At 37.4% G+C, this 118,201-nt stretch overlaps 6 protein-coding genes across 10 annotated transcripts; 1 reads left to right on the top strand and 5 right to left on the bottom strand.

Moving 5' to 3' along the window:
• Positions 1-8,462: 8,462 nt before the first annotated feature.
• LOC134796154 (methylated-DNA--protein-cysteine methyltransferase) lies at positions 8,463-9,510 on the bottom strand. Its single transcript, XM_063768126.1, has 2 exons — positions 9,169-9,510; positions 8,463-8,774 (listed from the first exon to the last, which is right to left on the bottom strand). Exons 1-2 carry the CDS (start codon positions 9,478-9,480, stop codon positions 8,535-8,537), a joined length of 552 nt encoding a protein of 183 aa, XP_063624196.1. The 5' UTR covers positions 9,481-9,510; the 3' UTR covers positions 8,463-8,534.
• Positions 9,511-10,345: 835 nt separating this feature from the next.
• Positions 10,346-12,350, bottom strand: LOC134796583 (prostaglandin reductase 1-like). The gene is made up of 7 exons (XM_063768757.1): positions 12,148-12,350; positions 11,935-12,037; positions 11,309-11,494; positions 11,101-11,219; positions 10,853-11,007; positions 10,677-10,782; positions 10,346-10,593 (listed from the first exon to the last, which is right to left on the bottom strand). Exons 1-7 carry the CDS (start codon positions 12,317-12,319, stop codon positions 10,361-10,363), a joined length of 1,074 nt encoding a protein of 357 aa, XP_063624827.1. The 5' UTR covers positions 12,320-12,350; the 3' UTR covers positions 10,346-10,360.
• A 2,296-nt stretch (positions 12,351-14,646) lies between these two features.
• On the bottom strand, positions 14,647-17,311 carry LOC134796503 (uncharacterized). Its single transcript, XM_063768692.1, has 2 exons — positions 15,974-17,311; positions 14,647-15,795 (listed from the first exon to the last, which is right to left on the bottom strand). The coding sequence occupies exons 1-2, from the start codon at positions 17,309-17,311 to the stop codon at positions 14,647-14,649; spliced, it is 2,487 nt and encodes an 828-aa protein (XP_063624762.1).
• A 2,131-nt stretch (positions 17,312-19,442) lies between these two features.
• LOC134796178 (protein PFC0760c-like) lies at positions 19,443-27,802 on the top strand. Of its 2 annotated transcripts, XM_063768161.1 has the most exons (8): positions 19,531-19,549; positions 19,639-19,774; positions 19,860-20,091; positions 20,536-20,739; positions 21,506-21,571; positions 22,083-22,237; positions 22,649-22,763; positions 22,957-27,802. In XM_063768161.1, exons 2-8 carry the CDS (start codon positions 19,695-19,697, stop codon positions 27,337-27,339), a joined length of 5,235 nt encoding a protein of 1,744 aa, XP_063624231.1. In that variant the 5' UTR covers positions 19,531-19,549; positions 19,639-19,694; the 3' UTR covers positions 27,340-27,802. The 2 variants fall into 2 exon arrangements, with proteins under 2 accessions (XP_063624230.1, XP_063624231.1); XM_063768160.1 differs by having other exon boundaries at positions 19,443-19,774.
• A 49-nt stretch (positions 27,803-27,851) lies between these two features.
• On the bottom strand, positions 27,852-50,898 carry LOC134796221 (transmembrane protein 120 homolog). 3 transcript variants are annotated; one of them, XM_063768260.1, is made up of 8 exons: positions 50,717-50,898; positions 50,036-50,154; positions 46,936-47,109; positions 41,176-41,268; positions 38,931-39,148; positions 37,951-38,174; positions 36,522-36,611; positions 27,852-28,068 (listed from the first exon to the last, which is right to left on the bottom strand). In XM_063768260.1, exons 1-8 carry the CDS (start codon positions 50,777-50,779, stop codon positions 28,024-28,026), a joined length of 1,026 nt encoding a protein of 341 aa, XP_063624330.1. In that variant the 5' UTR covers positions 50,780-50,898; the 3' UTR covers positions 27,852-28,023. The 3 variants fall into 3 exon arrangements, with proteins under 3 accessions (XP_063624330.1, XP_063624329.1, XP_063624331.1); XM_063768259.1 differs by lacking the exon at positions 36,522-36,611 and adding an exon at positions 29,594-29,746 and having other exon boundaries at positions 50,717-50,897; XM_063768261.1 differs by lacking the exon at positions 36,522-36,611.
• A 641-nt stretch (positions 50,899-51,539) lies between these two features.
• LOC134796218 (lissencephaly-1 homolog) lies at positions 51,540-94,151 on the bottom strand. 2 transcript variants are annotated; one of them, XM_063768254.1, is made up of 10 exons: positions 94,000-94,151; positions 91,744-91,872; positions 69,206-69,359; positions 62,389-62,535; positions 60,013-60,169; positions 58,570-58,747; positions 56,925-57,060; positions 55,738-55,893; positions 55,102-55,297; positions 51,540-54,261 (listed from the first exon to the last, which is right to left on the bottom strand). In XM_063768254.1, exons 2-10 carry the CDS (start codon positions 91,779-91,781, stop codon positions 54,188-54,190), a joined length of 1,236 nt encoding a protein of 411 aa, XP_063624324.1. In that variant the 5' UTR covers positions 91,782-91,872; positions 94,000-94,151; the 3' UTR covers positions 51,540-54,187. The 2 variants fall into 2 exon arrangements, with proteins under 2 accessions (XP_063624324.1, XP_063624325.1); XM_063768255.1 differs by lacking the exons at positions 69,206-69,359; positions 91,744-91,872; positions 94,000-94,151 and adding an exon at positions 69,045-69,154.
• Positions 94,152-118,201: the final 24,050 nt, after the last annotated feature.

Below are 118,201 nucleotides of genomic sequence, written 5' to 3'. Positions count from 1 at the left end.
AGCAGACGCGTGGTAGATCGGGCAGGCGGGCGCCCCGCGCGGCGCACCGCACCATTCCCGCGCAGCACGTCTACGTCCTTATTCTGACGACATCGGTATTCTGAATTGTCAGTTCCGGGATTTTTAGTTCGGCAATTAATATTGAATAAGATTTATTAGTAAATTCGAATTTTGATGAGTACTTAATTAAAATTAAAAACCGGACAAGCGCGAGTCTTACTAATAGGGTTCCGTTTTACCCTAAAAATGGTAGGTAAGACGGTGAGGTCGGTGAGTGTACCTAAATAATTATTAATTATATACAATATGAGTGTATACTTGACTGATCATATTGTTGTAAAAATCGATTTCGACTGGCAAAACATATTATTTTTTGGCAACCGGGTTTTTTAACCTAATTAGACCCCGCTGAATCCGAAATTGCCGGTTGCTTGATCGAATTCTTGACTGGAAGTGAGATAGTTGATATTAAAGGTCCCTTTTTTTAGTTTTTCGTAAATAACTCTTAAACGGTGGCGCATAGCAAAAATTTTCTTAAACATAAGTAATCTGCATAAAATTGCCTACAAGAAAGATTCCGTACAATTTTTCGCTAGGATCAATATTCAAAGAGATATTAAGGCGGGAAAGTTAATTATAATCACTTTTCGAAGGTCTCTTTTTATGTTTTTCGTAAATAACTCGTAAACGGTGGCCAATATAAAAATAATCGACACAACATTTTCAATAAAAAAAGATTTAGTACATTTTTAGCAGGGATCAATATTTAAAAAGACAATAAAGAGGGAAAGTTAATTATAATAAATTCTAAGGTTCATTGTTTTTATTTTTTCGTTAATAATTTGAAAAGTATGACTCATAGCAAAAACAAATTTTACACAAATAATAAACATAAAATTTCCTACAAGAAACATGTAGAACACTTTTCGCTAGGATCAATATTTAAAAAGACAAAGCATCCGGTAAGTCAATTATAATCAATTTTAAAGTCCCTTTTTAGTTTTTTGTAAATAACACCGTTTACGTGTCTCATAGCAAAATAGGTTTTTATGAATAAATAATCTCCATAAAACATCTGAACACTTTTCTCTAGGATCAATATTTAAAACGATATTAAAGGAAGAAACCCATATAACCATTCCAGTCGCAGAATCACAAAGTGGTAACTAAATGTCAGATGTGTCGTAACAGAGTCCACACAATGTGTCTAGAATTGTTTCGAAACAAAGTGTCGTCGCCGTGTCTACACTTTTCCGTAACAAGGTGTCGACACATTTGTGTGCACTTTGCGTGCGGTTTGCGACTAAATCTGACAGCAAATTTGTGACAGCAAATGTCAATATAAAATACCTCTTGAAAACCAAGGTTTGTCAAACTACTATTAGTGTCTCGTGTGCTCGTAATTCTAGTAAGTCATCATGGGCAATGCAAATGATAATAATCGACCGAAACCATATAAACACCCAACACCCGTCAACCTTTTACAGAAAAGTTTTTAAAGAAATTCAATAAGCTACTTAGGTCAGGCAACGAATGCTCCAAAAGTTGTAGAGGGAAATGCTCGGAACACAATTTTTGACTCCGTAACTCGGTTTGACAAGTTAGGAGGTGAACATATCAAAAGTCCCCGGCCGTAGCCCTTGAGCGGGGGGGAGAGAGGGGGCTTTGAAGGTCCCATTTTCCCGTTTTTCGATTATATCTCGGAAACTATGCATCTCAGCGACATGGCCACTTATACAAAATGAAAGTTAATTTAATTTGTTACAAGTTTATTCCGTCAATTTTTTCGATATGTTGGATAGTTTTTGAGATATCCGCTCTTGAAAGTTTATTTAGGGCTCTCAATTTTATCTTGATATATCTATATCAGTGAAGGTGCTAGGCCGTGTTTGGTATCGTTTTCGTATAAATCTGGGGTGCTGAATCCATTTAAGATATCACATTGACACCATTCCACAAAATAAAAATAAATCTTTTTAGGGTTCCGTACCTCAAAAGGAAAAAACGGAACCCTTATAGGATCACTCGTGCGTCTGTATGTATGTCCGTCTGAATACACAAAATAGTTTTTTACCTATAGATGACAGGAAAACCTATTAGAAATGTGCAGTCAAGCGCGAGTCGGACTTAATGTACGGAACCCTTAATACGCGAGTCCGACTCGCACTTGGCCGGTTTTTTTGAAACTCTTCTTGACGCTTAACCGCTGAACCGATTTCGTTGAAATTTGGTATAGAAATAGTTTGCGTCCCGGAACAGGACATAGGATAGATCTTATAACCAAAATCATCTTTTGAAGGTGTGAAAAGTGGCGTGGAAATTTGTACGGGAAATCAATAACCGCTGAACCGATTTATATGAAATTTGGGATGGTCTACATCTTTGATTTAGTTAAAAAAACCGGGCAAGTGCGAGTCGGACTCGCGCACGAAGGGTTCCGTACCATAATGAAAAAAAAAAACGAAAAAAAAATGCAAAAAAAATAACGGTCACCCATCCAAGTACTGACCACGCCCGACGTTGCTTAACTTTGGTCAAAATTCACGTTTGTTGTATGGGAGCCCCATTTAAATCTTTATTTTATTCTGTTTTTAGTATTTGTTGTTATAGCGGCAACAGAAATACATCATCTGTGAAAATTTCAACTGTCTAGCTATCACGGTTCGTGAGATACAGCCTGGTGACAGACGGACGGACGGACGGACGGACGGACGGAAGGACGGACGGACGGACAGCGAAGTCTTAGTAATAGGGTCCCGTTTTACCTTTTGGGTACGGAACCCTAAATAATAGGGTCCGGTTTTACCTTTTGGGTACGGAACCCTAAAAAATGATGAAAAAACATGACTTCAAACCTAAACTTAAACAGTATTAACTTCAAGAAGTCAATTCTGAATTCCCCCCTACACCTCATTTCACACCTTTAAAGGGTGATTTTTGAGATAACTTATTATATCCTGTCTCGGGACTCAAAATATATGTGTACCAAATTTAAATTAAAACTGTTCAGCAGTTTAAGCGTGAAGAGGAGTTTAAAAGAAAGTATTTTAATAAGTTTATATGTTTTTACTTCGGAATGGTGTCAATGTGATACCTTAACTAAATTTGGTACTGCGAATTTATACGAAAACGATACCAAAACATGGCCTCGTAGCTTTACTGTTGTAGAAGTCAAAAGAAAATTGAGTGCCCTAAATTCTTATTACTTGGCCAAACTTGTGTAGAAGGAAAAGGTAAAATAAAAGTCTTCGGCAGGAATATAAGACACAAATATATATATTTTTTGCGTTACTATTTCATTCATCAAATATAAACATACCTTGATTATACTATTCTAGTGAGATCCTCATAGATAAACAAAAACATTTACTTAAAAAATTACAAGGTCGAAATGTCACGGAACTTTTTTTTTTTTCCTTTTTTAAGGGGCTTTTTCGATTGAACGAATATGTCACCCCATAAAAAACAGACTTAATTAACAAAGTTAAAAGAAAGTAAATAGCTACATCTAGTTTAATTACATCACACATTTCTGTCCCTCAGACCGCACTTAACAATATTTAGTACCTTTTCCACAACCTCAGACATGGGGTTCGAAAGGTAGGTATTACATAACCCAATGGAACTGTCATTGTCATGAAATATCTGTCTTCTAAGTCGCTCATTTCGGACACACTCCATTAAAATATGATACACATCCTCGACGCGATTACATAAGGTGCATAATTCCGAATTCACTTTACGCATGAGGTAGGCGAACTTATTCAATGGAATGTGTCCAGAGCGCAATCTCAATAATAAAACTAGATCCTGCCTACACAACACACTATTATCAATCCAAGGAGAATTAAAGGGTTGTGGCTGTATTGTCTTATACCAAATACCTTTGTCCCTAGATCTCTCGTCGAAATATTCCTTCCACAATTCGCGACACTTTAATTTGACTAAATGTAAACAGTCATTATTGCCCCCATATAATGTTTCAAGTGAAATTCAATGCCATCGCTGCATGCCTGTTTTGCTAATGCATCAGCTGTCTCATTGCCACTTATACCTACATGCGATGGAATCCATTGCAATATTATAACTTTTGCCATAGATTTAGTAATATGTGAAAAATATAAACTTTTATGACAAAAAAAATCTGGACACAATTTAAGAATCACCCAATTGCGTCGAGGAATCATCTGTATTTTTGCTTGTTTCATTACCTCCTCGCTCCTTTTTTGTCCTTTGTATTCTGTAGCAATTTGTTAGATCTGAAAATAAAGATAACTTGCGTAGTCACGGATGTCGATTTATAGGTTTTAGGGAGTGCAGAATTCGAAAACGATGATCATTTTATAATCCAAGATGGCGGCTACGTATTTTGTCATAAAAGTGGAATCCAAAATAGTCATCATTTTCGAAATCTGCGCCCCCTAAAACCTATAAAACGACATCCATGACGACTTTTATGACATAGTGCATGGCCGCCATCTTGGAATCCAAAATAGTCATCATTTTCGAAATCTGCGCCCCCTAAAACCTATAAAACGATATCCATGACGACTTTTATGACATAGTGCATTGCCGCCATTTATAAATTGAAAATGTTATCATTTTCGAAATCTGCGCCCCCCAAAACCTATAAAACGATTCCCATGACGACTTTTATGACATAGTGCATGGCCGCCATTTTGGATTCCAAAATGGTCATCAATTTCGAAAGCGGGGCCCCCTAAAACCTATAAAACGACATACATGACGACTTTTATGACATAGTGCATGGCCGCCATCTTGGAATCCAAAATGGTCATCATTTTCGAAATCTGCGCCCCCTAAAACCTATAAAACGACACCCATGACGATTTTTATGACATAGTGCATGGCCGCCATTTTGGAATCCAAAATGGTTATCATTTTCTAAATCTGCGCCCCCCAAAACCTATAAAACGACACCCATGACGACTTTTATGACATAGTGCATGGCCGCCATTTTGGATTTCAAAATGGTCATCATTTTCTAAATCGGGGCCCCCTAAAACCTATAAAACGACATCCATGACGACTTTTATGACATAGTGCATGGCCGCCATCTTGGAATCCAAAATGGTTATCATTTTCGAAATCTGCGCCCCCTAAAACCTATAAAACGACACCCATGACGACTTTTATGGCATAGTGCATGGCCGCCATTTTGGATTCCAAAATGGTCATCATTTTCAAAATTGGGGCCCCCTAAAACGTATAAAACGACATCCATGACGACTTTTAAGACACAGTGCATGGCCGCCATTTCGGATTCAAAAATGGTCACTATTTTCGAAATCGGCACTCCCTAAAACCTATATATCGACACCCATCTCGACTTTTATGACAAAGTGTTTTGCTACCATCTGCATGCAAGACATTTCTATTATTTTTACGTACAAAAATGGCCCCCTGTCAACTTTCAATCGAGATTTAATCGATAATTTATTCGATTAATATTCAGATTAATTCAATTTCAATCTATGTTAGGTCGACTAAACTAATCGCGATTAAAATTTGAGAATTAACTTTTTTTATTCCATTAATTAGTCGAATAAACAGTTAATCGATTAATGCCCATCTCTGACCACAGCATTTTTACACTTTGAGAATATCTGAAAACAAATCAACACAAGGAGCCATTTTGCAAATCCAGTAACATACCAGTAACTTTGTTATTACTTTTGACAGCGCGTGTCATGTGTCAACACAGAGTCGACACAAAGTCGAAACATTGCAACTACTTTGTGACTGCAATATTTCTCAGCCTTAAACCATATTTATACATCATAATTAACAAGTTTCGTAGTATGTAAAGCGTTATTTCTGTTATTTAAGTATAGTATACGCATCGAAGTACTAAAAATGCTTCAAATAATATAGTTATGAACACAGGCACTGAGAAGTAAACAATTTCATTTCCGGCTAAACTAAAACAATGTGGTGGCGCGTTGATTATATTACACTTAGTTTATCAAATCACTCGAGCAGTTTAATTCCCCATAATAATTTAAGTCATATTGTAATATAAATGCAAACAATATATAATTACGTCTTGTAATCCGTTTTAGAGATGGCGTATTAATGTCACTTATTTTTATTTAAGTATTTTTCCATCTGACAGTTTCCATTTGACAGGAACAAAATGAACGAATGAACGAATGATTTTGGCATAAAGTAGTCGCAAACCCGAAACAATGTGTGCACACGGCGACCACACTTTATGTCACTTTGTGTCATGTGTCGACCCTTCCCCATTTCTGGTAACTGTGTCGACACGGCGACGACTCTGCGACTGGAATTGTGACCGAAACAGACGGTGTCGACACAAGATGTGTCAACACCGCGTCGTAACGGCGACTGGAAATGGTTGTATGGGAAGTTAATCACAATCAGTTCACAGGTCGCTTTTTTTTTCGTAAATAACTCGTAAACGGTGCCCCCGTTGCAAAAAAATATTATACATAAATATTGAACATAAAATTGTCCACAAAAAAGGTTTTGTACACTTTTTCGCTACGATCAATATTTAATGAGGTATTAAAGGGGGTAAGTTAATTATAATCAATTTCCAGGTCCCTATTTTAAGTTTTTCGTAAATGACTCGTAAACGGTGGCCCATAGCAAAATAGGTTCTTAATGTTAATTAACCCCCCTTGGCTAAAAAGTGGCCTCCATGTTTAAAATTCATTTGTTTACGTAAGATGTCCGTCTTTGGGTCACGAATTTACATGTGTGTACCAAATTTCAACTTAATTGGTCCAGTACTTTTGAAGAAAATGGGCTGTGACAGACGGACAGACAGACATACAGTCGCACGAGTGATCCTATAAGGGTTCCGTTTTTTCCTTTTGAGGTACGGGACCCTAAAAACTAAAAAAAGTGACATGTGAATTGATTGTAATGAACTTTCTTCCTTTAATATCGTTTTAAATATTGATCATAGAGAAAAGTGTTCAGATATTTTTTGCAGGATATTTTATGTAGATTATTTATTCATAAAAACCTATTTTGCTATGGGACACCGTTTACGAGTTATTTACAAGAAACTAAAAAGGGACTTTAAAATTGATTGTAATTAACTTACCGGCTGCTTTGTCTTTTTAATATTGATCCTAGCGAAAAGTGTTCTACATGTTTCCTGTAGAGAATTTTATGTTTATTATTTATGTGTAAGATTTGTTTTTGCTATATGTCATACTTTTAAAATTATTAACGAAAAAATAAAACCAAGGAACCTTAGAATTTATTTAATTAACTTTCCCTCTTTATTATCTTTTTAAATATTGATCCCTGCTAAAAATGTACTGAATCTTTTTTATTGAAAATTTTGTGTAGATTATTAGTTCATTTTTTTTTATATTGGCCACCGTTTACGTGTTATTTACGAAAAACTAAAAAAAGGGACCTTTAATATCACATATCTCACTTCCAGTCAAGAATTCGATCAAGCAACCTTCGGATTCAGCGGGGTCTAATTAGGTTAAAAAACCCGGTTGCCAAAAAGTAATATGTTTTGCCAGTACAAATCGATTTTTACAAAAATGTGACCAGTCTAAATTATTCAATTTGATTAATTTTATAGCCTTTTAAAATATGTTTACACAATTTATCAATCGTGATCGTATTTAGATGGGTGTGTGCCTTTGCTGCCCAACTTGTTATAAAATGACAATATGACGGACGAATGTCTGAAATGTCACCGTATTTAAGAATTATTTTGCTTTTCTTCGTAAGTATGTTGAAAAACATTGTGTGTATAACATATTTGCATATTTATACGGTGATTACCCATTTTATGTAACGTCCGCTAAACTAGCACAGGTCCGACGCTGACAGTGGTCACGGGCGTACTGGCGTGAGGAATAGGCGCAAGGTATTGCCGCGTAGGGTGTAATTTAGTACGCAAAATGTTGAATTCATCAAATGATGAATGAAAAAATTAACGTATCGATAAAAGGACAAGCAATAATGAAGATTTACTTAAAAGCTATCGACTGAAGTAAGTTTCATATACATTTTCGTCCTAGTACTTCTAACATAAGGAAATAAAGACAGTGTTAGGCATGTTTTCAACTTAAGATTCTATCGAGAAAATAATGAGCCGTCGTGTTTCTGACAAGCAATAACGTAGTTCAAGGACTGAAGTTATACATACTAGAAAATAATGCATGAAATCCTTGTAAAAGTCTGTAAATATGGTGACAAAAAAGTGCATTTTACTACACACCGCACCTTAAAATGAAATTTACTTAAAGTTGCACTTAAAGGTGTGATTTACAATTTCATAAATTTCTGTTTAAGACTAGGTTTTATTAGTGTGGTTGGTACAATGATAAAATTGGGAGACTTTAAGAATTCTCAATATTTTCAAAATAAGTTTGAATTAGTGTACTACTGGTACACTCACCCTACTTAATTTACTATGTCAGTAAATACTAAGTTTAGTGAAAAATCAACATGATTTATTTTGTACTTATTTATAATACAAATTTTACATTTAAATTAAATTCTTACCAAATTCATGAATGTTTCTTTTCAAGTTGTAGTAACCATTCCTTCCTGTCTACTCCACTGTTGAAGCCCCCTTTAGATGTAGATCCAACCAGACGATGACAAGGCACCACCACCAGATGTGAGTTGGCTCCACAGGCCGCGCCAATAGCCCTGGCATGACTGCCTGGCCGTCCCATGGCTTTAGCCAGGTCACCATAAGACATTGTTGATGCATATGGAAGCTCCAGTAGCTTGTTCCATACCTCCTGTAATATTTTTAATTCCAATTTGAAACATGCAATTAATGTAAAAGTTATCTTCTTGGTCGTCAATAACTTACAACATATTATATATTGAATGGAACATAACTTAAATATACTCCTAGACTATTAGTTGGTAGTGACCCTGCCTATAAAGCATAAGGGTTGAATCCTTGTATTTATTTGTGTGTTTATTTTAATATTTGTGGCCGAGTTATAGATGTTTTCTTCATATATAAGTATTTCTATAATATATAACCCACAACACAAGCCTTACTGTGGGACTAGGTTGATCTGATTGATCCGTGTGAAAAGGTCCTATAATATCTAATTAATTAACTATATTTATTCATTAAAAAAAATAAAACGTAAAGGCCTGAACAAATGTAAACAAACAAACCTTCTGAAAATCGGAGCCATAAGTTTTTATAGGCACTGAGAACTTCTTTAAATCACCATTCAAATAAGCCTTGAGTTCTTCTTCAAACTGATTCAAAATACCATTCTTTTCCTGCTTGAAACTACATGCCAGTTCATCACTAAGAGTTTTGAAACTTTTTTCGAACACTTTAGAATCCTCGAAAGTGACAACATACAAGTATTCATCATCTGCAGCTGCAATCACTTCACCCACTGGAGATTTAAATGTACACACGTACACAGTTTTGGACGATTTCTTTGAGTACTTATCGAGGAAACTCAAATTAGGCATAGTGTGGTATATTTTCACCACTAAGCACTAATCTTACGAGTACCTATTATTGACACAATTAATGTATTTGATGATTCATAAAAAGCAATATTATTTAATGATAGATTTGATAGAATGGTTTGAACTTAAAACGGTAACACAACATAAACAAAAGACCGGCACACGCAATGCGCGAACTTCCAGTGACAATGACATTGACAGTTGGTACTTGAACGCAGGGCTAGCATGGTTTCAATTCAATTATCGGCATCGGCGATATTAATTTTGTAAGAATTGGGCGCTTTATTTAATAATTTTGTCGTGAACGGTAACATCTAAAAAAATAAGTTTTGAGATTTTTTTCCTGTATTTGTAGTGTATGACGATATTACTGATCAAATTTCCTAGTTTTAGGTCAAAGGGAAATACCCTATAAATTTAGATTCCATTGAGTGTCCAAATATAAGATTTTTGCGGCATAAACGGCCGTATCTTTTTTTACGTTAACTTAGAACTTTAATTTTTTTACAGCTCAAGGGACCATAAACCTGAGGTCTTAATTTCAACTCGATATCTCCACATGTTCCCGAGATATAGTCGCACCAATAAAAGTCTGCAGCGGATTTGATAGCCCACGCAGTGTAAGTGTTATTTAAACGTCATAATTTCATAGAAGTTTGAAATGACACTTGCACTGCGTGGGCTATCAAAATCGCTGCAGACTTTTTACGGTCTAACTCTAAAGGGTCTTGACAAACAGACGGATGGACGGACGTTCAACAGTTTATTACAATTATAAAACAATGTTTGAAATAAAACTAATTATTTTTTAGGTTCGGTTTTTAATCAATTCTTTGTTACACAATATTGATTACTTTACTTTAACAAAACAGAATATAGATTACTTTACTTTAACAACAGCTTTTCCAGTATTTTCTCCTCTCAATATTCCAACCAGCGCTTCAACCATGTTATCAAAACCATTGTAAACTTTCTCTTGGTATTTAATTTTTCCCTCTTGCAGCCAGGTCATATTAGCTTTGATTCCTTCGTCCCAGCGATCAAGCCAACGATTTACTAAAAACCCCTCTACTTTTAGTTCTTTAAACACGATTGATGGTTGTAGTATAGTCACTAAAAAATATATTTTTAACATTAAATCAAACACAAATCTTATACCTACATCTTAATTCGTCATTTTTATTATAGGTACTAACCTTTTGGTAAAGCCGTATCATTATACGACGATATAGAACCACAAACTGCCACGCGTCCGTATTTGTTCATATGACCCATAATTGTCGAGCTAATTTCACCGCCAACCTACAATAAAGTTTTATATTTCAACATTAAGTGTATCATAATCAGTTCAAAGAATAAAAATTAAACATACATTATCGAAGTAGCAATCAATGCGATTTGGTGCTCCTTCCCTCAAAGCAGTTTTGATATTAGCAGTTTTGTAATTGAAAGCGTGATCAAAACCCAACTCTTTCTGCAAATATTCGCATTTTTCGTCTGTACCAGCAAATCCGATCACGCGACATCCTGAGGAAATAAAAAAGGACATAAATAAACTGAACATATGTATGATTGCAATAATAGTGCTTAGATGTTTAAAAAATAGTGCATTTTCCGTACCTAATATTTTTCCAATTTGTCCAACATGGGAACCAACCGCACCAGCTGCTCCAGTAATGGCAATGGTCTCACCTGCTTTTGGGTATAATATTTCTTTAACTCCGAAATATGCTGTATTACTAAAAAACAAAACGTTGTCATATTATGTAGACATTCCAGTCAGTCGTTACAGTAGACTTGTATAATTCGGTTTAAAGTTTGTTCTTACCCTGGCATTCCAATTACTCCTAAGCCAAGCGAAATTGGATGTGGGCTCGTATCAGGCAAAAGTGTGATAGGCATAAATCCAAAGTAGGGTGATGATTTAGGGTTGCAAATGGTATGTGTGCGCCATCCAAATGAACCAGCCACGTATTTGCCCACGGGGTACTGATCATTACGACTCGCAATTATCCTGAAATTATGAAAAGTTATTTATTATTTAAACGAGTATAGATAATCTCAACTGAAGACCTTCTCACTGATTATAACTTGAAGGGGCTTCACTTACCCTGTAACAAATCGCATGCGGTTTTTGATACATTTCGCATTGCATTTCGCATTTCATCGATCCATTTATTTTTTGCATTTGTATAAGGCTTCTAGTGAACTTGCAACAACTAATAAACCAAATTTAGATAGTTGCTGGCTAATTAGAAGCAACGAATTAAATCAAATGCTGCAATGTATTGCAAATCCCTTTAGTCCGCCATTAGTCGGCAATCGGCAATGTATGTATGTAATGGCATGCGGCTTGTTGCAAGGTTTGTGGAGCTCTTAAGTTTCATATAGCTTTTTGAATTGCTATTGACACCCAAAATAAATAAATTTGATAATAAAAATAATACTCCATACTTAGCAATTTGGCCACCTATCATGTCAGTGGGCAATTTGTATCCGATCATATAAGCGCGCATGTAAGGATCGACGCTTAAATATTCTGCTTCCGTTAATATTTCTGTAAAATATTTTAAAATGCATAGTTTTTGGAGTAAACAAGTAACCCATGCTTTAATTAGAACAAAAATAAAATAGTTTTCTTTGTATTAGTGCTCATTTTATATTCACCTCCATCTTTTATTTCTGGAAGTTCTTCTTCAACGATTTTAAAGTCGCTCTTTTTTGGCTCCCCTTGGAAGTATTTTGTTAGCACATACTTGCGTGCATTTATTTTTCCAGCTGCGTTCGAATAAGCGCGTTTTGTGCAGAAGAAGGTAGTAGTGCTCATTTGCTTCAACATCTTCCGTGAATTGTCAGTTATACCTGAAAGATGTTCTGCAATGTACAGTAAATCTTCACAAGTTGTTCGAAAGTCAAGTGTGAAGATTTGGCGCTTGTAGGGGAGATAGATTAGAAAATTTACAATGAATCGTGTCGTTAAGGTGGCGTTTTTTGGTGGGGGTTCTTACTGTATTATCTGTTCTGTTAGTTTATGGCTTATTATTAACCGGGCAACTAAAATATTAAACAGGAACTTTCACTGGGCATATAATAATATAATTTGGCTGTGAATTAATATTTTAGCACCAATAAATTTATATTAGCCTGAAATTTAAGCATCATATTATTAAAAAACTGGCAGCAAAATCAAGCCACCCAAAAAAATTATAGGGAACTTGAATTGATAGGTTGGCGTCTAAAATAATAAGTTGGCAACTAATATTGTAAAGCGATCATAAAATTTGGTTATTTATATATTTGGTACATATACAGAATACCTAAGATACCCATATACATAAGCTTTAAATACTCCATTTTTAAATAATTTAAACATATGCATACCTAGTACTTTAAATTGACAAATTTCCTAATCCACAAAACACCACAAATTTATTTACCAATAATACCCTGCTATATTTGCTATACTTATAGTCGAAATTCCTAGTCATGAAACACCTAATGGCCACTATACCATTAATTAGGTCTTTAAATTTTTAATTTACTAATTTCAATAGTTACCACTGTGTTCTGCCAGAGTCAAAAGATAGGTGCGAGTGGTGCGACGACGAGCGAAGCGAGGAGGAGCGTGTTAGGTTGACCGTGTAGTGACCAATCAAAATATTTTAAAAGAACTTCATCTGTAAATTAATAGATAGCCGTTTTCTTTTTAAAATGTGCTTCATAAATAGTCGCCAATATAATAATTCAGTTGCCAAATAAATATTTAGTACCTGCCTAAAAATAAACAAAAGCTGTAACGGCATTAAAATACAACTCATATTGATATATTTTAAGGCTCCGTTTTTGTTGCCAAACTATTAATTTTAGTACCTATTTCTATTATTTTAAACTACCCAAATTCGATTAATTAGGTGACCGGTTAAATACGTGCCTTAGTTTATTAGTAGGGTGCTAATTTGAAGAGTGTAACTATACTTAAAAGCGTTCAATTTCACCTTTAAATACGGCAACTGTTCATTAACCATTCACTTGTGGCCGACAGTCTACTGGTTTTTGCATCATACTCGTGAAATAATAGGCAAAACCTAATCTGTAGGTTTTAATTAGCAAAACATGACGTATGTGAATCACAATATGAATTAGGCATGTAGGATAGAAAAATAATAAATGATATGGGTAAAGAGGTTCACCACATTCACCCGGGCCAGATATAATCGGATAAATACTTTGGCGAATTCCGGATTCTGCCAGACCTCCGGGGTTGCTCTGCACCTGCGGGTTCATTGCCATCAGGGCTCGGTGGCTCTGACACTTCTTGCAGAGTCTCGGATGGCGACTGCGACAGCGGAGTGGCGAACGGCGAATCTTGGCGTGAGTGAGTCGGTGATGAATTCGGCGTAGTCGGTGGCGAACATGAATGTGGCGGTGACTGTGCTCTTTCGGGGTCGTTATCTACATACTCGTTATCCCCAGGTGACGGTTGGACACAGTCGTCTCTCGTCCATCCTCAGTCCGTACGTATGAATAAGTGGGATTGGTTTCTATTACCTCCACTTCTTCTACTAACGGTTGGTACTTCTATTTTCGATTAAATCGTCGCATAAGGACCTTGTTCGAGCTAGTTAGCCATGTCGGAATTGATTCTCCATTTGGTGATTTTCGCGGATGGCGGAACATCCTCTCATGTGGCGTGCAGTTCGTAGTTGTGCATAGCAGGGAACGTATCGAGTGCAACGCTTGTGGAAGGACATCCTCCCAACATTCTATTGGTAGGTTTCTAGACTTGAGCGCTAGTTGAATAGATTTCCACAGGGTTCCATTCAGTTTCTCGACTTGGCCATTTCCTCGAGGATTGTATGGCGACGTACGACTTGTCGCTACTCCTCTAGAGTTAAAATAGTCCTTCACCTCATCCGACAAGAACGATGTCCCACGATCGGAGTGTACGTAGGCAGGCATGCCAAACATACTAAAAATGCTGTCTAAATGTTTGATAACAGTTTTGGCGCTTATGTCGGAGCATGGAAAGGCAAATGGAAATCGGGAATACTCATCGATCACTGTTAAAATGTATTTGTTACTTGATCTGGACGGTACGGGCCCTTTAAAATCCATGCTCAGTCTTTCAAATGGCGCTACAGCTTTTGTGTCTATTTTTTTTTGTGTCTATTTAAGTCTATTTTGTGGATCTGCTTTAGATAATCTAGGCTTAACTTCTGAGCAGATGCGACATTGGTTCGTCATGTTCCTTATTTCTTCAATGGAATATGCCAAGTTTTTGGAACGAACCCAATGTGGCATTCTTGTTACTCCTGGGTGACAGAGAGCTTCATGGAGAGATTGCAGCTTCGCAGGTGTATCGACGATGGCGCAGACACGGGAGAGGGCATCCGCTACATGGTTCTGTGTGCCGGGTCTGTACACTATTTCATATTTGTATGGAGACAGCTCCAGGCGCCAGCGCTGAATTTTCTCATTTTTGATTTTACTGGTATGTTTCTTGTCGAACATAAAGGAAACAAAACGCTGATCAGTGATGAGCAGAAATAGCTTCCCGATGAGAAAATGCCGCCATTTCTTTAAGGATTCAACGATAGCGTAAGCTTCTTTCTCAATCGCCGAATGGTTCTGTTCGCTTTGATTAAGTGTTCTCGAATAGAATGCTACAGGCCTGCCAGCTTGTGAAAGCGTCGCGGCAATTGAGTGCTCCGATGCATCTGTCTCAACCGTAAATGGAACGTTGTCGTCAATGGCGTGAACACACGATTTTACTATGTAAAGAAGATTAAGATCTCCGAAATCTTTAATCATAGTATTGGTTAGTGGAAATGTCTTTGTTTTTGCTAGCTCGTGTACTTTTTCAGAGAAGTTTGGTATCCACTTGGAGTAGTGAGCGAACATGCCCAGGGCTCTGCGCATACTGGGCAAGTCATGCGGAGGAGGTAAGTTTAAAAGAGGCTCTAATCTGGCACTGTCAGGTTGGATAACATTATTAGCGATCGTATAGCCAAGTATATTAATGAAAGAGTGTTTAAAAATAGATTTGGTTTCATTGAGAGTAAGACCGTACTTTTTAGCAGCTGTCAGAAAGTTTTGCAAATTCGTATCATGCTCTTCAGGTGACTTGCCACATATTGTTATGTCGTCGAGATAGGCAAATGAGCCTGCCAGATTTTCTGTCCGAATAAGCCAATCTATGGTTCTCTGGAAGCTAGAAACTCCATTGGTAACACCAAAAGGGATGCGGCGGAATTCGTAAAGATTTCCGGCAGCTTCGAACGCAGTATAATGTCTCTCCTCTGGCAAAATTGGCACCTGGTGGTATGCACTCTTCAAATCTATAGCGCTGAAGACGGAGTATTTAGCTACTTTTGAAATCAATTATTCAATGCTGGGATGTGGGTAAGCATCTAGTTTCAGTGTATTGATTAATAGTTCTTGAGTAGTCGATTACAAGACGTTTCTTATGGGTAGCAGATTTCGTAATTAGTACCTGCGCTCGCCATGGTGACCTACTTTCTTCGATGATACCTTCCTTTAAAAGGTTCTTTATCTCCTCCTCAATAAAGCGTCGATCGTCGTCACTGTACCGCCGTGACTTGATGGCAATCGGTTTGTATCCAGGCGTTAGGTTTGCAAATAAAGGTACTGCAGGCACGGACGCTACAGCCACATTGCAGACAACTAAAGGTTCTCTCGGACCGCCAAAATCGAATTCGATAGAAGAATGTTGAGCCAATACGTCGAGGCCAATAATGACGTCGGAACATAGATTTTCTACTAGCAGTAGCCGTAAGTGATCATATGAATGCTTACCCAATGTAAGATCGATAGTTATTTCTCCTGCAACTGGTTCACTATGACTTAGAGAGGCCATGGATATTCTCTGTTGGCTGGGCTTACTTGTCAAGGAACATGACTTAGCAAATTTGGAATCCATAAAGCTCTTGGCACTGCCAGTATCTAGCAATACTTCAGCTTTGATACCGTTGATGTACGTAGGTATCGTTGTTTTGCGTAACGATGACGGTGATGCAGCGACGATGCTGGAACTGACATTATTCGTATCAGATATTGCAGCACTGGTTTGATTCTTGCTACGACATACGTTAGCGAAATGTCCCTTCTTATTGCAAAGCTGACAAGAAGCGTCGAAGGCGGGACAGGTCTTGCGTGGATGTACACGTCCTCCGCAGAAGAAACATTTTCGATTGCTCCGCAAGGCTGGCGCGGAAGTGTTTTCGCTTGGACCAGCTGTATTGCGTATGTTTTCAATAGTTGCATTCACAGGGGTCGTGCTGCTGTAATGTAATGTGTTAACTTCTGCCATCTCTAGGGAGCGAGCTCGGTTGTGTGCTTCATCTAATGTTAGGCTGAGGTTCTCAAGAACCCTTTCTCTGATTTTTGTTGAAGAGATTCCTGCTATGAAGGCATCACGGATATTGTCGTCCCGGTTTGTATTGCCATCGACGGCAGTGAAGTCACAGTCTTTAGATAATTGTTTCAGAGCTTGAATATATGTGTCGATTGTCTCTTCACTGTTTTGCTTTCGTGTAGCGAGAGCATGGCGCGCATAAAGGATGTTCTTAGGTTTTACGTAAATCCCGTCTAGTACGCGTATTGCTTGTTCGTAAGTTTGACACTCGCTTATGTAGTTATATACATTCGGAGACAGATGATTGATTAAAATATTTAGCTTGACCTGATCGGAAGAGAGAACTTGCACCGCCAGGAAGTTGTTGAAGGTCTTCTTCCAATGTTCCCATTCTGCGGCCGCGGTGCTTTGCGATGGGTCTCCTTCAAACCGCTCAGGGCGTAAATACTTATCCATTCGTAATTAGTCGTTTTGTTTGCTAATTAAATTGAAATAATAGGCAAAACCTAATCTGTAGGTTTTAATTAGCAAAACATGACGTATGTGAATGACAATATGAATTAGGCATGTAGGATAGAAAAATAATAAATCATATGGGTAAAGAGGTTCACCACAACTCGTAAGTGGTAAGCTGCCATTCTACTAGTATTCGATCCGACTTAGGGCTTCCAATACCGGGATCCCGGGATGCCGAAATACCGGGATCCCGTCTGTTTAAACGCATTTTTCAATACCGGTATTTTTTAATGCAATACCGGGATCCCGGTATTTTCAAAAACAAGGAAAATGTGCCGTTAAAATCAACTAAAATGATCAAATTCGGCTGTATTAAGAAGATTACTTGCCCATTTAATTAAAGTAGATCATTTAATTGAAACAAGATCTGTGCATATGCGTTAGATAAATATTTGGTGATGAATTCAGATGTTCAGGATATTATATTAATATAATTAGTTCTTAAAATTTTATCAAACAATAGAAAGAAATGAACTGTAGTATGGGCGGAGTATGGCACAAGAATTTTTGGTGTCAATTTCGAATATTTATTGGCTGGGATATAGGTTGAACTAAAAATGTGACTGGTGAAGCCAACAAGGCGGTTAAAATGATTGCCAACCTGGAGGATGAAATGATAATTATTGCAGATGGCGATTATTGTTTAATATCCTAAGCCAGGCGTGGCCCACTCCGCGATGTCGTCGCTTTGCAACAGGTAGCTACAAATCATCCGTTCCACACCAATTTTGGTGGCTACCCTTAAGCCGCGCGTGGCGCTGTCGCCACCTAGCGGCCATATCTGTCCTGATCGTAACAGACGCATTTTGTTAGAGAGTGAGTCTTCTGTACCTAGTACTATTATTTATTCGGTGCCTAAGCTAAGAACATACATATCTGGTGTTACAGTGAGCCTTTCTTAAATAAAATTCAAAATTTTTAGGCGATTCATAGTCAATACCGGGATCCCGGGATCCCGGTATTGATGAAGACAGTTTCGGTATTAATACCGGTATTGAAAGAAGTCCGGTATTTGGAAGCCCTAATCCGACTACTCACGGGTTGAACGCCACTTGAAGGGTTGACGTGAATGACCACGAGAAAGTTTAAAAATCACGCAATGGTCGCGTTTATACTTCAGCGTGGGTGGACGTCCACTACAGCTACAGCATTTTGGATTTAGCACATTTTTCCTACACGATAAAGTATTAGACGCAAATGTATGCAATTTTATGCATAAAAAAAAATATAATTACCGAAGGGGACGTCGAACGTCGATGCTTCAAACGAATTCAAACCCATTTTCATATTTGGCTCAAGTAACGTGCAAGATTTTAGGCCAAGCGCGCACTACGATTTTAATTTTTGCGACACAATTTTAGAATCGCGCTGTAATATGATCTGTGTAAGATGTCCCCTAATATTTATTTATTTATTTATATATCGCAGAAAATTCACTGCGCGCACTGCGATAAAAAGTCGACGATTTGTTCATTCTCAACATGGATTTTGTACCAGTCGCTTGTCGTGAAACGTGTCTTCAATATGCGATCGCTGTATGACTTTGAGTATTTATGCACCACAAAGGTGATCTCCTTCTATTTCCATAATTAAATGGTCAACATCTAGCGTCTCATCTTGTGACTCCATTGGAGAAACATGTTGACGCTTGGAGATCGAAATGCCGACTGAGGTCCGGGGTGCGACTTTATTATCGCAGTGCGCGCGGGGCCATACAACTTCGTATGCTGCAATTCACTTTTGCGACAATCGCGTCGCGAGCAGTCGCGGAAAAATGTAACAAATCACAATTTTAAAATCGCTGCGATTTTTTGTCGCATGTGCGCGCACTGCCATAAACACATACGTTACACTTCAGCGACTAAATTATCGCGCGACAAAAAGTCGTGGTGCGCGCTTGGCCATAATGTTAAACAAAAACATGATAGCCCTGTATGTTCTGAAGTCAAAATTTTATTATAAACTGCGATTGTAAAAGGTGGGTTTTTAAATGTGTAGCTTAAATATTCCCATTCGGCTGAAATGATGGGCCCTGTGTTGCCACACCATTTAAATTTTATGAAACAAAAACAAAATGGCTTGCTTTGCTTGTTGTGTTTTCATTGTAATGTGGTTGAATTTGAAGTTTATTTCATAAAATAATTATGTATTGAATTAATGACTATGGGATTACAATCAGTTAGTTATTATATCATTAAATGTACTTTTTAGTAAATATAGTTAAATGAAATGCTTCAGTGTTATGGATGTTTCATGTAAATTTGTAGAAGCTTCAGTGTAAATACAACGTTGAAGAAACTGCACTATTTACGTATTTGCCGTTATGACTTCGGCAGAAGAATTTAATTGCATTTTGTGCAAAGAAACGTTCGATAATAAGGACGAATTACAAATTCATTTCAGGTACTTTCGACTTCATATAAATTAAGATGTATGATGTTAATGTTCATATCTTATTGGATATTTAATCATTCTATGACTTTACCAGGAAACATGGTGATCCTAAGTTTAATGAAAGCATCAAGACCAAAAGCCGTGTTCAGAATGAGGTGCCGTTTGCGAATGAAAAGTCGAACGACGCGTCAGAAATGGTGAACTGCGATGTATGCGACGAAGTGTTCCCTACTATATCTAAAGCCATAACTCACAAGCATAAAGTCCACCCGGAGCACGATGCAAAGTACTTCTGTCCTTGGTGCGGGAAGCTCTTTACGATGAAGGTAAGCCAGTGTGGCAAGTGTGACACATAACCTCACACTAAACAACTTATCTCATTCGAAAGTATTATCTAGTAATGGCAATAAAACGAACGAACGTGTCTGTACTTTGTCCGTGGACTAAAATAGTATGATAAATAGGAGTTAGTAGACAACTAAAGTAACTGATGAATATGTCACTACCTCACTACTCTTCAAAACCAATACTGATACAAATTGATACTGAGGTGAGTTTTATTTTAATGAGGTATGCAGGTATTTATTTATGAGGTATTATTTGTTTGCAAAATATGCTAATTACTAGAACCTTAAAAGATCAGTTGGCAAGTTGGACTTATTATATTGAAGTTTAAAAAAGTTATGGTAGGTAATTAACAAATGTTTTATAATTTATATTAAGAGAGTATTTTTTCTATACAAACCAATTTCTGTATGACTATTTTTCAGCACCTATATAATAAACATTTACATACAAACCATGGTGCTACGGAGGAGGTACCCGGAAGCAAGGATAGTCATTTCCACTGTGATAGCTGTAGTGTATACTTTGTGGTTCCATCTGCTATGGTGTACCACAACAAATTCTTTCATAGACAAGATTCAGATCTACCCATTATTGGACACTCCAAGAAACAGAAGATGGTGAATCAGGTTTGTATTGTTACTTAAGTTTAAAAAACTTTCAACTGCATTTTCACTCCCTTTGGGGTCTAATTCAAATAATATCCTTTCTCAGTAGAGCTTTACATGTGACAAATTTGTAGTTCCTGTTTTTATGAAAAGATGATTGAGACTTTACATTTAAAAGTAATACTTGTACTAAATTCAGCATAACATTCTAATTTGTTGATTGACATGCACTGGTAACCTGCAAATCACATAACAAAAAAAAACACCACTCTGTATTTCAGTAAGTCTGGTTATAGGTACTTTTTGCTTGTCGCAAATCCCTTTATGATTGCTGGTTAACCCCTGGAGGTTCGCATACCACACTCTGAGAACCCTGTTGTAATATAATTCCATTACTACAGCTTAAACCAAAAGTAAGGGCTTGCAAGAGATTATAATCCAAACCCTCTTGTAGAGTAAGAAGAATGCTGGTTGTGATCATACATGCCATAGTTAATTGCAATTTACACCATGGTGAAGTGTCACCTGACAATAGACAGTAACAAATCACTGTACTTTGCTGGTCCGACAAGCAAATATTGTTGCAGAAGCCAAAAAAAGTTTATATTGACCCGTGGTACCATCATTATTGTCAGTGTCAGGTATTAATTGTCCACATGGTTAATAGGTCCCTGATAGGCTGTGGGTTGACGTTGTAGACGCCTACCATTAGATTACGAAATAAAATGTAACAATGTTATAGAAATATTTATTAAAAAAATAAAATGTGTAATTGGATTGGTTTCAGGATCTACTGCCAGTATATTTCTGTTCATTCTGTGGAGAGGAATATATTAACAAAGTTAATTTACATGTAAGTATCGTAAATGCTTCAAGAATTTTGGAGGCACATATACTTTAATATTTATGAAAAATCCTTATAGATATTCTATTGACCTACTTTCATTGCAATTTTAAGTGTCTTGGTCAGTGTACAGCGAAGTACCTACATATTTATTTAGTCCCATGTGAACCAAATGCATAATGGAACAGTTTGAGACATGATTTGCGAGATCTTAAGGGCTGTTATGGAATTATAGTAAATTTTAATGTTTTCCGTACTTTATTGCAGCACCCATATGTGACGTTGTACGGGTAAAGGTACCTTATGGCTGTGTGCATTTACGCTATTACTAATGACGCTCCAATACTGCGGTGCTACATGACGTAAGCGCCGACCGCCATAAGGTACCTTTTCTCGTGGAACGTCACATATCAACAAAACATACCTACTTGTTACGGGATTATTATGTGTCCAGACTCCATCTAGAATGTACATTTATGTGTAGGTATTTATAATGCAACTTTTAATGTCTTGATTGTAGAAACATATGTGTGACGATCACGAGGAAGAGAACCAGCGTCCAACAGATGTATTACGGTGTCCTCTCTGTGAAGCCGTTTTCTATCATTTGGACGCCTATGAGTTACATCTCACCTTTCACTCTTCAGAAGACTTGTACAGTGAAACAAATGAAATGTAAGCCTTATGTTCCTTTAACTTCATTAATACAAACAAACTTTGAATTTGTAGTTTGTAGTATTCCTCTGCTGGCTCTGCCTCATATTAGCGTTTAAATTTTATTCAACTTCTTACCTGAGCAGCATTAGGTTCACTCTGCGACCGAACTAAAGGTCTTTGTGCGTGCGCTTTTTTTTACAAAAGATTGTGTCATCTCATCTCACCTTACCCAGAGGTCCCAGAGGGCTAGGGTTTAACTATTCAGCCTACTTGGGATTAATTAGTACCCACGATTTTTTTTGTCACCAAATAATAACTTATATTGTGTACTACGAGCTAGGGTCGTACTCACCATATACAGTTTCACAATCCTCACCCAACTGCGGAGCTCACTTATTCTAATTTCTAAATCAATTGTATGATTTGCAGGAATGAGAATGAAATAACCGAATTCTCTCTTGAGACTGTCCCACCTGTTATGGAAAGGATTGAAGATTTGAATAGTTTACCTGATGTTGAGACTGATATGAATGCTGTTGGAATTGTAAGTATACATATAGCTATACTATTATTAGAATATCAAAAGTAGACCTAAATAATATGATTATACATTCACTCAGCAACCTGCTGACTAGCAGCAGTCCCTGTTTTGATTAATAAGTCTTAAGTCGAAATCTGTGATAAGTGATAAGATTTTCTTCTTTAATTTACATTAATATACTTTGTTCATATTCTAGGAAAGTTTTCTCCAAATGGCTATGGATGAACCAAAGGACAATGATCAGCTCCCTGTAAAAAGGTCCAAAAAACATAAAAAGCACAAAAAATCCAAGAAATCAGCCATTACTCTTGATGAGTTCTTAAGTATGAACCAGGATGTATTTGGCGAAGATCTAGATTTCCAAGGTATTGAGGAAGTTCCTACAAAGGTAATAACAAAACAACTTAAAGTTAAAAAGCCACAAATTCCAAAATCAGGTCCAAAACATGCGTCATCTGCGGACTTGCAAAAATTACAAAAGTTAGGTATTGCTGTTAAAGTTCCGTCTGGTAACAAGCCATCATTTCCAAAAATTAAATCAATAGACCAAGCTATAAAAGTTAACCCGAAGGTTAAAAATCTCGTGAATCAGCCAAAAACAAAGGCTATTAGTGCATCAAATGATGTTCTATCAAAATTACTTAATCAAAGTAGCAGTCAATTGAAAATAGTTAAGAAGTCTGCACAAGAGAAAGCACCCGATGGCGAAGCAGAATTCAAACTAAAAACAATAAATCAACACCCTGCTGATACTACGGAAGCCCTTGAAGGCATGGAAACTATTAGTCATGAAAAAGAAGAAAAGGGCGATGAATTATGTATTCCTAAAACAAACCCAAACATTAATCAAGAGATCAATGATAAAGATACTATAGACGATAGGAATGATGAAACCGTGAATAAAGAATGCGCAAACGCAAATTTAAATGAAAGCAAGTTACCAAATGTAAGCTGTAACATTTTGGCTGGCCATAATAAGAATGACGCAATTAAAAATATTAGCAAACAAATAACAATCAAACCTATCACTCAATCAGCACCATGTGATGAAGAAAAGAGGTCTAACATTTCCACATCAGAAGTAGATAACACTGATGAACAAAATTGTCCAAGTAATAATCTGCAAAAAACGAATACTTTAGACACATTAAAGAGTTTAAACAGTGGTATTACTATTAAGTCAATCAAAAATGTTAGTGTTCCAGAAACTAATAAAAACAACACAATAGGTAACGAAAAGACTGATGCGATGTACAAAAAAGACAATGCCCCTAATACTGAGAATAATCATGTAAAAAAGTCTGACAACATAAATAAAGAACTATCTATTCAAAAAACATCGCCTGCCCTAGCATTACAAAGTATAAGTAAAAACATAACAATCAAATCTATGTCACCCCTTACAAATTACCCAAAGGATGATGTTTACAGTGACGAATGTGATGATAATGTTTTTAACAATCCTGAAGACGGCACATTAATTGAACGCCAAAGTAACAGTAAAGGCGACAAAGTTAAGGAGCAATCTGTCCCCGTTACGACTCCCCACGTCTTAAAGAATATTAGTAAAAACATATTAATAAAACCAATGTCACCCCTACTGAAACACACAAAAGAAGATGTTCCTAGCGACGAACATAATGAAAGTGATTTTGATAATCTCAAATGCGACACAATAGTTAAAAATCAACGTATCAATAAAAACGACAAAGTTACGGAACAATCTGTTCCTATTACTTCGTCTTCTCACATGTTAAAGAATATTAGCAAAAACATAACAATAAAACCCATGTCACCCATAATAAAACAACCAAAAGAGGATGTCCCTAGCGACGAACACTATGATAGTGATTTTGATAGTCTGGAAGACGATACATCAACGGAAAATAAAAATAAAAGCGTCAAAAGTATAGAACAGTCTAATCACTTGACATCGACTTCCGAAGTCCTAAAGAACATCAGTAAAAATATAACAGTAAAATCCATGTCACCCCTAATAAAACACTCAAAAGATATTCCTAATGACGAACACAATGACAGTGATTTTGATAATCCCGAAGATGATGGACCAATTGAAAATAAAAACAAAAGCGAAAAAAATACAGAACAATCTGTTCTCACATCATCGTCCCACATGTTAAAGAATATTAGTAAATCCTTAACAATAAAGCCCATGTCGCCTATGATGAAACAAACAAAAGAAGACGTTCCTCAAGATGAGGATAATGATAGTAAGTTTGACAATTTCGAAGATGATATACCATTGAAAAGTGAAAATTATCATAGCTCAGCTTTGGATAGACTGAAGAATAAGTCCAATATCAACATAAAAACTGTCCAATCATCACTCATCAACAAAAAAACATTTGGAAACATAAATGAAAATATAACTGGCGATGAAACGCACAAGACGACTAACATTCAGTCCAGTAACAATATTTTAAAGAATTTAAAAAATATAACGGCGAAACCAGTACTTACTAATAAAACCGTTAGTCAACTAGGAACAGTGAAATCAAATAACACAACTGATGTTATAAAGCAAGGTAATGTTATTACACAGTCTTTGCACACAAAAGAAATGAACCAAGATATTGAAATTTACAATATTGATGACTCGGATGATGAATACGAACAACAACAAACAAACAAAGTAGAACCTACCCAAATCAAAAAAGAACCTATTAAAGCTAACATTAACTCACCTGCCGTTTTAAATGCTATCAAAAATATGAGTAAACATATTACTCTTAAGTCTTCAAACAATCAAGTATCGCCAAAAGTAGTTGTCAAAAAGGAAGAAACCTTTTCAGAGCAGTTTTCAGATGAATATGAAATGCATGATGATGGGGAGTTTAGTTCTAATGATGATTTTGAACAGATATTGGATACATCACATAAACCAACATTTATCAACAAAGGTACCAAAAATAAAAACGATAATTTTAACAATGTTCTTAAACAGTTGGGTCAACAAGTTACAGTTAAATCAAAAAATGCATTCAATCAATCAAATATAAAAACTGTTCACCCTACACAAGATTTCAACCGAGACAATGTTGCGAATAATGACGATAGTGCTGATAGTGACGAGGAGCCGTACACTGGTAAAGTAAAAATAACAGAAGTAACTGAAGATGACGATAACATCGACCACGAAAATGACTCTAATAACGCGGGGATTGTGACTCAGTCTCCGGAAGATAGTGGCGACGAGCAATTTACAAAAGGAATGTACGATATGGATGATTATAGTAATCAAAATGTAAAAGTTAGGTTAAATGAAAATGTTAAACCTAATAGCCAAGGCTTGTTAAAAAATATTAGTAAAAATATAACAATTAAGTCAATAAGTGAAAAAACCGGTGATTCTAGTGAAAATGTATCTAAAGCTAATCAAAGTAGTTTGTGTAAAGAATTAGTAATGAAGCCTGTTACACAAAACAGGCCTGACATTACAAATGATATCGAGAAGGCCAGTACTACTAATATGAATAATAATAAACGAAACGCCGGGCCTGGCACTTCAAGTCCAAATTGTTCAACTGCGCAGCAGAAACTTACAAAATCTGGCGCAGTAAATACTGTTAACAAAGAAGTTAAAGTCAAAACCTTTCAGTCTGAAACAGTGATAGAAGAAATCACAACAACCGTTACGAAAACCATACGCAGAGTAAACCAAACTACAGTAAATCAGCAGGTTTTTAATGCCAGTAAAATGTCGCCTGCTCCTAGAATGGTAAAACCGCAGACGGGCCCTAGAATGCCAAATATTTATTCGTCTAACAATCTAAAAGGGCTTACAGTAAGGCAGCCTAATCCTAGGACTGTACAGCCTAATCCTAGGACCGTCCGGCCTAAAATAAGGCAACCGGCTCCTGTTCGCCCTCCCTCTAGTACGGTTGTGAGACCATCCGTTTCAAATCAGTTAGTACCTATGCGACCCGGTGTTACGCCAATAAGGCCTATGAATGCTCCAAGAATGCCAGTAAAAAACATGCCACATCAACCGAGACCCGTCGGGCGACCATTAAAAATTTCGCCTAAAGTTGTAAATCAGACTTTGAAAAGGCCTGGGAATGAAGAATCGCCAGGACATTTTAGTTGTTTTAAGAAACCAAAAGAATCTCTCATTCCTGGCAATGAGACTGCAGAAACCAGTTCCAACTTCCATTACGCATCCAGTTCACAAACGAGTAAATTCTGTAGTACCAGTCAAACAATGAAAGGGAACTCTGTCGTAACTTCTACACAAATGAAAGCTCAGTCAGTAACTCAACAGCAAAAAGGTAACTCTGTCGTAACTTCTACACAAATGAAAGCTCAGTCAGTAACTCAACAGCAACAAATAAATAGACTCGGTAACATTTCTGGGCTAAAAGTAGCTAAGACCTGTCAAGTAAGCCGGATGGAGACAACCGAAATGAGCCCTTCAAAACGAACTGCACTGGAGGCTATAGAAAAATTGCAAAAGCAAGGTCTGTTAATAAAGAAGCCCCGAGTTGAAGAAGATCCCGATCCACCAAACGCTGATGGCGAGGAGCATGAACAGTATGATGACTATGATTATGATGAATGATTTCATAAATTTGTTATTGTATAAATAATGTAAATAAGTTAAAATTGACAGTGATAAAACTATTAAAAAGAGTTGTGGTTCTGATAGTAAACACAATATGAAACTAGCGATGGAGACAATGAATGCAGTGTCATGTATGTATAAGTGTAAATGTCGAATGTGAAGATTTGTAAATAATAGAGTTGTACCTTTATATTTAAGACTCCAATGTTGGGGTGTCCACTACTATGGTTTGATTATCTTAGGTGTAATTTATCTTTATTTTGAATGGAAGCAAAGTTTAATTTCTGGTATAATTTATAAATAATATACTTTTACGTTATGACAGGGATTTAATTGTCGAATTGTTTATAATAAATGGAAATATTGGCTTAGGTAAAAATTACCTATATTCTCTGAAACGCATAAAAAATTGAAGCAATGTTGAATTGTTTTGTTACATTAATAAATTTATGGATGCTCATTTCGATTGTTTTTTATTTGCTCCTGACATGGGAAATAAAATCACACAAAATATTGAATATAATTGTATTTACATCATAAAGATATTATTATATATAATTATAACAGCATCTTTATATAATATCAATCACCATGATAATATGAAAATATAAATTGTTATCATTGCTCCTAATATAAAAGATATACTTAGTATGGCTCCTGTAAATAATCTCAGTTAAGGTCTCAATCTGTCTTTTGTTCCGTTTTATTCGGTCGCCACTTTTGTTCCTGTAATTAACGAAAACAAATGATTGTTATGATGATATAGTCGCCGACGGTAGTTAGGGACGCAAACAAAACACTGCAGAACATTTTCCAATCCCAAGCAATGTGTAGGTAAACATTGTTGTAACTACTTCTTTATATAAAATGAAGCATGCTCATCCCAATAGGTTTAAAATAATGTACTCAGAACTAGGAACAAAACATTTGTAGGGATGATCTGGGGTAAATAGGGACAAAACGTAAAATGTGATTTGCCTGACAATTTACACAAATTGTATCATACAAAATCTACTATATTTTCAATCGAAAATTAACTGCGTATATCACATTTTATTTTTTGTCCCCATTCATCCCGGTTGACGGTAACTGTCTATGTTGAATTGAGTTATTACTATTAGGGACTGCATTCATTTTACTCAGTGCGAGGAGTGCCTACTTGTTATTTTTTTTTGGGGTTACAAAGTTCAAATTCCACTTAGGTAACTTTGTGCATTCCAAAGTATTGAAATATTGTGTATATTAAGAATAAATTGAACTCATAACATAACATTAAACAAAAAAAAAATACATGCCAACACCTACTACACACCATATGCGTCTGAAATCTAAAACCGAGATTTTTTTAGATAATTATTTACTTACCTAACAATTAGTCCAAATACCAGAAATTCTTTAAATTTTAATATATCCCATCCCATTAGAAAATGCGGAACAAAAACCAGACATGTATTTCGGATTTCGATTTTTTTTAAATACAACTGACGTCATAAAAGCTCACCTGGTATTTAAAATTCTATTAGGTAGAGAATAGAATAAGTAATTAGACAACACCAAAGCAACCCCTTTTAACGTAGCCACTTATTATTATGCTTCGAGAATCACAAACAAGAGACAATCCACCTGAAAGACGTTCCCAATGAATGCATAACCCAGTTCTGTATAGGTCTGGTGTGTATGTAACAGAGTGCTCTCAGACTTGAGCTGTTATAAAATATCATCTTCCATTGACAAAATCATGGCACGAAATTTTAGTTAAATTAATTTTTGTTTGTCTTAGACACCGATATCTCGGCGCTTGGATCTGCAACAGTCACATCACATTTGCGGCCTATCATTTTAAAAGCTGTTCTGTTATTTCTCGATGAGCCTCGTTCCAGCGCATTAATTAGGTATTAGGTAATCGTTTGTTCTCATAACAAATCTACACATATTATAAGGCGAATAGATTTGTAGTGTTTTGTTTCGATTTTCCTTGTAACAATTTTTTTATCGTTGAAGCAAATGACAGTACTCAAGTACTGTCATTTGTTGTATAGCTTGCTAGTAAATTACATCGACTATACCGATGTATGTTTGATCTTTGAAAAGCCATTAGCTTTCTAGTTTTTTTTACCATGATTTTTCCATGTCTGATGATAGGCTATTCCAACTCTATTCAGCCTCACAGGCAGAAAGGCACTATTGGAAAGATATGAAAGTATTTTTATGATATGATCAAGTGTAGGTAATTGTATGGCGTATGACATACCAATATGGTAAGCTCATTGGACAGGCGGTACGCGATCGCGCGAAGTCTGTACCGCAGTTCCAAGCCGCTCTGAGTTTTCTTCTGCATAGTACTCAGAATTGTGTACATGTTGCCAGAGTGCAACACTAGAAACATGGCCGCTAGGTAAGGCACCTGCCGAACGTCGCAAACATAAATAAATCATAATACAAGCATACAACTGAAAACAAATTTATTACATAACATCGAAAAGATAAATACAAATGAGGGAATCAAAATAATATTAAATAATGATAATTTTTACATAAAATTAGAACATTTGTGTTAGGTACTCGTTGTTTTGTATATTGTACGCCATAAACAATCTGCTCGTATTCTTTGATAGATAATCTGGTATTGGTCAATCATGTTAGATGTAGGTACATTTTAATTAATACCAATTTTACACAAGTTAAATATGAATCGTGATACAGCAAGTGGTATGTAGGCAAATAAAACAAAATGTTTGATAAAGTTGAGATTAACAAAGTAAGTACACTAGATTAAATAAATTAACTTAATAATAATACATTAACTTACACTAATTTCATATATTTAGTGGTCGACATATCCCGGCGATGACAGTAAAGGAGTCGTAAAGCAAAACTAGAGGATAAGAACTAAGTAAAGTTAACTAAGTATATACATCCCGATGAATTCATAATTATCGTAAAGTACATAATTGAGAAGTTTATTACTATGCCTGAACGCTTGCAGCTGTTTCAGTTTGAAACCGAACGAACGAATAATTTACTAATACTGTGCACGTGACTCTAATATATGCATCCTTATGCTGATATCAGCTTTCATGATTTCTCAAATATATTTTTTGTTTAGAATATTAGGAGGGTAAAAACTTAACCTCTAAATATATATATTTTTACGTTTTAATGCAGAAATTAGGTCCAGAATACAAAGTGCTTTAAATGACAATAAAACGATTAAAATTAAATGACAGAAACAAAAAATATATTTGAGAAATCATGAAAGCTGATATCAGCATAAGGATGCATATATTAGAGTCACGTGCACAGTATTAGTAAATTATTCGTTCGTTCGGTTTCAAACTGAAACAGCTGCAAGCGTTCAGGCATAAGTTTATTACTATGCCTGAACGCTTGCAGCTGTTTCAGTTTGAAACCGAACGAACGAATAATTTACTAATACTGTGCACGTGACTCTAATATATGCATCCTTATGCTGATATCAGCTTTCATGATTTCTCAAATATATTTTTTGTTTAGAATATTAGGAGGGTAAAAACTTAACCTCTAAATATATATATTTTTACGTTTTAATGCAGAAATTAGGTCCAAAATACAAAGTGCTTTAAATGACAATAAAACGATTAAAATTAAATGACAGAAGACCATATGTACTCCTTGAAATGCTGTGCTGCCCACAGTGCTTTTAATATAAAATATCAATATCATCTACCTGAATCTACAACATGCAACAAATAAATAAAACCATTCATGCAAATTACATGACACAGACATTCTACAAATACATAAATACTTCTACATCATTCCATCTATCTAAATTTTTTTGGCACGAATATATTCGATGTTACAAATCAGATCTATTAGTTAAAAGTAGGTATTCGTACCTAAACCCTCAGGTTCGTGACGGAAATTTTCACAACCAAAAATATATTTTTGTATGATCGAAATGCAGGGATTTGATGTGCGCTAAAATATTGTTAATGGATTACCATCGTTTACACGTAAAAACAGATATTAATTAATAAAATTATTTAATTTAGCTTTGTACAAACAATACTTTTCTTTATTTTACACGCACGCTCAATAAAAGTAGGTCACCATTTGGTAGAGTCTAAAAATAAATGCGATGCATTACAGTATGCTATGAGGTTCAACAACGAAAATACTACATTATCATCACTTATTAATGAAAATAATTATTTTGATGATTTCCAAATATATACAAAAATGCGTCAAAGGCATGACGATGATTCGGGACTAAACAGGATTCTTATTAAATAAATGTATTTAAAAATTGAATCCTACTATTTTTATAATTTAGGCCTCGCATGCTAACATTTAGAGAGACATCCACCACTCCTCAATACGTACCGCACTCTTGTTAGATGCAAAACAACATAACATTACAATCTATATAGCACCTGCTTCTACCACAGAGTTGAAAGGGCAAAGGTAGAGTCAGTAAGACAAGGTGTGATTTGAAAACACGCCGAATTCGAAATCGCTGTCATGGAGTCATGGAACATAGCAAATATTTTTACGGCTATGAGGTAACGATGTACAACTGATAATAAATGAAAATTAGACATGTTATTGTTAATTTTTTCTAAATATCAGGCTAACTTTAACCTTTTCAGATTTTGGTTGGAATCTGTCCTTGCAAATAAAGTCTAATTTTCCTGTGACTTTTTTCACGGCGAAAAGTGTACGTGAAAATTCAATCTATATACTAAAATTTTGCGTTAATCCCTTCTTAAGCGACCGTATCTCTGTCTATCTGTCAACTCAGTGGTATCAGTAGATTTTTTAGTTGTTAATGTTGTTATACTTAACAACAACATGTTAAAATGTTACACTTATACTAACTAAACCGTTAGATAAAGCACGTTACGAGTGTAGTGCAATGACTACCGTTTTGCATTCATACACACTGAGAGAAAAATCACCACCAGGAATTAATAAACAGTTCTGTACTGGGGGAAAAAATGAAGTTTTAGTAGTAATCATGGAAGTTTCACTATTTCTGTAAAATTTATTTATTTCTACAAACAGCTCAGTAATAATAAATCTAATTTCAGCAAACAGACTTTAGTAAATGGAGCATTAAACAAAGTTCAGTATTTGTTACAATCCATTTTTATTACTACTAAAATTCTCCGATTTTTACTAGTAAAGTTTGTGATTTTTGGAAAAAAGCATCTGTGATTTCAAGTTATTATTTTAGTAAATGTCTCACTTACATAGTTTTGTAATATCTAAAAAACGAGTTCGCGGGAATAACATTACCCCATTTAAAATAACAATTCAGTTGTTACTATAGCGACATTACAAAGTTTACTGGTATTTAGTAGATAGACTTGTTGTGTTTATGTTCATTGTTGTACCAATCACTAAACGAGTTTTGTAATACCAACACAGCTACTTGCTACGTTCATTTGGTTAGAGTTAGTATTGTGTCGGATGTCGGGCGGGCGTGTCTCGTGTCTTCTTTGTTTAAAACATACTTAAGTTAAATAATAAATTTAGGATATATTGTGGGCCATGGACATATTAACCCGCGACCTACTGTGTAGTTGGGGTCTACAGGAATATATTGTTCTGCAACTTCGAGCCAGCTGTTGTTATTCTAGTGATAATGACATCAAAGGTAAATCTAAACTGTTTGCAATTCCAACCTCCCTAGCACAGGTGCGCCGCGAGAGCATGTTGCGCGCGTAATAACTACTAGTCTCTTTCTGACTGTATGAATAAGAAAGGAATGGGTAGAATATCTCGACAGGCTTTTATAGTGCCTCTTTAGTACAGAGATATACTACCAAATGCTTTTTTATTCATACAGACAGAAATAGAGACGGGTAGCTACCACGCGCGCGACATGCTCTCGCGGCGCCCGTTTGCTAGGGGCGGAGGAATTGCAAACAGTTTAGTTTTTGCCTGTGACGTCATTATCTCTAGAATAACAACAGCTAGCTTGGAATCGCAGTACAGTTTAGTAAAACCTATGACGTCATCGTCTCCGATATTGCTAAAGCACGCTTAGAATTACAAAACGGTTAGTTTTCACCCATGACGTCATCACCTCCGATATTGCTAAAGCACCTCTCGGAATAACAAAACCAAATTTCTGAAATTACTCTAGCATACTTCAAATTACAAATATAGAAGTTGTATTTCCTACTAAATGGAAATTGCAAAAGTCAATTTGTTCCTATTAGTTGACTCTCCTTGTCCCCGGATTAAGTTTTATTTTTGTAATTCTAAGTGTGTTTTTGTTAGTTTTTTCTCTCAGTGCACGGTCCGAAATAGATTTCACCTATATTCTGACTTAGTGATCAAAAGGTTATACATCAAGTCCCTCCAAGTGTCGCCAAACATTTACTAAATAATAAGTTAATTCATTACCATAAGCAAAAAGGAACTAGGGTAAACGGGTAATTACCTAAAGTCGGCCCACCCTCTCTCAAACATCAGCTACCACAACAACTATGAAACGGTATCGTCTTGGGTCGTCCCATTCGTTTTTCGTCAAGTTCTTAAATTAGTCCTATTCTGCTTTCGTCACTCATTCTACATTGAAAGCCACCGACGATTGTGACGAATGTAGAATGAGTGACGAAAGCAGAATAGGACTAATTTAAGAACTTGACGAAAAACGAATGGGACGACCCAAGACAATACCTATGAAACGGGTGACTGATATTAGCGAGGGTGGCCCACCTTAATGCCTGTGCACACCGGCTTGGGTGTGCGTGACGTGCAAGTGCGCGTGCGCAAAAATATTGCAGCCGCACACGCACACGTCACGCAAGCGGTGTGTGGTGTCTCATAAGGATCTGTATACTACAACGCCGCACGCGCACGTGCACGTCACGCACACGCAGCCGGTCTGCACAGGGCTTTATTGTGGCAGGTTACCATACTTGTATAAACTACGAGTATAATCACAAAATATAAAATACAGTTATACATTCATTTAAGCATTATCTACTTATTCTATACGTATTGGTGATAAAAAGTCCTTATTTTATTTTTGTAAGTTTTCACATTGAAACTACTTCCTTATAATCCACAACGTTACACAAATCGCTGGCCCAATATTACAGGGTTCTATGTTTCACTTTTATCGAACTGAAATTTGAACATTGTCATAGTGACATTAAGTCGAATTTCGACTATCTTGAAAATTTTACATAGAACCCTGTAATATTGGGGCAGTAAAATTTTAGTTTTTTTACAAGCTTTTATTTAGTTTCACCTGACCGTTGTCTGTCTGTCGGTCTGTAATCAAATCTTGCAAGTTTAATTTGATCCACTTCCCGGTTTCCGATTGAGCTGAAATTTTGCATGCATGTATAAATCGGATGAGAATGCAATATTATGGTACCATCGAGCTGATCTGATGATGGAGACAGGAGGTGGCCATAGAAACTCTGTGATGAAACAACGCAACCTAATTGTGTTAGGGGTTTTTATAATTGTCTCGATGAGTATTAGTTGTCTGTCGTAAGAAAAGTACAATCAGCGATAAAAGCTTGTACCAAAATTGAAATTATTGCCAAAAACTTATTTTAAAGAAATTTATATCAGTCAAAGTGACGTTGTCAAGGAAAAACTATCCTTAACATCAGTCATTTTAAAGAACATGAAAAATAAATTTATATTTGTGTAGCGTTGTACATTAGTTTAACATTCACTACGTAGGGGTTGGTTGGTCCGCACGACTATTCTAAATTGTCTAGTCACCTTGCTACTCAATTCGTTTAATATCCGTTCCATTGATGATACTTTAGCACCGCCATTCTCAAATCAAATAATTCTCCGAATTATTAGTATTATAGCAAAACGATTATTTTTATTATTTTAGCTCACGATGCTACTCGTAATTGGCAAATTTATTTAGAATAATAACTAGGAATAGGACAAGAACATAGACAATTTATTTAAGGAATGACGTTGCTGTAGTATCATTAAAAGAACTATCGTAGACGTAAACAGATGTAGTGCATAATTATTTTCATTCGTACTTTCACGGAAACGTACGAACGTGTCTTGTTATTTCAGTCAGTCTCGGTACAAAAAGTAGCGAGGTTGATTGAAGTAGCATGACATATACGAACGTTTCCGAGAAAATACGAAGAAAAATAATTATGCACTACATCTGTACAGCAGAAGTTTTCATAATCCAGTTACCACAATGTAGGCTAAGTAAACTGACGGTCATTGCGATGACCACGTCATGGTATAAATCTTAAATTATTTTAAAAGTTTTATGTTACTTCTATATGTTTGTATCCAAGCCTTCCATGCATAATTTTAGATAGACGTCAGTTTACTATATTTATTAGATACTAGTTTTGGGTGAATCAACTAGGTATTTCTTGTCGTTATTCTGTCTCGTCAGCCAGAGAACAATAGTAGGAAAGTTTGCTAGATAAAATATTGTACTACTAACATGCTTAGTATATGGTACCATTATGGAAATGGCAATATAACTGCATATTTGCCTAGTTACAATATACCTTAAAATCAGGTTTTTAAGAGCGTTGATTCACCCATTTAATTTTTGCTACGAGTGTATAGTTGAGTTAACCTTTTGAACGCCACAGACGGCAATTGACGTCAACGCAAAATCGTGACAAGGACGCCAAAGACGGCATTTAACGTCGATCGTTTTTTGATGAAAATCTACTGAAACACACCCCACTTTTAGGTTGGCATTATTTATTCACAAAACTAAATTTTACCGCCGTGGCGTCAGTGGCACGGCAAATGGATGCGCCGTTTGGCGTTCAAAAGGTTAAAAACTAGCTGCACGCGAGGCAAGTAAAAAAATACTAATTTTGTGTGACAGAGAGCACACTACGTATTAGCGTGCAGAAAGTGTTTGACTCAACTATAGTGTTAAAATATCTAAGTCCGTACCTCCACGATAGTTAACCGGTATCGGGTCTTACGCGGTCATCACAATGATGCGGATTACGCCGCTCCAGTGCGACACAGGTCTATTTGCACGTACCATCACCCGCACTGTTAACTGTACATCGGTGGACCTTATGCCTTTGGTAATAAGGTCCACTGATGTATAATAATGTTGCTGTTTGTATATCCGCATCCAATGTGAAGACCGCCTTACAGAGTGACGCTATCTAACATACGTGCTGGAAGCTTCACTGGTCAGCGTCTACCTGCTCGTTGAACTTCTGCGGGATGACCCGCAGCATGGTGGCCGCGTTGCCGATGCCCGTCAGCAGGAACGACATACTTAACGCTGGGACCTGTTGCCGGTTCGGTCGGAAATATGCTTTATATTTAGGGTGATAGGGTGTAACCGACATGAAGTGATTAGATTGTTTAACCTCAAAGGTTTTGTAACTGGGTCATAGTGGGTCAAAGATCATCGCTTTTTTTTCCGAAAGCTAAGGATACTAGAGCCTGCTCTCTGGTTGGGACTTTAACCGCCCAAAATCGGCCCCGTAGTAGTTTTGGGCTGTACTAAAATATCTGTTAGCTTTCAGAAACTAAAATACCTAATTCTGAGTAAGTATGACCCGCCAACTATTTCAAATGAAAAAATCTGTAATTGTTCTGATCTGAATTTAAATTGTATGGACCGTAAGAGACTTAATGCTTTTGTGTATTAGAAATTAAATTTGTTACTAAAAGTGTTATAACTAAGTTATAAGTCACTCAATTTACGAACAGGCGCTGAGAGTTTTATGTCTATTTATTGAGACCAATCATCTGTATTCTATAATTTAATGCAACATTATGGAATCAGCATGGTAAATATGGGAGTAATTATAATTCACATAGTAGATGTAAGGAAGAAAGTTTAGAGCTAGCATAAACAGCCGCGCCATGATATCCTCAAAAGGTACTAAAGTGAATAAAGTAAATGCGCGGCTACTTGTCCTAAGCTCCAACACTCTTAACTGAAAATATTTAACGCATTCACTGCCACCGACGCATATATGCGTCACCGTGACTTTCACCCTGTGCCTTTGACGGCCAGACGCGTTCATAATATTTAGTGACAGCAAAGTGCGGCACCTGGTAAATGTCCAGGAAAAGAGGGTGGCAGTGAATGCGTTAACCTTATGTCTTTATAATAGGGTTTATAAATTGTCATTTAACTGTGGTGAACTGTGGACCATTGTATTAATTTTTAAACATGAAACGTGGCAATTAAAGGTAGCCTAAGAACTTAACCTATCTCTTTCCTACCTACACATAGCTTAGACATAATTGTCATGCGCGTTTATTTTAAAATATAATTTGGTAACACAAAACGTATAGCGCTGTAAAGTGACACAAATTTATTCCAGAATATGTTTAGTAGTATTCGCGTCTTAGTATAATCCTTTGTCTAAGCTTAAAGTCAGTCATAGCATTGCTTTTGATGTGAAAATTAAAATTATAGTTTAATGCGGTCTTTACATTATCCGCACGTTGTTCCGGTGTGCGAGCGGGACGCTAAATTCGTGTCTCACGTATCGGAGCGATATGCGAACCCGTATCAAGTGTTATAAGCTCTCGCGCAATTCACAGAAAGAGATAAATGTAATAGCTACTTTTAACTGGCACAATTCTTCAATCCCTTGTCCTGCAACATACCTGCCAAGTGGCCTCAGGATGGTAGCTCAGCTGGTACAGCGTATAGGCGATGTACAGCTGAAACACGTAGCCGCCGAACAGGAAGGGCAGCAGGTAGGACAGGCCGCGCCACATCCACGAGTGGAAGCCTTCGATGGTGATGTCCATGTTGTGCCGCGCGCCCAGCGCCTTCAGCCGGTACAGCACGCCGCTCTGGTAGCGGAACTGCATGTATTGGACTACACCTGCAAGAAGGATTTTGACTTTTATGATAGGATCTAGTTAAATGAATAGAAAAACAGCAGAACAACAAACAGATCCCTCAAAGTTACTTTCCTGATTTTTACACATTGACATTAACTAAAACGGGACTATAGCTAATCATCTCCGAGACCAGAGCAGGCGCATGATGAATGACTTTATCCACATGATAAAATGATCGTCGTTTTTTTTAGACCAAGCTAAGTTGCTAGCGATTCTGATAGCCCAGACGATGCAAGTGTTACTTAAACGCCATAATTTCATAGAAGTTTGACGTTTAAAATAACACTTGCACAGTCTGGGCTATCAAAATCGCTACCAAATTAGCTTGGTCTAACTGTAACGCCGTGCGATTGAAAGAGACAGTCATGCATTTATCACGGTGTCACGTAGACAAGAGAGACCATCATAATTCATAATCATACTTGAAGGCAATGTCGCTTTCGAAAAGTCGGAAGCGATTTTCAAGCTTATTTATATGCGATTAAGGGTCGGTTGCACCAAAGCCAAACTGTTGGTCTTCGTTGAAGAGTTCGCTAAATTTTATTGTATGGAGAGTTTCATAGTAAACCGCCGCGACGCGCCGGGTGACGTTGACCAGTCCGTCAAGTACGGATGGTGCAACTGGCACTAAGTCTTCAAAGTTAGTCAGTTAGTCTGTTACTTTAACATTAGAATCATTATAAAGCAATCCAGATGGTAAAAACTTAAGTTAATTTCAGATTTTTCTTGAAACTTACTGATATAGGCGATGAACCACATGAAGGTGTGCCGGAACTCGCTCCAGGGCACGTTCTGCGGCCAGATGAGCAGGATCCCGGCCACCACCGTGGAGATGAAGTGATGCAGCCGCCACCAGCCCTTGATCCTTGAGCCGTTGACTTTGAGGATGCTCTCGCGGATGGTCAGCGTGCAGTAGTACCAGACCAGGAGGAATATTAGGATCAGTTGGAGTGGCCTGCAAAAAATATTGTGAAAATATGACAGAGATAGGTACTACACTGTACTATAGTCTGTATCTTTAGGTATTTAAATAAAAGTAAACAAAATCTACCCTCAAATGGCTCCTTAAGCCAGTTGAGGATAGATGAAAACATTACATGATCAAATAATGTAGGTTAAAGTCAGGTCGTCCAGTGACAGATCCAGATGCTTTTGTATTTGGTTGGTTAACCAATAATTTTTATAACTACCCGAAAATTTACAAATTATTTGTTTATTTTTATTTAAATACCTAAAGATAAAATTTAAAGTAAGTTTTAAAGTAAAGAAACATTAAAGAACTGGATGGTGACACAACTCACTTGCTCACTCACTCACTCGCTTGTCATAAAAATGGAGGTGAGACAAAGAAACAGTAAGACAAATTTTTGCACTAAGGTGGCAATTTTGTCATTGTTTTGTATGACCTCGACATTATACCTATTACCTAATGCGGATATTTTTGCTCTTTTTTACTACTCATTGCATGGAACCGTGACTATTTTACAATTTAAAACTCAGTGTAACAAATTTACCATACCCAGACAATACATTTAGTTACTTCATATATAAATATTTTTACACCTTTCATACTTAAAATGTCATTAACTACAGTGAAATATCAGTACTTAATGCATGTATACTCAAGTAAGTATTTGAATATATCGTACGTAGTACGTACAGTCGCAGTGAAATATCTGGCCTGTGACTCTAAAAGGTGTTTTTAAAGTGTTAGGTAGAGTACATGTTCAGCTATAAAAATAGCGAGCACAAGCGCAAAAGCGCACTATTTATAAGTAGTATAATAATTTGTCACTACCATAAAACAATGCCCATTCATTGAACTATTGATACAACTAGGGTAAATCACCAGTAACTGGCCGGTTTTAGTAACTGGCCGCCCTAAACTAAAAATGAATTATATTCCCCTATGAATGAATTATATGACCAATAGCACCCCACGTAGGATTGAGATAAACGGAGAATCTATTGCATATGTCCAGGAGTACCTTTACTTGGGCCAAATAGTCTCCTTTCAGGCGCGACAAGAGATGGAAGTCGAAAGACGGACTGAAAACGCCTGGAAGAGCTATTGGTCCATGAAACATCTCATGAAAGGTGATCCTCATTATCACTTAAGACTCATGGACATGTGCATACTTCCAATTCTCACCTACGGTGCACAAACTTGGTCTTTGACAGCATCTCAGAAATCCAAACTCGGGGTTTGCCAGCGAGCCATGGAGCGCAGCATATTAGGTGTAAAATTAATGGATCGTATCCGGAACACCACGCTGCGCACCAGAACACAAGTCATCGATGTAACTCGGAAAGCGGCTAAGCTGAAGTGGGACTGGGCTGGCCATGTCTGTCGTATGCCGAGTGAGCTGTGGGCCAAGATTACCACAGAGTGGCAGCCCAGCTCAAAACGGGGATTTGGCAGACCACGTCGGCGATGGCGAGACGAGCTAGACTCCTTTTTAAAAGAATGGCCGAAGACTGCTCAGAACCGGGAAGAATGGAAAAAACGGGGGGAGGCCTTTGCCCAGCAGTGGGATATAACAGGCTCTCAATAATAATAATTCCCCTATAAATAGAATTCATTTTAGTATAAGGTTTCAATAACTGGCCAGCTTTCAATAACTGGCCACCTTATACTAAAATGAATTATATAGATGGTCAAGCAGATCTTGTCAGTAGAACAAGGCGGCAAATTTGAAAAATGTAGGCGTAAAAATTTGAATTTCGCGTCTTTTTTTACTGACAAGATTTGCTTGACCAGCTATATTTATAGGTGAATCGAATTCATTTTTAGTTTAGGGCGGCCAGTTACTAAAACCGGCCAGTTACTGGCGAATTACCCTATACCTATACCTATAAACAAAGAAAAAAAACATTCACTAGCGGAAATTTATGGTGTTTTCATGTTTTGTATAGCAAATAAAAAAAGGTGTTAAAACATGTGCACTGAAAAATATTTCATCCAATATATTCGGTGCTTACCTGAAGTCAATATAGAGATTTAAAACTGCCAGCACGAAAGCGATGACACTGAGAATGAGTTTAAATTTTTCATATTCATCTTTGTACTTGAACCTGAAAGTAAAAACAATATCATGTTATTTCATTCTCAACACAAAATCAATCGTGTAGGTACAGTCACCACACGGGATTGTTATGCCATTTAGGGTTCTTGCTAAATTGGAAATTCTATAGCGTAAGTATTGAACAACCAATCTAGCTAGGACCCTAAATGGCGCAACAATCACGGAGCGTGATGGTACATATGTCCGCTCACACCAGCGATTGCTTTTTTCGTTCGCTGCCTCACACATATTCGTATATAATGTACAGTCGACGTCAAAAATATGTTTACATTTTTCGCCTTATTACAAAGGAGTAAGGTGCAAAAGTGTAACTGTAAACATATATTTGACGTCGACTGTACAAACGAATTCGTTGACTTTCCAAAAGTACTTATTGTGCTAAAAAACCACTTTGTCATATTTGCGCAAATACTTTTCTATGGTTTTTATCCTGTTTTTTTATCAATATACGTATGCGACACGAATATTTGGGCAAAGTGAGAATATATAAGGTGAAGTGAAATGCAGAATTATATAAGTAGGTTAGTGGCTATGTTTACACAGAAACAATAGTTTTATAAACAGCTGGCCCTTTGGACTTTATTTTATTACCTACTCATAATCTTTGCACGTGCGGTGTATAAAACAAAGAATTACTTCAAAAACAAAGTCTCTCGCTCATGGCATAACGTACCTATTAGTCATAAATTATAAAAAAGGAAAGAAGTAATACTTATATGATAGCATAGGGACAAAAACCTCAGTGCGCTCTTACGCCCTTGACAATAAAGTTCACAATAGTTAGTCATATTTCTATGGGTTATTGGCTCTTCTTTTGAAAAGTTTGTCGACCCCTATTTATGTCTGTATGGAGATTTTTCAGACATCCAGTATATTTTTAGGCACAATACGCCCTAAAATCCCCATAGTAGTGAAAGGATAAACATGTTCTCTTTATCCTTAACCATAAAATTGACATGTCATCATCATCATCATCATCTCAGCCATAAGACGTCCACTGCTGAACATAGGCCTCCCCCTTGGACCTTCATTCGTACCGGTTGGAAGCGACCCGCATCCAGCGTCCTCCGGCGGCCTTAACAAGGTCGTCTGTCCATCCTGTGGGTGGACGTCCTACGCTGCGCTTGCTAGTCCGTGGTCTCCACTCGAGCACTTATCGACCCCATCGGCCATCTTCTCTGCGTGCAATGTGGCCTGCCCATTGCCACTTCAGCTTGCTAATCCGGTGGGCTATGTCGGTGACTTTAGTTCGTCTACGGATCTCCTCATTTCTGATTCGATCACGCAGAGAAACTCCGAGCATAGCCCTCTCCATAGCTCGTTAAGCGACTTTGAGTTTTGAGATGAGGCCGATAGTGGAAGACCACGTTTCGGAGCCGTAAGTCATCACTGGTAACACACATTGATTAAAGACTTTCGTCTTGAGGCACTGAGGTATGTCGGACGAAAAGACATTACGTAGTTTCTCGAACGCTGCCCAACCGAGTTGGATTCGGCGGTTGACCTCTTTCTCGAAGTTGGACTTACCTAATTGGACTACTTGTCCTAGGTAGATGTACGAGTCAACAACTTCGAGTACCGAGTTGGGATGGGTACAACATTGACATAAGTTTCGTCTTGTCCATGTTCATTTTCAAGCCCACCCGTTGTGAAACTCGGTTGAGGTCATCGAGCATCATGCTGAGTTCCTCCATGACTACGATATCGTCGGCAAACCGAAGGTGAGTGATGTATTCGCCGTTGATGTTGATGCCAAGTCCTTGCCATTCCTGAAGGAGTCTTCCATTACGGCAGTAAACAGTTTCGGAGAGATAACGTCTCCCTGCCTTACGCCTCTTCGCAATGGAATCGCCTTCGTGCTTTGCTCCTGTACTCGGACCGACATGGTGGCGTTACTATACAAACACTTCAACACTTCGATGTACCGATAGTCAATATGGCATCGCTGAAGAGACTCTAGCACCGCCCATGTTTCCACCGAATCGAAGGCTTTGTCATAGTCCACAAACGCTAAGCATAATGGCAAGTTATACTCTTCGGTCTTCTGTATAACTTGCAGCAGCGTATGGATGTGGTCTATGGTACTGCCTTTTCGGAAACCGGCTTGTTCGGGAGGCTGGAAGTCATCAAGTCTGTGACAAATTGACATGTATAGGTACCTAATTTACTCAATACATATTTCCCATGCCAAATTGCAGCTTTCTAGCAAAGGTTCGAGACATTCGGAAATAGTTACAAACTATAAGTTCCTTGTTGACTACAGAATATTATATAAGGTAGGTATAATAAAATACGTATAAAATTAAGTCTCATGACTTAACGGTAAGGTGCCTTGCCTACTTATTTATTTATTAGACTGTCGTTCCAAGGGTAATGTTATTCAAGTTCATGTATATTTATTTGGCAGTCTGTTGTGGTGTTTTATAGTTCTTTATTATTATCAATTAGTCTTTACACTTTGGTTAGGCCCATTATGGTAATGGTATTTGTAAGTCAATCAATAAGAGGGTGAAAAATGTAGACAAAAAGCCCTTCTTGCATGCCTACAGGAGCATGAGTACAGTACCGTGTACAGATTTAAAGCATAATCATTTACTATAGTATTTTCTCGGAAACGTTCGTATTTGTCATGCAACTTCAGTCAACCTTAGTAATTTTCGGTAATAAAAAAATAGTGATCTAAATCTTATTGAGTTCTTCCAATTAAAATTCTGTCTGGAGTTTTCTATAGTCGTCGTAAGATTTATTTACATAGAAAGTAAAATTTTCCAACAAATAAAATTTTACCTAATTACAATTTACAACAATACAACTAGATTTAAACTCCCGTAACATTAACAAATGTGACGTTCCACGGGAAAAGGTACCTTATGAGGGTTTCTAGTTTCGGAGATATGAAATGTTTTGTAAAGAGGTGAAAAAATGCTCAATTTTTTTTTTATTGTGTGATCTGAAACCTTAATGCGTAACGTTTGTTTACCTGTTTTTATTTTTGTTATAAGTTAGTTATAAGCCTAGTAATGTCGTCTCAGAGTTTAGTAGAAAAGGTACCTTATGGAAAAAAGATTGAAAATTCCCAAAAAAACTAGTCAATACGGGAAAAGAAGTTTGGTAGAGAACTGTATTAGCATTCTGCAAAACTAATTTGATAATTTCAGTTCTGGTTGGGGCGCCTCGCAAATATTATAACCGTACATAGACCGACATCACAAACCCAAGTAGCCTGCTATTATACCAAAGTTACTCTCGTCAAGTCTTTCTTAACTAGAATAATCTTCATTTGGTTTGGTCGCATGCAGTAAATCAGCCATTGGTTTGCTGAAAAATGCCAATACCCGACACATTACCTTATGGAATATCTGAGGTCATTGAACCTCAATGCCGCTTATCTTCAATAGCAACCGAAATATATTATTGATAAGAAATAGACGATTTATACCATTACCAAAATATTATTAATTTATCCTAACTGTTCCATCATCATCATGCCTCATCATGTAACTTAATCACAAGGTACCTTTTCATTACATACAAATTATTGGTCTTTTTTAAGATTATTATGACGAAGAACTAATTAAATTTGGGGCAGTTTAATGTAAATTAATATTTTCTATTCATAAAAGATAAACTGTAATATGATTGATATTTTGTAGTGATGTATTATTAGATTTATTTCCATAAGGTACCTTTTCGTAAATGTATGGAGCAAATACTGTTATTGTTATGTAAGTTTAAAGTGGCATAAGGGGTTAAATATAGTATTTAGTTGGGGTTTTAGGATTTATTTCATTTGAATGACAGAATTTCTTACATATGTGCTCAGAAAAAATGATTGTGTGTCACATTAAAAGTAAAAATATTCAAATTTGTGATTTTATATGAAAAAGTCAGAAAATACATTTTCACCTCTAAATCGGTATTGTTTTTTGCTTAAACTGTCTGTCAGTGTCGTTTTTTAATAGATAAAATTTAAATCTTGAGAGCTCATTGCAATCAATCGTGAAAATGAAATAAAACTTTATTTTCAAGAGATTGGTTAGTATACACATAAATCAGTCGATATCAAAAGTTTCTATTTGCATTACAGAACAAGTCGCAATATTTTTTTAATCTCAGATATATAAGGTATTATTATTTGTAGTCAACTATGTAACTTACTTCAGGAACATAGTTTTTTAGGCGGCTAAACTTAAAACTTCTCTATCGTAAAGTTGCTCATTCCACAACATTATTTTCAAAAAATCATATCTCTGTAACTACGCAACCTAGAAGGTTGATCTTTTGTGTTATCGATAGCTTATTTATTGTAGATTACTGGGGTATGCATAACTCCATACCCGCCATAAGGTACCTTTGACCGTGGGACGTCACAAATATTGTATATGCTGGGCGGCACCTTCGTCCAGGGGCGCGTCTCATTGGTTTCGATATCCAGTTCCAAGGGTTACAATATCATGAATATAGTTGGGTTTGAAACCCATTAAACCCAGTACTTACATTACATAAATATCTGGGAGACTGAGCTTGGCTCGGAAAACATATAAAATGCGCGTTTTCCCTGAGATAAGACCTAGCCAGATCGATTTTTCGCCCCCGAAAACCCCCATATAGCAAATTTCATTAAAATCGTTAGAGCCGTTTCCGAGATTCCCCAAATATATATATATACAGTAGAGTCCGGTTAGTACGACTTCGCTTATAACAACCAACCGCTTATAGCGACGTAAGTATAGGCACTTGTTTGGTTTTAGTACAAGCTACTATGAAAGTACAACCGTTTAGAACGACTCCGCTTATAACGACCGACCGCTTTTAACGACGGAAATTGACACAAAATCCGTCCGTCAAGTCCGGTTACAACGACGAGCGACGTAGTTTTTACAAATAAATTGTGGGTAAGAAACTTACTCCGTCCCGCGCACTCAACTCCTCTCCCCCCTTTGCCTATACGCATGCAGCAAGATGAAAATATAGTCATGCGACTTTTCGTAATCTTGCAAACAAAATAAAACCTAAATCCCATTATTCAATTGAGCTTAAACTTCATATACACAATTATCTTAGTTGGGTGACAATGCAATATTTCTGTACCTTCGAGCTGATCTGATGATGGACTCAGGAGGTGGCCATAGGAACTGTGTGACGCATCCTAACTGAGTTTGGGTTTGTAAGAATTGACTCAATTGAGTATAAGTTGCTTGTTGAAACAAAAGTACACAGTCAGCGATAAAAGCTTGAGTGAATATTGAAATAGTTTTTGACTTTTTTGATTGTCGATGTACGATTGTCATCTTGATTAGATTCCCAAGAATTACGAAATTTATTTTACGGGATTCGATATTATTTGCGGATGATGAGTCTTACGCATTGCCTACAAACGCACAAAAGTTTCTTCATTGAAGACAAAGGGTTGTAATACTAACGTAAATAAATATTTTAATATAAATGTTTTTTTTTTCTTTGATAATCGCATATGTATATAATAAATACAAAATTGTGTAATTAATTAATTTGTTAAAAAAATATATTTAAATTGGCAGTTCGTTTAGTGCGACGTGCGGTTAGTACGACGTAATATCAGCAGTCCCTTGAGCGTCGTTATAACCGGACTCTACTGTATATATATATATCGTTTAAAGGTATAAAATATACTCACTTGTCATTTTTGTTAAGAATAGACACATTGACGTTGCCGAGTATGATCCTGAGGTACAGGCTGTTCTGCTTGGGCAGCGTCGCCTCTATCTCGTGCAACATGGCTTTCCTCTTCATCACCTCCTTCTCCAGCGTGGCCACGCGCTCATCCTTTGTAACGCCTTTCTTTTCTAGCCTAGACAATATAATACAAATACTCTTTATTGCACACCTCAATAAAAGAAAACAATACAAAAGAAAACAAAAACAAAAGCAGAGGTAAACAACAGGCAGTCTTATAGCTATAGCGATCTCTGAAGCCTGTACATTGGCGAAGATTTTACGGGTGAAGCTGGAAACTTGCTTGGTTGTATTCATATTGGCGTAAATATCCTTCATCATCTTATTTTATCACATTGTTCCTAGCGTTATCACAGCTTTTTGCCAGTGTGCAAGAATAGGCACAGGCACTATTTTTTATGAAGAGTTTTTCCAACCCAGAGGGGGAACTAATTAGCCTTTTAAAAATAAAAAAATAAAATAAAAATAAAATAAAATAAAATAAAATAAAATGCGTTTATTTTCAGACAACAAGGTCCATAGTATTGTTGTCTTTTGCATCTTTTTTATCTCCTTATATTAACCCATTTATTTATCGTTTATTGCTAATCACGTCACATTATCGTTTCGCCCCTAAATAGCATTTTCGCTACTTACCTTACTGGGAACTTAGTAAATAGGTACCTACTTTTTAGAAAGAGATGCAACAGATATACATTTAGATTTAGACAAATACAACTCAGTAGTGGTACAGCAGTACAGTATATGTTCTACTGTTCCACATCTGTTAATACGAACAAGAGATGCTGGCTTTATAGTAAACAATGATTAAATTTGTTTCGTACTTAACAATCGACTTATGTATTACTTAAAATGATAAGTTTTAGATTGGGTTTCTGTTATAAAAAAATACAGGAGTTTTGACATGCATTATTTGTTTTAAGTTATCAAACATTAAATAAGCCCACATTATCACTGATATCTGATTAGTTTTTAATACCGGATTTTACGCTGGAGAGATTAAGGCTATCTGAAGCAAACTAACTATAACAAATTTATTTAAAAAATTGCTATTTGTACAACGTAAGCATAATTGAATAGAATAAGAATATGTAGTTCCAGAGGCCAGGAATGCCTGGCTAGCCAAACTGCGAGATGTGCCCCCTAGACCCGAGAGGCAAAGGGCCTGGGACAACTTGGCCTGCACCGCCGTCATGAAATCCCTAGTTGACAGTTCGTCGGGAAGGGACCGCGCAAGGCTCTTAGCTGTGTCCAGACCAGAGTCTGGACAATGGCTACACGCCTACCCATCACCCCACACCGGCACATTCATAGAGCCAAACACACTAAGAATCGCCATCGGACTCCGGGTCGGGGCCGATGTATGTGTAGACCATAGCTGCGCCTCTTGTGGGGCCCCTGTTAATCGCCTTGGCCACCACGGACTCGCCTGCTCCTCGGGCGCCGGCCGCCTATCCCGTCATGCCGCGCTTAACGACATCCTGAGGAGAGCGCTCGTCAGCGCCGACGTCCCTGCGGCTCTGGAGCCCCAGATCGCAAGGGATGACGGCAAGCGCCCCGACGGGATGTCGTTGATCCCCTGGCGGTTGGGCCGCGCGCTGGTGTGGGACGCCACCTGCGCAGACACGCTGGCGGCGTCCTACATTTCAGCCACCAGTAAACAGGCCGGGGCGGCGGCTGACGTCCGAGAACGTTCCAAGGTTAATAAATATAGTTGTCTCGGCGCACACTACGAATTTGTAGCCTTCGGCGTCGAGACTCTAGGTCCGTGGGGTAGGGGGGCTCGGGGGCTCCACAAGGAGCTCAGCAAACGCCTAAGGCAGGCCACAGGTGACCCTCGCGCGGGCAGCTTTCTCGCGCAAAGATTGGCCATAGCAATCCAGCGCGGGAACGCTGCCTGCGTGATGGGCACCTTACCAAGGGCGCAAAGTTTTGATAAATATTTTTAGTTTTTAGCTTTAGTTTTTAGTTGTACTTAATTTTAGTTTTGTATTCATTTTATAACACTTATTTTACAATAATCAAATATACCTGTAGTTCCATGAATGTTTTCCTATAAGAAATATGAGTCAATATTTAATATTTATCTAATTTTTGGTCATAACATTACTCGCTATATGATAATGATAACAAATGTTTTACCGTAAAAATAGCACTTATCTTTCACCTGATTACATGGTAATATTCGGATATTAAACAAATTGAGGATCACAGTGCCCACTAGTAAAGTACCTACTACATGTTACTACTGATAAATGATGATGATAACACAAAATGTGATAACTAATGTGTACTTAAATAAACTCTCGTACCGAGTTAAAGATTTACTTCTATCAAAAAGCTTGTGTCTGCAACTTTGTCTATGTAGAATGATAATTTACATGATAAAAGCTACCCTATGTCCTATGTCCCTTCCACAACGATACACAATGAAGCAATTCTACACAAAATCTGTATACATATTACATAATAGCTTTAGAATGGAATTTTAATTAGATAAAAGAAATTAATGTATCACTAACCAGTGTTATAAGAACAATAATTACTAATAAGATTCTAAGAGGATGTCAAGTAGTGCAAAAGGTTCTGTTGAGAAAAGATATTTTTGGATATGAATTTTACTCTGTTATTTTCACATGAATTTTCTACTTTTATATTTTTTTATCCTGTAATATTTTTACATCTTTATGCACAATCAAGAAGATTCACATACTTGTTTATACTTTGAATTGCAGATTGCAAAATTGTGCAAATTTATCTTAGTAAAAAACTGGTATGTTAGCTTTTCCATATGTAAGGAATCTCAGAATTCTTCAGAATGAGATAAGTTAGAACTGCTTATTGTCATTTCTTGACATTACTACTATTCTAATTTAGTTTTAACCACCAAAGTAATGTTAATGTTGAATAATCAATAGATTTTATCAACATGTATGTCTTACTATATTCTAATATCTGTCATACCTATATACAGTATCTTGTTAGTAAGCTATGTAAACTCATTACTGTAAATCACTATCATTAGTGATGATAGATCTGACCTTTTGAGCGCTCCTGTGATAACCGACATGCGATATCTCTGGTGGCTTAGTTCCTTCAAGCATGATGCCTGCAGTTCACCTACTTCTTCTAATTTTGCTGCATAATCTTTGTTGATGGACTGAAAATAAGAACACATATTTGTTTTATGATAATAGGCTATAAACACAAAACCTATAAATACAAGATTTCCACGTTAAATCTTTATAATAATCTTTTAAACTAAGTTTATCTTTTGTTATAATTTCTTTTAATGATAAGCTCATCATTTAAATACCAAGGTCAAGGCAGGTTAAAAAGACTAAATTTTACCTAAGTTCACAGTGAAACAATGTTTAACAATTTAGATTCAAGACAGCCTGACTCCTTTCGTATTTCGCAAGCATGGTTTAAAGTGTATAACTAATTTAATTTCAAAAATATGTAGAGGTCAAAAAGTCTTCTAATATTCAATCTTTATGACCATTTCCACTTAAAGCAAGGATATTACGCATTACAACAGAATCTGAAATCAATAGTGATTGAAAATGGAAAGTGCCACGGTAAGAACATAACACACCTACTTAAGCCAACAATCTCCCACAACTTAATGTAATTGCTTTGAAAATTGAAAAGCAAGTCAAACATCCGGACAGTATGCTATACCATTTATGTTTTTATATTTTAAACATGTATATAAATACCTCTAAACGCTTGTAATCTGTTCCTAGGTCCTCCCATTCTTTCAGACACTCTTCTACATCCATGATTGCACTGTTCAATGAGACTAGGTAATTGATTATTCACATACAATTCGAGAAATTCCGATCAAGCGTTCTATAGGTACCATTCCACCCGCTGATCGAACAGAAATGACGTTTAATTCATTTTGACGTTTCGTGACATAACTCGAATTGTCTATGATATAGCAATAGTGTTGTGCACTATATATCCGTTTGAATCGGTAACTAAAATCCGGATAGCCAACATTACGGATACTAAATTATTCTTTGAAATTTATCGTAATGTTGGCTATAAGGCTTTAAATTTCAAATATTGTTTTTGAATGTCGCCTTTCTCGAATGTATACGAACGATAGAGAGGCAGATAACGATTTTCGATGCCCTCAAGCCTAAAAACTCAGCCTAGGAAACACAGCGAAAATTGAAATTTTGATATCTTCTCAATCGCTCGAATATGCAAGAGTGATGCAGATGCACATAAGGAAATTTCCGACCCCCCCCCCCGTTGATTTTTTACAAGTTTACATATCCTGCTGCCAAAGGTTGTCTGGAAGCAACAATAAAACCGCAACCTAGTTTTATTTTCGTTTTTAATTTCTTTGTAGTTTTACTATGTTGCAATTTTATTGTTATTGTTGCAATACGATACTAGTGCGATAAGTAGGAAATTTCCAACGAGTGGCGATAAATTAGAACACGACCAAAGGGAGTGTTTTAATCGACACGAGTTGCGAATTACCTTTTCGTATCATACGTATTTATATTGAAACAATAAGACACAGTATATAATTTAATTGTTTTATTTACACAATATTTAAACCAAATTCTATTACAATTTTGGTAATTATTTTCTATTTATAAATTTAGACAAAATACAGGATTACTGAGTAAATACAAAATTCTCATATATGGTAATTAATAGTAGTCTGCATACCTACGTCAGTAGTCTCTTTAGGTATCGGAGAATTTTGTATGGTGATAATTGGTATACATATTATTCTTACGGTAAGCATTTATAATAATTATATTCATGTGAGTGCAGATAATTTACTTGATAAATTGTACATAAATGTAGTTTGCAAGCTTCAAATCAATTAAGATGCTATCACCATGTATTAACGATGTCACATTGATTAAGCGAATGGCTGTGATATATACGTACCATTATAGCTTAACTACAGGCGCTGTACACCCTCGCATGCTTAATATAATCTCAATGTTTAATAGGTATTTAGCCGGTGACCCAGTACAGTGTTACTGATGTGGACACTAGGCTTTCAAGCACATTTATGGGAGAAACTGTACTGCTGGCGACACACCATTCGTTTCGAAAAACTGAAAGTAAAGCTGTACGGTACAAACGTCTCAGTTCTTTAGAACAAATGTATGTTGCTCAAGCCACTGGCAAGTTGTACAACTAATCGCGACAGGGATGATATACGTCGCTTTTAGATAGTCTAGTATCGCATGACCGGTTCTATTTGAAGTTATTGAGATGAACATGATTTAAAAATTGTTGCATTGATAATAAGGTTGATAATAAGTTGTGTGGATTGTTTTGTTAGAAGTTCATCTCATATAATTTCAAACGTTATATATCTGAGCCAGGCAATGTACAAGGGCTCCGATAGGCGTCAACACGGTAAAGCGTCTAAAAGTATGACTATACTCACCTACAACTACTACAAATCCCTAGTAAAAATATTGGGCATTCAAACCCATTGAAATCCTCAAAATAGCAATAAATAATAACTATTGTATCAAACTCAATTGAAATCATTAAATATTATCTTTGCATCTAGCTACCTCAATCAGACTGAAATGATAACACGAATTACTAATGCATATCACACACTTTAAACGTCGAAGACGAAAATGATTAATTATGGATGATCTAATAGTAACGCGTCGATGTAAGCGATTGCATAGTTTTGAACTAAGTTGTCATCTAGCAATTCTGCGTAAAAAACCTTTCAAGACAGCATACACTGAAGATTTAATCGTTAATAATAAATAATTAAAACTTTAAAATATAACACTCTAACTTATAGTTAAAGTTTTGAATCGCCAAAACTTAAAATAAGTCCCTACGAAACTGCAAATAAAAAGCGCCCACAACACCCAACCGAACACGTATCTAATGTATGAATTAAGTTTTAAGTCCCTGGAGACTTCCATTAATGCTGTTGGCACTGGCAGCGAACAAACACAATGAGAGTGGATCGAGCAGAGACTGACAAGAAGCGTATGTACAAAGGCGGGTCACTCCGACCATCCTCCCCGGGGTGGCTAAGTGGCTGCCTCGGGGAGGATGGTCGGAGTTCACCAAGATGGCGACGGGCGGCCTGGGCTCGCATGCAACCAACCATCCAGGACGATTGTCATGAATAATCAACAATATCAAAAATTTTGTAAACTAAATTACCATAAAACAAATCGAGGTACAAATATTTTTCTCTAGAGTGGACACGTAAGAAATTAACTATTAATACCAAATAAAATTTATATCTAAACAAATCTTATGAATAAACCATAACTATAAAATAAAACGTAGAATAATGAAATGTTAAATTATAACACAGCTTTTACTCCTCACTCCGTCGTTCCCGTCGGCCGCATGACAAATGCTACATCGATATGTTAAGTACAATCTATTGCATAAATACATACATTAGTAAACAACTAACATTTTAAATTTCAATAGGAATATATAGACCGTTTTATTTTCTGATTAGAGATTTTATAACCTCAAAAGCAGTGGTAAGTGTTTTCCTCCAAGATGAAATCTAAGTAACTATGCACTGAATTATAGTGTCGTTTACATATTATTGTACCGCAATATAAGATATCATAGGAACATTTCGGAAGAAAAAGTTTATGACCACTACTTTTTAGGTTAGAATTTCTAATGTTAGAAAAAACGGAGTACTTAGTTTATATTAAATAAAATTTCAAATAGGAATATAGTGTTCATGTATTGAGTTTGTTTGTTCTGCATGGTAAGATATATCCGACAGTTCGCTACAAATATTTACTCCTATCATATTGAGTATCAATAAATAGTTAATAACGTAGCTATTTTTGCAACTGATTGTACACGGATTTCTGCTTATCACTTGGGAGATACCGAATTCACTTACATCTACTATGAGCCATTACAATTTAATGGAATGTGAGAATCCAAAGTTTACAGTAAAGAGCATCTGATAAAGAGTGTAAGAGGCGACATAGCATCGTCAACGTTCGAGAACGGTCCACAATGAGCAGAAGGAAGAAACATTATCAATAAATTATCAAAACTATTTCTCCATTCTAAAATGATTTAACCATTAAAATCGCAATACACATTGCTCTCATTGCGGCTATAATAATGTGAAAAAATAATGATAAAGATATCATCGGTGAGTTAAAGTTACTAAAATGGCAACGCTCCTAGCGACACTCCCAGACTTTGACGGTTTGATCGACGCTGCCCGATATCACGTATGGCAAGCTCCTGTGGAAATCTGGAACAAAAACATATCGTTTAGCACTAGATTAAAAATGTATTTATATATGTTGGTATAACTCACGAGCTCACGATATTTCAAGAACCTTAGATGTGTTGTGTCATGCCCAGGGATAGTGTTTTGTAATGCTTGACAACTGTGTGTGTTGTGTGATGGTTGGACAACTATGTGTTGTGTGATGGTTGGATGACTATGTGTTGTGTGATGAATGACGACTTGTTTTGTGTGATGTTGGACGACTTGTGTTGTGTGATGGTTGGACAACTATGTGTTGTGTGATGGTTGGATGACTATGTGTTGTGTGATGATTGGACGACTTGTGTTGTGTGATAGTTGGGAACTGTGTAATGTGATGGTTGGACAAAATATGTTGTGTGATGTGATTGTTGGACGACTTGTGTTGTGTGATGTTGGACGACTATGTGTTGTGTGATGGTTGGATGACTATGTGTTGTGTGACGGTTGGACAAAATGTGTTGTGTGATGTGATTGTTGGACGAATTGGGTTGTGTGATGTTGGACGACTATGTGTTGTGTGATGGTTAGATGACTATGTGTTGGGTGATGGTTGGACGACATATGTTGTGTCGTCGTGTGATTGTTGGACCACTGTACGTATCGTGTGTGCTATAATTATTGGATGACTATGAGTGTCGTGTGACGATCGGACAAATGTACAACGAGCAGCAATATCGCATGGGCACATTATGAATTAATTCATCCATAAAGTGGCCACGCAATTTTGCAGCTAGGTGTACAGATGGCCTACTGTTGGTGAGTGTCATGTAAGGATCGGTCGGACTGTAGTCTTGTGTCCGCTGTGATGTGTATACGGACCGAGGCTGGTGGCGAAGTGCTGGTGCGCGTAGAGCGTCTTGAGGCAGCGCGTGTGCGGCACGTCCCACACGCGGAGCGTCTTGTCGTCGCTGGCCGTGAGCAGGTAGCGGCCGCCCGGGTGCCACGCCGCGCCGCGCACCCAGTTGTCGTGCCCCACCAGCGTCGCCAGGCACTGCCCCGTCGACACGTCCCAGATCTGAACAAGACAGACGACAACAATATAATACATGAGGCTCAAATTTGTATGCGAGCAAGATAAGGTGTCCGTGCTAGATCTATGACAGTCTTAAGGCGAATGTCATAATAGCAGTTCTACCTTAGCTTAGGATGCAGTTGCCGTATTAAAAAAAAAGTTTTAGAAGTGGAAGACTAGTAAGCGGTTATATTGATTTTATTGTCAGTTAATGAACGGATTGCGTTCAAAATGATGTTAAATTCACAAGTCTTCTTGGGTAACATGAATTTGTTGTCCTCGTCGCTCCACCTCCTCCCATATCATTCGAGCAAGAGATCCTTAAAATTTCGAGCGTTGAATCTAAAGAATGTGCGTCACGCCGTGCGCCGAGTAAATGAGATTCCCCTAGAACTCCCACAAATCTAGTGTGTTGAACTGTAAGGTCGGTCGGTGGTGGGTACCTTGACGGACTTGTCCCTGGAGCCGGAGGCGAGGAAGGGCCCGGTGTGCGAGGCGCGGCGGTTGTCGGCGCCCGCCGCCTCGTTGATGGCGGGCGCGGCCGCCGCCGGCGCCCAAGCGATGCACTCCACCACGTGCTCGTGCTCGCGGAGCTCCATCTAGTCAAGGGAGTGAGTGTTATAGTAAAGTTACTTAAGAAAAGGACCACAATCCTTAGGAGAGGGTAAGTTTTACACTATGTTACATTGCAACAGGGCATGAGCGGGGTGGTCGCGCGCTTGAACGCAGAACATCGCTAGCGCGCCGCGTTACCCCGGCGGCACGTCGTGCTCTATCGCTCTGTATGAGCGAGCGAATAACGTAGCGGCTCAGCCAAGACTCCGTGCGGCGGCGGCGACGAGCGGCGGCCATAGGTGAGAGCGAGAAGCAGCGATCGGAGCTTTCATTCCCACCTATGGCTGCGGCTCGCCGCTGCCGCCGCCGCGCGAAGTCGTGGCCGGATCGTATCGCGCGCGCGGGGCTATATAGTCTCATGAAGCCTTAAGAGATGAAGCCCAGCTACAACTGTAGGTACAATACATACATATACTACCCATAAGATGTATTGAAAATGGCCTGATAATGGTATAACAAACAGTAATCCGCTGTGATCGGCCTAACGTTACTTCTATCACAGATAAATACTTTCAATAACCAGTAGGTATGGTATGTTGTTTATTGCTTATAGGTACCTATTCTGCCCTCTTAAGCTAAAAAGCCGTATTTGCATTCAGTTTTCATACAAATTGACTGCAAATACGGCTTTATAGCTTAAGAGGGCAGTATTGTACCTAATTCAAATTTTCATACGTAATACTTGTTAAAGCGGTGATGGCCGAGTGGATCTGACGTCCGACTTTCAAACCAGAGGTCTTGGGTTCAAATGCTGGCTCGTATTACCAATGAGTTTTTCGGAACTTATGTACGGAATATCATTCGATATTTACCACTAGCTTTTCCGTGAAGGAAAACATCGTGAGGAAACCTGCATACATCCGCGAAGAAATTCAAAGGTGTATTTGAAGTCCCCAACCCGCATTGGGTCAGCGTGGGGACTATAGCCTTAACCCTCTCGTGCTTGAGAGGAGGCCTGTGCCCAGCAGTGGGACGTATATAGGCTAAATTATTATTATTATTAATACTTGTTTACCTTGCACTCGTTGGTCTCCGCGTTCCAGATGCGTACGGTCTGGTCGTTGGAGCAGGAGGCGAGCAGCGAACCGTCGGGCGACACGCGCACCATGCGCACCCACTCGCGGTGACCCTTGTACGTCTTGATGCAGTATCTGCGAACGAACACAATGGACACGGTCACTTATAGTCTGGCAAACCAAACTTAAAAAAACAGCGGTAAATTCATAGAAGGTAGGATCCTATAGAAGTGGTATACGCGGGCCTCCGTGAGGGACAAAACATACGCAATGCCAGGTGTGGCTCACTCCGCGATTTCGTCGCTTTGCTACAGGTAGCTAAAAGTACATCCGTTCCACACCAATTTTGGTGGCTAGCCATAAGCCGCGCGTGGCGCTGTCGCCACCTAGCGGCCATATCTGTCCTGATACTCCTGATCGTAACAGACGCGTTTTGTTCGAGAGTGAGTCTTCTGTACCGAGTACTATTTATTTGTTGCCCACCATAATCCATAGTAAATTTACGGTGGGGAACAAATAAAATGTGAGACCGTGACAAGTACAAACAATAATAGCTCTTTCGCTGCTACTCCTACTGAAAGATACATAAGACTATCCTGTTCGGTCACTCCCCCCCCCCCCCCTTTCATGCCAGATCCAGTTATATACTAGATTCATGAGTAAATTAAATAAAAATAAGCGTACACTCAATCTCCCCCATATTTTGGATTTCGCGCCTTTTTCTACTGACATATCGATATATACACATTATTCATTTATATAAAACACCAAGGGCTTAATAACATTTATGACGTTATCTATGAAAAGAAACCTTATTGTCTATGGCGCTTACGCCATTATTAACGATGCTCCGATATAAATACAACGCTGCGCGACGCTGTGCGGAGTAAGCGCCATCGACAATAAGGTCCCTTTTCATAGTTATTGCCCCATTTAATGACTAAACAGTGCAGGGACTTTTTCCTCCAACAACAATTCACGACAATTTTGGCACGAACATTTAATTGCGTCGTAAATAAAGTGATAAAACAGTCAGTGAATGTAGTGTGCGATTAAAGTTTTACGTACAGAGGGTCCCTTCACCTGCTATCAAACCATTACGTTATTCACTGCCGAAAACCGCGGACCTTGGAGGCAGACGAATTTTAATTTTGATTATTGGTGGAGATTGGTTTAACTTACCCGTTGGCGACCTCCCAAGCCTTAATGGTCTTGTCGCGACTGGCCGAGTACACGATGTCGCCGCTGGGCGAGAACGCGACGGACGACACGTTGTGGTCGTGCTCGTGCATGGTCTACACCTACAGTGTCTACACAAACGTATGGTTAAACTTACCCAGTGGCTACCTCAGATGCCTTGATGGTCTTGTCGCGACTGGCCCGGTACACGATGTCGCCGCTGGGCGAGAACGCGACGGACGACACGTTGTGGTCGTGCCCGTGCATGGTCTACACCTACAGTGTCTACACAAACGTATGGTTAAACTTACCCAGTGGCGACCTCCCAAGCCGTGATGGTCTTGTCGCGACTGGCCCGGTACACGATGTCGCCGCTGGGCGAGAACGCGACGGACGACACGTTGTGGTCGTGCCCGTGCATGGTCTACACCTACAGTGTCTACACAAACGTCTGGTGAAACTTACCCAGTGGCGACCTCCCAAGCCTTGATGGTCTTGTCGCGACTGGCCGAGTACACGATGTCGCCGCTGGGCGAGAACGCGACGGACGACACGTTGTGATCGTGTCCGTGCATGGTCTTCACGCACTCGAACGTCTGGTTGAACTCCCACAGTTTGATCGACATGTCGGCGCTGCAGGACACTGGAAAATAAAGGTGTCCGGTTTAATTGGATATGACTCGGAATTTGCCTGAATGGTTCTATAGCGTGGTTAATTTTATCGCATGCTGGGAATTATCTTTTTTTATGAAGAAAGTGGTTTGTTAATTTTCAGCTCTGTTTCTATGGAGTTACGGTTTAAAAATCACAAACCATTGCTTTCTGTCTTTCTGTGACTGTACCTTCGTCTTGGCATCATAAAATACTAATAATGCCATCAGATTAAAAGTATTATAGATGCATATCTCTTATGAAACAGGTGGGAAAATGTTATAGTGAATGTGAAAAGGCTGCCTTGTGGGTAATAATACTTATGATGTATTAGTTTTGTGATAATGATTAATGTGCAATCACTATGCAGCACATCGTCGATAAGTGTGTTTGAGATAACCTCACATTAAACCTTGCTACTTACGAGCAGTTTTCAGTTTCTAATTTACGCTATCAACAATGATATAAACTGTAAGTCTAGAAACAAAAGTAGTAATACTTTAATGTCAAAGTAATTAGTTATGTGCAAAGTATGGGGAGGGAGGAGTACGCCAAACCAGATATGTGACGCATATCATATGTGAACTGACGAATAGAGCTTATGTAAAATAAACTTTCCGTGTAGCGAAGCACTTATGCTGCTGATTTTATTTATAAGCGGAAATGCCAGGTTTTCAATATCAGTGCTACCGCTGGGCGCCTTTTAATTACATATTAAAGTAGTAGTCAAAGGTGAAGTCCTGAACGGAGTCGGTGTGCCCATTCATGGTTCGTTCGTACTCGCCGCTCTCGAAGTACCACGTTGAGAAGACAAACAAGGCGATATATAACCGGCTTCTTACCAAGTAGTTTGCCATGGTGGTCGAAGGCAATGTCCTGAACGGAGTCTGTGTGCCCTTTCAGGGTTCGTTCGTACTCGCCGCTCTCGAAGTCCCACTTTGAGAAGACAAGACAAGGTGGTATATTAACCTGTCATTTACCAAGTAGTTTGCCATGCTGGTCGAAGGCTATGTCCTGAACGGAATCGGCGTGCCCCTTCAGGGTTCGTTCGTACTCGCCGCTCTCGAAGTCCCACTTTAAGAAGACAACACAAGGTGATATATAATCGGCTTCTTACCAAATAGTTTGCCATGGTGGTCGAAGGCGATGTCCTGAACGGAGTCGGTGTGCCCCTTCAGGATTCGTTCGTACTCGCCGCTCTCGAAGTCCCACTTTGAGAAGACAACACAAGGTGATATTATATAACCGGCTTCTTACCAAGTAGTTTGCCATGGTGGTCGAAGGCGATGTCTTGAACGGAGTCGGTGTGCCCCTTCAGGGTTCGTTCGTACTCGCCGCTCTCGAAGTCCCACACTTTGATGGTGGCGTCCTCGCTCGAGGAGACCATCAAACTGAAGACAGGGTGGAATATAACCTGGAAAAAATTATCATACATTAGAATTTATAAAAAGTTCGAATGTTTTTGCACAAATATAAAAGTGTGATGCTCAGAGGAAACTAAGTAATTTTTACACACAGATAAGAGACAAATGCTTTTTTTGCAAATCAAGACATAACTTGTATATGTTCGAATTCTGTACAGATTGAGATACAGATCTCAACTCGGGTGGCATCAAATGTCGGAAGTACTTTAACAATATTAGCGTTATAGTTAATTTCTCTAAACCGTATTTTAATTAATATCCGTCAGTAATAATCCAATAGTAATTTTATTTCCTCTAAACATATTTCACTATTACTTCTATTATTTCAGTTTATAAATGGCATGTTAATATGAACTTTGTTCCATCGACGTCTAAAATATGTTTACACTTTTGCACCTTACCCCTTTGTAATAAGGCGAAAAATGAAAATATATCTTTGACGTCGACTGTACAGTCAATTGCGCTTAACATACATTTGCCGACCATTAATTAAAATGTGTCAGCGTCTTTTTTGACAAGTTCTTAACATTGGGTCAAGTTAAATAACAACATTATGCGGTCACGCCATAAGTGCCATAACGCCCATAACTATAACCATAACATAAGAGTGTGTGGGATGGTCAAATATTACGCCAAAGGTCATCTCACTGACTACACATATTTCTCAGGTTATACTTTTATCAAATGTTTACATATGTACTTATTTATTTATATTACACATATTACACTCAGAAAACCATAACTTGATATATTGATGTTGACTTGTATGGAACAATGACACACTATTATGTGATTTGATCTCACATATATCAAAAGCGCATAATGGAATAATAAGTAACTTTCATATGTCTTGCTCTCTATGCAATTGTTCATCTGAGCAAGAAGTATTTGTATGTTTAGATCAGGTTTCATGAACAATATAGATATAGATTATAATGTTTGTGACACAATTTCAACATTATGATCAAGATTTAAATATGTTTTCGCTTTTAGTGTTCTGCCTACCAAAAATGGCATGGCACACTTTTGAAATTTTACCAAATCGGAGAATGAAAATAATGCTAACTTACCTTTTCTCGACGACTACTATTGTGCATTTTATACAAATATAAACAAGCTGATATTATTGACTATAATACGCCCTGGGTGGCAACATTTTTTTTGATAAGTGCGCCCAGTTTCAACTGTGCGAAACCTTTCTGAGCTTTCACAACACCGCCACATAACAAATATTGAGCGGTAAGGTTAAAATAAAAGCTCGATCTAATGAATACCTAGTGCTCATTAGTCTTGCCGCGAGGATGCAACATGCTTTTAGGGATGTTGAAGGATATTGTATAAAAGTTTTTGTCGATTCGCAACAAATAACATGTTGAACTTTATTTATGTATAAGCGAAACATTGAAGACGGACTTTCACAGAAAAGGTTTTTTTTTCTTGAATTTTGATATCACGTATAAGTCTGAACCCTGAACCCCGGGGAGAACATTAATGGAAGTATTCATTGAAGATAAATATAATTACTCATTGCACAATAGTCGTAACAAAGATCAGAGGTAGACAACAATTAATTTTTATGAGGACATTTATTACATCACGTGAAATGATTTGATTATTGAAAGCTTAGTACATTTGCCTGTCATACGGTTGGTTAAGTTAAGTGAAGATTACAGAGAATGTGGGATTTCGGAGACTATGATCAATGTAAACATAGTAAACATATTGGTATCACCCGCTTTAGGTCTAGCTCTCAATACCATTTCTTCGCACATAGCGCTACATGGAAATGTAACACATCTAAGTATGTAGATGTGAAAATCTCTTCCGACGTATTTCCGATAACTACGAACTGGGCAAATTCTAGATTAGGGCGTGCAGGCACATTTTGTCAAGGCAGCTTGCCTCATCGGAGGCTCGCCATATGACCACAAAAAGAATAGCAATAATCGCGTTGTGGGGTATGTTTTAGTGATGGTAATGCGTTGGCAACAAAGGCTGAACTTCTTGAGGGGCGCAGGATTCTCTCTGCACTCAGATGAAGTCCGTGATGTGTCAATTGTCTCGACAAAATGTGAGGAGTACCTTGGTAATGGTGGGGAGGTGACCGGTGGGTCCGCGATCCACTCGGCAAGGGTGCGCTTGGCACGTGTCGGCGCGCCCTAGATGATTTCCTTCTGTGTCGACTGCCTGGAAACAATGTGGGAATTACCTTGGTAATGGTGGCGCGGTGACCGGTGAGACAGAACTTCTCCGGTGGGCGCGGGATCCACTCGGCAGGGGTGCGCTTGGCGCGAGTCGGCGCGCCTTCGATGAATTCCTTCTGCGCCTCAGACAGCTTCGACTCCAGTTCCATCACCTGCCACAAACAAATAAATAAATGCATATGTACCTAACTTGTAAATACTTGTGTACAGGGACGTGCAATCAAACAAATGCGTCAATCGCGTGTGAATAAGATAAGGGGTAGTAAATGATGATGATATTATACCATATAAAATTTAAAGCGTATAGGGACTGCGTCTTATAAAAACTAACTAACTGCGTTGTTGTACCTACTCTGACGACGTATAAAATTTAAAGCGTAGGGACTGCGCTTTATAAAACGAATTAACTGCGTCTTTGTACCCACTGTGACCGCTTATTACCTTATTAGCTATGAATCAAAGGGCCACATTTATAAGGAACAGGGCGAGTTGAAAGCTGTAAATAGTTCCGTATAGGAACAGGAGTCTTGTACTTATTTTATCATGATCTTCCATAGACAGCACCTTGTGCAGAGAACATATCTAAAGCTTGTTGCGTCATAAAAAGTCGCGTGTCATACATAAACCCAGTTTGAATTTCACCCACCCGTCGTGAAGCAAAGTGTAAACGCCCAAAAAGTTTACATTACACGTTATTACTGTGTACACGTGGGCTCCGGGCCCACGCACGCCCCCCGAAGCTCCGGCACGTAACGTAATAGATAAACAATCTAATAACGTAGCGAATCTGCGTCATATACCTTGAGGCTTGTGCGGATTCACAGCGTGAGACCACCGCGTTGATAATCCTTCGTGTGAAAAGATTTAGCTCTGTCAAAGGTTACCAATGTCACCATCAACATTAATGATAAAATTACTCTGCGGAAGTATTTTCCCGAGAACATGAGGCTACTACATATACTTATTGGTAGATAAATTAGATAATGTATCTACATTAGACGTATCGTAAAACTCTCTCCTTCACTAGTCATAAAACTGCGCTTAGGTCTTTAATTCCTATTCTCTGCTTTAAGGTTTTAAAGAAGTCATAGCGTCATACCAGATATTCAAATATTATTCTGCCCCAATAGTCAATAAAGGTAGTCTAGAAAAGAAAGTATTTATAGTTCTATACCTATGTTAAATAAAGAAGAATACACTGATTAATTAATGAGTGGAGTATAGATACTTTAGGTACACAGTACTTACAAACAAAGATTATTGTTTTATGCAAGGATATTGATTTGTGTTCAAGATAAGAGCGTGCTTTTTATTTATTACAGATATAAGGACTAATTTATTGTTGTTTTGATGCAACAGTTCCATTTATCTCATAATTCTATCTCATTCGTTTGTGCAATATGGTACCACATTGACAATAAAGGATGATTTCTTATTCCGACAACCGTCAAAGTGGGTCTATTTGTCTGAGAACGACACATGCACGTTTTAATTAAAACCTTGTACATAGGTTAAGTGGGGCAAGGTTCACATTAAAACGAACATTTCATCTCCTTGACTGTGTGTTTAGATCCACGGCATTATTTTCGGAGCAATAGCATCGACCGGTTCGAGGGAAAATAGTTCCCACCGACCTAGAAACGTCTACGACAAAGATCGATGCATTGCTTACAGAGATGTCATGACTAGCTATTGAAAGCCGTTACAACTGTTACACGGTACAATAGCACTTCGGCAAACGCTTTGTCATTCAGGTTGCGAAAAGTTCACGCCGAATTATGTTCATGGAACCATCTAATTGGTGTAATCCATCATCTCCTCGTGATGTGATTATATAGATATCAGTAACTGAGTTATGCAAGGCTGTATTAGTAAATTACTTGTTCAACAAAGGTAATCTTGATATGTGAAAGAGAAACTGTATGATTCACAAGAGTGAGCATAATAAAATCCTAATGACTGAATAAAACCATCGCACTTAGCGAACTTTATTAATTATAATATTTAATGATGACAAATGGTCAACCGCTACCAAAAATTCATCTATCTTAATAGCGTCAGATCACAAGTAATTAACAAAAGCTCTAGAAACAGGCATCGCGAATTTCGATTTTACCTACTTGTAGTAGCGATGTAATATTAGTACAGTCGCCATCAGATATATCGGAGCGGCCAAGGTGTTCACAATATCTGAACACGCGCTCTAACGCCCTGACAATAGAGGCTTGTTCCGATATTTGTGAGCACCTTGGCCGCTCCGATATATCTGATGGCGACTGTACATTATTGTTGAGGCTCGGAAGTAGCTACTTGCAGGCTGAGGATTCGTATTAAACGGACGACCTTGGGAGTCCGTTTAATTGAATCCGAAGCCAGCAAGTAGCCTTCCAGCCGAGTCGTATATAGTGCTTTTCTCAAAAGTGGTGCAAGAAATATAAATATAATAAAAATATTTTACAAAAGCAACGTTCTTACGTATATATTTTCACAGAAAAAAAGTAGAAACAATTGAAATAATTGGCCAAGCACGAAGTCAAGACTACGGTGTTCAGAGCACCGCCACCGTTCCCTTTCTCTATACGCCTTACTAACTCTATGTGCTCTATTGTGAAAAAAAAAACACAACGACAGTGAAGAACGGAATTCTTAATTTGAATTTTTTCAGATAAACTGCAATAATAAAAAGGTTGGAAAGCCTGTTCGAAATTTAAACTTATTTGCAATATAATAAGGTTGTATTTTGTAGATCTCTCTCATACTTATAGTAGGCTATTCAGAAAAAAAAATATCCCACAAAAATAAGCAAGCAGAATTAAACTTTGTATCAAAGACATAAGTCATAAATTTCAATGCCAAAGTTTTAACTAGGGCTTGCATTCCGGAATTCCGGAATTTCGAAATTCCGGAATCTCGGACAAATTTTCCGATATTACAATTCCGGAATTGGGACCATTGAATATCGAAAATTCCGGAATTGGATTTAAGTACTTTTATTAGATTTTACTATTGAAAATTGCCAATAAACTACACTATACTGGACTAGTGCTGGTGTTATTAACCGTCGCTGCCAAAAGTCTGAAGTCTAGCAGCATGCTGCATTAACATGCCTCATTATTCTAATTAACTTAACCATCGAATTATTTACTTTTGATACATGCTAAAGCAAAGCCATACATTTATTTGCCCAGAATCCTACCTACACGATACCTTTGAATTAAAATTTATAAACATTTGGATATTTTATTCTCACATCAGAAAGAAGTTTCCTCAATGTAAGATTTCGGCTTTTGTAGTGTAGCAGCACATTAAATTCTGAATTAAGAACTGGAAAAACCCAACTTGGAAAGCGTAACGTGTGTGTATGTAAAGGTTAAGTAATTTAAGTATGTAATAGGTATATATAGCTGATTAGGTACTTTCATACATAAAAAACAACCTTAACTCAGGAACAAATAATCGTTATAGGTACCTTAACACAATAAATGCCCTTACCGAGATCGGAAACCCATCGGGACCTTGATCTTCGTAAACAGAGAGCCCCTAGGTTACCCTACGAAGCCGTTATATTTAGACATTATATAACATTAGGCATCAAATAGTTTGCCAGCAGTGCCAGCAGTCGTAGTTTCCCCAAATCAATACGCCGTATCATTGAAGTGAATAAAAGTGACCTTACTACCTTAATAATATAATAAGGTGCTAAAATAAGAGGTGCAGGACGGCACTACTCAATTGATTAAATTAAATTCGACTAAAACAATACTGTCTTTAATAAACGTAAAGTATCAGAATTTCACGTTTTTTGTTGTTTTTTACTAAAAAATCTAATAAAAATATGATTATCACTAATTCCGGAACCAGCTCCGGAATTCCGGAATTGGGACCGAATATCGAAAATCAGTTCCGGAATTGGGAACCGTCCGATATTGCAAGCCCTAGTTTTAACTAAGGATCTTTCTCGCTAAAACTACTTCCTAATATGAAATGACCAGTGTAAGCATCAGTTAGCTAGCCCTAAGCAACCAAAGATCAGGCTGCAGTTGAAAAACTAATAAAGATAAAGTTAAGCTGATAACTTTCCCGCCGTCTCCATGCTTCTTTAAGTTGGGTATTGACTGGTCAGCTGCCTGTTAGCTATAGTTTTCGCGAAAATCGCCAGGACAGAGGTGAAAATTTTTGTATGAAAACTTGCAACTTTAAATGCATTTTTTATCGAAACTATTGCACTCTAAAATGAAGTCAAAATCAGTCCATCGACTCAATTTTTTGCAAGCTTTCTAATGGTACCCTACACGATTCTTACAAATAAAAAAAAATTCAAGCTACCCCTCTCAACCCCCTAAATTTCCCCCTAAAATCAGAAATAAGCAGTTTTGACTTATTCACAGTGTTAGTGATGGTACTTGCCATAACTATTCCAAATTTTAGGTACCTACATCAAACGGTCTTTGAGAAAAACGCATTTAACCGATTTGCAAGACCGAAGTGATCCCATAAGAGCACCGTGAACAAAGTTTTGTACTAGAGCTGGGTCGTTTCGAGTTTTCCGTGAAACGAAACGTAACCGTTTTTTTAAATCACATAACTGTTTTCAAAAACTGTTTCTAAAATAACTGGATTCCCTGTGTGTGTCGAACGAAACGAAACGAAATCGCATTAAAGTAATAAAACGTACAATACGCAATTCTCATTTCAAAAAACCTAATTTGCATCGTCTCACAAATGTCTAATATAATTTGACCCCTAACTGCAGTACTTTATAAAGATAAATCGATAGGTCACACATAAAATGGCCCCTCAATTCGTGATGTGTTCGTTAAGCGTCGTGAATCATTTTTAGCGTTGTTCAATTGACGCTACTTTCGCTACTTGCTTTAATTTTACGCATTAAAAGATTCCTTAATTTAAACCCTAATGCTTAGAAAATAGAGCACTTATTTGTCTAACGAACATTGAAGTTTTTTAATATAATGGCCTGGTAAAAAGCGCGCCTAGCGTCTACCTGAACAAAGCTCAATCCGTTTCGTTTCGTTTTTATCTCTATCTCGCTCTTTCGTTAGCCGATAACCTATATCTGTCCCTGCTCATCGGAAAATGAATAAAACAGTTTTAGAGCTGCGTTTTGCTTTGCGATAGTTGCGTCCGTTATGCGCGACTATGTTATCGTATGTCGCCGCCTCTTTGTCATCGTTTTTATAAAAACAGTTTGTCGTTCCTACCACAAACTGTTATTTCGTTACAGCACAAGAAAGTGTTTTTAAAAACACTTACGGAAAAAAACGCTCAGCTCTATTTTGTACGGTGCTCTAAAAATTAGCTTTGCCGCCTTTTTATTTTTTTTAATTAAAAAGTAGAAGTGTATTTTTCTGCCGAAAATACGCCAAGCTATTTGAGACAGCTAAATAGTCGCGGTACCAACATTATAATTATAAGTACTAATCATCTGTTTGGCTGTTTAATGGGCCTGTGCCTTCATTTGATATGGCCATTTCAACTTTTAAAAAGTTTGGAACACGACAAATAATGGAATTTGTATGCAACATTGCAGTCCCAAAATCGAGACTGCAATGTTTTAAATTTAAACTTTTTAATTTTTGACTGACCATAAACTACGCGCTTCGCGACCAACTTTTTAAACGGCAAAGTCGACTTTGCCGTCCATTTTTGAGAAAAATATATATAATATACGTAATATTGTAATCTTTTATTTCTTGCTTGCCAGACACCATGTAACCTAAATTAATATAATTATCGCGTCGTCGGTCAATTTTATTAAGTGGAGTGCTGCGACGGTCAGGGTGTCAAACTGATCGATTTGAATTGATTACAACGCCATAACACTTGTAACTTTCGTTATCCTTAAGGCGAAATGAAACCGGAAATTCTTGGACCCGACGTGACATTATACACCAATTGACCAGATACGGATTATTTCAAGTGGAAACGAGACTGGAAATACTGGAATGTTAAATAATTAAGAGCACTCCACATTCACGATTACATAAGTTAAATATTTATGTCGATTAAGAACATTCTCCAGTTGCATCGGTATTTTTTGTAGAGGTATTTAAATGTATTAAACCTCATCTTTTACATGTCATTGCAAAATTGATTACTTCTTAATGTAGGTAATTAGTTATATTACGTTATTGCTAAGTATAATATTTCTAGCTACGTATGTTAAAATACGATCATTATAAGATAGATCATCATCATCATATCAGCCTTTTACCGCCCGCTGCTGAGCATAGGCCGGATGCCTAAGATAGATAACGGTCTCTAACGACCATCTTACTTTTATAAGATTACTGGTTACCTACAAGTTCAAGCTGTGGATGCTGTGATGCGTTAGGTACGGTATCTTAGATGGATTGGAAGGTTATATTTAATATTATAATGATTATACTGAAGTTGTAAGCGCTCGCTTTGCAAACGGTGTTCATAATCATATTAGAATTTTAACATACTCGTACATACATATAATAACGCCTATTTCCCGTAGGGGTAGGCAGAGACCACGGATTTCTTGCTACGATCCTGATATACCTCTTTCGCTTTTAACACTACAACAGATTTGAAGTATTTAATCCTGCCCATCTTGCACCGTTCGCGTAGCCATCACTGCCTGTAGTCGGCGACGGCTGTGTCCCTGTATGTTTACCTTCTTCTGCAGCCGGATGACGGACGCCCACTTCTTCTCGAGCAGGCCGCCGAACTTGCGATCCATCTCGCCGCTCATGTCGGCCTCCATGAACGCTTCCAGCGCGTCCGTGCAGCTGCTGCCTGCAGTCGGCGACGGCTCTGTCCCTGTATGTTTATTACCTTCTTCTGCAGCCGGATGACGGACGTCCACTTCTTCTCGAGCAGGCCGCCGTACTTGCGATCCATCTCGCCGCTCATGTCGGCCTCCTTCTTGAACGCTTCCAGCGCGTCCGTGTAGCCATTGCTGTCTAGGTAGTCGGCGATCGCTTTGTTCCTGTAACAATATTAACATAAGAAATATTATTCATATACCATATGTAGATACATTTTTAACAATAAAAAGGAGAGTCTCCGGCAGCATATCTATCTACTAACCAACAAAATTGATTATGTTTCCGTTGCATATTTAATGTTTTCATTATAAGGAAAATTCCCTTCTCCAATGGAAGATGGATGTATTATGTATATTGATGGATGATGGATGTATTATGTATATTAAAATTGTACAAGTATAATTAAGATAAGACTAATACATAGTGTAGCGAAACGCTACTGGCCGTTTGTAAAAAAATAAAATGCATATTTGCGATTATTTTGAATTCAAATTTTGATAGAATGTTCGAGAAAGAAAACTTCGAATTTGTTTTTTGGCAGATGGTTTGTGGATTTCGTGTCAAAAAGTCGTTGGTGATCCGGGCTGTTTTTTAGACTAGATTTGCTACGTTTAACGTTTAACCAGTTTGATAATTAATACGAAGTGTCGAAAGTGCGCGTTAATGGACGAGAGGAAAGGCTCCTCGTAGACAGCTGGCCACCTAAGCCGTGCGTGAGTCGGCGTCCGGAGAGGAGTGGCTCCTCGTAAACTGCTGGCCACCAAAGCCGTGCGTAGATCGGCGCTAAGCACTGGTGGAGTGAAGAAACCTCATCGTCATCGTCCGGTCTGCCGCCATACGCGCTCGCCAGGAAGCGAGTGGCTTACCTCGTCGGCCTGCTTGAAGACACCACCTTGTGCGCCATCTGTGCTGTACAAGTAAATTTCCTACCGGCTGCCGGCCCCCTTGCGTGTGCCTCCCATCTTGTGCGCCATTTGTGCTGTACAAGTAAATTTCCTACCGGCTGCCGGCACCCTTGCGTGTGCCTCCACATTTGTCCCATTTACCTTTTTTCCCCCTGTACTTCAAGACCGAAATATTTGAAAATTTTAGCGTTAGTTTTCCAATTCTGATTTTTATAACCACCTAATTATTTGTTTTGTATTGTTGTGCCATATTGTTGTTTGGCCATTTGATAATATCTGTGATCCGCATACCTCTTCTTCTTCTTCTTACAAATCCTCAAAAATTCAAAAAAACCCAACATTCATCATTCGCCAACTTGTCAACCATCATCGTCCATAATATTCGCCACATTAATACATTTTTTTTCCTTTCCAGCTAAATTCTTAGCCGTATTCCTTTTTTTTACCTTTCATGTTTACCACCTATGCGGAACGCAGACGCTTAAAGTTTAAAACGATCAAATCAGTGGTTTTTAGTGAAATTTGTGAATAATAATTTTTTATACAGGGTGTTACCGGAAATTGATTTTTTAAATAAAAAGTTATCAAAATATACGTGTTCAGTGAATTACATTTGTTATACTGCAATAGTTAATACTACAATTAGGTAAATAAACTCGTGTGTTCACCTAAAGTTTTATTAAAGTTTAAGGTACTTTTCAGGCTAAGGAATTTATGTCAATTACAACATTTTATTATATTCATACTCAACAGATCTCTTTAAAAATTCTCGAACACAAGATGTATCAAGCCGCTAATTAAACATACGAAAAACGGATGTAACCGACTCATTTCAAGGTGGCTTAATACCAAAACGTGCGCTATAGTAAAGTGGCAAAAAACGTACACCGTCTTCACGGAAACTTAACAGCTGCTAAGCTTACGACTTATGAACACAGGATTTCCTTAAAAATGTAAGTAGATATTACGAAATCTGAAACTGTTAATGCCATTAATGACACGTGGGGCCCATATTTGGGGATTTGGAACAACGTACTCAGAGTAGTGTGTACGTAATTGGGTTTTAGGAGTTTTAGGTTAATACTTACATATAAGGTAAAGCATGGGTGATTTAGAAAATGGAGAAATGTAAATTATAATCGGAAAAATATTTAATAAAAACACATTTACAGTAGCTAATAAGTACTTATACGCAGGGGTCGGAAACCGGTATTTGGTCCATACAATAATACCGGTATTATTACGTTCGTTTCCGTTCTTTGGTTTATTAAAGATGAGATAAAGATAAAAAATAGTTTATTAAAGTAGGCATATTACAATGCGCTTATGAACGTCAAATAAACCTTTACCGGCTCCAACCGTACACCTCTGCCCCGAGAAGATTTAAATCCCCCCTCAATTGGAGGAGGGTATCCCAATATGGGACCGGCAACAAACTCGGCGGGACACATCTTTTCTAAACATTATTTCATTTATAATGGGACAATCTAATAATACAAAGTTGTTACCTAAATACATGACTTAGTCCTACCAAAAAGAATAGATAGTATAGAGGGGTCCTGTCATTGTAAATTTTGTAGTCACTGTAAATTTACTGCCATCTATCGACACACGACTAAAACTCAAAATGAAAACGTATATAGTTATCAAAAAATGTATATATATATGGATAAATGATTTTATTATTTTTATATCATTTTGATTCATGTTCATTCACTGATATCCATGTGTTAAAATTGTTAAATATGAAACGGTGTCGTCACGCCATCTAGCCGAGGATAGGCTAAAGGTGTGTGCGGCATCTATTCGAGAATGACTTTTACTTGAATTTTGAGGCACGTTTTTTCCTTAGACTTTATCCGTCTTATACGAAGTTACATATGTCTTTGGTCCTACCTAAAGAGCATGAAATAATGCAAAATATTGGGCTATTTCGGGGTTTTAGTAAAATACCGTTTCCGAGCCCTGCTTATACGCTTTGTTATATTTTTTCAATGCTCAGTAAATAGTTGATCTTGATATCTACAAGATTTAACCTAATATCTACATGGTTGAAACCGGCCAGGACGGTATGATGATGTGCACGAGAGCATCAAGAGTGACTCCGACGAGCGCTTTTAGAACCAATTATGAAATATGATAAGCAATGTGATATAAAATCGGTCCAGTTATCCAGTGATTGATTTTCCTAGTCCAACATTTCGCACATAACCAATAGGCGTTCTCCCCAGAGGACTGCAGTCTGAACTCCTTATTAGGCAGCCAATGACAACAAACCGACAGGTAAAACTCACGTAACAAGAAAATATTATTCTCAACCAGCTTCGATATGAGACCTGTAACTACTAACAGCTACACTCTTAATTATTATATCCATCGGTGTCGGTGGACCTTATGGCCTTGCTTTAAGGCTTATGAATTGTCCGATAACAGTGTCGATAACGTAGGTACATGTACTTGTTTGGTACTCCTGACAAGGGTTTGCCATATCGAAGTGAAGGTGCGAAAAACTCAGAGAAACTGACACCCACGAGATATTACGTGAAAGCGGTAAGGTCTAATGAAAGACGAAGTGTATAATTAATATGCATTTGGATTATGAAAGTACTTAGTGTACTTACAAATGTTAAAGCACATTTCCATGTAAATTGTCAGGATAAATTTCTCGTCTAGTCTAGTAGAACGTTTTCTTATCCTTCAAATTCAATTTCCATATATCCATTTGGTGCTACTCTTCTTGCTTTTTACAAAAATGACTATGGGTGTGTCCCAGGCACCTAACGTATAACTATAATACCTCACAATGTAGGTACCTAGTTGGAATAATTGGGTACTGTCACCTCAAATAATATCTTGTAAAAGGAATCGCACAAAAGTATTTAACACTTCTGTGTCCATAAAGAATATTGTCAGATATTTCACTCACTTTCTTGTGTTAGTAATTTTTGCAAATATCAGAGTAAAATACCTTAAAATATTCAACTTGTTTTTCAAGCCACTCAATGTTTGACAACGCAACGTAAGGCCACGTTGAGCAAGTTTATGGCCCAGTAAAGACGTATAGGAACAGTTTATCAGGCCCGGTTACTGCAAGAGGCTGTCATTTAACACGCAACACGCGGCCGCAGGCAGCTCGTGTGTGACGTGTGTCACCGTAATCTCAAGGAAATGTTCGGCATCTATATTTCCTGCTAAATCCTGACTAACTACTACGAATAGTAACATGGATTACAGATTACCATAGCAGATGCAACTACACTTACTTACTAAATACTTGCAAGCAAAAGGAGCGTTTAAAACAACAAAAAAAAATTTTTACAGTCACCAGCAATAATATGTTACTCTTCGAAGGCCCCAAAAATATGTGGCACGCTCTTTATGGCTCTACAAATAAGATCGTGTCAGATATTTTTGCGGCCTTCGTTGTGTAACATACTATTGCAGGTGACTGTATCGACTCAGTGCATAGGTATCTCAGTTTTGTTATCAGCGAAATCACTTTTCTTTAAGTTATCAGCATCATCGTTTTTATAATAATTCTAGATATTTTTATTGTACAGTGTATCTGCCATTGCATTACTTAATCTGTAGTAGGTAGTAGTCCAAACAAGCTTATGCGCTAATATATTAGATAAACTGACGCTAATCAGACACATTTTGAACCGACAAACCAAATGAAGCGAGAGCTAGATGAGAAAGTGTACTAAGTAACTGGTGAAATGTATTTTAAGTTAGAAGACTATTGCCACAGGCTCATGATAATGCTTACAAATAAGGACCTACTTGGTTAAGTGGATTGGTATCTCAGAAACCGCAATAGACAAAATAAACATAAATAAGCATAAGCATCCTGCTGTACTAAGCATAAGGCGCAGTAACTCATTTTGAAATGTCATTCAAGTATTCCTTGTACAGTCACCTGCAATAATATATTACACAACGAAGGCCGCAAAACTATCTGACACGATCTTATTTGTAAAGTCATAAGAGCGTGTCACATATTTTAGCGGCCTTCGAAGAGTAACATATTATTGCATGTGACTGTACTTGTACGATGCAAGAAAAATGAAATAAAATGAATAATGAAAGATGATGAAAGAAAAGATGCGACTCTCGGAATACACAGCAGCTGTAATAAACATCTGAAAAGGTTGATGATGATGTACGATATGTTCTACAATTAAGTGATTTCAAATTTTTCAAAATGAGTTACTGCTCTTACTTAGTGCGGCAGCTTTGTGTATTATAATATTTTTTTATTAGATTACTGCAGGTTTACAAGGAGAGGATTGGAATAGAATGTCTATCAAAATATAAAAATATTGACAGATAAGTATAAATACAGATCTTGTGACAGTTCTTACGTGGAATTGTTTACTGTGTACAGTCACCTGCAATAATATGTTACACTACGAAGGCCGCAAAAATATCTGACACGATCTTATTTGTAGAGCTATAAGAGCGTGTCACATATTTTTGCGGCCTTCGAAGAGTAACATAATATTGCAGGTGACTGTACGACATTGAATAGGACAAACTGCTTAATTTTCTTTTAAGTAGGTACAATCTATTGATACTAAGATTACTAAGTGCATAACCACAATGACAGATTACACCAGTGGTGGGCAAACTTTCTTCATGGGGGGCCAGAAAGTTTAGGAAATTTAAGTGGAGGGCCAGAATTGTAGCCAAATATTTTTTTGATTTGTGATAATCGTGAGCCAATGCCATATAGCCCATATACTAATTATTTCATAGGACCGGCGGCGGGCCGGATAAAATCCATTCGCGGGCCGCAGATGGCCCGCGGGCCGTACTTTGCCCACCACTGGATTACACCATAACATTATCTTAACGTTCGTGATTCAGCATAAACTCCAGTAGCGTTACGGAGCTCAACTAACTAGTTAGTTACAACTTTAGGAACACATGTCGAACTTGTGCCAAATCGATAAGCCGCCCTTGCCGTGTAATGGGCCGTATCCGGAATTATAGAAACTATGTCACTACGAGTCTACGAGGAAATTCCGATAGTTTACGTTCCACGTGTCTTCCTGTTTGTGAGCTACGCGTCTTCGTTTAAATAGGGACACATTGGTATTGGGGTTTTTCCGCTTTTTGTCTTTTTATTATTAATTCACTTTTTCTCTTTATTTTTTTTTATTTTAAGACTTATTTCATCTTGACCTTCCTCTGCTGGGCGCTTGCAGCAATTATGCGCCAACAAGTCGATATTTTCCGCCTTACATCGGTGATGGCTAAAACCGGGTATTTATCATTTTTGACTCGGGCTCAATAGAAGTAAATTAGGAAGGTTCAGGCACTATTAGCCCATACGAGTACATGACATGTAACACACTAAAACGGGGCGTTGATGTTAAGAGCCAGTTATAGTTTCGCCAGTAGGGAGACACTCCTCACTTCGGTCGAACTCGGCTCCGTTCGGCTCAGCATTGCTCCGAGCAATTATTTGGGGTACCAACCCAAATTGACTTCCTTTTGCGTGCACGACCACAGATAAGATAATCACTTGAATTTTGACAACCCTAAATAGCCGAAAGGGATAGTGCCATATATTAGAAAGGGATAGCATGATTCGACCCTAAACCGCTGTCAAACCTCGGGTTTGTAGGAAGTGTCCTTTCTGTACGTTAGTACTATTATTTATTCTGTGGTTTCCCGAGCTGGAATGCAATACAAATGATATATTGATCAGTATACGAATAAATAACTTATTCTTACACGTTGTACTGGTGTTTATTGATATTTAAACAATTTCATGCAGGTTCTAATTGTCGAATTAATCGGTTTCTTCAGTGTATAGCATGACATCATCTGACATCACTTTGTCAAGTTGTATGTCGATGAGGTCAGCCACTAAACTTGTATAACGTAAATCTTGAGTGTGAGATGCTAAGTCAAACCTGATATAAAAATATCACATTGTGACCCTCGATTCGTATGCAATATGTTAATATATGATGAAGTCTGTCGAGTTGTTATCCTTATTGGAATAAGGCTTTATTAATGGAAGATTTTCGTTATATTAGCGTCCATAGAGCTTTATTATTGCCGGCTAGTCTGCTTGATAAGATAACCTTTGAGTACGTGTTTTAAAGACATTGAAAAAAGTAAGTTTACTTTACATATATATCCTACTTTTATTTATTTATAAGATAGTTGAAGAGCGAGTGGTATCTGGGAAAAGGGAATAAATAATTAAATATATACCTACCTGTATCTAGAAATCTTTAATGAGTATCATTACCTCACACTACTTACCAAGTTTAATTAAACGAGCGCAAGTAATAACCTGAAATGAAAACGTCCGAGTAATCCTACGGGCTATATGTCATAATTATTGGCTGTACAGTGGACGTCAAAGATATGTTTGCATGTTTTGCCTTATTACAAAGGAGTAAGGTGCAAAAGTGTAAACATATCTTTGACCTCGACTGTACATTGACAGTTGCCTCCAGAATCTCGCGAACTAAATTGACAGGTCAATGTGCACAAATGATACCACAGTTTGGCCAGTGCTGTTCATATCGATATTTTCAAAAAAGTTTGAATTAGAGAATATCGCGAAAATTCACCGCTAGGGGCGCTACTATTGCGCGGTCAGTTAAAATGTATCTTTAAGTAATTTTGTTAAGTTATATATTTTACAAATATTATTTGGTATTTCGAAAATTGTGCAATTTTATAGTAATAGAGACAAGGATATTGGGATAAACATATTGTAATATTTGTAATTAAATAAATATTTTATTTTATTTGTTAGGAAAACTTACAGCTAGATTAACAATTTAGGTAATAACATAGAAACAGTGATTTTGGCTCAAAATACAAATAAGGCCAGTTCAGACGGGGAGATATTACGTACAATGTGATTAATTTCTCATTTAATTTGTGTGGCCTGGACGCAAAAATTAAATCGTCTCGGTGATCCCTATTGCTTCGATTGTAAATGTAAAGACCATTCCCTAAAATGGACATTCAAGTTGACAATTAGGTCAGAATTTTACAATCAATCTCATTATGAATCAATCTCATCTACCGGCCACATGTTCAAAATTAAATCACCAATTTTAGATTTATGGCGACAACCGAGATGTTGAAATAAATAACTTGCCCCCAAACCTGCATACTAACATTGAAATTTGCCATTTCGCATCCGATTTGATCGGTAACGTCACAATCTTACAATCGAATCCACCACTTTTCTCGTCACATTCATATAAATCGAAATCGTTTGTGACCCCTAAACAATTATCACATGGGTAATATCTTACTTATCGATATAATTTTATCGACATATACTCGTGACTATTTTTTCTTTGCTATTCCTGCGGGCGCAGCACGGTTCCATTTTTATCGACTATCACTATGCGCGTCCCTTTCGCACTTACATACTTGTTAGAAGTGTTAGAACGTGACAGGCATGGTGACAAGGGATAAAAACGCGACCGTGCTACGCCGCCTGGTATCATTTTATTTGTCAAACTCATGTCAATTTAGTTCGCGAGATTCTGGAAGCGACCTTAATGCCACAGTTTTTTAAATTTTACAAATAGTTAACGATATCAACAAATATACTATTGGAAGACAGTGCTTAGATCCGTTATATTTCAGACCCAAATTATCTACACTACACACCAATCAATGTTAAAGTCGTGATGCGAAAAATCCATTACAGAACTGTCTACCTCAACTCAACCCTCGACACTCCTACCTTCCTAGATATTTAAGTATCTAGCAAAAATGTACCATTTTTACGTACTTTCGAAAAATGGTAAAGTACGTATGAAAATTTTTGCAGTTAGTCACTAATAAGAATTTAATTTTCAAGGAATTAATCTATGCCATCGATGGTGCATGGGCAATATGGATGGACATCCGAATTGCATCAATCGTATATAATTTATAACTGTAATTGGCAATTTAACATGAGTAATCAATTACAGGCTTATAGTGGCTATATTTTTTTTAAAAGTTAGCCAACGTTAGGTGAAACTAAACGTTTCCTACACGATTCTCTCATAAACCATATAACTTTCTAAGTGAAACTGTAGCGTTAGTTTATCGCAAAGGGTGTAATTGTATGTTTACTTAACTTCGATAAATAAATAGGTACTGAATAGACAGTGCACAGTATTTAAAGGTGTAGGTTTATGTTACAATTTAGTATTAACCGTAACGGCGTTATTCAACGTTTGTCAAGTCTAACAAGCCCTTAATATTTTGTATCATTTTGACATTTGTATTTGTTAGAAAGGGACAAGATTTAACAGAGATTTACTAAGTTTCATGAAAAACGGGAATGTCTTCGCCGAATGAAATCAAAAAGAAAAGAAAGGTATAAAACACTAATATGTTTCATTCCAGCGTTTACAAAACGTACATGCTGTTAATAATTCATTTGACTAATATGGTGGCAGTGGGGTAAATATCAATTTATATATTACGGAAAAACCCTTACAGCTACCCATCACGTTAGTAATATTGTATATTATTGTTTAATTATTCTATTATCTGGATACTACCTAGTAGGCTAGTACCTATTAAAATAGTATTTGACGTTTTCATCAAATCATAGAGTAATCTTGCCATTGGTCGATAAAAACGATTCCTTATTACATTATGACAGCAGAGAAAACATATTTGCACTAATTGATATATCATTAATTACTAAGCAATCTTCAAGCACAAGTCATGTAGTTCAATACAAGTCTGGGGTCTATGACACAGGTTTATATAGTTAGATATAGCTGAGGATAATGATACGCTACGCTAAAGAAGCTAGAAAAACGCTAATCACTCAATACAAAGCGTAATCCGATTATTGTCTTTACGCAACTGATAATCCTCGGCATTTAGCGTCTGCGAAAACGCCGATATACACGATTTGGGGAAAATAAATGTAGAGCCAACCTTCTTCTTGAAGTCGGTTAAAATTACGATTTTAAGCTAACGTCAGATGAAAATTACATGGTAAATAATTAGCTGTAGTAATGAACTGTAGTTTTGTATAGTAGAGAACATTCCAACGGTAAACGATAAGATTCTCAGCTCAAGATACAAACATAAAGCGACAGATTGGGAAAGCCATTTTGGAATAAGGATGGAAAATCCCCAAAAATAGAATAATTTGTAATTGGCAATATCAAAACCGTTTCTCAATTTCTGACCTTTTTAAAGAGAAGTTCATAGTAGCGGTGCTCCATTAAACCCTTGCAAATTGAATAGAGATAATTTCTTGGTTGTTATTGCGTTATTTCGCCCGGAGAAACCGAACCGGCGCGAAAGACAATCAATCTCGCGGGTGCCTATTGTACGCGTGGGACCAATCAGGCGAATCTTTTATTTTCTGGAAGTGAAAATAATCAATGTCTCGGCTAGATATTGGATAATACATTGCGTAATAGAATTCCTGGGAGTCATGTGATTGAAATTTACCGATCGGGCTTAAAAGAGCCGCACAGAAGCTGTCTGTCTAATAATAAGTGGACTCCGTAGGGTACGCACGCTACTTGAGAATTGAGATAAGACGCATGCGACACAGAGATTTGCATTTCTAGCCAAATATAAACAAAGATTGTCGAAACGCTGAAGGCGTAGTACTATATCAATGACTGTCAAAATCAAAACACGAAGGTTAACTATTAAAAGTGATGACGGCATATTAGTAACGTCTAATCGAAGACTACGACGATTAAGGGTAATGTTTACTGTTCCAATAGGTGCACTGGCCACACAACCTTGGTTGTTACAGTTAGTACAGCGAAAGTGGTTTCGTGGGCCGAGGCAGGTCGATCGGGGACCGCCTGAGAATAACTTTCACGCCACATTTCCGATGTTAGTACAATTGTAGGGACCAAGGCTCCTACGCTAGTATAAGCACTAAGTAAAACATATATAACCTTACATAAGGGCGAGGAGCTAAAGAGCCCTTTAAGTCTATTAGGGTGAGCTTAAGAGCTCTTTGCCCTGTTGCGATGTGGACACCCATTAGAGACGCATCCACCCAACTCCTATTTGAAAAAGATAACAGTAACATTTTAATACAATATATTTCTCAGTCGACAATATCGTTAGGTAAAAATAAAGCCTGGCTAACTAAAAATAGGGTATGTATTTATACGAACTTAATATATATGATGATTATTGATGTTCAATCTATGATTTGAAATGCTAAAGAAGCGTGACATTTTGAAGTAAAGACCTGTAACTAAGACGTGGCATAAAGTATATCTGTCTCAATACGATTTAATTAAGCTAACTTGTCTGTAAGTTACCTCAAGTGATATTTGAAAACCAAGTCCGCCTGAATAGCATTTAATAGACTTTTTACCACTGTTTATACGAGGCCTTTAAACGAGGCAGACTGCCGCGAAGTACCTAATAGCCTACAATTAGTTGACGTTAGTGGACATTACCCTTTTGAAGTTACACAAGTCCCGGAAGACGTTTCATTTTCATACTTACTACAGTTACTACCTACAATTTGATACGTTATCACTAACGTGCGATAAGAATGTTTAAATAGCGGTTCTTGAATGAATCGTAATACAAATGTGATTAGCGAAAATAACACGACAACCCCATTACCTTGATATTACGTGACGTTCGTCATCGATTAGCATTTCAAATTGGCGATGCGTCCACGTTTTAATATTATTAAATGTAACATAACACAGACGTAGACGCTCATGTTTTATGATATTACTCTTCATAAATTAATAGTCAAAATACACGATAAAGCGTTGGTACTTGGTAGGTACGGCTCTCTGAATCCGATAATCCGATTTGAAACTTTATTTCCTGAGGGAAATCGAAAACCATGTTCGCACCCTCACGCGTTTGTTGGTCTCCTCAAACACACATAAGGCACGTTACGATCTTTTTTATTAGTTGCATGTTGTTTATACTTGGAATTCCTTCTTCATTCCATTTTTCATTCTTGGAGGAAAGAGTAGAAAGACTAACAATCGTTTTTTAGTTAATTGTAAATTGTAACGATTCTCAATTGAATCAGACGCAATAAGTTAAAACCCAATCTAGCCTAAGAACTGCATCATCGAGTTATGTAAAAGTCTAGTGAATCGTGAATTCACTAGACGCCTATAAGTTCGTTTGTAATAAAACCGCATTTCTTTTTGACTTGCAAGTTAACTTAATCACTTTGGTAATTAGATTTTATGAACGCATTGCCATGTGATAATTAACGTTTAATAGATTAAAATTGCAATACATAATTTGCGATGAACAGAGAATGGTTTAATTTATAAGAATTGGTATGCATAACACTAAAAGTTTCTGTTATTTTTAAGAAGTTTGCTCTACACTGTTCATAAATCCATGTCCACAGCCCTTATCTGATCCTTCTTACGAGTCGCATACATATGTATACATTTACATACCCCACGTAAACATACAGATAATAAACCTTACCCCAAACGACGTATAACGGCAAGCCTAACGTAATGAAGTAAAACTATAGTAAAACTAAACAATTCTACGGGACAATCGCAATTTTTATTGGTACCATCGTATGAGAACCACGTATAGCTCATTTACATAGGGACGTGACATGAAAATTTAGTTAGTGCTACTGTGAACTTGCGTAAGACCTCATTTTAACAATTTTAAGAATGTTTTAGACAAGAGTGCGTGTCTGGTCTGCAGGTTTCGGTAATGTTTGCGCAGCCATCCCGGTAAAGAGGATGCGTATGGCAAGGCTGTGCTTAAAGTAGACAGTAGTACTATACATATGTGACGTTCCATGGGAAAAGGTACCTTATGGCGGCTGGCACTTAAGTCGCATAGCAGCGCAATATGATCGAAGCGGCGTTAATAATAGCGTAAGCAGCTAAGCACCAACCGCCATAAGGTACCTTTACCCTTGGGACGTCACATATGTAGTGGTGATACTGGTTAAAGAGCCACTTGTGAAGTTGTGCAATTTGATTGTAAACAGAATTTGATTTAGGATAAATAGACGTTTATAACATCGAATTTTGTAGCTGCACCTTACCCTACATAAATATATTTTTATACGTATGAATTTTTGACAAAAAAGTTTATATTAAGCGTATCTATCAAATAAAAAAATAGTTTATCTCTGCACGGAGACTAAGCATTTGTTGATACATTTGCGAGTTAGTCGCCGTGGACGTCTACATCAAGCATGTCTTCAGCGATCAAAGGAGAACCACCTACGCAAGGAAAAAACCATGCGTGGGCAGCACCTTTCTTATACCTATATATTTCAGGATTGGGTGGCCACCCCAGCCAAAAACGAGGCGTAAAACAATTTAAATAAATTGATTTCTGATTAAATCGCATACAGCCTTGGAAACGGCTTCATCAAATGGGGTTTATTAAAAAAAACAGCTGTCGTCTATTTATGCCCACCAAAGGAGAGAAAATCTTAGGATGACGATGGTAAGGTTTAGAATAAGTTCTCTAGTGTGGGGTGGTGGTGCCGCCTACGCGATTTGTTGTATCGATCGCCCCCCGTTGGCGCCGCAACGTCAGTGATGTTATTCTGACTACTTACCAACCGCAGGAGAACATTCATTCTTGCGATAGTGTGATCTCCAATTAAGCTTAGTTTTCATGGATCGCAATGTTATAGTATACTGGTTTGTTTTAAGCGAATTCTCGCGAGCTCTAGGTATATGATGGGAATAAAATGCCAGGCCAGAGCGAAGTGCGTCACACTGAGAACCTTTTCACGGACTCGTCCGGACAACCTTCCCTGGGGTCGTAAGGAAGCGAGTAATCAGTGAATTCCTCGAGTTCCACAAGAGATACTTATTTGCTATGGTACTACTTAAAACAGCTTAGATTTAATTTCGTGAATCGCAATTTCTCGTTGGTTCTATATTTTTTGGCGGCATGGCGTCATTCGTCAATTCATGTCAATTCTAAGCGGTACATGCTTTTTGCAAGACAATTTTATAGAGCGCGGGTGTATAGCTTCGACTTAGTATCTGCTAACCAAAAGTAGCTATTAACTAAGCAGATTTGGATCTTAGTAAACGTGTGTATACATTCCTAAATGGCACTCGCATGTCAATACTATCAACAAATAGCAGATAATCCACGTTTAGAGGCCAAAACAAACATGTGCGTGATGCTAAAAAGTAGAAGGTATCGAATAACTCACGGTCATGCCGTCGTAGGGTTTCCCGCTAATGATAAATGGGGTTACTTCGGGGGTTGGGGCGAAATTGGAAAAACCGAGGGGCGCCAAATGCCATCAACGCTTCATAATAGGGATAGGTCAAACACTGATAGTGATATTACATGTTCTTTTTCAATTATGTAAGTGGTTTATTTCATGTTTACCTGAACTACTGAAAATAACGACGGCTTATAAAGTGATTGGGAACGTGCTATCTATTATGGTCAGATTTATTTACTTTTGTCGTATCTCAAGTTGTCTCAGGTTTTCTAGAACTGTAGATAAATTAATGTTAAATAAAACATTAAATTTCATAAACGATTCTACATATGCAAAGTAATTTAGATGTCATAGCTAATAAATTAGCCGACTGCACATTAGAATAAATTTCTATTTAATATACAGAATGAGAATATTTTTGATTTTGTCTTTGGTATAAGAAGAAGGGCCTTCAATTTGTGTTTAGCAATAAATTTAAATAAGAGAACATTGAAGATACATACTTACTTGTTGAAAACAAGTTAAAGGCGTGGCAAAGCAGAGTAAAGCGAGCAAGCCTTTCCACGGTTATAGTTACTATAGTTAGTGTGAGGCTGTACAGTATACGTGTATCTACAACTGTACACACCTAGAAAATGTAGGTATATTGTATACTAGAGAAGCTGAATGTATAGCGCTTAAGGTAGCGGCAAAACGGCGCCGGCGAAGACTGCATTCCTTGCGATCCACCGAGTTGTTTGGCCAACGGGTCTTGGACCTTACAATGGGTTGCATGCCACATTTCACGACCACGACCGGCTTCTACCATAAGATATAAAACTTTAGATTAAATTGTGTTCGCTACGTCGGTGGTACACCCATAAAGTTCACCAAAACTTATTGCTGCGAAAGTTCCTCATACAATTTCTTTCCTAAAATATTTATAGCAATTTTTTTACACAATACGGTACAGACAACTTAATTACTTATATCTTCACATGTATACCTAATTCACTAATTCTGTTACACAAAGATTGTCTGGAAGAGATCGTTCTTTAGCGTTACCCTGTTGTTTGCCTCTATGCTTAATCAATTTTTTTTTATGAAATTGTAACTTTTATAGATTTTACAATAAAGAGTATTTTATGTATTTATTATACCTATTCATTCTCCCAAAAGAGTTACGAAAAAAAATGCTTACAAATAAAAGAATCAAGTTTGTGTATGGAGGAAGTATTTTCGTGAAATATGCCGCTCCCAAAACTTGTTACTACAATCCACGGCACAGAAACGAGGCAAGATTGTTTTGATAACAGCGGTAACCTTCGTTTAAAGAATGGTTCGTAAAGAACAGGTTGACATTGATGCTACTTGCGTCTTCTGTGATACGATGATTCATTCGCATTCATTACGAGTATGAGCTAGTGAATTGAATACGTTTGTGTGCAAGAGGAATGTAAGAATCTCCACATGATACTTTTCAAGGTCCGCGGTACCGCGTAACTGATGTAATTTATTTTAGGACCGCCTGGGATGCTATTACTTGCTCAGTGAAACAGACCAGAATAAATGCAATTTCCGATTATCTATATTGTTACGAATCTTGAGCTCATAGTAACACTGGTTTATCTAAGCATTTGAATCACCTGCTATGTAAGAATATGCGACTTGGGTTATGACACTTATGACTAGTATTTAGGTCTATTTATAAACAGCTGTCATCACACCTAGAGTTCAGTAGGTGAATGATTAGTAGATCGCATACTTCGCGCAGCTTTCTAACTGATAAGACGTTACATAACACGAGCGAGATTATGATCTTGATAAATTATGGCCATAAAGTATGACGCAATGCAACTTTTTACCGTTGTTTGGATATTCAAATGTAAAACTAAAAGTTGATCGATTATCATTATAGGGTATGATGCAAGGAGATTTTTTGTTGTTGTTTGGATGTTCAAATTGTAATGTACAACTCTCGATTTGGCCCAGATAGTTGAGGCCTCTACGACACGAATTTCGAGACCGTTCTCGTTTAATTCAATACAATAGAACACTGAATAAGATTGCTTTTGATCCACCCACTTTCACTGTTATTATCTTGAGTATCCCAGACGATGATAAGGCACTTCTTACGGGAAAAATAATTAAAACTACAGTACCTACTCAATCTATTCATTTGTCCAATCTAATTTCGATAGTATCATAAATAATAAAACTACAAATGCAAATGCTGTTTAAACTATTCAGTACCTAGTACTTTCTATAAGTAACTTTGCAAATAGCGTTTGAGCGGAAATTTAAACTTGAGGTATCCTCAGGGTCAAGAGACACCTGCTTGTAGACGAACATAAATATTCTCTCACGGTTACAGGGCTCAAACAAACCGGTAAAATATGTTATTTATAGCTTATTCGGGCCTCGTTTAATTTAATAGCGAAAGAAGCTGCGTTCCAACTCCGACACTTGGCTAAAACGTTATTATTGTAACGAAACAAAAAAAGTTGAAATTCCGCAACCGGCACGCGTGGCTAGAACGGTGGTTCGGCGATCTTCGGAATTAAGAGTATCGCGGACCATATCCATTCAACGAAATGTTACAGTTTTAATTCGTGATCGTTATTTTTAATCAAGGCGCGTTCGACGACCCCGATCCGTTGCGTAGCAGATTGAAACGGAAGGCGGAATCTGGGCAATCTACGAAGAGGGTGCAGTTTAAAATTGTCACAAGATGGTGCGTTTTGAGCGCTTTCCGATCGTCCATATACACGTGACGCAATAGCTTACGTATTAGGAGATTGTTGTCCGGGCGGGGCACTTTTATGGAAATCACGTTAATACTTTGATCGCATTTCTCTAATGAGCTTACACAACTATATTTTTGACAAGTTAAAACGTCCAATTTGTTCATTGTGGGACGATAGCGTGTGAATAGCATGGCCACATCTTTGTTTAGACGTCGTGGTGCTCGCGGTTCTCCTTTCACCGCGCCGAGGCAAAGGGTATGTGTCAAGGAATGCCAGGGCATTTTAGGTCACTACACAATAGAAAATTAGACATGCGCGTCTGACCTTACCTATAAGGATCTCATTGATTAATAAGTATAAGTACCCAGTATTACGAAATAAATTAAAAGAATAGTTGTCTTAATTAATAGCGTTGTTTGACAGTTACATGTTACGCAAAGTGTCAGCATCTGTCCATGGGTTTTCTCACATGTTTGTTGTATTGTAACCAAACCAGTCGGTAAATGAACCGTTGAGCAAACCTGACGTAAGGCCATTGTCTATAAGTAGTGTTGACACGTATTCATTTACGACTATACAACTTTCGACTTACAAATGTCCCAAAATGTAAAAGTTTCTGTTACAAGTAGGTACTGGTTAGCTTCATTGATAGCTATTGAAAACCGTTTACATACGTAAGAATCTCGTGATCAGCGTCATTAAAGCTCAGTTACGCAGCTCATGACATGTAATCAACGGTCCAACTAAGGTTATGGGATACAAAAACGTCAGTACCGAGTAACGATGATGGGATTTCTTGGTATTAGATGAAGAAAGTCGAGGTATAAGGCTGCAAACGCACAGACGCGGGGCGGTAACCTCTGTAATATTCGACTTGTATGACAGAGGCTGTATTATATAGAGCTTCGGACAGAAACTACGACTTGTTGTCAGTATGCGCAATCTTTAACACAAGTTCTAACATAGCAAAAGTTACATTCCGTGTCAGTTCGCCATCGCCCCACGACCGCTATCTGTGCGTTTGAGTCTTAAATGAAGGAAGGTGCACAGAGTTCAACGACTCGGCTTGGCGCTATAAGAACACTGTTACTTTCAAAGGTCGACGGAGCGAACGGGCGACCCCGTAATCGCCCAGTCGACAATAGACTAAAGTAGCAAAATCGGTGAAGATTTTCCGTGGAGATAAATCGCAATTTCACACCCGAGATGCGCAATACTCTGTTATCGAATCCGATCTTTGGTATCTTAGATGGTTAAAATACAAAGTAAGCTATTTCAGCCCGCACTGGAGTAAACTGGAGGGTACCCTAATATGAATATTATGAAGATAAACAGTAAAACAGTACCTGGGGCACTGGGGGCCTTGGTCACTTTTTCTTAGTACCTATATGACATTTATTTCAGTTTATAAGATAAACAATGTTCAAAAAAAAATTTGGTACATACCTGTTGGTACGAGTCTGTCTAAATTAAGGGTGTGTTTTTCCTAGTAAAATAATGAAATATCTTAATTTTACGTTCCTATCATGGTGAAATCAATAATTAAATCATGATTGAAAGTCAGGAAATTTGCAGCGAAATTCTATCACACCAATTTAGCTTCACACAAAACACATTCCAATATCTCTCGACCAGTGCGTAGTTTGTCTCCGCAAGTGTTAATTATTCAGCAGACAAGGCTAATTAATAAATAAATCGTCTTGTATAGGTAGGTACTATCCGCTGTCTCACTTTTGCAGTCATTATAGCAATTTCAGCATTGGAAGTGCTTTTTAGGAACAGTCAGCAGCAGAAGTGAGTAACCGGACCAGGGGGCTAGCCAACATAACAATCGTACATCGACAAACGCCAAACGTAAGGGTGGTATTCCATTTGTCCACTCTTTATTGCACACCTTAACCCACCCCACACAATAAATATACAGTAACATAAACAAGATGAGACACATATTACTTATTAAATTTCTCTCGACACTATATATTTCTATCTGCCTTGGATTTTCTCTGTCAGATGTAGATACTCGTATCTTGTACCTATTTCCCGGTTTTAAATCAATACTAAGCGCTTAGGAATGACGCAGACAGACACTCAGACGCGGAAGGAAGTAAGTTATGCGGTTATACAAACGCAACTGCGCTTGTAATATTTCTATTGGAGTTGTTCCGACTTCGGTAAGAGATGTATCACTTTCAGATAAAGCTTAGTTTTAGTGTTTGACATGTTACGAATGTTACGATATCAATTACTTACTATAAAATTACATAGGAAATACATATGTAAAGATTTACTATTTCTTTTCGTATGTTATTGACTTATCATCAATCAATATCATCATCAACAATGTACCATCTTTCAATGTTACTGAAATAGGTACATTGATGACTGTCGCAGAAGTATGGGTAATTAATTGTTTAATTAGGCTCTAATACAGAAATTATCCCGAACAAGCCGGTTTCCGAAAAGGCTATAGTACCATAGACCACATCCATACGCTGCGGCAAGTTATACAGAAGACCGAAGAGTATAACTTGCCATTATGCTTAGCGTTTGTGGACTATGAGAAAGCCTTCGATTCGGTGGAAACATGGGCGGTGCTTGAGTCTCTTCAGCGATGCCATATTGACTATCGGTACATCGAAGTGTTGAAGTGTTTGTATAGTAACGCCACCATGTCGGTCCGAGTACAGGAGCAGAGCACGAGGGCGATTCCATTGCGAAGAGGCGTAAGGCAGGGAGACGTTATCTCTCCGAAACTGTTTACTGCCGTAATGGAAGACGCCTTCAAGCTCCTGGAATGGGAAGGACTTGGCATCAACATCAACGGCGAATACATCACTCACTTTCGGTTTGCCGACGATATCGTAGTCATGGCAAAGTCGATGGAGGAACTCAGCATGATGCTCGATGACCTCAACCGAGTTTCACAACGGGTGGGCTTGAAAATGAACATGGACAAGACGAAACTTATGTCAAATGCCAATGTTGTGCCCATCCCAGTCTCTGTTGGGAACTCGGTACTCGAAGTTGTTGACTCGTACATCTACCTAGGACAAGTAGTCCAATTAGGTAGGTCCAACTTCGAGAAAGAGGTCAACCGCCGAATCCAACTCGGTTGGGCAGCGTTCGGGAAACTACGTAATGTCTTTTCGTCCGACATACCTCAGTGCCTCAAGACGAAAGTCTTTAATCAATGTGTGTTACCAGTGATGACTTACGGCTCCGAAACGTGGTCTTTCACTATCGGCCTCATCTCAAAACTTAAAGTCGCTCAACGAGCTATGGAGAGGGCTATGCTCGGAGTTTCTCTACGTGATCGAATCAGAAATGAGGAGATCCGTAGACGAACTAAAGTCACCGACATACATAGCCCACCGGATTAGCAAGCTGAAGTGGCAATGGGCAGGCCACATTGCACGCAGAGAAGATGGCCGATGGGGTCGAAAAGTGCTCGAGTGGAGACCACGGACTAGCAAGCGCAGCGTAGGACGTCCACCCACAAGATGGACAGACGATCTTGTTAAGGTCGCCGGAAGACGCTGGATGCGGGTCGCTTCCAACCGGCACGTATGGAGGTCCAAGGGGGAGGCCTATGTTCAGCAGTGGACGTCTTATGGCTGAGATGATGATGATGATGACAGAAATTATATTCCTTGATGGTACTTATTAGATGACATTATAGATAATACATTTTACTTATATCATCATCATCATCGTATCAGGACTTATCAGGACTAATCAGGAGGCCCTCGTGTTACGGTTTCCTTCCTGCGTTTTTAACAGACCGTCGGGTCAGTTTTTTAAGTATTACCGATCTAAAACGATTCACATAGGAATGAGTAATCTTCAGTTACTATGTATCTTCGCGTAAGAAGTATAAAGGCACGTTTAAGGACAGGTGTCGCGATAATATTAAACTAGATTACTAGAATAGTTTGTAATAATAAAATAACGACGCTACTAGCCTTATAATATAAGGGTAGCGTAGTGACCAAACCAGAAGTACGAAATTGTTGGGCTCAGGTTCGCATCCCGCACTATTCAGTTGTTTACCTAAGCAAATTATACACTTAAACCTTCCTAAATAATCGCTCTATTAAAAGGTAAAAAGCGCATTAAAATCCGTTCAGTAGTTTTTCGAGTTCATCGCGAACATACATACAAACAGTCAGACGCGGCGGGGAACTTTGTTTTATAAGTTGTAGTGATTATGACTACTGATATTGTTTAGCTTAGATTGTAAGCAAAATAATGCTAGTAAAAATCCAACGCAGCGACAGCTTACTGTTTTATTTGAAGAGTCATAATCCGAGGCTTATAAAATAATTTGGGTTGAGTGTTTCTGACTTCGCATTTAGTTTCATATTGAATACAGGATATTGGAAAACCTAATAAACGTTTGGCCTAATTAATTCTAATAGCTGTGCATACGGTGGGAACGAAAGTTTCTAGTACCAGTAAAGTGTCGGTAAGATTGCGTTAGACGCGACCTTGCTACCGCGCAACTATTTGCTTGACCGAATTCATTGAAACTGTAGTATTTCTAAAGTCTTTTTAGACAATAATATTAGATATACTCTATCCTATCCTATTGTGTTAACCCTTTGAGCGCCGAGGCGCCGACAATGAAACGATTTTGTATTATTTCCAGAGGTAGTTGGTAAAGAGGTTGTGCTGTGTTTCTAGTAGATTTTCTAGAGTTTTGGGACTGACTAATTTATATATGTATTACATTTTAACTAACATAACTTAATAAAAATCAACATCCTACAGCCAAGATTTTAAACAAGACCGTAGCTCATCAAAATAACTTCTTATTAACCACCTTAGTTTAACGATAGGATAGACTAATAATAGTGCTTCTATTGGATTAAAACTATAATAATGTCAAAGATTAGACACAGATGAAGATTAGATTTGCCGCATTAAACGCTAAGAACTCTCAAAGTCATCGTAAGTAGTCGTATATTTTAAAATATGACCAAGTGCACGATGTACGCCGGCAAACATATTAAAATGGCAATCCACTGGTTAATATAATTGGTGATAATGATAACGACGGGTCTATAAAGCTAGGAAGATAATGTTGTTTGTAACGTAGACACGCGGCAGCCAGGTTTAGGTCAAAAGGCCATGGTCTTTCGCGGACGTTACGCTGTAGCTGAGTTACTCCCACTTCTTTGATAGTGAAGGCACAATACAAACAATGAATCTAAACTTAAATTCTTTTTTCGGTAGAATATAACAAACGGATATCAGTTTATTGCTTTTTTAGGGTTCCGTACCCAAAGGCTAAAAACGGGACCCTATTACTAAGACTCCGCTGTCCGTCTGTACGTCCGTCCGTCCGTCCGTCTGTCTGTCTGTCTGTCTGTCTATCTGTCACCAGGCTGTAACTCAAGAATCGTGATAGCTAACAGTTGAAATTTTCACAGATGATGTATTTCTGTTGGCGTTATAACAACAAAATAAAATAAATATTTAAGTGGGGCTCCCATACAACAAACGTGCTTTTTTTGCCGTCTTTTGCGTAATGGTACGGAGCCCTTCGTACGCGAATCCGACTCGCACTTGTTTATATTTTTTTCTATAAACGAACTAAGGGAGGCAGAGCCTGCATCGTCAATTGTACAACCAGAATATAAATAAAACCCAAAGATTTGGCGTTCGGAGTTCGGAGTCGTTCGGAGAAAAAGATACACAAAATATTCAAGTAAGTACTTACAGCTCCTCTCGTTGCCGTTGAGACAACACCATTTTCATCGTGGTCGGGTGCTGCGGCGGGCCCGGGTACTGCACTAGAGTCTACTGTTTCACGCGGGAGACGGCGGAAGCGCCGTGGCCATTATCACACCTGACCAAAGATAAACAGGTTTATACGACAAGCTTTACTTACAGGTATGTGTTATTCAACTTTGAACCTTAGCAATATTACTTTAGGATCAAATTAGGTGTCGTAAACAAAGACAAACTGGTTTTTTTGAGACAACAAGCTTTACTTTTGGGCATTAGTAAATATGTCAAATTGAAATTGGAACCTTAGTACTATTGCTTCAGGTTTTAATTTGATTGTAATTACTAAAACTCCACTAGGCTTATTTTGATACTGGTTAAGTTAGCTTTTTAGGGTTCCGTACCTAAAGGGTAAAAACAGGACCCTATTACCAATACTTCACTGTCCGTCTGTCCGTAAATCTGTCACCGGGCTGTATCTCATGAACCTTTATAGCTAGACAGTTGGAATTTTCACAGACAATGTTTTCTGTTGCCGCTATATCAACAAATACTCTAAAGTACGGAACCCTCGGTGGGCGAGTACGACTTGCACTTACTTGTAAGGTTTTTTCCTTTTTTGTAATACCTACAATTAAGCAAACTGGTAATTGTTATAGTTAGGTACCTAAATTTCTTCAACTTTTTGATTTATACAGATATTTTTAAATGTACTTTGCCCACATCAAATTTTGTTCTTGCACCACCACTGATCCTATCTCAGCAGATAGAAAAGAAAATGTAGACTGCAAAAATTTTGATGGTCAAATGACCTTAAAAGAATTTGTGGAGGTCCTGGATGCAAACTACAAGGGATCGAAGGAAATAGCAGGCCTATGTCAAAGGACAAGTCATAGTTGTTGAAACCTGGTTATTCCATATTTGTCTGCAAGATTAGCCATATTTAAATTGTATACTACAATAATCAAGGCTATTTTTATTATCTTAAAGATCCATTGTGACAGATATAAGATTTTGGACTAAAAAACACTCAATTGGTTCATACATCTCAGAGCCTTCGGTCAGTGGTTCCCAAAGTTGACTGGGCTACGACCCACCTCAAAACCTGCCAAATTCGGGACCCACCTCTTGGCCATCTTAAAAAGGGGCCACAAAATACTATTGGTAAGTTTTTCCCTAGTAGTTTCAGGGCCCGCTCAATATTCGCTTGCGACACACCAATGGGTCGCAACCATTATACACACATAAGCATATCATGCTTATAATAGGTACATATCCCTTTTTGTGTTGGGGGTTAAAGATACATATTCAGTCAATATTTTCATAGACTTCATTTATGGCATATTTTCAAGTACATAGGTATTCTCATAAGAATAAGCTTAGAATAAATATATGACAACTATATTGGAATTTGGTTCCAGTAGAAATCATTCAAGTTACTATAAAATAGTAATAAAAGTAAGGATAACTCCACCAGTTTGGACAATCTAACTAATCAAAAAGACTGAAATCAAATTTAATCCATGGTTATAACATGATAAGGAGTTATCAATATTTTATATTTATTAATAATGGAAAATACTGTGCCACTTAATTCATGCCTTGAAACATTTTCAAGACAATGAATTAATAATATTATTAAATACTGTTACTCATTAGAAGGAAGTGAAGCATGATGATGATGATTTATAAAATGTTGTGTTGTAAATGCTTATCCATAATTGTATAAGCACACACTTTGCAAACTCCTTTATTACAACAAAAATAATCAAACAAAATAGTCAAATGTTTTCCAACTAAGGTCACTATTTCATGTTGAAAGGATTGTATCCACTACAATGTTTAGATGTCAATATAAAAAGCCATTGCGATGGCATTAGTACAAATATTGTTGCGACTAATTACTAGCTAGGTTTAGATCTGAATTTATCTAAAATGATATAATGCAGCAATGAGCATTGCAGTGACTCAGAATCAGAAATTAAACGTCAAGATCTGTCAATTTGCCACATCAACCATGCAATGATATCTTGGAATATAAACGATTTTACGACACTTCCTTGTTTACAATACTTCGTTGTTAACAAGTGTCGGGAATCACTACATAAAACTAACTGTACAACTAGTCAAATAATGTAACAGAACGGCCATATTGACCACATAACACGGACGGAGAAACATTCCAGGCACAACGTAGATTCACTTAAATCTTAATTCACTAACAAAACTTTGAGCAATAATTACTTACAAAATGCAAAAACACTTAAATTCGCACTTATTCGAAATAAATATCACTGACAAACACACTTCACAAGACCCGAGGCAGAAACCGTTCGTTGCAATGGCTCAATAAGCCGTTGTCGAGTTTCGATTTTTTCTTTTCTCTGCTTTCTAGCGTGTTGAAGTTTTAACGCCATCTATGATCAAACAGCAAAAGCTCTATATTTTTAGCCTGGCAATACTTTTGGCACAGATAAACAAAACATGAAGGTGAGGTAAAAATCATAGACAATAAAGATTTTTTGTGAAAATATCGGTATTTATCGAATCAGAACCACACTAGTGGGTATTTTATAGTCATAGTTTCAACGGATAAATTATCTTAAGGTTTTTACAAATAATAGTATGTAACAAGTGTTATTCATTACATATTTTTTAAATATTTTTATGGGTTTTATAATTGTTATTAATATTTATATATCGTCCGTTAAAAAATCTCATAAGATGGTACATAATTCAGGTATTTTGTACTTTACATATTCGGTTGACAAAGTACTGGACAATAAAGTACCTTTTAAACAGATGAAGTACGAGACGTTGAGACGTGCCTACTCTACCTACCCAAAACAAATGTCCGATCAGTGGCGAGAAACTCTCTTACTACGAACAAACGTATAGCAAAGATATTTGTCATAATTAGTTCAGCGGCGTGGCATTGGCGGCAGCACTGTTGAAATGCCAACTTGACATTATGCGTATACGAGCGGCAACCATTTTGAAATACAAAATTGACATAATTCGTGTGCAAATTTTGCAAAATAATAACAGTTTTCTAAAGTTGAGTTTGCTTCTCCTGAGTTTTGTGGTGATTTGAAACAGAAACCCGTACTGTTGTAAAATAGTACCATGGCCGGCAAAAACCGATATTGTGAAATATGCGGTGTCTGAGAAATCACTCGAGGAGGATTCTTTGCCAGATTTCTCAAGGATGAACAGCGGTAAGTCTACAAGTTCCGAAATACAACTACCAGGGAACAAATCAAATTATTTTATTAAACATTTTGATTTATCAGCCGCGTAACAAGCTAAAGACCGACCGAGACGCCGATTCGAATCCGGTCTCCGCCACTCCGTAATAGTAGGAACAAGCACGTATTGCTCGCCCTAAATGTTATTTATTTATTTATTTAATAAAATACACAGGTATTCTTAAAAATAGTCATAGCCCAGCAAAACTCAACAATGAGTTTGACTGTGGGGTCATCAGTCTCTAGTTATCAAAGTTGTTGGTCAAATACTTCCCAGGCATTCAAAGATGACGTCTATTTCAATTTATAAATTCCTAAAAATGTTATTTGCTACTTATGCGGTGTATTATTTGAATTTGCTATGTTTCCTACCTGTAAGTCTCTTCTAATAGTTAGGGCACAGGGTACTTATTAGACCGACACACCCCACGTTGTTTATCATCATAGAATCTCTATAATCTCCATTTCTTTTTCAAATATGACCTTTTATTACTATAAAAGCTTACGTGTTATTCAATTTCATATTTTAGTTATCTGAAAGTAGTCCTGCCTGCATGAACCCAAATGTCGCAATCACTTTAAAGCACATACTTACTACTACTATCTTTATCTTATGTTTGCAATACTTATTGATTTAATTTGCATCATTTGTGTCCCTCAATATTATGTTTACAGTACACAATGAAAAGGAAGCCAAAACCACTTTGCTTACAGGTGTATAACTTGGGTTAGACAAGCTAGACTGGAAAAGAAGATCTCGCTCATTTACCCATAGAAAAGTTGCAGGAGATTCGTCACGTTTGTGGCGATCATTTTGAACGGAGAGACTTTGGCAAGACAGGAAATAAGCTACATGTCGAGCCATGCTCAATTGCTCAGTGTAGAGTTTCGTAGTTACGATTCTGTCAAAATAGGCCAAACGGGGGATATTCGTAAGTATCATGTAGGTACATTATAAATTACAGGGAGTACCTATTTGCAGCGCTTTGTACGTCTTTTTACTAAGAAAAAGGAGATTTTTAGCAATAACTCAAAAACGACTGGACCGATCATGTTTGCTATAGTTTTCATTGAAATTATTTATTAAGCTTTTGTTTCACGATTTTTGTCATACTTTTTGGACCCATGGTTCAAAAGTTAGAGGGGTGGGCACATATTTTTTTTCTTTTGGAGCGATTATATCCGAAAAATTAACTATATCAAAAAAGGGTCTCCTTATTCGTTTTGAAAGACCTATCCAACGGTACCCCACGCTATTGGAACAAAAAAAATTTTCTATAGTTTTTATTTTATCGCTGCCGCAATGCATGATATATGTACCCATGCCAAATTGCAGCTTTCTAACACTAACGATCACGGAGCAAAGCCTCGGACAGACAGACATGGCGAAACTATAAAGGTTTCTAGGTGACTACAAAACCCTAAAAAGAGCCTATTCAAAGTTAAATCTTTCCGCACCTCCACTGTCGGAATACCAATTATTATGAGAATTTCCTCAACATGCTGCAAGTAGACAAGGTAACTTTCTATTAGCCATAATTAGTAATTAGCCTTAGTTGTAGCCCACTAAGGGCCACTTGCACCATTCACTAACCCGGGGTTAACTGATTCAACCTAGAGTAGCCATGGTTACTGTGACGTCTAGGTTCTGTTGTATTACAAGGTGATAAATAAAACTCAGTTGGTCAGTCAGGTGTGCTCCGCGACCCGCCTGTACGCCATGACAGTTGACAACAGAATGTCGACTTGCAGGGAGTTCGCATTGCACTTTTATTGTATAAACGTCACATCTCTTCCTTTTTATAATGATTTATTTATTTTATTTTATGCGTTAGCCATGCAACAATAGTTCAGTCATCTCACATCTGTTTATCTTATAACTGCTAGGTTAATTTAGATTCTAATTCCGACATACTACCACCGGTTCGGAAAACAGCGTTAACCTCAGACCCGAGAAGAACCGGCGGAAGAAACTCGGCGAGGTGTGGATATATTCATTTCTCAACAGTTCAACAATAAACATTTTTTAACAATATAACCTTGGAATATTTACACTATTCCTAGTATCTCTCTCAGTTGCTTAGCGGTCAGCTGGAAGAGATCCTTTAAAGGGATGAGTTCGCCTTTGTACACATTTATTCTATTCTCTTATTGTTATGTACTTGTTTAGCGTAATAAAGTGTTTTAATACAATTATGGTTTTACTTTTACAATGTCAGTCTCTCTCCTTCTCCTTTTTTCAGTTTTGAATTTCGAGTCTGCTTTCTTTTATTCAAATTGATAATAACTCGAGGTTTAAATATCTTACCAGTTTAACCTTAATTGATACATATTTTCTTTGGATGCTTACACTTTTCTAGGTATTTTCATTAGCGTTCAAGCTATATACACGTTTCACACAATTAATACCTATTTCGTGAATTTCCAATAAAATTGTAACATACAGGTCGCTTTCCAATAACATCTCGTACATGTACATTATTTATTGGCAACAACTGATTTCCTCAGTTTTACTTGGCTGTTTGATAGGTAATATAGTATAATATATAGATATAATGCAATTTATAATATACGTAAATGGTCCAATGTTAAGTAAGGTAAAAAGTCATACCAGATATCACAACCTATTTAGTTTTACTTGTGTACTGGTATGTTATTTACGCAAACCATGATCTATACAAATAGATTTCTATTACTCGGGTAAAATGATGTAGGTACCTACATATTTGACCGTTATTATTATAAATTGCATTGGATACATTATTTTATTACCGTTTTTTAATTATAATACTTGCTGAATACAGTATTGACCTCAATTATATTCAAGTATGGTATATCGACTGTACTGTTAATCTAGCAACTTAATGTTACTTAATACAATGAATGATATTATTTATGTTATGAAAACAACTTTAATCCCTGCTTACAATTGGAAATTGATTTTAGCCTTGACTATAGTCTACAATAGCCCTTGACTACAATATACACAGCCTTAATTTTACAGTTACAGTCACATTAATAAATTTTTTAAAGACATTTTGCTTCCCTTAGGTTCAATTACTTACAGATTTATTATAGAGCAAAACTAGCACCTGTGTATGTTCATTTTGATGGTGGCATATATTGTTTAACTCTAATTATGTATATTTTACAAGGAACCAATGGAATTTCATTACCATGAACACGGTTTCACCGACTACATTGTTCGAAGATTTACTTTATTATTATTCCGTTGCTTTAATAAAACCCTACGCCATTTTGGGTTTTAGTTCATACTTGGTACTTAGTACCTGTACGATAATTAAACAACGACTTAAGTAAATAACTCTTTGATAATATATATGTACTCTTGCAAATATAGAGGCTCGATCTGCAACCTCAATTTACAAGGTTTGTTTGATTTTGTTAGTTACAACCTCAACTAGGCAAACTGCAATTTGGTGCAATCAAGATCACGTCTGGTCCTTACGTTTTTATACGTACACAGTATAAATTTCCCACTAACGTGCCTTTTTATTACACTTAATTAAAACTCATCTCTATCTGGGTAACTGTCCGATATTGACGCCATCGCTTGGCCGTCCATTTTACGGATTTGGTTACTATGTTCGTATGTGTATGTTTTCACTATTAGGAACAAGTCATATATAAAGTAGCGCAGTGGGAGTGCAAGGTTTCACGCATCGTCACTGATTGGTACTTTGTATTTTTTTCAGCATTTACTTTAGATACCTACACAATGTGTGGCATTGTGACGGACCCAGCGTCTATTTATTTACCTTAAATTGACCTTTGACCTGATTGTAAATTTATAGAATTACTATTGTGTTCTTTTGGCACTAAAATTAGTTGATTGGCTTTAGGTAATTTATTTATTTTTGGACTTTAATTTAGTCGGCCCGTCGACTTTTATCGGTACTCATTTAGTCCTAGTGCAGCTTTGCATTTTGAATTGGCCTTTGTAGGCACATTTATCACATGCCGGCACATTTTATCTTTTAGGGGGAAGGCGGCGCCATTATCGCAATCCTGTCTACCTGTTTGTTATGTTTGCCCAAAAACTCTTTCAGTTGCCTCCTAACATTTTATCAAATTTGTTCCCATAATCACTTGTTTATTGTAACTGAAACCCCTAGATTCAATATTTTCCTTTAGATCGGCGGAGGCTCAATTTTCCGCATTGAAATCACATTTAGAATCATTAGGAATAGATTAGATTAGAAATTTCCAAAGTACAATTCTTGTTGCATCAGTCGAAACACGAATCGTTCATACAAACTCTGTTTTTGCGAAAAGTATTCTTATAATTTGTCGACAGCAACTTTAAAAATGTCCATTACGCTAGCTTCTGAAACGTGCGTACTTGGAAGAGTGCTCGCAGATAGCAGGCACACGACACTCAGGCACATTCTAAAGCGGACAATTAAGACATTATTGTAATACTATCCGTAAGTAAGCACGGAACATGTGCGTTAGGTAAGTACCTTCTAACTACCGAGTTTCTGTACTTAAGGAGTTATCGAAGTAACCTAACGTGTAACAAACAGAACAGGTAGACACATATACATAGGATTGGACCCCAAGACATACATTAAAGTTCAACGAGTCTTTGTGACAATAACCTGAGTTTCACTCCTTAACGTTAATTATAGTCACATATTACTAACAATTTAAATTTTATGGAATTTTTCCTGAGCTATATTTATTTTTAATTCTGAAGAACTTATCATTTGCACTACATGGGCCGATATCCCATGCAGCACTCGCGGAGTTTTCACTCCAATGGTATTTCCTTATTCGGACTTAGGTTCCACTCACGGAGTCTTCACTCCAATTGTAGGTATTTATTTATACGGAACTCGTATCTTGCATAAACTATACATTAATACCATTGTCTTTTCAGCCTATGAAACTCGACTTTTCTAGTTTTCATATTTATAGGCAAGGTTGTGTCAATGTCTAGTTAGTTATTTTAAATACACCATAGTCGGCATCAGCAACCCCGCCCCACCACCATAACCGCGGTACTTGCATTTGAAAACTCGTTTAAATAATTAAATAAAGAACTTATTTAAGGAGGACAAGGTAAGCATTTCATGAGTTTCCAAATGTAATCGATCACCGCGCAATCATTGCTGGCGCGGCAGAATTATTAAGCATAGCCATCCCTTGCCAAGGCCCACGGTCCTACCAGCTGTAGTAGGTACTTTCTAAGTTCGGTGGAAGAATTTTTTACATTTATTCGGAAAATGTTTTTTTTTTATTATAATTATTTTCAACAAAATCTGTTTACTGCACACATGTACGCCTCTAGATTCTTCAGACTCTCAAGACTCTTAGACCCTTTAGACTTCTTTAGACTATTTAAACTCTTACAATCTTTAGACTCTAACTTAGATTCTGTAGTCTCCTTAAGACTCTTTAGACTATTTAGACTATTAAGACTATTTAGACACTTTACTTTTTAGACTATTTAGACTCTTTACTCTTTAATCTCCTTAGACTCTTTAGACTATTTAGACTCTTTAAACCCTTTAGACTCTTTAGACTATTTAGACTCTTTAGACTCTTTAGACTCTTTAGACTCTTTAGACTCTTTAGACTATTTAGACTCTTTAGACTCTTTAGACTCTAGACTATTTAGACTATTTAGTCTCTTTAGGCTCTTTAGACTATTTACTCCTTAGACTCTTTAGACTCTTTAGACTATTTAGACTCTTTAAACGCTTTAGACTCTTTAGACTATTTAGACTCTTTAGACTCTTTAGACTCTTTAGACTCTTTAGACTCTTTAGACTCTACTCTTTTAACTCTTTAGACTTTTCAGACTCTTTTCACTCTTTAACTCTTAGACTCTTTAGGTTTAAACTCTAGGTTTAGGTAAGACTTTAGGTTCTTTGATCTAACTTATTTTTATTTTTTATTTCCTTATACATATATTATGTGATGTGAAAAGCAGTATGGGTCACATGGTAGCAAAATTATTTTCACTTTGGGCGTTAACACTTGAATCCCTCACTACGCTCAATATTCCATTTTAATACCTCGCTTCGTTCAGGATTCAATGTTCGCCGTCGCCGTAACCATGACATTTTGCTCCTTAGCGACACCACCTAATGTTTAATTGAAGCAGAGTTGCATCTGTTTTGCTTCGTTTCATTTTAAACAAAACAAAATCAACCCTGAATCCTACACTATAGATTCAAATTTCAATAGCAAATTTCAGACTTATTCCTTGTATGGCTGGGCCCCAGGAGGGTGAGTGCAATATTAACACAACAACATTTACAACCATAAAAGTATTCCATTTTTGGAGAATACTCGTATTAAGCTTAAGCTTTACGACAAATTTCACCGACAGTATCAGTTTGTTTACTTATTTTTCCTTTTGCAATATAGAAACAAGACCCAGATAATATTATGCTGATTTGGTTAAATAATTTAAATGCATATCTAACTAGCACACGTAAGCTAAGTAGCACCATGTTGTATAGCAGATGATCTGTTGATTTTTATTGAGTCTGACGCTAAATAAAGCGTACACTTATTATTTATTTAGGTAGATAACTTCTGGTTAAAAGTGTTAACCCTATTATGTGAACTATTATTAAGCATTTGTCGTTAATTTGATACATTTGTGAGCTAATAATAAACTACAGCGCACCCAGATATTGTTTCAACAACCGTTAACGCAGACAGCACCACGTTGGTATACTTAGTTACCTGTAGTAAATTACCGGTGAACAGACATATTCAGCACTACACAGCAATATGCGCGACAGTTTATTTATTATACGTATAACTTAATTATAGTTTTACACGCTTCCTTAAATACACAGTCGCTATAAAAGTTTTATTTCTATTTTATAATAACTTATTTTACTGTATTTGGCTTAATTTCTGTTCACCGACCCGTTTTTGGAAAGGTAAAAGCATTAAATGGTATTTAAACTGAATAAGACGTTGAAATGTGCCCTATAGTAATATTATTAGCGTAAAAATAGTTCTTTTCTCGATCAAAATATAGTTTAAATACCAGAAGTGTACCTTATAAAGATGTTTATGTGCTCAGAGCTATAAATTAAGTCCACAATGGGTCCATCATACCTGTGCTATTTGGGTCATTCGTCTCCCTCCCTTTTATTTAAAAAATAATTTCAAACTGATAACTTTTTGTCGGTTATTTAGCAACTACATCGATTTTTTTTGTTTTTTCTTACGTTCTTTATCCTCGTCGCCATTGTGACGTCTAGGTTCTGTTGTATTACAAGGTGATAAATAAAACTCAGTTGGTCAGTCAGGTGTGCTCCGCGACCCGCCTGTACGCCATGACAGTTGACAACAGAATGTCGACTTGCAGGGAGTTCGCATTGCACTTTTATTGTATAAACGTCACAGTTACCAGTACAATTTGACACTAGGTTAATGGTTTAACCGGTTAACCCCGGGTTAGTGGTATGGTGCAAGTGGCACTAAGTGATTAGGTAAATAATAAACATTTTATCGTAGGTAAGTTTAAAACAGTCCAGCACAGCAACAGATACATTTTAAATTATAAAGATGAAGTTATCCCTTCATCCAGCTAACCCCAAACAAACTTTGAACCAAGACCTAATATTATAATTTAAAAAACCGGCCAAGTGCAAGTCGGATTCGCGCACGTAGGGTTCCATGCCCATATGCAAAAAACGGCAAAAAAATCACGTTTGTTATATCGGAGCCCCACTAAATATTTATTTTATTTTGTTTTTAGTACTTATTCCTTGTTATAGCGGCAACAGAAATACATCATCTTTGAAAATTTCAACTGTATATAGCTAGCTATCACGGTTCATGAGTTACAGCCTGGTGATAGACTGACAGACAGACGGACGGACAGCGGAGTCTTAGTAATATTAGGGTCCCGCTTTTACCCTTTGGGTACGGAACCCTAAAACATGTATAAACGGCATACACTATACCTACCTTCTAAGGAGGAGGAATTTTACTGAGTAAGTACCTAATATAGGTACTGTAAACAATTTGTCATATAATTGGGTGTTCGTGAGGTTGGATCATAATGAAATCTAACTAATGTCATTCAAATATCGTACTTTTCCGTACATGTATTGGTGCGGGCAAGACGCACGATGACTAAATTTAACAATGAATGCATAATGATGATTAAAATAAATTATTATTCTGATTTCAGTGTATGTTCGAATTGGCCTGTTTTTGTGCACATCACGGTTATTCCAGTCCAGAGTAGGTACTTACAGCTATTTCATTATTTTTAATTACTTATTTTATTAGTATTACCTACCTTTTTTTTTATGGAAACAATGTCCATCTAACAAGAAACTTCAATTAATAGGTACTAAGTATGCTATGCTATGAGAGATTGAATTGAAGGTAATTATTTCAATTTCAACAACAGTATTCTTATGACATTACATTATTTAAGCCCTTGATAATCGATTATCTTTATCCGTCATTTTGTCATTTGTGTTTGTTAGAAAGGGACAAATTTAACTAAGGTAGATGCTAAGTTTTATGAATAAGTGGTTTAATATATAAGTCAGTACGTCTTTCCCATAAGGGCACACGGGGCTCGTGCCCAGGGCCCCCATCCTCAGGGGGCCCCGAAAGACAGACAGTAACAGTAGGTATATTTGATTACCCATAAAAAATAGATCATCTAAAAATATTAACATAATTTTTCACCAGAATTTTAAATTTCAGCTGCAAACCAGATCCATGCATCTTTACATGCCAGACCATCGACATCGAACAGTGAAGGTAAATGGTAATTATTCTAGCGGCTCGATTCGGAAAATGAATTAGATTTCTACTAGACTTCAACAAGTTACGATACGGATAATTTAAAGATATTTGTAAGATAGATATGTCAATTTTGACGTTTCCGCGATTCTGGAGGTCCTCTTGAACGATATCGACAAGTTATGAATTAGATATCCAAGTCACATCTAGTCGATATCTAATGTAGATCTAGTTGATCTCTAAATCGTCTCAAGATCTTGTGATTATCTCGAAATCCGAATAGGCCTGTAGTTATCTTTAAAAGTATTTTCACACAGACTTCAGAGGGCCTACCGCGAACCACGTTCGACGTGTTGCCTCTCTGTCGCACTTGTAAATTCGTACGTATGTGCGACAGAGAAGTAACACGGCGAACGTGTTTCGCGATAGGCCCTCAGTTTACCCACGTTTCTCTTAGAATTGGTTAGTCCGAATTGTGATCGTTTTCAGGGTTCCGTCCGTAGCCAAAATGGCAAAAATGAAACCGTTATAGTTTCGTCATGTCCGTCGGTCAGTCCGCCCGTCCGTCCGTCCGTAGATCACAGCCATTTTACTCAAGAACTATAAGATATAAGGATATTAAAATAAACATAGGCTTTTCTATATAAGTTATATAGGAGGCAAACGAGGACACGAATCACCTTATGGTAAATAAGCGATTACCGTCGCACATGGAAAGTCCATGAAGATCTTTTTTTTTCTAGATAAATTGCCGCTCCCAACCGCGTTATTGCGGTGCACGGCGTATGGAGTTACCTAATAGTACTTAATCTAAAAATGTTAACTTAAGGCAGAAGTACTAGTGCTCGACGCTGCACTAGTATTCGACATGGGCACTTTATGCCAAAGTGACAAAGATTAAATTTGAATACAGAAAAATCTTCGCCGTTCAAATTTAACCTATATTATTTTGACATAAAGTGCCCATGTCGAATACTAGTGCAGCGTCAAGCACTAGTACTTCTACCTTATTTCTTTTAACATAATTTAAATTTCAGCTGCAAACCAGATTCAGATCAGATCTACACATGCCAGAGTACCTCTGTCAACATCAAACAGTGAAAATGGTAATTATGCTAGTTTTGCTTTTAGGTAAAAGTATTTTAGTTTTCACACAGATCTCAAGTAGTTTATCCACGTTCCTCTTCGAAACCGATAGTCCGATTTGTGAACGTTTTTAGGGTTCCGTAGCCAAAATAGCAAAAAAACAAATACTTATACAGTAATTTTACACCAAAACTATAAGATTGTGTTTTTTATATGTACCTACTTATATGATATAGGAGGCAAACGAGCACACGAATCACCTGATGATAAGATTACCGTCGCCCATGGATACCCGCAACATTACAGTCGCAACACCGTAATAGGGGTTGTAATCTCGATGCTGGCCTCTTTTCTTGAAGGTTTGAAGGTCGAAACGGTCCGGAAATACCGCACGCGGCAGTTCATTCGACAGTTTGTCTGTGCGAGGTAGGAAGTTTCTGGAGAAACTCATACTTGAGGACTGCCAGCCGTCCATTAATGGACGTTAATTAAGTGGTGTTGATGTACTTTATGCTTCGGTACGTAGTTTAAAATACACTCCATGGGTAGGTAAATAAATAAATAATAAATATTAGGGGACATCTTACACCAGATCAACCTAGCCCAAAACTAAGCAAAGCTTGTACAGTCAACGGTAAAAATATGGGTGTACAAATCATCTCAAAAATATGTCCCATAACTCTTATGTCAGTGAATTAAGAACTATGGGACATATTTTTGAGTAAGTTGTCTACACCCATATTTTTACCGTTGACTGTACTATGGGTGCTAGGCGACGATATACATTACATACTTATACAGATAAATACATACTTATATACATAGAAAACACCCATGACTCAGGAACAAATATTTGTGTTCATCATACAATGCCCTTACCGGGATCCGATCGGTTTCACAGGCAGGGTCACACTACTTACTAGGCCAGACCGGTCGTCGTCGTATGAAACTAACATTGTTTTTTTCTTGAGAAATATCAACATAAGCACATCATTCGATAGGTCTTCAAAATTACTATTAAGCAAGTTAAGGTTTTAAGCCACATTTTTGTTAAGCTCGAGTACCTACTGATGATGGGATCCATGAGGAATCGAGGGTACTCCTCAAATCTTTAATTAAAGGCATACATATAGTGATTTTTGTGTTTTTATCAACAAATCAAGCATTTACATTGAAAAAAGTGACAATTGATGAAGTAGAACTGCTGATGATGGTCAAGAACGGAACTCTTCAACGACGCATAGCTCACGTTTTTAATCCACATTTATGTCAAGCTCGAGTTCTGAACATGGGATCCATGAGGAATCGAGAGAACTCCTCAAATTTTAAAGGCATACGTACAGAGATTTATGTATTTTAATCAGAAAATCAAGCATTTACATTAAAAACTGTCACATTTGATGAAGTGGAACTGCTGATGATTATCAGAACAGAACTCTTCAACGACGCATAGTACACATTTGGCGATTTCGATTTTGTGGGTTAGGTTAGGTAGGATAAAACTGTGACCCTTGGACAAACGAAATCATCATTATATCATCATCATCATCTTCCTCGCGTTGTCCCGGAATTTTGCCACGGCTCATGGGAGCCTGGGGTCCGCTTGGTAACTAATCTCAAGAATTGGCGTAGGCACTAGTTTTTACGAAAGCGACTGCCATTTGATTTTCCAACTCAGAGGGTAAACGAGGCCTTATTGGGATTAGTTCGGATTCCTCACGATTTTTTCCTTCACCTAAAAGCGACTGTACTCCAGTAAAGATACGCTTACGTTAAACATTAATTAGTAATAGGCAATTTTTTTTTTATTCCTGTTCTTTAGATCATTTTAAGATACTTTATTTTCGAATCCAAAAAACTTTCTGTCCGGAAGTAGGTAAAAAAAAATAGTTAAAAAAAAGAGCCGTTCTTGTTTGTTTAAAATAGTAATAGTATTTTTAGTTCGTAAACGTAACGAAAATAATATTTATAATGAGTCGACAATGGAATCAGTCAAAATATTAACACGGAAAATAACTAATTCAATAAATGGCGGGGCCTCACGGATATACGTCGTAACTTGATATAAAAAAAAAGTAATAATTAGGTCTTTGATTGAATTACCATAAAACTACCTCATTAAGCTATTTATCCGAGAATCCCACATCAATATGATTTGTAACACTTGTATATATATTTACGCCTTAAACATGCTAGAAAAAATGGTTATAGATATAATTTCTTGCAGACTTTGTTCTGATAACGTTCAAAGTGATATTCAATACATAATCACACAAAAATATGGTCAATGTAATAAATATGTGCATTTTATCAAATTCGCTAAATGAAACTACCAAATTTGAACTCTTTGCGCTAATGCTAAGGATTACATTTCCTTGCGGCGCGCGGGGACAGTTTCAATGCGGGCGGTGGCGGGAGTTCGTGCCAAGGACGCGTGGATAGTATGTAGGTAAGTATGTACTTACCTACAAGTTGCTACAAGTGACAGGCCAATTCGAACGTGCGCGGGCGTCTCGCTCGCACCAAATATTTGTGCGGCCAAGTCTGAGCAAAATGAACGCGCGCGTGAATGATAGCTGATTAAAAATAACTGATATCATATCCAATATTATTGGTTGATGTTCAAATTATATTCGTAATTATATACGTCAATTATGACCCACTACAAAAATAAAAATTGCGCATGACTATCTATCGTTCTTATTTAATTTCAGAATGGCATAGTGTGGAGTGGCATTATAAAAGGAATACTTATTATCGTAGTCATTTGACAGTTTTGATGACACTTTCACATTCTGTCACAGCGAAGTGTGTAGGCCCACTCTTTAATTTGATATTAACGTCTATCCAACAACTTTGTCAGTAGAAAAAGGCGCGAAATTCAAATTTTCTATGAGACAATAACCCTTCGCGCCTAAGCGTCTGTAGACTTTTTTTTTCAACAAACGTATTATATTGACTATTTCGTGCTCTTTCAATTTTCAATTCATAGTTTACGTTCCATAATAAGTATAACATAGTAAGTTCCATAAAAAGTATAACATAGTATAATAAGAGTCGACGTGAAATATATGTTTACACTTTTGCACCTTACTCCTTTGCAATAAGGCGAAAAGTACGGCTTTAAAATGACAGCGTTTCACAAACACAAACATAAAACGCTAATTAAATAACTTACCATATTCGGAACCTAAGAATAAATAATATTGAGAGTGGCAACACTGTCGTAGGGGGCTATTCATAAATTTAAGTCATTTCAAATTTGGGGGGGGGGGGGGTGTCTGGACATCGGATGATGGTAGCATGACGCAGGTGGAAACGGTGTCATTCGAAGCATGATTTTTTGATGATTTTATGGGGGGGGGGGGCGACAAAAATCGTCAAAAATGCCATTTGGCATTAAGTCCGCCATTTGTACATTTTTGTATATACTTTGTGCAATAAAGTTTAAATAAATAAATAAAAATAGATGACGTCATGTATGGACAGCCCCTAGGTCGTATTGTCTTTTTCTAGCATATACCTCCCTCTCTACCCCACACTCCTACCACACAGGCAGGTTGCTTTGTCAGTTATACAAGACAAATTTTCAAGTCATTGTCTCAATATTATACATATTTGCACCATGCAGGATTAAAAATTTAGGTTCCGAATAGAGATGCACCGGATATTCGGTTACTATCCGGTATCCTATCTCGCCCTTATTTTAATATCCGGACGGATACCGGATACTAAAATAAGGGTACTAAATAACTATGCTTGATATCGGAATATAATCGTACTCGATTATTATTTTAAAACAATTTAAACGTTCCATTCACTAGCTCGCGCACTAATTTCGTACCTAGTGATAGACCTATATACCGCGCGAAAGTTCATTACGAAACAGGCCAAAACTTCCACAATGCGCACCTGAAAAACCTGAATATTTCCGCCGGCCGAATATTCGGCGGCTGAATACTGAATATTCGGCCTATGGTCAGGCCGTACCTCCCGTATCCTGTATGCGGCCAAACAACTATCCGTTGCATCTGTAGTTCCGAATATGATAAATTATTTAATTAGCGTTTTATTTTTGTGTAAATGCTGTCATTAAACAGCTGTACCGATATTCGGAACCTAAGAATAATATTGAAACATGTTTGTTATCGCCTGGTGGTGGGAAGACGCCAAACCAATGTGATTATACATATCCTATGATATACTTATTATGTGTATGTAATATAATTATATTATGAGTGTTTAATTAATAATGTAGTACGTACACCCTTTATTGTAACACCTGTGAGGAGAGAGATATTTAGTAAAGTATACAATTTGATAGGTACATTTTGTAAAATTAACATTTATTGTATTTATTTATTAATTCAAATAACAAATTGCACCTTACAGCTAATGCCAAAGCAGCACAATTTGGAACACATTAACAACATAAAGCATTTTTAACATTATTTATAACAATACAATATACAGCTAAGACACATGTATTCATTATGGTATGCTACTCTTAGGCATCTCTCTTTCTAATATCCTCTTGCACTTTCACATCACTATTCCGGATCGTTTTTATTTGCTAGATAATTTAACGGACAACTATAGTACATTGTAGGAGAGGACGGAAAACCGCTAAAAGATGGACGAGTGAGTTTGAGGGCCGACACGTTGGTGGAGGCCCTCGAATAATACGACTCCATCTTTAGCGTTTCCGGCCGAGGCATTACATAGTGCTTTTCACGACTACTGCGAGGAAATAAGGAAACATTTGGATAACTATAAGTACTAGCCCGCGATTTCTCTGGTAGCAAATTACTAGCCACTGCCTGTGCTGTCTCTTGAATTTCGGTAGGCGTCAGCGTAAGAATATCATTTTCTTCACTAGAAGAACTCATTTTTATAGCGAGCGTAGATACGTGTTTCTTATATTTTATAGTACTATCCAATTCAGTGAGAATTTTCCGATCCCGCCTTTTTTCTTTTTTATCACATTTAAGAGGCGTTTTTATGTTGTTTGCTTCAAACGGACTCTAAACTTAGAAGCGTTTTTGCTAAAAAAACCACAAACAGCTACAAAAGTAAAAAACGCCTTAAGCGTGAATCGAATGAACTGACTGAATGAATGAATAGTTTGACATTTTGTTTTTTTTTAAACAAGAAATTGGTCCTATAAATAACCTAAATTTATTTTTGAAGGAAAAAGTTGCGCCAAAAAAGACCTTTTATTGATTTTTATGTTTTAAATTATACTCATTGCTGTAGCGAACTGTCACCAATGACAGATGATGATAATAATGAAACATTGTACACTCGCGTGCAAAAGTATTGCATCACTTTGCATTTTTTCGTCCGCATTAGGGCTTCCAATACCGGGATCCCGGGATCCCGAAATACCGGGATCCCGTCTTTTTAAAGGTATTTTTCAATACCGGTATTTTTAAATGCAATAACGGGATCCCGGTATTTTCAAAAACAAGGAACATTTGCAGTATAAACCATTTATATCCATTAGAATGCTCATATTCGGCTGTATTAAGAAGCTTACTACACGTCAGAGGCATCTAAATTGCATCTAGCCCTTATTTTATTATTGAAATAAGATCGTTGCCTGAACGTCAGATAAATATTTGGTGGTTGGTGGTAGATGAATCCTGACAGTGAGATTAATATAGTTAGTTGAGTTAGTTCTTAAAATTTTATCAAAAATTTTAAAGAAAAGAGCAAGGATCAAGGAACTGCAGTATGGCAAACTAATTTAGGCGGAAATTAAAAAAATAGTTGGCTGGCGGGTTGTTGGACTAAAAATGTGACTGGTAAAGTCAACCAGTTGGATAAAATTATTGCCAACCTGGAGTGTGAAATAAAATAAAAAACAGATGGCGACATTGATTGTTTATTGTTCTAAAAGCTTTTAGGACATATCTGGTGTTAGAGTAACCCTTTTTAATTCCCCTTTTTCAATAAAACTATATTTTTTTAAGCGATTCATATTCAATACCGGGATCCCGGGATCCCGGTATTGATGAAGACAGTTTCGGTATTAATACCGGTATTGTGAGAAGTCCGGTATTTGGAAGCCCTAGTCCGCATCCAATATATTTGTAAACTGGTTAATTTCTCTAAATTATTTTAATGTAATCATGTTCCTTGAAGTTTTAGCTTTACGAAAAGTAAAAAAACATGGAAATCGGCCCAGTATTTTTCAAATTATCGGCATTTTCCCGATTTGTGAGCGGTTTCACGTTATCACGCGCACGAGTTGCGTTACCCTTGACCCTTATAAAACGGGGGTAGAGAAGGGGTTGTTATCAGTCACTTATCAGAAGTCGATCGTTACATATCTCCGCGTATTTTCCCGTGAAAAAGACCTGGAAAAATGGAAACCACTGAAGCTGAAGTCCGCCAAATCATCCAGCCCCTGCTAGCGGGGCGTAGCCAACGTTCAGTAGCTGCCGAGCTGAATTTAAGCCAATCTGCAGTTTGCAGAGTTTACCAGAGGTTCCAGGGGACTGGATCCTTTACTTCAAGACCAAGAAGCGGCCGCAGAGAGTGTACATCAGAGAGGGACGACCGCTTCTTTGTCACAACATCTCTCCGAGATCGACACCAGACCAGCATTGCCATCCAGCAGCGTCTGCGTGAGGTACGAGGAGTGGCTGCCAGTGAGTAGACAATAAGAAGAAGACTTAAGAAAGCGAACTTGACACCCAGGAGGCCCGCAGCGGTGCCCAGATTGCTGGCGCGACACCGTACAGCCTAAAGAGAGTTTACTGAAAATCACAAGGACTGGACCATTGAGCAATGAACCCCAGTTCTCTTCTTGAAAGAGTGCAGAATGTGTTTGAATGGATGTGACCGAAAAGGAAGAGTCTACAGAAGGCCAGAAGAACAGTTCGCTCAATGTTTCTTCTCCGAAAGGGTCGCCTATGGCGGTGGATCCGTAATGTTCTGGGGCGGCATTTCCTACGACGGGCGGACAGAACTGGTTTTCGTGCCTGGCGGGGGCCGTGACAGTAAATTGACCGCTGCCAAGTACATCACTGATATCCTGGAGGAACATGTTGTTCCTTATGCCGGTATTTTTGATGAGGGGTTCATCCTAATGCAGGATAATGTCCCGTGTCATACCGCTAGGGCCACCGCAGCCTACCTTCTCGAAGTGGGCATCGACACAATGGACTGGCCAGCGATGAGCCCGGACCTTAACCCCATTGAACACGTGTGGGACTACCTAAAAAGGAGGGTTCGAAAGCGGAATCCTGCCCTGGTCAATGTAGAGGAGTTGAAGGGAGCCTTGCTGGAGGAGTGGGACGCTATTCCTCATGATCACATTAGAAAATTAATTACGTCTATGAAAAACCACTTGGTTTGTGAAAGCAGGCCTGTAGGTGGCAATACCAAGTATTAATTTAATAATAATAAACGATATTGTATTAAAAAAATGACTTTTATTCTCAAGTTTCCGGATTTATTTTTGGAGCATTATGTGACTACTTTCAGTTTTATGATTTTTTATAGTCTTCAGATTCGAAATTTCATTGAATTTACCATTTTTCTAATGCGTTACATTATAAGCTTTCAGTTGATACCAAAATTTTCAGAATCGGGTATAGAATTACAAAGATATTGGGTGCGGACGAAAAAATGCAAAGTGATGCAATACTTTTGCACGCGAGTGTAGTAGTGGTGGTTCAAGTGCTACAGCTATTGCCTACTTTCCAGCTTGGTTTTAGACCATCTATTGCCACATTTCCGAACAGTGGCGTGAAAAATTTAATTATTTATTTCACACCAGCTCGGAAAGGCTTACTTTGCACTTCAAAGACTGAGAGCAAAGTTTCATTTTATTCACAAGTGAGGCAAAGGAATCAAATGCAAATTTTGAGTTGTTTTCTTATGTTTGCTGGTAGAATTGACTTTTAAATCATAAATAAATAAATAAATAAAATTCATTTGTATTTGATTTTGTATGATATTTTTACATTTAATATTTGCTTCGGGTTGGTGTGGTGAAACATTTTGTGTTTCACTTGGGGCAAATTTTGTTTTACCCTCGTGCTTTGAAACCCTCGCAACGCTCAAGATTCCATGTTTCGAATGTTTTACTTGCTCAAGTATCAATATTAGCACGAGCGGTTAAACAACAACTTTGCCCCCTTGTAAAATAAATAACTATTTCAATATAGTCAGCTAAACTGAGGTACAAATTCAAAAACTCACCAGCAGTTTAGCTTCACGACCTTCCAGATGGAAAAACAGCATGCCAATGACTTGAAAATTTGCCTTGTATAACTGACAAAGCAACCTGCCTGTGTGGTGGGAGTGTAGGAGCGAGGGACGTATATGCTAGAAAAGGGCAATACGACCTACGATAGTGTTGCCACTCTCAATTAGAAATGCAATGGATAGTTGTTTGGTCGGATACCGGATATTCGGCCCGACCGTCGGCCAAATATTCGGTATCCGACCGCCGAATCTTCGGCCGGCGGAACAATAAAAAAAATAAAAAATCATTTATTTCAGACCTTGGTTCATACACTTACACCAAAAAACTAATTAACTACAAACTAAATTTAACAATACCTACATTTCGGTTTTTAGGTGCGCATTGTGCAGGTTTTAACCTGTTTCGTGGTGAACATTGGCGCGGACTCATTTCTATGTTCGAAATGAGTAGGTACCTACGCGTGCAAGTGAGTGGATGTTTAAATTGTTTTGAAATAATAAACGAGTAATGTACAATATGACCGTGACTGTTTCTTAAATCCAATTTGTTTACTCTGAAATCAAGCAAAGTTACTATCCGGTATCCGGCCGGGTATATTATTCTGAGGTTCCAAATATCGGTACAGTTGTTTAATTGTTGCTTAATTTGGAGATTGACCCCAATTTCATTTCTGATCAAATCGGTCGATTTGATCATCCCGTCTGGACTTCACTTAACAGCCGTAACACATTACCGCGCCGTTCAGGGTCACGGTGCGCCAAACCATAGCCTGATGTCATGTAGGTATGTATAATGTACTTAGTCCAAAATTATGTTATTTACTAATTATGTTATTTATATGCATTAAACGTTAAATCTGAACCAATTCGATTACTATTCTATAGTGAAACACATTCAGCTTGACTAGAAAAAGCGCGGCAAATTTAAAACATGTATAGCGTTAGGTTTCAATAGCGCTCAGAGACCTGACTTTTATCTCGATATCGTAATTTTCTAGCGACAAATCCATTATCTATACAAAACTGTCGCAAAAATGTTATCGCTTGTATATCGTGGTACAGGATAGGATGGAGCCATATACTTTACTACTTGCTTGCAAGTATCGTAATTAAACAGTGCTAAGTAGTTAAATACGCGCAATGTATTTTTATGTCATAAATAATGTATTTATTTAATGTTAATTTAGTATTAATTATACTATGTATATTGTTTTATCCACAAATATGAATAATTGTAGTTAATTTACCAATAAAACATAATTTATACGGCCACAAATAAAATATTAAATGCTTCTAAAGTCTGTTTGGTTATTTCTACATGGAAACGAAGTAATTTCAAATTATAAAAACATTAACTGAACACCTTATTGCCGCCTGCAGTCACCGCTCGCCGCTCAGCTATCCGCTGTCGTTAATACCACGGCCTTACGTTTTATGACACTGAGTCGCGTCAGGGGAGCGACACGGTTCGGTGCGCTTGCGTTCAGTCGAGTTTTGGAATATTACTGCAAATTTTTGTTGTTTGTTAATTTGTTGGTTATTGTTGTTTGTTAATTTGTTGGTTGTGGTGTCGACTTTTATTGCCCTAGTCGCCAAATGATGTTACTAGTGAAATTTTAACCGACACCACACGGTAAAAATAAGTTTAACAATAATTACTTAATTAAAAATCGAATAAAAACGGTATTTCTAATGCATAACTTATATTTTTTGCTATTCAATTAAAGAGTACTAACAAAATCCTAACTCAATTAATTAGTGCAAATATTTTAAGGTTTGCGATTCCTGCTCGGCCTTGCGTCGCAAGGTGCCCGGTACCACTGTATTGCAGCATTAACTAGAAATGCTTACTTTGGGGAACATTAGCAACTGTCGTTTTTGATAATTACATTTTAGTGGTGAGGGGTGGTACTTAAATGACCGCTATTGAAACCTAAAGTTTAAACTTATAGGCGCGAAGATTTGATTTCCCTAAGAAAATTTTAATTTCGCGTCTTTTTCTGCTATCAAATTGGGTGTGTGTCAGTATAATAGCCCTATATAATTGGCCTATTATTGTATTAAATTTAACGCGCACGCAAAGACGGAAAGCCTGCAATTACGTAAAATTTACTTTCTTATTTACAGCACTCTTGCCCAGATTAAAGCTGATAATTAGTTCGAATCTAGTCTCCCATATTTTTTACGTTCACTGGTACATATGTTTTGACCGAGTAAATAGTAAATATACTAAATACTTTTTTAAATATTCGCGCTCGGGGCGATGGAAGTTTCATCGTTCCGTCGCCCCGCTCCATGCAACGACCAATCGCGTTAGCTCGCTGGCTCGTGCGCGGCAACTTTAAAGCAACGATAACGTTTTTGATGGTTTTTTGTGTTACGAATCATATTTCAAGCCGATTTTTACAGTATTCGATGAAGGAGAACTCATAATAAAAATCCCATATGATATTGATCTATTACCATTTTTAACCAGGCAATTAATGCACAACCCCATAAAACCTCCCATACGGTATTATTTAGTGTACGATTAAATTGCAACGCTTGTACTTATTGTAATTTGGAAATAATGAGAGAAAAAATAGCCTATTACCATTTTTGAGGACTGAAATATACTGAATTTAATAATAACCGTAGGTTACTTACTTTAAATGTAGGATACAGAATTATTTTTTGTGTGATTCATGCTTAATGTCATAAAGCAAATATTTCTCTATGAGTATAAATTTAAAAAATGTTATTAATATTTTTTACAAACTTTCTGTGATTTTTTATATTTTTACTTTTTTTTTTAAATACCTAAATGTAATATATTTATTTGGATTATGTGTCGACGTAATCACTAGATTTATTATCTGTCCCATACACCGAAAATTTCAGCTATTACTAATTATTTCCATTCCGCCATACTAGCCGAGCGTACCTTTCTTGGCCTACTGGTCAATATCAAATGATATTTCGTACATAAGTTCCGAAAAACTCATTGGTAGGTACGAGCCGAGTTTGAACCCGCGAACCTCCGGATTGCAAGTCGCACGCTCTTACCGCTAGGCGACTAGCGCTTCTTAGAGAAACGAAATGCTACTATAAAAGTGGGTAAGGTTAATATTAGGTTAGGTAAGAACTGCGACCCTTACAGAAACGAAATGCTACTAGAAAAAGGTGACGAAGTGGATTACTATATATGGTGATCAGTGCCAAATGCCAGCCAATAATTTACATATATGGCATTTCAGACTGTTTTGAGAAGTCGGTTTTTTTCTATTAAATATTATTTTTGGCATAGGTACATTTATCTCAACTTAGTAGGTTATTCAGTGGAAGTTTTATCAAAACCGGTTTATCCATAACGTTCTATGTACGTGTACGTATTAGTATTATGATAATCTCGCTTATTGATAGGTACGAACTACGAGTGTGGTATCATTGGGAATTAAGAAACGGGGCAAAAAATCTTAAAGTTCATACCCCATGCAAGTTTCATCGAAACCGGTTAAATGTGTGCGTCCGCTTAAGGATTTATACGGAGATGGTCTTCGCATGCTCTTTAATAGTTTACTTGAGGATTCTTTACCTACTAGGTATTCGGTAGTATGCGAGATTTGCTCTCACGCGGACGCCGATATGCATGTCTTCAAGCAGGTCATTAGTATCAGCTATTATGTACTAGGTAAAACATAGATCGGTATAAAACAGATAAGAAGTTCAAAGTAAGGTATTTAAACGGTCTAAGTCTTACCTGCTTGGTTAACAGCTAACTACGACTGACAAATAAAAATAAGTGAAGGTACTAACTATTAATGTTTTATGTTGGTACCTATGTTTGTAATTTATTTTTAAAACTTATTTTAACGTGTGAAATGTTCCAGCACAAACTTCAGCTACCTACTGCATCTATGAGTACAGGCCAAGCTTGTCTGAAATCTGGAATAAGCATTCGACCGGAAAAAGGTAAGCGTAGAATTGAGAAAAAAAATGTTATTGGCTCAATTAATGCTATTGCCTATTGAGCATGCGACTTGTCCACCGAACAAGAAATGGTTATGGTTCAAAACCATACATTAGACCAGACAAGTAGAGTCCGTATAAGTGAAGCCTGCAGTGAAGTATGTAATTTAAGTACAAAGGTATTTAATTTATAGGGCTTGACCGATTATAAGGTTATTTACTATAAGGGCCAGATGTTCAAAATGATCTTAACGCGACTTGTATTATTAAGAGAATAAGTGCGTATCAAGATGGTATCAAGGTAATTTTGAACACCTCGTCCGCTTAGCAACATCTGCTGCTGACGTGGGAGTATCAAAAAAACTCTACCTATGTTGACGATTGACGAGATTGATCTTATTTATCACTAACTTACATTCCATGCTTGATACGTTCACGACAGCAAGGTCATGGTATGATACTGCATGGATGGGTAGAGCATTTACGTATTTTTAGTCACTCGCGCGACGGGTTTCCGAAAGCTTCATCATCATCATATCCATCATATCAGCCGAAAGACGTCCACTGATGGCCAAAGAACTCCCTCAACGATCTCCACAGCGGCCGGTCGCGCGCCGACCCCATACAACTCCACCTTGTAGAGGGCCTTCCCACGCTGCGTCTTCCGGTCCGTGGTTTCTAGAGCTTATAGGTCTCCATTTTTAAGTAGGTAGGTACTAATACTACTAATAAAGAGGCGAGCAGCTAGTACCTCTATAATTATGCGGATTATTTGATTTCAGCGTCAATACCAGCGAAACGCCCCCGCTTTGCTGACAAACAACCTGGCGGGTCTAGGGATACTCTAGTTCTTGCTTCTGATAATCGAAAAACGCAGCGAGCAAATCAAAAGACTAGGTAAGTGAATATGGTATTGCTACTCGTATTAAAAAAATATGTTTATCTCTCAGCAGTTTGAAAATTAATTCCAAAGTTATTGGTTAATATTTACGCACAGCATATTATTATCTCATCTTCGTTTTAAAGGATGTAGGTATACGGCGGAATAGTACCAAATAATACTTTTTAATCTCTGCCTGCATACATACCATTGCTTAAAACAAGCCTAATTTCATCCACTTGGTAAAATGTTCTCATACATGTTTTAATTTTTGCGCGGATGTACTTATGTTTGCATTGTAGGAATGC

Source organism: Cydia splendana, chromosome 13, assembly GCF_910591565.1.
Source record: "Cydia splendana chromosome 13, ilCydSple1.2, whole genome shotgun sequence".
In the NCBI taxonomy this organism is placed as follows: domain Eukaryota; kingdom Metazoa; phylum Arthropoda; class Insecta; order Lepidoptera; family Tortricidae; genus Cydia; species Cydia splendana.
This window is presented reverse-complemented; position numbering and strand designations above follow the sequence as displayed.

What these genes read in the sequence shown, in the direction of transcription:
- LOC134796154 (XM_063768126.1), bottom strand. Translation starts at nt 9,480, where the DNA reads ATGCCTAATTTGAGTTTCCTCGATAAGTACTCAAAGAAATCGTCCAAA. An exon ending in ATGGCTCCGATTTTCAGAAG is followed by an intron (nt 8,775 to 9,168) that starts GTTTGTTTGTTT and finishes AAAATATTACAG; the next exon opens with GAGGTATGGAACAAGCTACT.
- LOC134796583 (XM_063768757.1), bottom strand. Translation starts at nt 12,319, where the DNA reads ATGTTGAAGCAAATGAGCACTACTACCTTCTTCTGCACAAAACGCGCT. An exon ending in ACAAATTGGAAAAATATTAG is followed by an intron (nt 11,008 to 11,100) that starts GTACGGAAAATG and finishes TTATTTCCTCAG; the next exon opens with GATGTCGCGTGATCGGATTT. An exon ending in TTGATTGCTACTTCGATAAT is followed by an intron (nt 10,783 to 10,852) that starts GTATGTTTAATT and finishes ACTTTATTGTAG; the next exon opens with GTTGGCGGTGAAATTAGCTC.
- LOC134796503 (XM_063768692.1), bottom strand. Translation starts at nt 17,311, where the DNA reads ATGGATAAGTATTTACGCCCTGAGCGGTTTGAAGGAGACCCATCGCAA. An exon ending in GGTCACCATGGCGAGCGCAG is followed by an intron (nt 15,796 to 15,973) that starts GTACTAATTACG and finishes GCATACCACCAG; the next exon opens with GTGCCAATTTTGCCAGAGGA.
- LOC134796178 (XM_063768160.1), top strand. Translation starts at nt 19,695, where the DNA reads ATGACTTCGGCAGAAGAATTTAATTGCATTTTGTGCAAAGAAACGTTC. An exon ending in GAATTACAAATTCATTTCAG is followed by an intron (nt 19,775 to 19,859) that starts GTACTTTCGACT and finishes TGACTTTACCAG; the next exon opens with GAAACATGGTGATCCTAAGT. An exon ending in TACAGTGAAACAAATGAAAT is followed by an intron (nt 22,238 to 22,648) that starts GTAAGCCTTATG and finishes TATGATTTGCAG; the next exon opens with GAATGAGAATGAAATAACCG.
- LOC134796221 (XM_063768259.1), bottom strand. Translation starts at nt 50,779, where the DNA reads ATGGATGTAGAAGAGTGTCTGAAAGAATGGGAGGACCTAGGAACAGAT. An exon ending in ATCACAGGAGCGCTCAAAAG is followed by an intron (nt 47,110 to 50,035) that starts GTCAGATCTATC and finishes TATATTGTCTAG; the next exon opens with GCTAGAAAAGAAAGGCGTTA. An exon ending in AATCTCTATATTGACTTCAG is followed by an intron (nt 39,149 to 41,175) that starts GTAAGCACCGAA and finishes TATTTTTTGCAG; the next exon opens with GCCACTCCAACTGATCCTAA.
- LOC134796218 (XM_063768254.1), bottom strand. Translation starts at nt 91,781, where the DNA reads ATGAAAATGGTGTTGTCTCAACGGCAACGAGAGGAGCT. An exon ending in TCATCCGGCTGCAGAAGAAG is followed by an intron (nt 62,536 to 69,205) that starts GTAATAAACATA and finishes TGTTTGTGGCAG; the next exon opens with GTGATGGAACTGGAGTCGAA. An exon ending in CGGAGACCAACGAGTGCAAG is followed by an intron (nt 55,894 to 56,924) that starts GTAAACAAGTAT and finishes TCCCTTGACTAG; the next exon opens with ATGGAGCTCCGCGAGCACGA.